At 43.2% G+C, this 132,286-nt stretch overlaps 2 protein-coding genes across 5 annotated transcripts in view; one reads left to right on the top strand and one right to left on the bottom strand.

Annotated features, from left to right (window-relative positions):
* The first annotated feature begins 66,200 nt into the window (after window positions 1-66,200).
* Window positions 66,201-120,965, top strand: LOC310863677 (suppressor of tumorigenicity 7 protein-like). 2 transcript variants are annotated; one of them, XM_083772176.1, is made up of 16 exons: window positions 66,201-66,383; window positions 68,077-68,159; window positions 69,451-69,610; window positions 70,164-70,218; window positions 72,827-72,942; window positions 74,138-74,216; window positions 74,838-74,926; window positions 75,581-75,681; window positions 77,718-77,832; window positions 78,894-78,966; window positions 80,068-80,170; window positions 92,325-92,475; window positions 93,447-93,539; window positions 94,586-94,725; window positions 104,082-104,121; window positions 120,872-120,965. In XM_083772176.1, the coding sequence occupies exons 1-16, from the start codon at window positions 66,203-66,205 to the stop codon at window positions 120,895-120,897; spliced, it is 1,605 nt and encodes a 534-aa protein (XP_083628302.1). In that variant the 5' UTR covers window positions 66,201-66,202; the 3' UTR covers window positions 120,898-120,965. The 2 variants fall into 2 exon arrangements, with proteins under 2 accessions (XP_083628302.1, XP_083628301.1); XM_083772175.1 differs by lacking the exons at window positions 104,082-104,121; window positions 120,872-120,965 and adding an exon at window positions 98,718-98,938.
* Window positions 120,966-124,908: 3,943 nt separating this feature from the next.
* The window catches only part of wnt2ba (wingless-type MMTV integration site family, member 2Ba), an 11,179-nt gene continuing 3,801 nt past the window's right edge, over window positions 124,909-132,286 (bottom strand). For 2 of the 3 annotated variants that reach the window (XM_083771269.1, XM_083771271.1), the window contains exons 2-5: window positions 130,580-130,800; window positions 127,850-128,127; window positions 126,684-126,961; window positions 124,909-125,392 (exon numbers count right to left, since the gene is read on the bottom strand). In XM_083771269.1, coding sequence (XP_083627395.1) covers window positions 125,089-125,392; window positions 126,684-126,961; window positions 127,850-128,127; window positions 130,580-130,800 — 1,081 coding nt within the window. In that variant the 3' untranslated portion in view covers window positions 124,909-125,088. The remainder of the gene's footprint in view (window positions 125,393-126,683; window positions 126,962-127,849; window positions 128,128-130,579; window positions 130,801-132,286) is intronic. The other variant, XM_083771270.1, reaches the window with a different exon arrangement.

The following is a 132,286-nucleotide window of genomic DNA, read 5'->3' as shown; positions in this document are numbered from 1 at the left end:
AATGCCCATATAGCTTCCATCCATCCATGCATAGATTATGGTCCTAATAGTCTATAGCTACACCGTGACATACTGTATGCCGAGGCTTCTATATCGGAATAGTAGCCATCACGTGTCGACGTTATTTGGATCCGATCACAGCTCATTAATTGACAATTAACCCACCAGAGAGTGCGCGCTATCGTCGACACATGTGGGAGCATTGTATAATTAAATTCATGTTACTTTTATTTTTTTGTTTAAGTAAAAAAGAAAAAGGCAGAATAAAAACACTGGGGTCTAATAAAAAGCATTGAGATTTGAGAAGAAGCATGTTTCCAGGCATGCAGCGCGCTGGAGTGGAGATGGGTGCTGGTGGTGCGCACCTCTCCTCTCCTCTCCTCTCCCGCGGTCTAGTGCCAAAACTGCCAATATAGCCTATAGATAAACGCGCTTATACAACAATGTGGGCTATTCATGGGGAGGTTAGAGCTATATATCAGATATATATATGGAAAAGAACATAATATATACACGTGCAATGCAAAGGAGAGGAGAAAGAAGGGGAAATCAATGTAGCCTATCATGCCTATGTGTAGAATGTATCGCGTATTTTGGTGTGTGGTTTCAGACTGAACAGAAAGGCACCATAGTAGCCTATATAGTGCAGCAAAGTTGCGAGTATAGCCTATAAGATTTACACTCTCGTAGATGCATTTATATCGAGAACGGATTCAGATATCAAATACATCTACTAGAGTCTAAATATTATAGGCTATAAGTTGAGAGAATGAGTGAATACTGTATCTAGGCTGCGTTTGGTTATCTATAAGTCTAAGTAGCCATATACAGTCAAATGTTTCAGTGCTTATAGTTAATCATATTACACACAGACAGACCACTATCGTACACGATCATCCGTGCACTATGCAACCACAGAGAGGGACACAGAAATAAGAGAACCACGTCGTACCATCCTGCTGCAAACTGGTCGAATAATTATTGCGCAGACCACGAAAAAGTAATATTATTATAGCAAATGAATGAATGTGCAGATCGTTACCTTGTTGGAAATGTGGTAATAGTCCAAAGTAGAGTCGCTCGGTAATGTACAACCCACGGTGGAAGGTGGAGCAGGATAAAATCTCACGTCCATCTCACAGTCACTGAGACTGACGGCATTAAAACAACCTCAGTCAGCTCCACGAGCCCTGCTGTGCTGCGAGAGTTCAGGCTCTCTCTCTCTCTCTCTCTCTCTCTCTCTCTCTCTCTCTCTCTCTCTCTCTCTCGCTCTCTCTCTCTCTCTCTCTCGCTCTCTCTCTCTGTCTGTGTGTGTGTCTCTCTCTCTCTGCCCTGCTGTTCGATTTGTTAACAAAAAGTGTTGAGACTTTGAGGGAGAGACTTTTCTAAAACGTAGTATCACTTCTGTTGCTCTGTCTAGAGTGATACTATAGTATCGGGGGGTTCAGCAGCAATGCTGCTGTGATGCCATAATGCCTTAATAATAGTTCACTTTAGAGAGAGAGAGAGAGAGAGAGAGAGAGAGAGAGAGAGAGAACCAGAACCTGTGTAGTGGATCGGGGTGAAAGAAGAAACGCGTGCACTTATAAAAGTTCTAAAACTGTGACACAACAGCTACATGTACAAACAATACAGGTGTCGTTGGTCTGACTCTTTCCCTCCCTCCAATGTCCCTGTAGCATTTCTATTCTGTTCCCTACGCGCTTTTTGGTCATATAAACATAAGGGAGTTTATGCACTGTCTGCTGCTGCGCATCTCATCCTCCACGCCGTTCTCTCCATATCCCATAGCCCGAGCGACACTCGCGATCGGTGATTGGCTAAATTAAGCTGGTCGAGGAGGCTCGCGCGCGTGCGTGTGCGTGTGAAAAACTTACTTTCAGAATTTACCTGGGAGTTATGATAGTGACCTGCCGACAGACAGACAGACAGACAAACAGACAGAGTAACCTGTAGGATACATGTAGATATCAATGTAGGCTACAAATGGAACATTGTGGTTCCACACTCTCAGAGTTAAACGAACACTGATCATTACAGTGTTTTTATTTATTATAATCTTTTTTTTTTGGTACATTTGTACAATATGGGAAACGGTATTATATAAATAAACAATTAAGCATCTCAGCTGGACTATGTGACCCAGACGCTACCTTCCACACCGAGGTATACACAGAATGTTATACACACTCAGTGGGCCATACTGTACTGTACTGTACTGTACTGTACTGTAGTTGGACCGTTCCCCTCCATATTGACTGCTATGCTGCGACCTCTACTGACTGGAAATGGAACAGCAACATATATGAGAGAGAGAGAGAGAGAGAGAGGGAGAGGGAGAGGGAGAGGGAGAGGGAGAGGGAGAGGGAGAGAGAGAGAGAGAGAGAGAGAGAGAGAGAGGGGGAGAGGGAGAGGGAGAGGGAGAGGGAGAGGGAGAGGGAGAGGGAGAGGGAGAGGGAGAGGGGGGGTGGGGTGGGGTAGAGAGGGAAAGACTTCTGATTTGGCAATGTAACATACTTTTCTCATGCCAATAAAGCTGCTTTGAATTGAATTGAATAAGATAGGGAAGAGAGAGGGGGGGGGAGACAGAGAGAGAGAGAGAGAGAGAGAGAGAGAGAGAACAAAGAAAGAAAAGAGACAGAATATGTTAAAAAAATATATATATATAATTATATATATATATATATATATATATATATATATATATATATATATTAGAGAATATAGCTATCTCGGCTGAGTAGACTTAGTATATAGTATATATATGCCATTATTGCCATTGCCATCTCCCCAATACGCCTAATAGTGACAGACAGAGAGGGGGAGAGCAACACATAAGACATAACTAGATTGGTATACTCTATAATGGAGCACAAGCTGACTTGTTAAGGCCACGCATAGCACTGAACTCTGCAATGGAATGGTTGGAAAACTTAATAGACATTGAGTAATGATCCAACAATTCCCATTTGGGTCACCTTTCTCTCACTCACTCAATCCCATCAATTTACACTTTATATATCATAAGACAACACAATACATTATTTTTGTCATAGCAGCAACATTAGTATATTTATTTTAAAGCTAGGGGTTATGTATCTTGCTCAGGGACACTTCAGACACCGCAACTAAATATAGACTATAAATGTACCTGCATCACCAATGAATAATACATCTATTGCCAATGATGAGTGAATGAGTGAATGATTGAATGAATCAACGAATGAATGAGTGAATTAATTAATTAATCAATCAATCAATCAATGAATTAATGTGTACCGGCTGACTATCGTGAATATGGGACTGATTATGTAGTGTCAGACAGCCTTCAGGGCAGTGTTGATTTTGTCGACTAAAACTAAAGACAAAAAATGTTCGTTGACTACCTTTTTTTAAAACTAAGACTAAATATACTGTACTGACAATTTTGTCAACAAACTAGACTAAAATGTTAGGAAGGGACTAGTGGACAAGAGATCCATGTCATTTTATACTTGGTAGCATGCTGATAATTGCCGATCTACAAGCTCACAAGCTTGGGCTTGTACAGTAGATCGGCTATGTTCAGCAAGTAAAAAAAACTTACGACACCATCAAGGCCCGCCAAAATACAGTTTGTTTGACTAAATAGACTGTAGATTTAGTCGACTAAAATCTTATATTTAGTCGACTAAAACTAGACTAAGACTAAAACATTCCATGGGTGACTAAAATGTGACTAAAACTAAATTAAAACTATTCAAGAGCTCGACTATGACTAAAACTAAAATCAAAATGTGCTGCCAAAAACAACACTGCTTCAGGGTTCAATGGTGGGTGTCTGGATAATACTATTATTATTGTATGTAGCCTACAGTCTTTCAACAGTGAATAATGAGTATATTCAATCTATCAACAGTGAATATAAGTGAGGATCACAATACAGTACTTACCCTTGGCAGGCATCTGCCATGCGTTTACAGTTTGCAATCAGCTTAAATCAAGAGAGTAATTATTGTTAACCAGAAGCCAGCAGTGAGTGGCATTAATTTGTTAAGAATGCATAATAATAGGCTACCAAAAAAAACAACTAATACGTGCTTAATACATGTTGTATTCCTATACCTATAAATTCATAAAACCTCTGTCTGTGTGTGTGTGTGTCCCATTATAAGACACGTGCATGCACACATGCACATGCATTTGCACACTATATTAAAACATGCATATGTATTGTGTATAGAGCGTCGCAGTCCCGCCCCCTACCAGGGCCCAGGAAATGATTCTCCATTCATTTTCCTCAGACATTTCAAAACGTATTTATTTAAAGACCTTTTAAGCCTCGTACAAAGCCAACTCTTGTCGTGACAAATCATGACAACAAACACATTTTTTGGGGCCGAACAAATAATTAGAAAGAAGAAAGGCAGGTTACAACACCTTTTTTGTTATTTTTCTTCTTTGTAATTATTTGTTTTGTCCAAAATATTGTGTGTTGTCATGAGTTGTCACAACTCGAGTTGGCTTAGTCCGCGGCGTATAACCGTCTTTAAATCAATACTTTTAAAAATGTCTATGGGAAAAATGCATTGGGAATCATTTCCTGGGCCCGGCGTCGTCATGAAATGACTGCGACGCTCAATAGCCATCGCCTATTTAGAGACAGGGTTTACAATGCTATACTATATCCATAAAAGTAAACGTCAAAAAGTCAAAAAACATATTTTTGCCAAAGATATATTTTAGACAAGGCGGGGGGGATTAAATCCATTCACACTACACACACACATGCTGCACAGATAACCAGCATGCACACATTATGTACAGTAGTATATATATGCACATACCAAATAAATAACACACTTGCATAAGCATTCATTCACCCACATATACAGGTATACCCTCTCTGGACAAACGGCTCAGCAGCCCATTCGAACTGCTACCAGCAAAACAGGACGTAAAAAAACACACACACACACACACACACACACACACACACACACACACACACACACACACACACACACACACACACACACACACACACACACACACACACACACACACACACACACACACACACACACGTATAGCAATGTGCAAAACAGTTCCTTCAACCACGTACAGTACGGTACGGTGCGGACAGGGAGAAAAACATCGCTCACAGCATGAGCCAACTGTTTATCACATTGTTTCTGAGAATCATGTGGATGTGTGTGTGTGTGTGTGTGTTAGTGCACGCACTGTAGATGTTTGTGCACGTCTCGTTTTGGTACAGTGCAAGTGTATACGTGTTAGGAAAAAAAAGCACATGTGCACTTATGCCATATGAGGCAACAACAGCACAAACATGTTTGTGTGTGTGCAGCACGTAGAGCTCGTGCAGTAGTGAGTGTGTGTGCGTGTGTTGCGTACAGGTACTGTACGTATGTGTATGTGTGTATGCATGAGAGTGCATGTGTGTACGTGTGTGTGTGTGTGGTTGCGCACTGCATGCGTGCGTGTGTGTGTGTGAAATCTGTGCATGCACGCATAGTATACATGCATGTGTGCATATGTGTGTGAGAGAGTAAGCATGTACGTGCATGAAGGGGTGGGGGGAGGGGGCGTGAAAGTGAGTATTAACTGAACTGCCATAGTCATCCCAGTGGGTCACTGTCGGCCCCCCTCAGGACAGCGTGGAGACCTCCCCAGGGCGGTGTGGTGGCGAGGGGACCCCCCCAGGGCGGTGTGGTAGCGAGGGGACCCCCCTATTGGGACTTTGCCAATAAAACCTTTGAGAACCACTATAGTACTAGTTGGACTCCTTATAGAGTCATACTAAATAATTGCCATACATTTTCTGGTCTTGACATTCAGTAAGTCGGCGTTATGATCAAAATAAGAACATTATATTGGTGTGAAAACTAAAACTAAAGTCCGCCACGGACAAGACCAAGTCTTTGCCACGGACACATTTTGTCTGTGTATATACGGAGATGTTGGTGACCCCTGACCCCTGTCTGTCGCTGAGGCAGCCTGCCAATAGCAGCCTTCCATGCTCAGCTCGTCCAGACTAGAGGCACTCGTGAGGTTTACTGTCACAAGGAAAAACACACCGGCCGCTAGCCGAGGTTTCTCTTTCTCCCTTATCTGTCAAACCTGTCTATGTTTCTGCCTCCATGCAACTTTTTGGTCTCTGCAGTGTCTCTCTCTCTCTCTCTCTCTCTCTCTCTCTCTCTCTCTCTCTCTCTCTCTCTCTCTCTCTCTCTCTCGTCACTCTGCATACTCGCTCGCTCTGTAACAGGGGGGGGGGGGGGGGGGGAGAGATACGGATGGGGTTAACTGGTACAAGTCTACAGATGGCTTCATGGGAATGGAATGTGTAGTGCTTATGTAGTGGCCTTGTTGCACTACATAGTGGCCCCGGCGCAGAGAGGGAGGGAAGTGTGACATGGAGCCTGAAGGAGAGAGAGGGGTGACAAAAAGTGGAGAATGGTGCAGGCAAGAGGGGGGAAATTGCGTGCGTGCGTGCACATGCGAACTTGAGAGAGAGAGAGAGAGAGAGAGAGACAGACAGACAGACAGACAGACAGACAGACAGACAGACAGACAGACAGACAGACAGACAGACAGACAGACAGACAGACAGACAGACAGACAGACAGACAGACAGACAGACAGACAGACAGACAGACAGACAGACAGACAGACAGACAGACAGACAGACAGACAGACACTTCATATGTTCTGCCCCGGTGCTGCCCCTATGCTGGCCCTGTGGCATGTGCTGCCCCTTTACTGCCCCTTTACTGCCCCCTGTAAGCCTACTACAGTGCAATGTTCGTCGCCTACCTTTTTCCACTGACGAAAACTAAATGGAAAACGAAATAAAAACTAAGCTATGATGACTAAAGCTAAGACTATACTGACAATTTAGTCAACAAATAAAAACTAGACAAAAATGTTAGGAAGGGACTAGTGGACATTTGGACAAGAGATCCAGTATAGTCATTTTACACTTTGTTGAATGCTGAAAATAGCCAATCTACAAGCGTTGTGAGCTTGTAGATCGGCAAGTGAAAATTACGACGACATCGACTAAATCAACTGTAGATTTAGTCGACTAAAATCTTGTGATATTTACACATTCCAGGTGACTAAAATGTGACTATAAAACGAAATGAAAACTACTCAAGAGACTACGACTAAAACTAAAATCAAAATGTGCTGCCAAGAACAACACCGCTTCAGTGGCCCTAAAGCTGCCCCTGTTTTCCACATGCATTGTAGGCTATACTCAACAATTCCTGCACATAACCTAACACTGTGCATTGTTGCTGCATGGACATCTGTTAAGATTGATATAAGCAAGCTAAAATGATTCTTTCCGCTGTCAATATAATGTCCATCAAAAGCTTTTTTTGTTGGATAAATCTTCTCCGTCCATAATACTGTGCTGGATGTCGGCAGCACGTGTGGAGAGAGACCCCATTACTCTCTCATCTGTAACAAATGAAATGAGCACAGTTATGCAAGTGTTATTCAATGTCAGTTTGATAACCACGTCACTCTCCCTCCACTGGTTACAAGAAGTGAAGTTGTCAAGGTGCAGATGCATCACAGATAGCCAGCTTCACAAGGAGGGGTACGGTACTTTCATCATTGTTCATCTTGCATTAAATATGAATGCAGATAGTTCACTTATAAAACAGGACAAAACTGTACCGATATTCTCGCTTTCTGCACTTATGAAAAGCCATGAAGTGCTTTTCTTTCCAAATGTCCATTTGGAGGTTATTACTTGGTTCATTTCCACATGAAGGGTGCACCAATTTCCTTCCATTTCAACCAGACTTTTAACCCATTTAGACCTGAGGACCATTCTACAAAATGCCTTCTAAATCATGATGGTTTTCTGTCAGTGGTTCTCAAACTATTTCATGTCAAGGACCCCAGAAATTGTATGAAAATCGGCTGCCGACCCCCATCTGAAAATATGTTGTTCCAGGGACTCCCCAGAAGCAAGGTTTCGAGTTAAAAACGTTCGCTCTGAAAGAATATATATTCAAAGATTTCCACCACATTTTCAGGATATAAAAAAATAGCAGAGCTACAAGCTGATGGCTATGAGTTCCAGGGATCCCTGGAACAATATATTTTCAGACGGGGGTCGGAGGGCAATTACATATAATATTTGGGGGTCCTTGACATGAAATAGTTTGAGAAAACTGTCAGGATTTAGAAGACATTTTGTAGAATCTGGCCTTGCAGTCCTAAATAAGTTAAGGCTACATCCACGTTAATACGTTTTCTTTTTGCAAGTCCTAATCATCATTACCTTCGGCCCCTCGATTTAATCTAGCACTAATGTAAACTTCAGAACCACATCATGGAGTCGGTGCTGCTATAGTTGGTTCCATATATGGTCGTCCTGAACACAGCGAAAGCGTGTAGCAACAGTAAACAGGAAATAGTTCAATAGATCCATTAGTCCAAGCAATGACCATAATCTACACAGAAACAAGCTGGTTTCACAATATTACGCCGAAGCAGCAACAACATCAATGTCCAAGTTTTGAGTGCTCTTCCTCTCCGAAAGAATACTGGTTTCGAAATGAAACAAAGTCACTGCAACAAAAAAAAGGCTAAACAAAACCTTGTTAAAACAACATGCATGCTTCTGATCACGCTAAAAAGCCTCATAATACGCCTCGATGCCCGTGTCCCGTATTCAGCATCCTTTTATAGCTTCAAATGGACCACATTGCATTCTTAATTTTCTACATTCACTTTCCTACAGGCATGCAGTTTCCTATCTTTGCTAGATGAGTGGCCATATAACTCTTGAAAAGGGCTCTACTCAGCAAAGTAAAATAACTTCCATTATTCTTTTCAATAATTCTAGCTGTCACTGTAGTTCTGGAAGGGGAGAGAAGTAAATGGGGGTGTGTGTAGTGTGTGTGTGTGTGTGTGTGGTTGTGTGTGCGTGCGTGCGTGCGTGCGTGCGTCTCAGTATTGTTTTATGAAACAATGGGAATGTGAGAGAGGGAGAGATACATTGAAAGAGAAGACATTGGTGCGAAGGCTCGAATAGGATTTGATTCTGGGTTAAACACTGGGGAGTGGGGACATAATGAGCCCCAGAGGCAAGGGTCCTAACTACCACAATTCTTTCCCCCACCGACACAAAGCATCCTTGCATTGACCAAGACTTTGACATTGTGGTCCAAGTCTCACAAAGGGCACTATTCTTGTCCAAGGATATTCTAATTCTAACTGCCACGGGCTATAGTGACCCCCTGATAAATGCATGTGGCTTTTATTTGTTCAAACGTGCAGTCGTATTATGATGAGTGTTCGTTCGTAGATTTATTGTTTTATCGGAGAGTGCAGGACTGCCTAGTATGCCAAGTAAACAAGTACATTATCATGGCTGTAATTGACACGATGGCAACTGTAGACATTTTCACACGAGCAGTGAGAACATTACATCTAATGAACACATTTTGATGCAAGACTCATAACGTCTCCTGACATGGCAGGTATTGAAATTCAAATCCTCTACTCTACCAGTGCAAATAAAACAAAATGAGCATGAGTCACGGTTCCGGAATACCAATGACCACATTGAATGTTTCGCAGAAGTTGCACATTTTCTTTCCACCAAAACACCACAATCGAGGTTTATTTTTATTCCCCCTTATATTATTATATTTTTTAATCAAAGCTCCCATGTGAATACATTGAGGCTTTGGGAGCTAGCATCACAAAAGGGCTGTTCAAATGGTGAACCTTTGCTAACCTTTTCTGGCCAGTGACCTTCAATAATGAGACTATGTTGTCTCTTGTTCCTTTGGACAATCGGCCATTGAAACAACTGCCATTCATGGAGTCCCCTACACCCTCTGACTGACCCCTCTCCATGTGCAGCGTAATTAGCTTGCTGTTGCATTTCCACAGTGTGCAAACCGACCCACCGACCGACCCACCCGCCACAATATTGACTGTTGTTCATATATGTGACGTTGCACGTTGTTTATGCACAATATTATCATCATTTTGCGACCTCTTCCCTATATGTCGATTTACTGGAAAGACGACGACATAGCCTAAACAGTGAAATACTGTAATGGATACTTGTTTTATATACGACCATATAAGGAAGTAGTTTAGGAAACTATATATCAAAATCTCACATTTGACTAACGGTGAGAGAAGCAGATCTATACTAGATCGCTGCAAGTCACAATGTGGCACATTGTGAACTTCTTGGGGACTATTAAAAAAAAGAAATCACACTTGTGTGAAGTGAGGGGTGCTCTTATCACATTCCGTGCTCAGCCAATCAAATCATCGTAATTTGGTACACACACAAACACACAAAGCTGGGCAAATAGGAGGGCCTATAGCGCCCCTCAAAAATACATTACATTTGGTCATTTTACATGTTTTCGCCTATCATCATCATTGCATGCCCCCAAAAATAGGCACACCAGATTGAAAGTGGTATTAAAGGGGACTGGCCGATACATGCTGCATGTCCTATAAGAATTACGTGTCCTTTCAACTCATCATTCTGCATCCCATCCCTTCATCGTCCCCATCCCGGCTTGCTTTCTGAATAAAACCTCCTCTTCATCATCCTCTCATTCTCCAGCCATCTCCATCTCCTCGCATTGCACATGAGAAAATGAGAGGGGGATGGGTGGAGAAGAAGAAGACAAATGAAGCGGGGAGAGGGGAATGAAAGGATGGCGAAAATGGAAGAGAGTATAAGATGAGGGGTGGGGGGGTGGGGAGGAGGGGAATGCCCTTTGACTGGATTTAAAAGTCTGTGGCATTTCATTTTCAGAGAGAGGGTGCAGCTTGGTCTCTCCTTCAGATCCTTTAAGGGCCAGCCTAATTGATTAATGTTTCCATCTCATTGGGACAGCGGGGCCATTCCGAGCTTAACTCCCCAGCCTTTATATATACTTCTGCGGCACGAAGCCATGCACCAAGGGAAAGAGGTGATGACAAAATGAATGACGGTCTCATATCGTTCAATAAATTGAGTGAATTAAACAATTTGAATTGATTCAAATTGTTTTTTTTGGTGGCTTTTCTGCCTTATATACAAGATACAAGTGGAGAAGGACAGGAAAGAAGGAGAGAGAGAAGGGGGTAGAGACACGCAGCAAAGGTCGTCATGAACGGGACTCAAACACGCAACTCGCTGTCAGGCCCAGAGCCTATATGTGGCATGAGCCTGGACCGCTAGGCCAGCGGGCACCCCTTGATTCAAATTGTTTAATGTTTGTGAAAAAAACCCAGAAACAATCCGACTGACGGATATTTTCAATTGTCGTATGACGTTGTCGCAATCTGCAAAATATACGATCCATAACGTCACAACGCATCACGCTGAGATGCATAAGTAACAGTGAGCTTATTCGATCTGCTATTTTTGGCACGCGACAACGCAGATGCAACGCATCGGCAGCTTATATATCTCATATACGTTTTGGCTCACAACAATGTGAATTTGATGCATCGTAAGCGTGTAGATCTGCTATTTTCAGCGCAAGACACCAGACTGAATGAATTAGGCATATTGCAGCGGTTCAGTATAGTTCTTTGGGGGAGGGGGTGGAAATGTTTTGTTCAAGTCAAGACCTTGAAATCGATACCCAATAGGTGATAATCACACTTCTTTTATCCTCTTTCACAGTTCTTGGCCTGCAACTCAGTCAAAGCAGGCTCTACCCACCTCAACGTCAGAAATATGTGCTTAAATGAATATTTGGAAAATGTTTCATAAAATAATCTGAGATAATGATGGAATGGTGATGGATGATGAAGGGGAACCTTCTGAAAGCTTCATGGGCAAAGATAATCAACTTCAAAATCTCAAAAAATAGGTCAAAATGACCTCTCAGTCATGCTATAGTAACACAGTGGTTCTCAAACCTTTTCACGTCATAGACCACCCACAATTGATTTGGATGAGGAACCCTATATCTGAAAAGATTTCAGATTTGTAAAAAAAATAAAAAAATAGCTATAGCAAGCTCATACAGCACGGTAGCCTGGCTAATAAGCCAGACTCAAATCACACTGTCGTGTGGTGGCAATTTATTTTTGCCAACGGCTGATTCGGTCTGGCTTGTTAGCCAGGCTAACAGCACGGCACCAAGTGCCCGCCACACCCCAAGGACCGTATACTTGGACCCCACTTTGGGAACCACTGCTTTAAAACCCATTCTGGGCTGGAACCCCTTTTGGTGTTTTAACCATTAGGTTATACTTTTAGCTATTGAAAAATAGCAGCTCTACAAGCTAGGAACTTGTAGGTCTGCTATTTTTTTTTCTATCGAGAAAATGTGCCTCAAATCTTTTAATATTACAGAGTGAACATTTTAACTCAAATATTTGCTTCTGGGGAGGTCCCTGAAACAACATATTTTCAGCTGGGGGGGGGGGGGGGGCGGAGGCATATTACATATAATTCTTGGGGTCCTTGACATGAAATATCGAGCACTACTGATACAGAAACATATGGTTTTTCAGAAAAATGTCAGGATTTTGAAGACATTTTTTTAAATTTCGACATCAGGCCGAAATGAGTTAACATGAAGCCGGTGTGGATGGAACGGAACGGAACCGCTTGACTTCCACAGTATACTATCAAATCTCTGTATCATGAAAAACACATGCATGGTTTTAAAGGCAATGAGTTATTCAGCTTTCAAAGCCCGGCCTGGACTCTTTTGGTTTCTGCACCTGTCACGGCGGGGCCAAGACGTGTTGTGGTCAAAGCAAGGCACTCTCTATGATTGGTAAATCTAATCTAAGAAAATCCATTGCCTCTGGTCTTTCTACAGGCAGCAAGGTCCAAGAAACATACATTAGTGATATCAAATCTCTGGCTGAAGGAACTGAAATATTATATATAGTGTACGGTGTTGATAATGTAGTGCTCTGAACAGGTGGCTTACTCACTGATCAAGAATTTTATTTAGTTGAATTTATGAAATATGACACTTTAAGATATTATGCCAATTTCAAGCTTTGCCTGCCCACCACTTTGTGTCACCAGTGGAGCACTAGTAGAGAGACCTATAGCAGAATGTGAGAGAAAGAGAAACTCATAACATTTATCATGTTACTCAACATGTTATCTGTTGAGTAATCAAATCAAAAGATTAGAAAACAAAGAAAAACAGAACTTAATGCAAAATAGGTACTGCATTTCATCAGGATTAGTTCTTATAGCCAGCTATATAGTTCTATCCATGTCTCCAACTTTGTTATCACCCCAGATAATGTTATAGGAACTACAACATGCATTTTACAGTTTGTAATATTTAGTAGCATAATGTTTATGTCTCGCAAACGTATTGCTACTGGTCTGAGCCTAAATCACCACTCTGATACAATCAGTTCATGTCACTTCTGTCTGGCTTCTAAAGCAGTTTTAGCTGCAGTACCACAATGTCCTGATGTGGTGGGGGCGCTGTATGCAATTATTTTCTCCACCACACCCTCACCCCAGCTACTCCCCTCCCACATCTTCGACTTGTTAGAATGAGGCCCACCACCCCCTCCCCTCCCACAGTCTCCAAAGACAAAATGCTAATTTGCAACTTAAGAAGGGGAGGGATTATACAAAGTGATACCGATGACAAGTAGCACCAAATCAGTTACGGTAACTATCTTGGGCAAATTTTAACCATTTGTCAAAAGTTAAACAATAAAAAGGGGGGGCGCTCTTATCATCTTACAACATCGAGGATGATGTAATAATGATGTAAAATAAACGGTGTCAAAACAAACATTAAATTATCTTTATTGTTAATGGCCTTTAATGTTTGTGTTATGGACAAGATGACGTACATTTTCCCTTCATTGTCAATGGTGTTTTTAAAACAAATATTTAACTAAAAACAAACATTAAACCCGTATATAGCTATAGCGCCCCTCAAATATATCTGCAAGTAGCTATAAAACGGGGTCGAACCCAAAACTAAAAAAAAAAAACGAATCATTCATTATACTTCACATTCTGTGCTCAGCCAATGAAATCATCACCTTGCTCCGTGCTACAAACACATTCTGTGCTCATACACAAACACACAAAGCTGTGCACAGAATACACACATATTCTATTATATATATATATATATATATATATATATATATATATAAAACAAACGGATCCCTATAGATAGTATATATTAAGGACTCGGGGCATTTCCAATTGCACATCAAACACTGCAGAGAGAAACCAAAAACAATAGTGACCTTTAACCAACATGCTATATTAAATATGAAAGGTCAGCTGTGTGTGTGTGTGTGTGTGTGTGTGTGTGTGTGTGTGTGTGTGTGTGTGTGTGTGTGTGTGTGCGTGCATGCGTGCGTGCGTGCGCATGTGTGTGTGTGTGTGTGTGTGTGTGTGTGTGTGTGTGTGTGTGTGTGTGTCGGGCGGGCGGGGGGAGGGGCTGCCTCACACGTATACAGCAGGCATGGACAAAACAGTGTAATATCTATCAGGCTGCTCATAGAGCCATGCTGCATGCAGAGGTTATTTGAATGTGAAACTCATGGCATATGGAGGAAGAGAGGGAATAATAAGGGTCGAGTACAGTACAGTATACAATAGACGTACATGGTAGAATAAATGTGCTATTGGTATTCTCCTGCTGCTGTTGGATTCGCGATCCTCTGCTGTACGGAAATATTGTTCGTTTCATGTGGCTCGACGGATTCTTTTTTCCTGATTTACTTAAATTGGAGAGAGGAAAATCAGACCCGTCTGAAGTGAGTGGTGCTGTCCTGTCCTGTCCTGTCCTGTCCTGTCCAAGTCCTCCTCCCTGGCCTGTGTGTGTCTGTGTCTGTGTGTTAGGCTGTTTTTTTTTTTGCACAGACAAAGGGACACAGGGACAGACCCAGCCACACATAGCTGTCTAGAGGAGTCGGGAGTCTGGAGTCGAGCCCATAGGCTGCGTGGGCGTTAGCAGTTGCCTTGACAGACAGACCCATCTAGCCAATCAGTGCAACAAAAAGCTGACGTCACCATGCGCTAGTCTGCTCCTCATGCATGAAAGATACCAAGCTAAAAACAACAAGGTCCGTTTAGTTTCTACTTCATACGTGAGCGAAATATATGTCAGAATCTATATCCGAAATAACTGCTGTTCTTATCGTTTCTGTGTGAACATTTAAACTTGTTGCGTTGAGGGCAGCCATTGTTGTTTTGTACTCCAGCATGAATGTTACGTCACCATATGTATACACATGGACCAATCGGAGGCTGCTTTTCACTGTATGTTGTATAGGGACAGCCATGGAAACGCAGTCACCGATTGGCCCCGGTAATTTTCTGATTTCTCCAGCTTCCGCGGCCCGACCCCAGAGTCCTCCTACGCTGCCGGGAGGAATCTTCAGTGAATCCACGCTATGCGTGTGTGTGTGTGTGTGTGTGTGTGTGTGTGTGTGTGTGTGTGTGTGTGTGTGTGTGTGTGTGTGCGTGCATGCGTGCATGCCCCACACTGCCCACATTGTTATTGGGCCCCGGACGTTTTTTTCCCAGCGGTTCCCAAACATTTTCATGTCAAGGAACGCCAAATTAGTATATGTAGGCTATTTGTCCACGGACACCCATTTGAAACGACTTAGTGACGCGAACGCCCAAAATAGCAGATCTAAAAGCTCACGATGCACGACGTGTTGTGGAAATATGTTTTTGACATCCCCTCTCTGCTTCTGGTCGTTAATTTTCATGGCCGGAGGAGATATGTTTTATGTTTCTGTTCAGACTGAATTATATACATGAATTTAAATGCAGATTGTCTGACATTTATGTTCTATAATATTACAATTTAACAATGTGATAAAATTGTTCTAAAATTCAAAAATAGCAACAACAAAAAAGCAATGCATCTAGCTCACAACGACTTGGCAAAAACGTATTGTGAGCTTTGTAGATCAGCTATTTGTCATGCGAAGAAGTATACAGTATATCACCTTAAGAGGCAGATCTACAAGCTCAAAGCTCAGCTTGTAGATCGGCTATTTTCAGCAAGTGTAAAAACAGTCATTACGACGGCATCAAGGCACACCAAAATACATTTCAATCGACTAAATCAACTGTAGATTTAGTCGACCAACACTAAAACATTCCAGGTGATTAAAATGTGACTGAAACTAAATGAAAACTATTGAAGAGACTATGACTAAAACTAAAATCCAAATGTGCTGCCAAAAACAACACTGCTCCAGTGCAACCTATAATAAGTGTGACAAGCCTGGCGGCTTAAATTCAATTTCTGCTTGATTAGCATTTGATTTAAACGTATATATTGTTGTCTTTGTTGAAGGACGAATCAAGCCTTAATTCCCTGAGTGGTCTGTGGAGTTGCAGGGATTGAAACATCTCTCTCTTCAGCAGGTCTAGGAGAGAGAGAGAGAGAGAGAGAGAGAGAGAGAGAGAGTGAGAGAGAGAGATCTGAACAGAGAACGAGTCGACATACTGTTGTGATTCATGTTCTTTGGAAAACAGATTGCTGGCCGCGCCGAATCAAGTTAAGGCATTGATATCTTGAATTGGATTGCTTTGAAATTTAATTTGAACGTACAAAAGACAAGATATTTAATTTTATTTTGGCTTGAAAATGTCTGAGAAAAAAACCCCAACTACATTATGTTTCAAACCTGTGTGACACGTACAGCACGAGTCGTATCCAAATCCATTACGTTTATTAAAATGTTTCAGTATAGCCTAATGCCTATACATGTCTAAAGAAGAGAGGGACGACACGCATTGAGAAATGGTCTTGTGCCTTCGGGGAAGATAGTCGGACTCCTTGTCATTCTCTCTTGAGAATTACAAAGTTAGATGTGACACAAGATAATACTTTTTTCCCCTTTTGGTGCCAAATCAATCACCCGGTCGGAGATTGCAAACAGCCCCGAACCGCATTTCATTCACCTGCACTCTGACCCTTATTTTACACAGCTGATATCCATACTGTAATTGAACATACTGTAATGTCGGCACATGGTTTGAACATTTAACCCTGCTGTCCCTATATCTGAGACATACAATTACCAACAATTTAATAAATGAATTAATAGACTGCGCAAGTGACATGATCATCCCTCCCATCACCCACGGTTTCACAACCCGTTTGTTCACACATACTGTAACATAAAGCTACTGTGGCGACATAACGCCACACAACATCATTAATCACAATATACCCATTACCCATAGCTTAGCAATAAACCTGCCTGCCTGCATGCCGGGAAAGTCCTGCTTTGTCTAATGGCACACCCAGGACACTATACTTAACTATACTACTGTTATGACAATGATGACACCTATTCTTAAAATTCCCATCCACACATTATAATATGTTAAAATAGGTAAGAAATACTCTGCTAATGGGGGCAAAGCATATAGCTGAATGGTTAGGTGCATGCCTCATGGGCTAGTGCTAAACAGCGAGCTCTCTCCCTGTCTCTCTCCATTGTAGGCTACCTGTCAAATAAAGGCTCTGAAAATGGCCCTCAAATAACTTAAATATATTAATACTGCTATGATTCATATTTAGTTTAACATTGCTTGTAGACAGTATTGTTTTGAAAGCAAATTTAGATTTTAGTTTTAGTCGTAGTCTTTTGAATACGTTTCATTTAGTTTTAGTCACATTTTAGTCACCTGAATGTTCTAGTGTTAGTCCAGTTTTAGTCGACTAAGTGTCATAAGATTTAAGTCAACTAAATCTACAGTTGATTTAGTCGACTAAAAGGTGTTTTGACAGGCCTTGATGTCGTTGTAAGGCAGATTTTACACTCGTATGTTGCATGCTGAAAATAGCAGATCTACAAGCTTATAGTCGCAGCAACTTATTATTTTTCAACTGATTATGAACCAGGGACCACCACCCTGACTGAGAATCAACCTGGGGACCACTGTTGTGTTGCCCTTAACAGCCATTATGTATTATTATATGGACACATTTCCTAATAATGGTGACTCTCAACCAGTCAATCCCGTACAGTGTGTGGGGCGTACACTTTCCCGTACAACTGTAGAAGTTCTTGACATCCAACTTTCCAGTAAATGACAACATTGACGTGTCAGTTACAGTCACCTATTTGTGCAAATAAGGCACTTGTCACAGCATCGGAGCCCACAGTGTGCGAGCGCCTCCGAGCGTATACTCCTCGCCGCTCGGCACCTGCCCAAGTTTGGGTTGGATGTTTTTGTACTTTTTTTGGGTAACATTGACGTGTCATCATACATCACCAGGTCATTTAGTGCACTCTGTTTCGCAACTTTGCATGGTCAGGGACCAGATAAATACCTTCACGGACCACCAGTGGTCCATGGACCACCTGTTGAAAACCTCTGCACTAGTCCCTTCCTAACATTTTTTGATGAAATAGTTTTATTCATCATAGTTTAGTTTTAGTCAGTGAAAAAAGGTAGTCGACGGACATTTTTCGTCTTAGTTTTAGTCGACGAAACACTGACGAAATCACAGCTGCTATTTTCCGGCTAACGTTCCCCCCAGAATTTGTCCGACAACACCGTCGCTCCCGACATGTGTGGCCGGTTACAACTAACTAACCTGTTGGCCGGGTTACAACTCACCCATGGCTCCTGACCTGCGTGGCAGGTTAAAATTTACCTGTGGCAGGTTAAAACCAGTGTTGTTTTTGGCAGCTAATTTTTATTTTAGTTTTAGTCATAGTCTCTTGAATAGTTTTAGTCACATTTTAGTCACCTGAAATATTTTAGTGTTAGTCTAGTTTTAGTCGACTAAATGTCATAAGATTTTGGCGGGCCTTGATGCCGTCGTAATGACTGTTTTTACACTTTTCCTCAGTGAAAAAAGGTAGTCGACGAACATTTTTCGTCTTAGTTTTAGTCAACGAAATCAACACTGGTTAAAAGGTTCGTCGTTGGAGGGATGCAGGGGCAATGTTTTTCCATGTGTGCATACATAAGTTGTATACAGATCGATGCAGTTACAGCTAAAAACAGGAATTGGCCTGTTATAGCGCCACCATGAGGCTGATTTTGGGGAAAAAATTGTGGCATGTCGTCCTAGGCCTAGTGGAAATGTGCGTGTATAATTTCACGGTAATTGCACACTGTGTTTGTGATTTGTGGCATTTATTCGAAATGGACCAATCGTGTGAGCTTTGGAAGCCAATCTTAGCCAATCAGGATGGAAGATGGGAAATGGTGCTGCTCTGTGTTGATCACACGACTATGGAGATAGTGTATACCGAATTGTGTGATGTATGGATAAAATGTGTACGAGTAATCTACAGAAATGTGTTTTGCCTAAATCGGCCTCATGGTGGCGCTATGACAGGCCGTTGAGGAATATTTGGGGCAGAGGTTCGTCGTTGGCATCCAGGGAGTGTGTGTGCACAGTTTGGCATGGATCGGGCCAACGGTGCCGGAGATTAGCTGATAACGGACGTGTGTTTTGCCTAAATTGGCCTCATGGTGTGTGTCCGTGCGTCCGTCCGTTACCAGCTAATCTCCGGCACCGTTAACCCCATCCATGCTAAACTTTGCACACCCATTCCTAGATGCCAACATGAACCTCTGCCCCAAATTTTCCAGAACGGCTTGTTATAGCGCCACCAGGAGGTCGACATTTGTAAAACACATTATTTCCAATTGGGCTACTCCTCCAGATATTGTCCAAAAAGCGTTACACAGTATCTCTATAGTCATGTGCTCAAGACGGATCTGTCCGATATTTCATAGTCCATCCTGATTGGCTAACATTGGCTTTTAAAGGTTGCTTTTCACATTGTCCTGTTATAGCACCACCAACAGGTGGATTTTTGCAAAACACATTTTTGGAACAAAATGCCTCAAATCCAATTGCCATCAAAGGCATATAACAAATGGCACCCTTTTCACATTGGCCTATTATAGCGCCACAAGGAGCAGAAGGAGTGAGTGCATTCTCCGGCAGCGGCAGCACTGCCCTCATGGTGGAGACCTGTGCCCCGAGGGGCACTTTATCTAGTTTGACATGTTGTGAGCTTGTAGGTTAGTTGGTCAAACTCTTTTGAATTTCTATTGTAATTTACATTTGGCATTCTAGTCCTGCAATTGTGGACTATGATTTATTATGGATATCATGTTTTTCCTCAATTGGATAAAAGCCCTTTGGGTCAACTGCAGTTTTTATTGTATTTTATTTAGCTAAATAAACATGACTTGACCTGACTTGTGAGTTCACGCCATGGACGGTACAATTTCTTGCAATGCTGCAGCTCTATTTGTTCACGTTGGCTCACATACCATCATTGAAAAATAACTTGCATATAGCCGAACTCTGCATGTAACTCAGGGACATTTTAAAATAGCTTATTGCTATCTTTAAATGCAGGAAAAGAACACGTCGTATACGCTATACCCGCACTAGTCTGACAGGCTTCCATATAAGACTTTAAATCCTGCCCATCAACGTGTAATGAATACAACGATAAGTCAGTCCAGATGCGTAATTACTGTGTCGTCGTCAGTCACATGCACGCACGCACGCATGCACGCACGAATGCACAAATGCACAAATGCAGGTATATATCAGCTTTAAAGGGATTGCGTTCAAATTGAATTTCAATGGCACAGTAGTATAGATCCTGCAGCGAATCATACAGGATATATTGTGTTACAGTTTCCTCGTTCCATGCGTTCCATTTCATTATATGTACATATATGTGATAGATTAAGATGTCAGACAAAGAAGAGTTAAGCTTGTCTTTCTCAGTGGTGGTGCTGGGGAAAAGTACTCAAGTAAGTACTTAAGTAAAAAGTATGAATACTGCAACGTAGAACTACTCAATTACGATTAAAAGTTTACTTGTAGTAAAAGTACAAAAGTATTGGCATCAAAATGTACTTAAAGTTCCAAAAGTAGAAAGTACTCACTATGCAGAATGGGCCATTTCAAGTTATCAAATGTATACAAATATTTTGAAAATAGACGATCTACAAGCTCACAATGCATCGCATCGTGACACATTGTGAGCTTGTAGATCGTCTATTTTCGAATGGCCGTAATGTATATAGGGTAGCCTAAATGCATGTTTTTTTTTTATAGTAATCAAAATAACTATAGTAACTAAAGTTTCCAAGTTAACAGTGGAGTAAAAGTCAAAACTTTCGACCTGAAATGTAGTGGAGTAGAAAAGGTATTGGAGAAAATACTCAAGTGAAGTCCAAATAGCCCCAAATTGTACTTCGTACAGTACTTAAGTATACTTTCCACCACTGGTAGACGCTAGTGTGTTTTCACTAACGTAGACTGAACTATCACAGGGCGCTAGTGTGTTTTCACTAACGTAGACTGAACTATCACAGGGCGCTAGTGTGTTTTCACTAACGTAGACTGAACTATCACAGGGCGCTAGTGTGTTTTCACTAACGTAGACTGAACTATCACAGGGCGCTAGTGTGTTTTCACTAACGTAGACTGAACTATCACAGGGCGCTAGTGTGTTTTCACTAACGTAGACTGAACTATCACAGGGCGCTAGTGTGTTTTCACTAACGTAGACTGAACTATCACAGGGCGCTAGTGTGTTTTCACTAACGTAGACTGAACTATCACAGGGCGCTAGTGTGTTTTCACTAACGTAGACTGAACTATCACAGGGCGCTAGTGTGTTTTCACTAACGTAGACTGAACTATCACAGGGCGCAGGGACGTGCCATGCTGAAAGGCGGTGTACTTTTAAGGTCAGGCATTTCCGGATTCATGAAAACATTCCAGGAGGAAACATTCCAGGAGGAAATATTCTGAAATACTTTATATTTATTTCATCATAATAATAATTATTAATTGTAAACAAAGTATAAATAAATAAATTCATCATAGATACAGTTTATATGGATTTGCACAATATCATGTCATCTATATGACGTCTATGACATTCAATGGGCATGTGTGCCATTTGTTGGCAGCCTGCGTTGCACCACATGTTGTCTGTACTGTACGTACATGTATGCACTATGCACTGTGTTATCATTGTTTTCATAACAGCAGATATACTGTATATGTCCATGACAAATTTCCTCGTCAAATCTATCCTCTCCCATTTCTTTTCGGAATCACTGAGCTCCTAAAACAGCACGACAACATGACCCGAGGATTGTCGTGTCAAGCGACACAAGCTCACAGTGAAAGAAAGATCTGCCGTTTATGGCCTATATTTAACTTTGTCATAACAAGCAAACACTTGACTTGTAGTATTTTCGCCGACCTCAGGGAATGAAATCGATTCGAGCAGCACAATGGACAGGAAAAAGCAGTCCCTCTCTCCTCACCTCCCCCAAACCCCCCCTTGGGTCTCTGATTTTGAGCGAATGCCATGTGGGTTATGTAACGTACATGGCAGCATTCCAACCACTCATCCAGAAGTATCCACAATGACAGCTTAATCTTGACTGTATTGTCGTTTACTCACCAGGAAAAGGTGGCCCATGTTTGAAAACGGACTTTGACCAATTTCTTTAGGGGGGCAAAAACATGCATGCATTGCAGACTTTTAATCACATGAACCCTCTAGCGTCCCTATTCTGGGAAGAAACATTTGGTGAAAGTAGCAGTTCATTGAGACACTGGAGATATTGCATTTAGTTTGGCTGTGTGGCTCTGCTCATGTGATACTGTATATTCCAGATTACACTGTGCAACATACTGTACACAGAATCAACATACTGTACACAGAATCTGAGATCACAAACCCGCCTGAGCAGAGCATAAGATAAAGACATTACATGAACAACATAACTTTTAATTGCATGCCATAGGCCTACATCACATTATCATAGTACAATCCATAAATCACATTATATTCACCCATTTTACAGAAGCCGAGTGGAATAGTAAGAGAGTGGCAACACTGTAGCGCTGACTCCCATTGTAACAATGGAATGCGTTAGTGCTCATTCTATCTCAATAGGATAGTTCCAATGTTTGGAACTATAGCTCGCTTTGCGGTGAAATCAAAGCGTGTTGCTACTGTTTTACGAGATTACTCTGTAGAGAACTAGATACCACATAAGCAATCCATAAGTCACAGAATCAACCATTAAATAACTAAATGCCACAGGGAGGAGGCCGGGGAGGTGGGGGGGGATTTGAATGCCGACATCTCTACTGTCTCGGCTAGCATGTAGAGTGAACACAGAATATAAATGGACTGCCTGATGTACTGTGGGCGTGGGTGAGTTAGCTTGAAGCAAATGAGAAACAGACAGACAGTATATATGGGAGTATATATTAGTGAACAATTAGCGAATGAATGGGGGGGCAGTCTGGAGAGAGATAATTAGAAGTTGGTTAAGCTCACGGCGCGTTTCAAATCAGCGCATTGGCGAGCAGCTTGTACTGTAGATCGGATATGTTCAGCAACAAGACTTTGGTGTAGAGGGAAAAAGGAGGGGGCCAAGTATAGATCCCTGGGGGACTCCGGTCAAATAAAGTTTGATTTGACTCCGGTCAAATCGCTGTTCCTTTATGCATCTCACTGTTGACAGGCAACAGTCACTCAATGTTATTTGTATAGTAGATTGACAGAAAAATATTGAAGTCTGTGTTTGATTGGACTGCTGGATTACTACAATGCCCATAATGCTTTGGTGCACTGCCCCACCTTTTGGAGAGGGAGAGGCCTGTCTTGCTGAGACAACATGTAGTCCAGGAAGGAAGTGAGACCAGTGTCCATGACATCACAGGCACTTTGAAATACTAAAATAACTAAAAACACACAATTACACACAAAAACCTTCTAAATCTGTTCAAAATCTTCTAAACGTCAGCAACATAATGTATATTTGCAAAGGGGTGAAGTGGGTCTTTAATGGCGCGGGTAATATATCACCCACTTTCAGAGGAAATAATTCCTCACAGATAATGATTCACTCAGAACAGTTCTCCATCCGCACAAAAGATGCATCTTGAATTTTAGATGAACGAGACGAGGAGACAATCCACGCAGATTCACACCATCTTGTAAAGTTACATAAGCCACTCTAGGCCCGTGACATGCTTAAATAAGCACGGGTTACGTAAGCGCTGTATAACTGCACTCTTTGCTATTGAATAGCAAAGCAAATTAAGTCGCCGTGCAGGAATTTATGAGTAAAGCAAAAACATTGTAGCAGATTCCTGCTTTTGTTCTCAGTGTGCATTAAGCCGTGTTTTCGCATAAAAATAAAGACACACAGCTGTAAAGTGTTTCCTTCTCTTGCTAGGTGACTCACAGGAAGTCGAAGGGGGAAAAGTGAAAAATAAGCTAGGGGCGGCCGTGCAAACACAAGCATACTCATGCACGTACTCTCTCTCTCTCTCATATACACATTACACACACATGCAAAAACAGACACAGACATGTTCACAAGCAGATACTGTACCACCCGTACAAACACCTGCACGCATGCACACTATACTGTAGCCTATGTCTTTTTCTAGGGTGCGCACACACACACACACACACACACACACACACACACACACACACACACACACACACACACACACACACACACACACACACACTTTGATGTTCCATTTCGACTGCCATTCTGTCGTCCTCCCATTCAATCACTTTATTTTTCATTATCGTCACTTTTCCATCAACTTCATACTCATCATCTCATCGGTTTTATCTTCAGAACTGTGATGTCAAGTCACCACGTCGTAATAACACTTCAATAGAAATGGATGCGATACTGAGACCATGTTCATTTCCACTCAAACGACATCCAGGGAATAACGGATCCATTCATTTTATTTGTAGGCCTATACTGATAGTAAGATTCGATGAACAGGCTGTGCTTACAGTCACATTGACTTAGCATGTAGTCATATACACAAATGAATATTATGAAAACAGGTCTATCAAAACATTACACATTACACAAGTACTGTACAAAGTGTACGGCAGTACACTTTTTTATTTTTTTCTCCTGAAAGCTGAAAGCCTTTAATTTGAGCCAAAAGGCCCAATCGAAATACACCACTTTAGAGACACAGTAAAATCATCCCCTCCCCTAACCCCTCCCCCAATATCATGCAACAACATCTGTGGGCGCGGCTTAAAGGAGCATTCAGTGATTTGGGTGATTTGGAAAAACCCCAGTCCGCCCCGGTAACAAGATGTGCACATGCACGCACTACAGTGGGAGGTCACGCGACAGGCCAACAGCACACACACCAAGGCCTGCCCCCGCTCAATTGGAAGGAGAAAAGTAAAACCAGGTATACTTAACAGGTAAGTGTGGTCACATTAAAACATAATTTTTACACTTTCAGCACACTACACTTTTTTTTCCTTAAGAATACCAGTTAATAATGGGTTTGTCTCATGTCTCTGTCTCAAACTTTAAATCTCTTGAACCTCTCATTCAAAATCCAATTCAAGTCAGGTTATCTGTGAACACATAGTAATGCTGCTATAATCGATTCCTGCTATTTGTGTATTTTTTTCATACTGCCTGACTCACATGCTGGCTCCCTTGGACCTTTCTATATATGCAGTGTTATCAACAACAGGGGCAGGTTTTTAATAGAATACACTGCTCAATGTATTTTCAGAGCCTTTTCATGTATGTTTTATAGTGTCCGAATGCATGGACTCAACCTCTGCCTGCAGGAGTTCCACCTTTGAGCCTCGATCCGCCCCAAATCAGAACAAAAAAGGCATAATGGTCAGAACCTATAAAGTTAAGGTATAGTGCATGCTCGGGCTTATCTTTTTTGTGACTGACTTTCCCAAGTAAATATGGATTTCATATCAGAAAATGAGTAAGGTGAAGGAAAGACGAGCAAATACTGTAAGGTGCATATAAGATGAACCGAAAATCCATTGTTAAGCTACATTAACAAATAGGCTAACCTCATTCCGCCGTATCAATATTGCTACACAGCAAAATCCGGAGTATTTGTTTAATTTTGAGTAAGGGTCAGTATAAGGGTCATATTTTTACACTTCGAGGTTACATGAACAGCCAGGATTTTCTGTGCTTGGTATCACCTTATACTATATTGTCATAGCTGGCACAGGCTATGGCAAAGATTGGAGGCATGCAGGAGACGAAGTAAAAGTGTATTTATTATAAAATAGGCCTAATGACAGGAAACTAAAGACTGAACTGAAGAACTGAGAAGAACTTCACATAATGCTAAAGGATCCTATGAGGTGTGGAGTCAGTAACATGTGTGTGTGTGTGTGTGTGTGTGTGTGTGTGTGTGTGTGTGTGTGTGTGTGTGTGTGTGTGTGTGTGTGTGTGTGTGTGTGTGTGTGTGTGTAAAGAATAGCTCAATCAAAACATAATAAACACAAAAGGCCTGGAGGACAAGCAGGGGACTGGAGGCACATGCAGGCATCAGGTCATGCCTCCTCTTATCCGAGGAGCCACAGGCCCAAAAGCGCAAGGAATTAACCAGTGACTTTTTACTATTCACTTGGACATTAAGGTCCACAAAATGAGGTCTGCTCTGCCGGATACATGTCAAACTAGGGGGTTTTCTTGATTCTAAATCCATCCCAAGCATTAGTTTTGCACGAAAAACACTCCTTGGCCTAATTCGGCCATAGCCACTTGCCCAAATGTGCCAAAATATTTTTATTGACAATTTAGGCATCAGGGCATTTAGTATTCCATGTATAACCAGCGCTGTTTAATCAGTCGTGGAAAGTACATTTACAGTGCCTACTAGTGCAGGCCTACTACGCTTATGGCCTACAATTTAAACAAAAGTAAGTATTTGTAGTATTTCTACTGCACGGATCCAAATCGTTTAGGTCTACCTAAACTTTTTTACTTATACTAATTTCAGTTACTAGTTTTTGATTATTACAAATTAGCAATTAGCCCTATCTACAAGCTCACAATGTGTCGCGATGCAACACATTGTGAGCTTGTAGATCTGCTGATGGCGAGAAGTGACCTCGCCATAATGGGCGAGGTTGCGTGGACGCATCCGCCTGGGTGACAGCAGACAGCAACATATGTAATGAATTCTGTGCTGGCCATATATGGAGCGTGTCTTGAGTGTACAGGGTTTGATGAGGTCAGATCAACATATGGAATGTCAGAACAGGAAGGACGGACGGGGAAGGATCAACATATGGAATGTCAGAACAGGCTATATGGATATCTAAGGGTTTGAGGTCAGATGTAGAGTTGCTGGCCGACTCCATATATGGAGATCTAAGGGTCTTCATGATGTCACCAGATGTCACGAGGCATGACCATAATATGGTCATGCCTCGTGACATCTGGTGACACTATATTATATGGAGGTGTGATGTCACACGGCGTGACCATATATGGAGGCGTGGGTGAAAAGGGACGGACGGACGGGAGATGCAGGTTTTCATAGTACCGGTAAATGCGACCTATATACGGTCGCAATTATTGCAGTATTGATAGACTACTAAAAATAAAAAGAGTACTTTTCCCACAATAAGGTTACATCAAATATTTATCACAAATAGCTGAATTAGAGATAAATATTCATAGGAGCAATACTTGTAAAATGTATCTTTCAGCAATTATTCAGCAGGGCACTCTGTCCGGATCAAACCTGTATGGCCTGATGGTTTTACAGCGGTCTAGTTGTTATACTGCTGGTTATGTGATCAGCTATTCTGTGTATCAACCTCAACTCTCTTTTCACTTCTGTTATTATGAGTGTTCTTCAGTACTGTAGTACCACCTGGTATGGATGTTTGTCTGCAGCCCTAAAGTCAACTGAACATCTGTTCAAAGATTGTTGGACAACCACTTCAGAAACTTTATACATCCACATATGATAACAGCATCCTAAGGTTAGCAAGGAATATCACCTCTAATACTAAGCATGTGTTGTATGGAGAATATAGGTTGCTACAATAAGGTCAGACTAAAGAGGTCCTTTGTCCACCAGCCGACCTTGAGGCTTAATCAGGAGTTGTAGTAGCCACAGGGTAATCTAAGCGGTGGATATTGCTCTTGTCTTCATGCCTTTATGTATGTAAATTGTCTTGTTCTTTGTGTTATGTCAAAGTTGGGTTGGGATGTTTGCCCATCACTCACTCATCTGGAGTGGAATAGTTGGAGGATTCCAAACATGAATAATGGATTACACAAAAAACTCTTCCACTAGCGGTCAGGGGCTTATTTTCACTTGAAAAATAAGAAGTTTTGTCTACCACCCCAACGCACGCACGCACGCCATACACTTGTTAAATCCTCCTTGCCTTTCTTATATGCGTTAGTCTAGTAAATTGTATTCACTCCTCAGGCACTCTGAGAAGGGAACTGAGCACGTATACAAAGAATGTGAAATGCTAATTGGAAATGTGAAAGTATAGGTATAGAATAGATATTCACAAATAGCGTGCTTCTCTCAAATCTATATCAACCGCGTGCATGCAGCATTGTTTAGGTTTCCTTTCATTTTCAAAGGTGCTTATTGGTTCAGTGAGTGATGTGCAAATCAGCATATCTCACGGTGTCAGTCAGGCTGGTATCTTGTAAGCATCAGGCAGTGCTAGTAACAGCCTAGTCTCAATCTTTTTTATCTCTCTCCACATAATGTGCACAGGTGCAGCTTAACCCATTTAGACCTGAGGACGCATCTGTGACACCTTTATAACCATGCACGTTTAACCATTATTTTAAACTTTAGCTGTTGAAAAATAGCAGATGTACGAGCTCGTAGCGCGGCATATCTTTTTTTTAATCATGAAAACGTGTGCAAATATATCTTTGAATATATATTCGTTCACGGCGAACGTTATTCGGGGGGGCACAGAGTGAAAATGTTGTGAAAATGTGGCGCAAATCTTTGCATATATATTCTTTCAGAAACGTTTTTAACTCGAATCTTTGCTTCTGCAGAGGTCTCTGGAACTACATATTTTCAGATGTGGGTCGGCGGCCAATTACATATATTTTGGGGGTCCTCGACATGAAAAAGTTTCAGAACTACTGACACATAGAAACATAGGTTTTTCAGAAAACAGTCATGATTTTTCATTTGTAGAACCAGGTACAACTGCAGGTCTCCATGGCTTAATTCAGCTGGAAAACGTTGCTATGGTTATGCATGAATATGTCTCCGCGTTACCACCAGTAAAGCCGTTGTCATGGAGATGATTGGGACTTATATAAGCTGAAGACGGCGCGTCTCGTTCAAAAAGGTCTGCACTGTTTTCACTGTACTCGTTTTAATTTTCATTTGGTTTGATGGCCACGCTGCGGAGGTGAAATTAAATTGATTCAACAGTCTGTACTTTTCTGTTGCAGGGATCGGTGCTAAACATGTACTGTACACGTCTACTGTTTTATAGGCTTTGTATGGAAATAATAAAGCTCACTGTGCCAAACTGTGACTCAGACAAAGGCACTGCATTCCCTCTGCAAAAGATGATAACGTGCATTTTCTACAACATCTTCCCATTCACTTGCATTGTCACAACGTCACCGTCTGTCGGGTGGAAACCGTGGAGGCCTACTGTATGTCCAATACTGTTCCAATAGATTCCAATTTAGTTATTTAGTCACAAGCTCTTGTATAAATACTTTTCATTTGTGCAATGAGCTACCAACCTGCACACATTTTGTGTACCAACCACGCAATTCTAGGTGTCTATACGCCTAGAATTGCGTGGTTGGTACACAAAATGTGTGCAGGTTGGTAGCTCTAAAATGTATTCAAGGCCCTGCACGGACATCACTTTTACTTTCACTAGAGCGGTGCCCAAATATGGAGTCTGTGTAGACGTCAGAATGATGTCAGAACAGGCCAGCTCCATATATGTACCCTGGGCAGGGGCCCCAGTCCAGACCCCGGGCAGAGGCCTTTTTGTGGCCGTTCTGGACAACCGTGGGTCCGACCGACTCGACACCGGGCACTGCACTCCCTGTGGTGGTGTGGGACGCGTGTGTCGAATTTGAAGTTGGTGGGGCGAACGGTTCTCAATGCGTCACACTGTGAGCCTGCAGTTCTGCAAATTGACATTCATTTGTAGAACTTTTTTTTGTGGCTTTCGCCTTTATTTTATATTTAGACAGTAGGCTGACAGGAAATGGGGAGAGATAGATGGGGGAAGACATGCAGTAAAGGCCGTCGAGATCGGGAGTCGAACCCGCAGCACACTGCCAGACTGGATTACCAGCCAAGATGCCTGGGACCGCTGAGCCACGGCCCAGGTCATATTTGTTGAACTTTTGTGAGAAAAAAAAAACTGTTGTGTGACACTGCTGTGTGATGAAGCAAGCAGGGCATTCATTTATGAAAAACAAATTAAAAGAAACCTATAAAAAGTAGAACTAGGGATATAAAAGGTTTCTGCCAGACACATCGTCAAGAGAAAAACAGAAACATAATATCTGTCCTACTTCCTTACCTTTCAGCCAACTATGCAGTGATGATGGACTATCCTCAATCTCACATAGGGAGGGGGCTGACGTTTATTTCACCTTTTACCCTCCTGTGTCTGTCTGCCTGCCTCCGATTCCACCTCCACTAGCTTTCAGCTGAGGATTAGCCAGTCATTGACAGAGGAACGGTGTATGACTGACAGCCAGGTTAAGGTTTCTCTGCCCGTCAGAAGGGTCCCTATATGTCCGTCTCAACCCTAGTCTTCACCTTCTATCTCTATATAGCATGACTGAATGCTCTGTGATATACTCAAAGCAACTGCTTGTATAATATGCCAGTGACTGCTTTGGCAATGTAAACGTCTGTTTCCTCATGTCAATAAAGCCCAAGCGACGTCAAAGATTTTCGTAGTCTGGTTAACCACTCCCCCCCCCCCCCCAATCGCATTTCCATTCATTTGTGTGGAGTCTCGGCCAGTGTTGTTTTTGGCAGCAAATTTTGATTTTAGTTTTGGTCATAGTCTCTTGAATAGTTTTAATTTACTTTTAGTCACTTGGAACAGAGTCAACGATTTCGTCTTAATAGTGTGATTGAGGCCTTCGACTGAGGCTTCGATGGCTTGACTCCGTCTTGTCGCTGCTTGCAGCAATACTTTTTGTTCGTTTTTTTTATTTGATTTGATTTTTCATTGCAAAACAACACCTACGTACAGTTTGCAGCGGACTCTAAATGACAAAGGAAATCGCAGCCTCAGTTGGAACGTGTGGGAGGGCTTTGTTTAATTCATTTTAGGGCCGTTTATTGAATAGCTCAAAGAGGGACAGTTGGCGGTGGATAAAGCTAGCTGCTGCATGTGTGTTTTTAGAAACCTTACTTTTGGTTATATGAGTTATTGCCTTGCAGAGACACAAACAATCTGTTTTGGTGTCTGATGGGTATTACTTGACAAATGAATGACTCAAGTTCCACCACTGCCTTTAGCAAATGAGTCAATATAGCACAGCGCACAATACCAGGCAGTGTGGAAGGCTTTCACTTTGTGATGGAATCCTGTGATACCTTTCACATCAAATGACGGTATATAAGACATTCTGGTATATACTCCTGATGAGACAAGATGTCTGGCGCGCATGCAGGCACAGGGAGAAATATAATTTAAAGGTTCAAAGGCTGAAAGGTCCTTCTCCCCATATGTCTTTCTTTCAATTGCTTTCTTTCTGCCTGTCTGTGTCTATCTATCTCTGGCTGTCTCTCTTTTATTTATCTTTCACTCTAACTCTTCCTTTAGCTGTTGCTGATACACCGCACACACGCACGCAAGCATGCACGCACGCACGGGACCCGTGCACCTGTCCAGAGAGTCAGTGTGTCTCTTTGAAGATTTGCTGCTGGTGAGGGAATTCATGGCAAAAGGGATGCATCACAGGGGCTGTCATATAAAATGTGAGTGCTCTCCCCTGGGTAATTTAATCACTCGGCCTTTATGGCAGCGTCAGCCAGGCACCGTGAGTTGTTAGAGACGGAGTAAAAGGATTGTAATTGGCATTCTTTCACTCACCGTAATATATGGAACATGCGGCATAATTACAGCTGTGGGTATAATGGTCTGCTGAAGACTGACTGTGCTGAAGCCAGTGTATGTGCCACGTTTTAAGCCACTCGGAACGGGAACCCCCTTTTGGTGATTTGAGCTAAAGTATGTTATACTTTTAGCTATTGAAAAATAAAAATTGAAAATGTGGTGCAAGTCTTTGTGAATAGATATTCTTTTAACGTTTTTTAACTCAAATGTTTGCTTCTGGGGGGGGTCCCTGCTGGAACAATTTATTTTCAGGTGGGGACCACAGCCAAATACAGATAAGTATGGGATGGGGGGGCTTGGCATGACAAAGGTTGAGCACCACTGACATCTACAGGTTTTTCAGAAAATTGTTAGGATTTAATAGCTTTTAAAAAATTAATAAAAATTCTGCCTCATTTTCGAATCGCGATTTAAAGAAAATAGCAGACCTACAAGCTCGTAGTGTGGCACTCGGTGCCGCGCTATGAGCTTGTAGATCTGCTATTTTTCAATAGCTAAGGTGTAACATAATCCTCAGGTCAAAATGGGTTAAACTTGAGTTGAGACTTTTGTTGATATTGAGCGGTGCTCAATATTTCATGTCAAGGACCCCAACAATTATATGTAATTTGGCCACCGACTCGCATCTGAAAATATGTTGTTCCAGGGACACCCAGGAGCAAAGATATTCAAAGATTTGCGCCACATTTTGGCAATTAAAATAAAAATAGCAGACCTACAAGCTCGTAGAGCTATGAGTTTGCAAATCTGCTATTTTTCAATAGCTAAAGTGTAACATAATTCTCAGGTCAAAATGGGTTAAACTTGAGACTTTTGTTGTGTGGTAGTTCAGTTTGGAGTAGTCAAAAGGCATCATCGTGGCGTATGACTTTCATGACCTCCCAAGCAGTCCTCGACAGAGGGTTGAAACTTGAAAGGACTTGTTGAGGGATCGAAAAACTTATGACTTCTTACAGTAATAAATGAAACGGAATGCCCCATCGCTGTGCACTAACAGACTAACTGACTCATTTTGTGTGGGCTGGTGTTAAAGTCAACCCACTATAGTACCATCATTAAAAACCAGCTCTCACATTGTCAGACAATCATCTTGCAACAATATGCCCTTTGAATAAAGGTTGTTGTCTGCAGTACTACTTTGTGCCATGTTTTAGTCAGCTATAGTGTGTGCCGGCAACAGCGTGAAATAAAATGTAATCACTCGCCAACACTTAAGTTTCCTCTGCACTCTCAGAAGATGCACACACACACTAAATATGAACTTTATTCGCTTAATGTATTTATCAATGGTTAGAGATGGAGTGCTGGGATCTTTGTACTCGTTATGTTTTGTACGCGTGTCTATGGCGTTAACATTACTCTAATAGACCCCCAGGTGTGGTTAGAATATTGAAACGTGTCTTCCCTGTGTGTTTTTGAGTCAAAAGGCCCAATCGAAATACACCACGTTAGTGACATCACGATATCATCCACTCCCCTAACCCCTTCCCTTTTATCATACAACAACAGCTGTGGGTGTGGCTTGAGTTCAGGTGGATCACCACCCATCACCACCCACCAGACAAAGCAGGCATACGAACTGGTGGGTGTGTGGACACATAAAAACATAATTTTAACACTTTCTGCACACTCATTAAAGTGTACAGAGGGGGGGGGGGGGGGGGGGATCACAGCATTCCATCTTTTAACAAAACAAAAGCTCAGTGTTGCGATATCCATCGCCTGGTCTTAATCAATATGCTTATCGTGGACATTATTATACAGTCCATATAAAGCCACTCGGTGTAGCACATTTTATTTCACCTGTACAAAGTCTAACCTATAACTGCTTCTGTGGCGGCAGATTGTATTTATTTATTTTTTCTTACTGGAAAAAACATGCTGTTCCTGGAAGATTTGGGAGTTGCACTGCTGCATGCATGCATGCATGCATGCATGTTTATACGGTAGCACGGGCCTTTCCATTCATATCAGTCAACTCATTTCTCTGTTTCTCATCCAAACCAATCAGGTGAAACTGCTGTTTCACGCAGAGATGGTCATGCCTGTAGTTGTGCGTGCGTGCGTGCATTTGAACATGTTGGTATGTTTCTTTCCAGTAAATACAGCTCACAGTATAACCCGTTTTGGACAGGAACCCCTTTGTGTTTTAAGCATTATGCTTTAGCTATTTTTGAAAAATCGTGAAATTGTGCCTCAAATCATTGAATATTATATTATTTCAGAGTGAATGTTTTTAACTCAAATCTTTTCTTCTGGGGAGGTCCCTGGAAAAACATATTTTCAGATGGAGGTCGGCGGTCCTTGACATGAAATATTGAGCACCTCTGACATAGAAACATAGGTATTTCCGAAAACTGTCCGAATTTAGAAGATTTTATTTTTATTTTGACGTCAGGCCTAAATGGCCTAACATGACATTGATAGTAAGCTTTGCTCTACAATACGATGCGTTTGCTATACGTGTTCTCCTCTCTCCATCCTGCCAAGTACAGTATGCTGCTACAGAACCAGTGTTGATTTCGTCGAAAACTAAGCTATGATCGATGACTAAAACTAAGACTAAATATGTTGACAATTTCGTCAACAAAGCTAGACTAAAATGTTAGGAGGGGACTAGAGTGGACAAGAGATTTTTAGTCGACTAAAATCTTATGACATTTAGTCGACTAAAACTAGACTAACACTAAAACATTCCAGGTGAAACAAATTTGACTAAATCTAAATGAAAACTATTCAAGAGACTATAGGACTAAAACTAAAATTTAAAAAATTGCTGTCAACATCAACACTGCTGCTACGCTCTCTGCTACGAGAACGCTCTCTCTTGTGCACTTGATCAATTATTCCAGGTGACTAAAAATGTGACTAAAACTAAAGGCTCATACATAGTCTGGATTTTCGGTGGTGGGGTGACCACCGAACTACAACATGACGTCACGAGCCGCGGTGAAGAGCAAACCACCGCCACTGCTCCAGCCCTTCTCTCTGTTTTTACTCACCACCACTCAATGTTATTTCAGCTCCGGTGGTCAGCTCACCACCGGAGCGGTGGTCACCTCACCACCGAAAATCCAGACTATGAATAGGCCTTTACACTCCCCCGTTTCTGTTCCACATCTACCAGTAAGAAGCATTGGTGGCTAACTCAGAACATTTACTCAACTGTACTGCACCGCTGCAGTGTTGTTTTTGTCGACTAAAACTAAGATGAAAAATGTTCGTCGACTACCTTTTTTCACTGACGAAAACTAAATGGAAACTAAATGAAAACTAAGCAATGACGACAAAAACTAAGACTAAATATATCGACAATTTCGTCATGAATTAAAAACGAGAAATGCTATAGGAAGGGACTAGTGGACAAGAGATCCAGTATAAGTCAATTTACACTTGGTTGCATGCTGAAAATAGCCGATGTACAAGCTCACGAGTCGCAGTGCAGTAGCTTATAGGCTATTTTCAGCAAGTATAAAATCTGCCATTACGATGGCATCAAGGCCCGCCAAAACACATTTTAGTCTATAAATCACCTGTAGATTTAGTCGACTAAAATTGCATGACATTTAGTCGACTAAAACTAGACACCAATACATTCCAGGTGACTAAAACTAAGTGAAAACTATTCAAGAGACTAAAACTAAAATAGAAATTTGCTGCCAAAAACAACACTGTAGGCCTACCGCAGGGGTCGGCAACTTGTTTGACATGAAGTGCCAGGTTTACATTTTTTGAGAGTTACATAACATTTAATTATGACACCACATGAAAATGTAACATGTCCATAGGCTATAAAAACCTCCATTTTACCGTATTATTGTCTTTCACATCAGGAATCAGGATTGTGGCTCAGAGACGAGTGATGTGTCCTGATGATGACATTGAAGTCTAGCCTTCAAAACAGCTTGTCTGGTTGGAGTGTCACAATTTCCATCATCTCTCTCATTAAGAAACAATACCGAGATGAGATTCACAATGTGAGCGTGCGTGCGTGCACATGCATATGTATTCATAGATTTGCATATCATCGTTGTCAGGTATAAACCTTGTATGTACTGTATATCCAAAACAGTTACTTTCAAGGAAGAAAAAGTCCAATATAGTTTATTATAAATAGTCTCAAGCTCTTTCACTCTTATTTTCACTGTTAGATGATTATGAAACCCACATATGCTTACTTAAAATTTCATTTTGGGCACGTTATTAGAAGGTGAAAATATTATTACTATTCAAAAATAGTGAAAATAGCAGCTCTACAAGCTCGCAACATGCCACTATGAGACACGTTGTGAGCTTATAAATTGTTTGATTTGTGCTATACTTTTATGAAATATTACAAGTCATAGAAACTGGGCATAAAACTAAATATATACATATCTTTTTAATCTAAAGACGAAGCATGCAGATACGAGGTCTCTGCCCACAGCAACGACGATACAGTGTATATTTGTGGATTTGAATATGTGGGTGGGTGAGAGAGAGAGAGAGAGAGAGAGAGAGAGAGAGAGAGAGAGAGGAGAAAGTACACGTCGTAATAATGGGGAGGCGAGAGAGAGAGCTGAGGCTGCATGCGTTGCCCCCCAATCCTAAGATAAACTCAATTTGACAAGATGGTTACTCTCTCTCTCTGCTGTGACAGTTAATTCTGGACTGCAGAAAATGTCAAAAATGTTTAGCCGTGCTTGAGTGGAGTTAATTACAGAGCCCGAGGCAAACACTGACTGGGTGCTGCTAATGGCCTTGACTTTACAGATAAAGGGGTTTAAACGCTTTTCAAGCATCTGATCTCAATGACTTAGAATCAAATGTTTAGACGGCGGCGATTCGATTGACGATGGCTTTAAAGGTGAAGAATACACTTCTCATTCCTTATCGGATTTGTCATGAACCTGCCAATTATGATCACTTATTTCATTATTTTATTTGATGCCCGCGGCACCTCCCCCTTGGCTGCTTGCCTGGAATAATGTTCAGAAATGCAGTGTTGATTTTGTCGACTAAAACGAGAAATCTTTTTTTAGTCGACTACCTTTTTTCACTGCTGAAAGCTAAATCATTCCAGGTGACTAAAAATGTGACTAAAACTAAATTAAAACTCTTAATTCAACTATAGCTTACAGTAAAAGCTGCAGAACAGATGCTTGATTTGAATGCAATGTTTTGAGGGTCCAGATCTGGTCTTGTATCACATTGTATACAGAATAATATATTGTTTCTTATTCAATTATTACTGCTGCCACTAACTTGATGATTCATGTTTTTGGTAGACATTTTATTATTATTATAATGACATGAATACCATCTGAATGTCTATTTTGAATTGATCTGTCCATTAGTCAAATGATACGTAGCTTGCGGAGTTAGTTCAGTCACATATACTCGAGCGGTTTCATGCTCATGCGCTCAAGGGCGCATACATAATTCTCAAGGGGTTAATATGCTGCATTACTATGTGGGTGTATACTGTACAGGGTTTGCAAGACCCACATGTCACATGCACACCTATAGACTGCATGCTTCTTCCTGCCTTCCTTCTGCATATATATATATGGTTCCTGGTTGTTGTTGTTGTTATATGATGTTGCTCCCACCGCCACCCCAGCACCACCGGTGGGCTCTGTTATTTCTGTTCCCCATGGGGGGTTGTTATTGTATCTCTCTAGCTGCTGTTAATGTTTAATGATGGTGGCGATCAGGGAGAAATGTAGCAGAGCCGAACGCCAAGATAATATATTATATGTACACTTGTATTCTATTCTCATAATATACAGTTTTACTAAAAACGGGGTGACTAGTGCCCGTGTTCGGGCCATAATGGGGCGCATTCCGTCTCTCTTGGGGCGTGCGCCACGGCCTCAAAGGGACCGGCAGGCCCCTGGCCGCGGCCTCCCTCGCTGAAAAAAAACCCACAATAACTTTGACTGGTTTCTCTCTTTTACTGTAACACACACACCAATGAAATAAATGCAGTCTACTAAAACTGACGGAAAATGTTCATTCGTCGACTACCCTTTTTCACTGACGAAAACGAAATGGAAAATAAAGTGTAAAATCAGCCATTACGACGGCAAAGGCCCGCCAAAATACACAAATCGTATTATATTTAGTCGACTAAAACTAGACTAAACACTAACACATTCCAGGTGTCTAAAATGTGACTAAAACTAAATGAAAACGTTTCAAGAGACTATGACTAAAACTAAAATAGAAATTTGCTGCCCAAAACAACACTGGTCTGCAAGATGCTCTGGCAGGTGAAAGGTGACGTTGCTTACAGATAATGAGAGATCAGACTAAACCAGTGGTTCTCAAACGTTTTCCTGTCAAGAACTAGCATGATTAAAAAAAATATATACATTTCAATTAAATTCTGATTATTTCAAGTATATAAATCAGATACCGATTTAGTTTCTCAGTTACTCCAGTTCTTGAATAGTCTATCTAGACTTCTTGCTCATGATCAAGTAATGACTAGCTTTTACTTCTACTTGACGCATCATCATTTACATTTTCAATTTGAGTACAGTTTTTGGCTACTGGTATTCTACCCACCTCCGAGTATCGAATGATAGTTGTTTTGAGCGTGTGGGAAAAAATGCAATCGTATGCAGTAGATATAATACACCCACATTACCAGACCTTGTGCAATATGTGGCCAGTTTTTACATTCATTTTCCCAACCGACATTAAATGTCAACTGACATGACATTTTAAATTCCCTGACCACCTGAAACCGCTTACTGTCAGACAGAAACCTTAAATATTTGATGTTTTTTTTGTACATGAATTCCCTAGTGTCGCAAAAAAGTACTGAAAGATAGCCGATCTACAAGCTCACAACACGTAGCAATGCGACTTTGTCTATCTACAGTATTTTTGAGTGGAAGCTATGTGTGTTGCTGGCTGGCTGCCTGGGTCTGTGTGTGGCTGGCTGGCTGGCTGGCTGGGTCTGAGTACGAAAATAGCATGGTTGTTTTAAGTATTGGAGTTTGGAAGTGCTCATTGAATAATCACTCAACGGCCCCGCATACCACCTGTTTTGACATAAAGCAGGAGGCAGCAGGATGTTGCGTTACTGAAAGGGAGCGCTTCCAATTACTCCAGGTCCTGGAGTAATTCTGGGCTATTGAAAAATAGCAGATCTACAAGCTCATAGCGCGGCACCGAGTGCCACGCTATGAGCTTGTGGGTCTGCTATTTTTGAAAAATCGTGAAAATGTGGCGGAAACCTTTGTATTCGTTCAGAGCGAACGTTTTTAACTCAAATCTTTACTTCTGTAATGGTCCCTGGAACAACATATTTTCAGTTGTGGGTCATCGGCCAAATACAGATAATTTTTGGGGTCCTTGACATGAAAATGCAGAGGAACCACTGTCATAGAAACATGGGGTTGTTCAGAAAACTGTCATGATTTAGAAGACATTTGTAGAAATCGTCCTCAGGTCTAGAGAGTATTTCTACATTGTGTTAGTATACTTTTACTTAAGTAAAACATATGTGGGGTGGAAGAGGCAAAAGGAGATTGCATCACTTCCTCAAACACACAGCCCTTTAACGGTGCTGCAGTGACACATGGAAGTCTATGAAATGTTAATCAAGGCATCTCAACAGCACAGCGTGGGGCCATGGGGTGACGTGAACCCACACCCAAGGACCGTGACCCAGAGATGGCCCCGTGAAATGAGTAGAAGTTGGAGCCTGACCAAGGGGATATTCTACGCTCCGCTGCCAATTTCACTATCACATTCAGCCTCAGCTTGGACGAATAATGTATTTTTCCTTTCTGCTGACAAGTTGTCCTGACTGTGCATATAGGGACTTGCGCACGCGCAACGACGCACGCACACATGCACACGCGCGCACACACACACACACACACACACACACACACACACACACACACACACACACACACACACACACACACACACACACACACACACACACACACACACACACACACACACTTGTAGATTAAGTGAAATGTGTCCCTGTGAATTCATGATGTAAATTACAAAGATTATTGTATAGTATATGAGCAACCTGCAGGCATGTGCATTAATGAGAGGACAGACAGACAGACAGACAGAAATTGTATATTTCATTATAAAGAAAGTTAAAACAGGTCCAATGGCATGAACATATAGTTCATATAGTGTATAGTGTGTGATTATTGGATGGTGCGGCAATGTGGAAAGTATAAGGGCTGGAACAATAATGGTGGTGGGGGGATCTAATTATACCTTATACTTAACCTTACTATTTGCTCGAACCCCTAGCTGTCCCCCAAAATGTTTGGGCATGTCTGAAGACTATATACACAAGTTGTAAAACACTATTAGTAATACATTGGACTGTTGGACATAATAACGGTATATGCAGAGTGCAAGAAACGGCCAGTGTCACGGTGTTTCAGGTGACGATCACCCAGAAGCAGAACCAAGCAGGCAAACTGATGCAGTCCAATTATTATCTATAAACACTCAAAAAAAGCTCACAGTGCAGTGTAGCCGGTCAAAAGCAGACATCAGGAAACACAGTACTTACTTACTGCTCTTTATGCCGGCTGGCATGTAAACAAAGGATCTCCACTTCAGTCTGTTCTGGGCCAGCGTCTTTATAGATGCAGGGTCTTCAACTCTCCCTCCACTGCCCTACGCCATGTGTTCTTGGGTCGGCCTCTTTTGTGTTTGCCCTCTGGTGTCCAGTGAAGTGCAGTTTTAGCGATGGTGTCCTGTTTTCGGAGATCATTTTCTGTCTTTCTCCTGCCTTGGAAACACAGTAACATAGATTTATAGTCTGGCAAGTGAACACTGAACACAGGGAGATTTAAATAGACTAGACACAGTAGCCTGGTTAATAAACCAGACTAATATCGCACGGACCGCGGGATATTAGTCTGGGGAGGCTCAGCTTGGATTTCATTTCCAGGGGAGCGGGTTGAAACATTTTCTCTTTGACGCAATTGGTCAGAGCTACTGTCAGTCAAAGGTCTCAAGCATTGAAAGTCACTGTACCAAAGCCCGCCCATATTGCATACCGTGTCCCGATTGGCCGCCCCATTTCTCTGGTGTAGGAAATGGGCGTACAATTGAGCCTCTCCAGACCGTAATCCGCCGGCAGGCAATTTATTTTTGCCAACGGCTGATTCGGTCTGGTTTATTAACCAGGCTATAGACACAGTGCAACAGAACTACAATCAACACTGGGAGACTAACAGGACACATGTGGAGAAAACTAGTAATCACAGGGAGGTGAGACAAGACAGGCAAACACCATAGGCAGAACAGGAAACACTAGGGCATCACTACATAATACAAGTATGCACTATGCGCTGTACGCCTGTAAAGAGACGAGAGAAGTGTGAGTGTGTTTGATTGATTGATTGAAATATGTATTAACAGTTTGCAGAATTACAGTACAATTCAAGCACAACTCAATACAAAGACTTAACTGTGAGTGGACGACCCAATAAAGCATTCTACGTGTTTACAAGAGGGTCCATGCCATGGTCCACCTTGTTCAATTCATCAAAACATTTACAGACGTACAAATAGACACTTATATAAAGCCAAAGAATAGAACGGGAATTCATCATAAAGGAGGTGAAAAGGGAAAAGAAACATATACAGTGAGAGAACAGTTTAAGAACTGGACATAACATTTTGTTACAAATATGATATATCCATAGGTTGACATGCTGCTATCTATAGAACATGTCATGACTTGTGCTATCTACATTAAAAATGTAATGTACCTTTTTGTGTCGAGCGAGCAGTTTGTTTACTATAGCCATGGTTCACATGACGCTCAAGTCAACTTGAATTCCCACTGTTTTTAACACATAAACGTTCAGATTTAAAATAGGCCTATAAAGTTCTCACCCGAGGGACACGGATCGGATATTTTGTACGGGTGGGTATTAGTACACGTGGTTTGCGCATTCTTTAATCTTCAATAAAAAGCATTTTTTCCCGATCCGTGGCCATTTTCTGAAAAGGTTGTAATGTAATCGGAGTGCAATACACTTCCCAATCGACAAGGGCGCGTAGTTAAAAACATATGGCGGCAAAACAGAAACTGGCCACGGATTGAATAAAAATGCTTTTTATTGTAGAATATTGAATGCACGGGTGCTAACCCCCACACGTGCTCAATCCTAACATCCGTGGCCCTGGGGTGAGAACTTTATATTTGAAATGTGAACGTTTATGTACACGTTCACTTTGTAAATGTAACAATACGCTCAAAACAGGGGGAAGTCCCGCCATGACTCGTGAAGAACGAGCGGCGTTATGAGAAACCAAACATTAAAAAGTTTGGTCCAATAGTGTGGGTATAGTGTGGGTAGTATGTGGCTTTGTCATGTCTTACCTTATCAAACTGTATTTATCCGTAAAATCGATTAAAAAAAGATGTTGTTGTCACTGCATGGTCGGTCTCATCAGCTGTGGGTTGACAACAAGCGTGGAAGAGCGAGGGGGCGGTGTTCCACCTTGGCGCCGTGACGCTGTGACTGGGGGGCGTCGCCATTTACTCAGGGGGGCGTCGCCATTTACTCAAACAAAACGGATACCTTATTAGCAATGCAGACAGATATCCTGACAGACCAGCATGTTCATGCTGCAAGTGATTGTACAGTAGGCCTATAAGTGATTTTTAAAGGACCAAGCAGTCCTGAAAGGACTTGGTCCTTTATTGTTATTGTTAATTTTTTTCTTCTCCTTCTCCTTCCGCCAAAAATAGCAGTGTAGGCTCGAGGATCGTTTGCTTTTGCCTGAAGGCTGGCGTGCTTTGATGACGCAGTGTTGTGATGCGCCAGAGTTGGCTGTGATGAGCTGTGTTGTGGAATAACAATAAACGGAGCGACCGGTGGCGTTCCAATGATAAACTCCTTGTCATCTATCCTTATAAAGAGAGTCTAAAGCCTGCATATTCTTCTAGCTGCGGCCGGCGCTACATTGGTGGCAGCGGTGGGATACTACAATTAGCTGGCGTCGGGACCCAGATGCCAGCTTCACCACCCAAGGGTCAAAGTGAAATCTCAGCGACAGCAACTCCAGGTCAGACGGACTCATGTGCGGTGGGTGAGTCCAAGTGTACGGCCTATGTTAAAGGGGTCGTAGAGGGTCTAGACGTGACTGTACTTATTGACTCTGGTTCAAGTGTTTCATTGATTTCTGAAGAATGTAGAATGTCCATTCCGACTCTAAGTAGACGTGCATTGAGTAAGCAGTACAGCTTTGCCCGTGCAGTTAATGGTCAATTATTGGACACCTTGGGTACGATGACTCTGCCCATACGGATGGGTGGCGGTCACTGGGAGCACGTTGTTCATGTGGTACGGGGGGCAACACAAGCGGTTCTGTTGGGGTTTGATTTCATGCTGATGAACCATGCTGTTTTGGACACTGGTCAGGGACTGCTCAGCCTCGGAGATTTTGAAGTGCCTCTCATGCATGTCGATGATTTCATACCCGAGTGTTGTAACATATCTGTGTCTGTTGCTACGACTGTACCGCCTTTTTGCGAAATTATCGTACCGGTTCGGGTTGAGCCACCTCGCCTTGCTGGACCACACACCAGTTCTTATTTAGGTTATTTGGAGCCTGAGGTGCGTGACACGCTAGGCCTAGTGGTCGCACGCACGGTGGCACCGGTAAAAGATGGGTGCACGGTGGCGCGGTTGCTCAACCCAACAAACACTGAACTGAAACTTTATCCTGGTTCCCGCCTGGGTGTTATTCACCATGTTAATGAGTGTGATGTACTTAACGATGCAAAGGTTGTCACTCCTGCACAGGATGCGGTTTCACTGCCAGATTTAAGTAACTGTCCATTGCTTGTAGAACAGAAGCGACAACTGCAGGCTCTGGTGGAGGAGAACCGGGTGGTGTTCCGCACCGGACGGGGCGGAGCAGCGAACCCGTCTCTTGTCAAACACAGCATACAGACGGGTGACAACCCCCCAGTGAGGCGGCGGGCTTACCGCACCTCCCCCGAGAAGAGGAGGGAGATAGACAGTCAAGTCAAGCGCCTTTTGAAAGAGGGTGTCATCGAGGAGAGCTGTAGCCCCTGGTCCTCTCCAGTGGTGCTCGTAAGAAAGAAGGATAAGTCATGGAGGTTCTGTGTGGACTACAGGGGCCTCAACTCCGTGACAGTCAAGGACTCTCACCCGCTACCGCGGGTGGATGATACGCTGGATGCACTGGCGGGGGCTACATGGTTCAGCACCTTGGACTTCTCAGATGGGTACTGGCAAGTGGAAGTGGCACAGGAGGACCGAGAAAAGACCGCCTTCAACACTGGTCAGGGCCTGTATCAGTTCAGGTCCATGCCCATGGGTCTGACCAATGCACCGGCGACCTTCCAGAGGATTATGGAGCTGGTGTTGAGGGGGCTGCCGTGGCACATCTGCATGGTGTACCTGGATGACATTCTGGTATATAATAGTTCATTTGAGGACCACATCTCAGCTCTGAGGGAGGTCTTTACTAGGATTGGGGCTGCTGGCCTGCGGCTGAATGCCAAGAAGTGTCATCTGGCCCGCAATCATGTGGTTTTCCTTGGCCATGTGATCTCTGCGGAAGGGTTGCGCCCCGACCCCCGGAACACTGAGAAAGTCAGATCATGGCCCGTGCCGCGGTCTGCCACAGAGACTCGTGCATTCCTGGGTCTCTGTTCATACTACAGGAGATTTGTGAAGTGCTTTGCCGATCGTGCGGCACCCCTGAATCATCTTACGGAGAAGGATGTTTCGTTTCAATGGACGGTGCAATGTCAGGAGGCGTTTGAGTTCTTGAGAGACTCCCTTTGCGCTGAACCCATTATGTGTCACCCAGAGTTTGATCGGCCGTTTGTACTGTACACCGACGCATCCCAGTTTGCCGTGGGGGCTGTGTTGGCGCAAGAAGTGAATGGCTTGGAGAGGGTGGTGGCCTATGCTAGTCACTCCCTCACAGGTGCCGAACGTCGGTGGTCCACGTTCGACAGAGAATTATGGGCAATCGTGTGGGCTGTTCGTAACTTCAGGCACTACTTGGGTGGCCTTCCATTCACGATTGTCACAGACCACCGGCCTTTGGTGGGTCTACGACGGCTCACTATTGACGATGACAGGACAGGGCGTCGTAGCAGATGGGCCCTGGAGCTTGATCCGTACGAGTGGGTTATTGTCCACAAGAGTGGGGCTCAGCACACTAATGCTGATGCTCTGTCACGCAGACCCGAAGCGGGTGCCGAGACCTTGGACTGTAAAACCCCTAACAGTGTCTCGACTCTCATCGACGTGGGTACTCAGGTGACTATGGCGGAAGTCCCCGGTGCAGTGTGCGTCGTCGAGAGTCCGGTAGTGGTCTCTCTTACAACCCCTTCTATGGTTGGCAGCTCCGGTGGTCCTCCTTCGGATCTCCAGGAGCCTACAGATCTGGCCTCGATTTACACCCTTTCACACGATGGCTCCAATGTCAAGGAGCTTCAGCGAGAGGACCCGGACATAAGGGAGGTCCTGGAGTGGTTGGAGGATGGACGAAAACCTCCTTCGTGGAGGGTCAAAGGTGATACTCTAAGAGCTCTATGGAGGGTGTTTGAGGAGCTAACGTTGGTTGACGGACTGCTGTTCAAGGTGAACCGTTTGCAGGATGGAAGGGAGTTCACGCTGGTTGTCGTCCCTGCTGCGCTGAGATCCGAGGTCCTGGGGCACCTGCATGGAGGCCCACTAACGGCACATCTGGCGTATGATAGGGTGATGGCACGCGCGAAGGTGGTGTGTTATTGGCCGGGGATGGGAAAAGACATCCGGAAGTATTGCGACCAGTGCTATGCATGCCAAAGACGGAAGTCCCCGGTGCCCCGCCATCATGCTCCTATGAGAAGCACACCGGTGGAGAGACCATTCCAACGTGTCGCTGCAGACATACTTGAGTTGCCAATCACGACTAGGGGCAACAGGTACGTGTTGGTTGTGCAGGACTATTTCTCCAAGTTTGTGAATTTGTATGCCATGCCGGACCAGAGAGCCCAAACAGTCGCAAAGCACATGCTCGTGGAGTACGTCTTGGAACATGGAGTAATGGAGACTCTGCACACAGATCAAGGGGCCCAGTTTGAATCGGAGGTAGTGCGGCATCTCTGCGAGATGTTGGGGGTGAAGAAAACACGCACCACGCCATACCATCCACAGTCTGATGGGATGGTGGAACGATTTAATCGGACACTGATAGATCAGTTGGCAAAGACTCTCCTGTCTTATGAAGGAGAGTGGGACTCTTTCCTGTCACAAGTTGGTTTTGCCTACAATACAAGTGTACATGACAGTACTGGGTTCACCCCTTTCTTCCTCACGCACGGCAGGGAAGCTCGGACGCCTGTGGATGTTCTGCTGGGGTCACGAGTGCAGGGCCACGCTGCTGGTGGTCCCCCAGGGGACTTCGCCGGTTCCCTCCTGGGGTCCTTGGAGACGGCATTCGGCCGGGCTAGGGAAAACAGCCAGGCAGCGAGCGGTAGTCAGAAGGGTTATTATGACAGGAGGATGAGGCACAAGCCTTATGTGCCTGGGGACCTTGTGTGGTTGAATGATCCCACAGAGAGTCGACGTAAGCTGGCTCCACATTGGAAGGGCCCTTATCTGGTGCGTTGCAGAATGGACCGGAATGAGGAGATCGGGGTCACCTATCAGATTAGTAGCCCGTTTGGCGGGGAGGCCCCTCTGCAGGTCGTCCATTATGACAGGCTGCGTCCCTACACTCTGCCTGTAACGTATCCGTTGGGGGGCCCGGAAAAGGGTCTCTTTCCCTCTTCCTCACCTGCTGTGGGGCAAGGGGAGGCAGTCCCTCACAACGACCATGCAAACTCGTTCCTTCCTCCTGCGGACGTGGACTGTGATCCTGGGGGGGGGGATGTTGCTCTCAATTCCCCGGTGCACACGCCTGCTCCGCCTGTGGTCTCTCGGGCTGGGAGATCGGTGCGAGCCCCTGTACGTTTTGGGGATTATGTGATGGACTGACGGGATTAAGTACTGTGTATGTGCCTTCTGTGTTACTTTTTCTTTCTATATTTTGTATTTGTATTGCATGAGTGTGTTCTCAGGGATGCAGAATTGTTGGGTGGTGTGTGATTATGCGCCTGTTTTCTCGCTGTTTGAGTGGTTTTATTTTGTTTTAGTTTGTTTTTTTGATAATTTGGAATTCATGGTTCTGGAATGTTTTTTTTTCTTCTCAATATGCCTTGTTGTTTACGTCGAAATGGGGACATTTCTTTTGTAAGGGGGGACGTATGTAGGCTCGAGGATCGTTTGCTTTTGCCTGAAGGCTGGCGTGCTTTGATGACGCAGTGTTGTGATGCGCCAGAGTTGGCTGTGATGAGCTGTGTTGTGGAATAACAATAAACGGAGCGACCGGTGGCGTTCCAATGATAAACTCCTTGTCATCTATCCTTATAAAGAGAGTCTAAAGCCTGCATATTCTTCTAGCTGCGGCCGGCGCTACAGCAGTTCTGGCTGAACCGTGCAGTCGGTTGTCACGAAATTATGGTAGGTTGGAAATATGGTAGAGGGCCATGCCAAACGGTGAGGATGCGAAGCCCACAACCATTGGCCAAAGGGTGGCGCTATTGCTATCAATTGAAAATGCAAACTTTGACCACGCATAGCCGTTTGACCGTCGGCAATGAATCTTCGATACACATATGCATATCCTCATGCCGAACAAGTTTTGTGCTCTTACTTTAGACCTCGATCTGACCTCTAAATCACCCACCATTTTTAATAATATGAAAATCAATTAAAATGCATCTCCTCCAGGATCTTTGATCAAAATGCACGAAAAGTTATACACTTTGGACCTATACGGACATGGGAAAGTATAGTAGGTTTTTTATGAGCCAATGAAAATTGCCGTTTTGTGAAAATTCTTCTTTTGCCCCAGTAACATAAATGATCTTGTTCTCTCTCTTGTCTGGATTGGATCAAATTGGCATCAACATTTATTTTCTGTTCCCTGATATACTGAACAAATGCTCAATATTGCAATGATTATGAGAATATAGAGCATTTTAGGAGGAGTGTGTCTTTTGGTACTAAGAATATGTATAAGGTAGGCTATTAGCCACGATGAACAAATTATACTTTCCCTGAAGATGACCTGAAAAATATCCCCACAAGGTCATTTCATGACCAGAATGACTATATCCCTTGTGGGATTTTGGGTCTCCATGACAGTAATACATAAACCGCGCGCGGGCACGCACACGCACACACACACGCACACAGTACTATCATTTATGTCCTTTTTTCATATAGCCTTCTTCCCTTCCCAGGCAGCTGAAGCCATTCACAGCCAGGCAAGCATCCATCCATCTGTACATCAGTGTGAACGTATATAGTATAGGGCTGTCAGCTCCACAAAGGCCATCGTTACAGAACACACTCATTAGTATTATGCTGCGCTGGGCGCGGCGGCATCAAGCGACTACCACCCCTTGACTAATTTTGTGTTTTTGTGTCGGAGGAAACAAAAGCTCCTCTAAATCCCCCCGTGGGGCCTCCGCGCCACGGAGTGGCTTTACCGCCGCACATCAAACTATGCTAATTATCCCTTTTTTTGCATGATTAATTGGACCAATTAGAATTAGCAGAGGAAGAAAATGATTCTTGGCAAGGTGCGCGAGGCATTAATTAGTCATAAAAAAGCCGTTTATTAGTGTTCAAATTTAATCTCGCAGCGCACACAATGGGATTAAGAGGAGAAGACAAGCTAATATGCGCGAGCGTTCCATCACTCTGGCCTGCAGAGAGAATAATGAGTGTCACTGCTTACATTGTGCTCCATCACCCCGCGCCGCCACCCTGCACACACGCACACGCATGCACACACGCACGCACACACACACACAAACACACACACGGAAGGACACGTGCATTACACACACGCGCGCGCGCACACACACACACACACAGCCTCCATCCCGTGGCCTGCCCCCAACTACAGTTTGCCGTTAGAAAGCACCCCTTCGTCATCTATCATAAAAAGTGGCAGTTGCAACACAAACATTCCAGCTCTGATTGATGAGTCAAAACCATAAAAACGACTTCTACACAGTAATCCCGCGCAAGATTTATGGCTTGGAGGCAATGCATTACACATTTGCAATAACAAAATCAACAACAATAGCAGCACCGGCAGCTAATGGTAATTTAGCTATATGGCAGCATCGGTAATGGTATGTGTTAGCGCGGAGATGGCGGTGTGGCAAAGCAATATTCAGGCTATGTCTGCAAGGTGCGAGAAAAACTGAAATGGGGAGGTTTTTTATGACTGTAATAACGGCATTTGAAACAAATACACTATGGGCAGTAAAGTAAAAAAAACATGTGGGTGTTTTCTCACACTTGGCGCACATGTGACGCACACGCCACGGTGACAAAAAACAAACCAATGATTTGTATCTCTAAAGTGCAAACACACAACACATCACCAATGATAACCCTCAGCATATTGTGATGATTGCAAGTGTGAACATGAAGTGCATGTGGTGTAGATATGAGGGCTAGTGGGCTAGTATTAAGCCTGATTGTATTCTTCGTACAACAGTGTCGTGGGCAAAACATAGGCTAGGCCTATAGCTATGTACTGCATGGGAATGATTGGTATAATGCATTTAGTTGCATAGTGCTTTTCCAATTCACAAAGTGCAACAACACAATACAACAGAATAACAGAGACATTAAATGAACAAAGATCACATAAAAAACTGAGATATTAAATGAACAAAAAAAACCACACTAAAGTCAAGTCAAAGTCACGTTGCCACAGTGAAATGTGTTCTACACATTTGACCCATCTCTTGGAGCGGTGAGCCGCAGCCAAGGACCGGTGAGCTGCAGCCGTGCCACACTCGGGAATCATTTGATTAGTTGATTTGACCCCCCAATCCAACCCTTTGATGTGCCAAGCAGGGAGGTATTGGGTCCCATTTATACAGTCTTTGGTATGACCCATGGATCGAACCCCGACCTCCCAGTTTCAGGGCGGACACTCTAACCACAAGGCCACTGACTGGTAAACAAATGTTGATGCTTTGATATTTTAATTAGTAAAAAGGTTGGATGTCTGCACACCGATGTTTAGCTCCCAGTAGTTTTATTGGTACAACGTTTCAACCGCTCCAGGTCTTAAGACCCAGAGGGGTCGAAATGTGCTGTTTTAAACATTACGTTATACTTTAGCTATTGAAAAATAGCAGATCTACAAGCTCATAGCACGCTATGAGCTTGTAGATCATGCTATTTTTGCAAAACCACGAAAATGTGGCACAAATCTTTACTGCTTGCAACATATTTTGAGATGGGTTGCCACGGCCAATTATATAATTATATTCTTTAGGGTCCTTGACATGAAATAGCTTGAGAACAACTGACATAGAAACATAGGGTTTTTCAGAAAACTGTGAGTATTTAGATTCTAAATAGGCCTAGGTCAAAATGGGTTTAAAAGGTGACAAAAGCTGATCCGCATCTACAAGCTTTGTGAGCTTGTACTGTAGACCGGCAATTTTCTGCGTGCGACACTGTCGTACGACATACTATGAATAAGCATTATTCTCGCCCTTTCCTATATCTTCCTCTCTTTCATTCCCTCTTCCTCTGGGTGAAATGGACTCAGTGGAGAGCTACTCGTTGACTCTGTCCCAGGGGGCCCATCTCAACATAACGAGAGAGTGAGAGAGGAAATGTGAACTAATCATTAAAAAAAGAGAAAATCTTTCCACATCATAAACACAATCTGCCCAGGAAGCTGAATGAATAATGTGCATGTTTTGCTTGCCTACGACCACAATAGGTTGATTAGAAGGATTTCCGGGTGTTGTCATTGTGGCATTGTCTCTGAAATATTGAAGAAAACGTTCTGCCCACACTGATATGCTCCCAGTCTTTTGATGGAACTCGCAGTGAAACACATCTGGGGAAAGAAATGTCCTTGGTATATTTGATACACGTTATGTTATGCCAATGCATTACATATGGTATCTTCATCATAATGTTGGCCTCTTGGTCAGAAAGGATTTGCTTGGGGGTAATTTGAAAAATGCATGTTCTTCAAAATGTGTTTCTTTCCCCGGCTCCAACCAGCAACCTCATTACGTTTTGGTACAATTAAAGTCAGCGAATATGTTAGATATTGTACAGCAATTTCAATATAGGCTACAGAGCATTGAAGTGAATTCATTTTCTCAGCAGAGTGTAATATAAAGCGACTCATTACATTTGAATGCACAACCACTCCGTTCATTTGGAGCAAATTGAGTGGCTGTTTGCACTGCACAAATAGCCTTGTTTTGAAACAATCTGACACTGACAAAGAATTATGGAAATCCTTATTCTCTCATAAATCCACTGACGGTGATCTCAATGGTCAATTTTTATTTTTTTTTCCCCGAGGAGCTGCCATTGCTTGGCAGCACTTCTGGGTCATTGCCAGGTGCCATTTTCTGCTTTTATGTGACTTTTATGAAAATCTCTTTGAGTAGAAATGATAATATAGAAGAGCAATAATGTCCAGCACTAATTTAATATACCTTATTACCATAATCCTGGTGCAATGCATGCATAATAAATTGTTGTATCTTTTACAAGGCTGAGGCATATGGTTTACGAGACTGGATTCTCTTCAAACTGCACCGAATTTGCATGATAGGATGTGAGAGTTGGATGGATTTGGGGATTATATGAAACACAGCCCTCCATTTCCAGTTCATTGTACTAAGGAGAGGTATCACGTTCACACAGATGGCACAATGTTGGAAATGCACAGCTACTGTGAATCAAAAGAATCTGCAAAGAAAAGTACTTCAAAGAAATCTCTACTACTGCACAAACTCCCCCTAAAAGTAAACGTCTTTCATGTTTTTGTGTGGGTTTATGTTTCCAGTTTTCTTTTAAAGGGCTAATGTGTCTGAGTATTTTGGACAGAGCTGATCCATGTTACGGTAGTTGTTTTTGGGCCAGACGGTCACAGTCTCACGATTAGCCATGGGTGTATCAGTTAATCAAAGTAATTGATTTAATTGTTTATAAAGTGAGTAAGTAAGTAACTAAGTCAGAGAGTGCGGGAGTCTATCCCCCGTTTTTAGACCTCTGGGACATGGAATGCTGAGGTGGAGCGCAAGACCAGATCAGCTCCCAAACAGTGGCGTATCTACAATAAGGCGATGACTGCAGGCCTGTCCAAATCCATTTCTGCCTGGCCAAAATCCATACACTGAGAAAAAAAGAGAGGACAAACACCAGACCTGAGAACTATATAGTGGACATATACTATTATATAGCTATATAGTGGCCGTTGCGCGTAGAGCGCGACCCTCAATCACCACCCATTGGAATGTAAATGCATGCCTCTCGGCCTTTGTAGCCTATACTCGTCTGGCAGATATTTCTCTTCGAAAGATCAGTGTTCTTTTTGCCAGCAAATTTCTATTTTAGTTTAGTCAGTCTTTGGAATAAAACTTCATTTAGTTTTTGTCATATTTTAGTCACCTGGAATGTTTTAGTGTTAGTCTAGATTTAATCGACTAAATCTACAGTTGATTTAAAAAAATAAAATGTATTTTGTCGGGCCTTGATATAATGACTGATTTTACACTAGCTTGTAGATCGGCTATTTTCAGCATGAAACCTTGACTTGTGTTTTATTTATGCTGGATCTCTTATCTCGACGAAAACAACACTGCTTCTGATGTGCGCGGGGGGAGGGGGGGACGACGACAACACATCTTGCCTGCCCAACATGTAATTCCTGAAAATGCCTCTGGCTCCCAATACTTACCACATGACATCAAGCCGTGATACTCATATACGCTGAGTTGGCGGGGCCCGGGATCGAACCAATGGTGCCCGGGATCGAACCCGCATGTGTCACAGTCTGTTTCTCCCTCAGTCTGTGACTCCACCCTGGCCACTCCCATATCCCATCCCAGCACACTCAGTTCCATTTACACACCTGTCTTCAAACTGGACTCTGAAAACATGTCAGTTCATGTCCGTTTGTCATGCTTTTGCATATTCCTGTTTTGACTGTTATGTCATTCTTGGTTCAACTCACTCTGTCTGCATCCGTGACACCACAGCCTTGCGGTCGAAAGGCGAGTGCTCTGCCGATAAGAGCGATACAAATTCAACCATAATTTAATAGATTTGTTGATATAATGTGAAACAAATCTAGATTATTTGATTCATGAAAAGGAAATAATGGATAGTTGCAGCCCTACTCACAATACTACAATAATTAATTTATAATATATATTGAATGAACGAATGAGGTTCTACAGAAGCGGTCCGTGCAGTCATGATGTCTGTTATGTTTAGAATCATTCTAGGGGTCCATCCAGGGAACACAACACATTTCTGTTGAGTGGGTTCACAGTCAATCATCAGATAAACAAATTCCACGGTTATCTATTCTAATACACTGTGTTGATATGATATATGAGATATATATATATATTATATATATATATATATATATATATATATCCTTTTGATAACTCACTTATTTTGTCTATACTATAGCACCGAGGATGGTAAATCCATTAAGGTCAAGAGACAGCTTTAATGGAAAAATATTGGCACACACGAACACTCCCATCATCACTTTCACCGTGTAAGAAAATAGACTCTTGTGTCATTATTAAGAGACTCTTTAGGACATTGCCTTTGAATTGCCCCAGATTCTGTTTTAATTCTCGGGAGACACAGTAGCCTACTACTACTCCGCCCCCACCCGTTCCTCACTGTCACTTTGAGTCTGGGTTCCCATGATGTCTGGCAGTGTTTTTGGCAGCTAATTTCTATATAGGCCTTCATCTCTTGAAACGTTTTAATTTAGTTTTAGTCACATTTTATAGTCACCTGGCATGTTTTAGTGTTTCGTCTAGCTTTTGTCGACTAAATCTACAGGTGATTTAGTCAACTAAAATGTATTTTGGCAAGCCTTGATGCTGTCATAATGACTGTTTTTACACTTGCTGAAAATAGCAGATCTACAAGTTCACAACGCGTTGTCCCACCCAGAACTCACCTTGTCACCCGTGGTGGCCGGGCTTTTGCGGCACGCGCACCATCGCTCTGGAATGCCCTCCCCTTGGCTCTCAGGCAAGCAGAGACTGTGCCCGCTTTTAAACATCTTTTAAAAACACACCTGTATGTCAAATGCTTTTCTTAATTTCAGTTTTACTTATGTGTGTATATGTATGTAGGCATGTGTGTATGTGTATACATGTATATGTGTACGTATATATTTATTTAGTGTTATATATATTTAGTGTGTTTGTTGTTATGATTCTATGCTTTGTTATTTCTGATGTTCTTGATGTTGTTTTTGATTGTTGTTTTTAACCTGTAAAGCACTTTGTAACTTTATGTTTGGAAAGGTGGTATATAAATAAAATTCATTCGTATGTCTCTATATAGAAAAACGGCAGGTTACAACACTTTTTCTTTTCTTTGTAATTATTGTTCGGCCCAAAAAATGTGTTTTGTGATTTGTCACAACTCCAGTTGGCTTTGTACGACGCTTAAAAGGTTTTTTTTTTTTTAAATGTCTATGGGATTATGCATTGGGGATTATTTCCTGCAGGGCCTGGCGTCATGAAAGGGGGCGGGACTGCAACGCTCTATATAGCAATATGCAATATACGTATGCAGGCGGCCAATTTTGAATATGCCACATGTGATAAACAGTACTTCTTCCACCGCTGATTGCTAGTGAAATGGGGCAGCTGGGTACAGCAGAGTGTCTAAGGCTTCCCGTTCCACTGAGAAGGCCGGGTTAAGCTTATCCCAGAGAAACTAGCTGGGTTTCTATTAGCCAACCGGTGTTCATTGTGTCGACTTAAACTATGTCGAAAGATGTTCGTCGACTATACCTTTTTTCACTGATAAACTAAATAAAAACAAAATAAAAATCACACCAGTGTGAACTTAAGTGAGGGGCGCTCTTATCATCATATACATCATCTCATTCTGGCCAATCAAAATTTCCGTCTTCACTTTTCTGCCCTCTATCTTCAATATGCACTTTGCTCAGCCAATCAAATCATCGCTATGGGGGTGATCAGCCAATAACAAGTTTGTGTGACCGGAAAGCTGGGCATACAACGGGCTAACGCCTCTCAAAAACAAAGCTATGATAAACTATGACTAAATATCAGCCGTGATGAAGACCATTTAGGTCGAAACACGTTGGTTTAATACAGGCCGCTCTTTTTGACTCTGAGTGCCTGGATTTCCATGATATTTTATCGCGTCTAAGAGATATAGTAGAACTACGACAAGTCATTTTATACGTCGTCCTCAGACGAGCCCTCCATCGTCGTCTCCAGTCATCTCGGTTCTCCATACATCTGGCCAGCTCCTTTGTGCTTTCTGCCCCAGCATCTTCCATTAGTACGTCCACGTAGGTCGGTGTGGGACGTCCTCTCTATCGATGCCCGTGTGTTGGTTCCCACAGTACAAGCTTTTTGTCCGGGAGTTCTTGGTGTCGGTGGCAGTGGCCAGCTAGTCTCATCCTCCTTACTGCTATCTTCTCTGTTACACTTGGTAATGCGGGCCCGTACAGACGCTTGTTGGTGATGTGCTCATCCTGGTTGATGTTAAGTACCACACGTAACATTCTGGTGTAGCACCCGTCCAGGGATTTCCGTAGGGCTCGTGTTAGTGTCCAGCATTCACAACCATAGTAGTGGACAGACTGAACGGTAGCAGAGAAGAAACTGATCTTGATGTGTCGGGGGAGGTTGGCTTTCCACACAGGTCATACCATTAAGAGCTCTCCAGGCAAGTGCCTTCCTCACTTTATATTAAGGTCCTTCTCTGTGGAGTCGACTCATGTGCCCAGGTATTTAAAGTCACTGACCTCCTTTAGGACAGTACCCTCTATTGTTGTTAGGTGCAGATGTTCTTGGGGGATGTTATAGGTTATATGACCTCAGTCTTCTTCGCATTTAGCCTTACTTGGTTATGCTGATATAGATAATATATACTACACCTGTATGAGTATTGATTAGTCTTGAAGACAGGAGTAGGCAGTTTTTATTACCTTTTTGTGTTATTTAAAGCAATTTGTGTAGCATTTATTAATCATATTTTATTTGTAAAAGAGACTGATCACAAAACATAATTGTAATTTAATTATGTACACAAATACATACATACTGTAGTGTTTTGAAAACAATAAAGCTCTCCATATCAACAAGCTATTCAAAATGTATTATGCACCTTCCTCAACCTTGTATATTGTTGACCCATTTTTTTTGGTCCATGACATTTTGTTGCACGTGTTATTTAAGACAATCTAAAGCTGAGTGCATTCGAAACTTAGCTCACCACACCACTGACTCATCTGTGAAATCATAAAGGTTACCTGCATGGTTCTCAACAGCAGGAACTGCAAAGGCCTGTTACATGTGAAACCACCAAGTCATTGACTCATAGATCATAGATTATCAGGGACGTGCACACATAGACATCAAGGGGGGGGGGCAATTTCTGTCCAAAAGTGCCCTCTTATGGGATTTCATCCCCTGCCTCTCTAACACTCTCTGCACGTCCCTGGATGTTATGTGTCAAGTTGAAACCTCATGTCCAGAAACTGTATCAGGGTTCAAATATGGCAAAAGTAGCAGATCTGTTGAGCTTGCGGATCAGGTACATTTGATGCTTTTGTGTGACAAATACTAAGTATAAAATACAGCATTCATTCATGAAAAAGAAAACCTAAAAGAAGATTAAATGTTGATCATTTCTGCCCAACAGTGGCGATATTGTACTTGCAGACGGAAATGTATAAGCTACTTCACACAAAAACAAAAATGCAGGGAAGAAATCATTTCACAAAAGCCTCCATTTTCAGCTACAGCATAGAAGCTGTTTCCATTGGGATTATGAATCATGGCCTTTCATTTCATGACAGTGCTCTCCTATTTGCCAAACACAATATTGAATTTGAGTATATGCCGATATGCAGTGAATAAATGTTTTTTGAATGTGAACAAAGTAACTCAATGATGACCTTAAACCAGTGCCGTCGCCACGTATACGCACTGCGAGTAGGCCAAAAAGTGCCAAGCCGACCCTCATAATAACAATTTTCTCTGTGGCTCCGCCGTGTAATAAGGAGCAGCCATATGTGTGTCCTTGCAAACGGCAGAAATAGACGGTCTGAATGAGGAAATGCAGCGCTCTCATCGGGACGTGGGGCAGCACAAATATCCTACGAGTAGGGCAACAAAAATGGTCAGCTACGTCCCTGACCTTAAACATGCGGCATCTGATAGTACAAGTCCTTTGGCAGCCTTATTGTTCAAATATCAGGATCTATATTGCCTGAAATCAGACTGAACTGTCATTGCAATGATTTTTTTAGTGTGCCTTAAATCTTTAGTATACATCAGAAACTTTAATTATCACAATGTTGTTGTATGTGCAGTATTTAAACCACACTTAAGCACGTCTTTAGAAAGTGCCATCGTTCATCCTGCTGCTGCTCTACATGCGCTATATAGCTGCCTGGCACACACACACACACACGCACGCACACACACACACACACACACACACACACACACACACACACACACACACACACACACACACACACACACACACACACACACACACACACAATATCTTGTTTTCATCACCCCTCCTTTGCCTTGAATTTTATTGTCACTAAAAATGATGTTCTTGCAGCGCGGGGGAGGAGGACGAGGAGGAGGCCCAGACTGCATGAAGGTAATTCACATGTATTATTCATCTTTGCCACTTCCATTTATACCTACAGTCGGCTGGAGTTATATACAATGAAAAAAGGCCACTGTATGCAGTCCTGAAGGAAGAACGATAGAGAGGATATATGTGTCGTATGGCTTGCTAGCTGTATACTCACTTTTTTCTGTTCCATATTTGGGTGTTTCTTTTTTCCTGTACCTGTTCTTTTATTGTAGGCCTATTGAATAGTTTTTTGCTGCTGCTGCTGTTGTTGTTGTTGTTCCCGTTGTTGCTATACTTCTGTTTCTGTTGCTTTTGTTGTCGGTGAAGGTCTTTGAGAATGTGATGTGAAGCTTTCATCCCTGTGACATTTACACAATGAAGGAATGAGAAATTAAAAGAGCACAATACAATACTATGACACGTACAGAGGACATTTTATTGTTCATATACTCTGACTGACTGAAACTATTACAGTGGTCACAATGGAGTGAATAATTCCACTAGGCATGTATACATTATGATATAAACAAGTGCTATATAAATATTTATATAGCACTTGTCTTAACAAGGCTCCAATGTACTTCAAAAAAGAAAAAAAACTAATAGCACAAATAAACACAAAGATGAAACAAATGAAAACAATGAAAACATATACACAAGGGGTAAAATGATGTACAAAGTAGCAGGAGTGAATTCATTAAAAAAATGCATGAAAAGGATGTCGTTATCCACTTTGCTGTCATTTGAAAGGCATGTACAGGCTACTATCTGGAGGTTGGAAAACATGGCCTGATGAGTGTGAAACAGTGAAACATCATTCATCATGAAAGTTTCATTTGCCAGAGAAGGCAAAGAAAGACTCAAGACTGCAGAGCATGTCCTTGTCATGGATTTAAACTTAAAGAGAACCCAAATGGACATGGAGGAAGTCATTTTTCTACAGCACCACAGCGACGTTCTGATGTGGTCAAACAGCACTGACAAAAAAGAAGAAAAAAAACAGAAAAAGAAAAAAGAAAAACAAATGAAAAGAACATGAATTTTCCGAAAATGAAGTGTTTCGAGAGAAATGACTTGCAATGGGGAGAGTCCCCTGCACGGAGACAAGTAATATAAACTCACGCAGAGAGAGCGGTGTGGGAGACGAGAACCAGTTTAATAAAAGTTTGAGGTTTTCCATCAGCAGGGACCACCAAATGCAGAGCTGGCAGGCTGCCAACCAGATAGTGTAGATATACATATTACAAGGGAAACTATTTTCTTTTCTTTTTTAAAACAATGTGCATACAGTGTACAGGTGCATTGCAGCATAATCTCTAACCACATCATATTGTGACATTGTGGCACTGCCATTTCCACAAAGTCATGACTCATGGCAGACATTTTGATATAAAGCTAAATGTTCTAATTTGATATTCTAGTAACTCTGCAATGATGTGAAATAAAAAATGAAATACTGATGTGATATATATATTTTTTTTTTATACATTACATTACTTTTGTATACATTATTTTTGCAGTACAATTTGCATGCAGGCTTGGCTGCTTACAAAATGTACAATTCATGATAAATATAATTTGCAGTCAACACAGGTGCGTATGTATGCGTTTGTGTAAACCATGGGAAACCATGTGACTCCCATTGGAAATGCATTGAGGCGGCCATGACACACAGAACTGACCGAACACACAGGACACAAGCTGTGTCTTAGGTGTGAGTGAGGCCTAAGTGAAGATGTGTGTGCGTGGGTACATGTGCGTGTGTGCCATCTCTCTTTGGTGAACAATTATGCATCAAGCATACTGGACACAGTCCGACCTCATGAAAGCAGTCTCTTAACTAATAATGAGACTGAGCAAATGCAGTGCGTTTAAGTGAAAACACTGATCAATTATGTATGATTGGAAGCCTCTTAAAAGCTTCAGGGGGAGAATTAGAAAAAGGCTACATAAACACTACATAGCTCAGAAGCTGCAGAATGGAGGAATGGCTGGATATAGCTACCAGACATGAAATTGTAAATGAACCTTAAAGCATACAGGTGACTGCAGAGCACACAGACGGATATCTTTTCTGCATGGCTGCTCGCTGGCTCACCTTTTGTGTGCAGCTAGCTGCTAGGCCATGTTGTCACACCGTTCAGTTAAGACCCTGTGTTGTGTGATTCCAGACCCATATAGTATGTCATGGAAAACACTTAATGTTTTTGGGTCATTGTTGCTTTTCTGCCTCTCTTGGGAAGATTGTGTGTGTGTGTGTGTGTGTGTGTGTGTGTGTGTGTGTGTGTGTGTGTGTGTGTGTGTGTGTGTGTGTGTGTGTGTGTGTGTGTGTGTGTGTGTGTGTCATCTGTATGAATGCGGTGGAAGGAAATATTCTGGTTATTTTACTTGAGTAAAAGTAGCAAATGTACTTTGTAGTAAAATAACAAAAGTATTGGCATCCAAATATACTAGTACCACTACCGTCACATGTTGTGTGCCAAGTAGATCAGCTATCGATCAGTAGCTGAAGTATTACAGCTTAGTTGAAGCAAAAAATAATAATTAAGTAGCCTTGCCAAGCCATGAGCCTATCTCCTGTTTCTGTAGCTTGAGGCTGCTTGATGTACAAGTACACACCCTGGACATGACACTAGTACTAGGGACTTACCCCCAATACAACCCTTGATGCTAAGTGTCATGCAGGAAGGCACTGGGTCCCATTTTTAGAGTCTTTGGTATGACCCGGACAGGGATTGAACCTCAACCTCACAGTCTCAGGGCAGACACTCTAACCACAAGGCCACTGAGCTGGTAAGTAGACTAAAGTAGTGGATTTTATATACAAATTTGCAAAGTTAATTGGTAACTAGTTTTCAAATACAGTAACTGTAGTAGTAAAAAGTAAAAATGTTGCCTCTGAGGTGGAGTGGTTTGTACTAAAAGTACAGCAATGATTTTTTTTTACTTTCCAATGAATCATTATTTCTTCTGGTATTTTGTAGCTATTAAACTGCAAGAGCAAGTAGAACAAAAGTTGCTATTATATCAACATTGCTGAATGTTCAGAGAATGAGTCACCATCTATGATTCACTTGTTAATATCATCTGAAGTGGAAATGCATTCAGGCATTTTCAGTGCACTCCACATAAAACGTCTCCAAGCAGCGATTCCCAACCCAACCATTTCTCCCATAGTTTTTTTCAAAGAGATCTTCTTTTATGATGAATTGAACATGGTGGGCCCTATTGTAAACAAGTGCAATGTAATTTATGGTGTCGTCCACAGTTAACAGTTTTGTTTTGAGTTGTGCTTGAAATGTACTGTAATTCTCCAATCTGTTAATAAAATTCATCAATCAATCAATTCCCTTATTTTCTGTTTGAATGTTAAGTTTCCCATGTCCTGAATATTGACCAAGATTGATCGCCATTGTTTCTCGGCTTTTGAGATTTCCAGGTGGGCCTTAACCCAGAAAAGGTTGGGATAGTGTTCTACAGTAGGCCTACCGGTATATAGTTTATCTCTGCGTCACTGCATGCCAGGCAGAAACCTTGGTATCTCCATATGTCATGCAGTTTTCTTTAATGTATTTTCATATTTGTACCGTATATTTTGTAGCCTATTTTATGAGTGTCGTGCAGATATGTGGCCGATCTACAACCTCACAAGATCTTCTTTTTTTCGTTATACCTATGACACATTTTGAAAATCCTGTCTGTGGGTTTTATAAATATAGGCCTAAATATTACATTGGATCCATTTGGAACACGTGTTCTTTTTCGCCCCAATTCCCTGAAAATTAACCGTTTTAGATGTGGTGACTTGCTATTTAGCCCATTTCCCTCCTAGGCTACATTCTTATTCCTTACTTGTACGACGGTGTCCCGTGCTGAAAATATCCAATCTATACATGCTCACAATGCATCACAGTGCATTTGTGAGCTTGCAGATTGGCAATTTTCATCATGACAAAGTAGGCTATAGTTAAATCAAGCTTTACCCCCAACCCCCCCCCCCCCTCTCTATCTCTTTTGCCCCTCCCTCCTCCTCCTCCCCTCTCCCTCTCGTCTTCCATGTCACTGGCATCACGCGTGTTTTCACCTCTGAAGTGATTGTGCTTGATTTATATGACAGCCCTTTAACCCTGTGTGTGCTCGTCCATCGGCATCAGCCGGAATACACCCAAGGGCATTGGCAAAGCATGCAGGACCAAATCTGATTCCATGTCATTCATGGGGCTCCTCCCGACCTCCTTCCAGAATGCAATCTAACAAATCGTGTTTACCTTGCTCTGTTTGGAGACGTGGTCCAATCACACAAGGTGAAAAGTGCTACAGGTTGTAATCTTTATACTGCTATATTTATCTTGTTAAAGGAGCTGGTTGAATTATTTGCTTTTTACATGATTGGTTAGCTATCAATGTGTGTGCCATATGGAAATAGAGTGGTACCAGAAAGTGCAAATGATGGCAGAATTCACAGATTTTTGTAAAGGCCAGGAAGACAGAGTGCAATAGGTGCACCTGTAAATGTGAAATGGTTATTCCTAAAACAGTGAATACAGGAACTGCAGAAAGGAGACAAATATTAGAATGCAGAACGTTGTCTCCACCTACAGTCCATTATACTGTACAACCACACTGCATAAAAGATTTATGTGTGAAGGGCCCCACTTGCAGGTCATAAATAGTAGGGCAGGGTGGAGGGAGTATTGTAAGGGAGTTGACATGGGGTGGTATTCAATCTGAGTGTTTCTGCTCATGGTTAAAAATTCATGTAGTCTAAAATTCTTAAATGCAATATTAATAATAATAATAATAATAATTCTAAATTTGATATTTATAAATTACATTATAAATTATAAAATATGTTTAGAGAGATTTATATAATTCACAATATTACTTTATTATTATTATTATTATTATTATTATTTTTATTTATTGTACAGATCAGATCCATTGTAAATGCACACACCTTCAGTTTGTCAGCTTGTATTTAGCTATTTTCTGATGCTCAGCAGCAGGCAGCACAGCACTGACATTACAGGTATATTTTGAACTTTTAGTCCATGAGCCAGAGCCCCAAAATTGGAACATGATTACCATTTCACCCTTTGTCAGCCTTCTGATTGGTCCGTGACTGACTAAAGGCCTATTCATAGTCTGGATTTTCGGTGGTGAGGTGACCACCGCTCCGGTGGTGAGCTGACCACCGGAGCTGAAATAACGTTGAGCAGTGGTGAGTAAAAACAGAGAGAAGGGCTGGAGTGGTGGCGGTGGTTTGCTCTTCACCGCGGCTCGTGACGTCATGTTGTAGTTCGGTGGTCACCTAACCACCGAAAATCACTTAACCAGCAGGTTCTTCTGCCTTGTCCCGCCCTGGTTCCGCCTAGTTTATGTTGAATTTGCTAAAACATAATTTAAAAAAACATGATATGCCCAGTCACCATGCTGCACCTGTGATGTTCCTTTTTACTGACACGAAGTTTAAAATAAGAATTGAATACACATAATATCAATACGAAGCAACACAAAAACCTGTTATTTCAATGGTAGTGGATGGAGAGAGAGGACTTTTGTCCAACCACGAAACGGCAACCAATGGGTGTGAAGAGGGGCAGAACCATGGGCGGGACTTGACAAATGGTGAATTGACTATTTGCACTTTGCAGACCGCGGCCATCTTGCCATCAGAGTATGGAAGCACTCGTTTTCACTTTTCAGTAAAGCAATGTAAAGAAATATAATCCCCTGCATGGACAGGAAGTAGCTCATAACATGTCTGCAGTGGACTTTTATGAAACAAACTCTTTGTTTCAATGTTGGTGAAACAAAGAGTCCAGAAAAATCTGTAAATTTGCCATGAAAATGCTTCAATCTGGTGCACTTTGAGATCAAAATTAAGAGGCTAGATCTATAAAGAACTGCACACATCATATTAGATTATTATCATCTTTACTGCAGTGCTATTGCCAACATCAATTACAGGGGAGAACACAGGTGAAGTTGTGTTAAATTTAGGAACTTAAATACAAATACATTAGACTGCAGTATTCCGATATTAACCTGCGTGCCGCATTTGGTGAAGGTGGGGGCCTCATGTGGCCCTCAGGCCACCAGTTGATATTAAACTGCGGGCCGCATTAGGTGAAGGTGGGGGATACATGTGGCCCCCAGGCCGCCAGTTGATATTAACCTGCGGGCCACATTAAGTAAAGGTGGGGGCCACATGTGGCCCTCAGGCCGCCAGTTGATATTAACCTGCGGGCCGCATTAGGTGAAGGTGGGGGCCACATGTGGCCCTCAGGCCACCAGTTGATATTAACCTGCGTGCCGCATTTGGTGAAGGTGGGGGCCACATGTGGCCCTCAGGCCGCCAGTTGATATTAACCTGCGGGCCGCATTAGGTGAAGGTGGGGGCCACATTATAAATTATAAAATATGTTTAGAGAGATTTATATAATTCACAATATTACTTTATTATTATTATTATTATTATTATTATTTTTATTTATTGTACAGATCAGATCCATTGTAAATGCACACACCTTCAGTTTGTCAGCTTGTATTTAGCTATTTTCTGATGCTCAGCAGCAGGCAGCACAGCACTGACATTACAGGTATATTTTGAACTTTTAGTCCATGAGCCAGAGCCCCAAAATTGGAACATGATTACCATTTCACCCTTTGTCAGCCTTCTGATTGGTCCGTGACTGACTAAAGGCCTATTCATAGTCTGGATTTTCGGTGGTGAGGTGACCACCGCTCCGGTGGTGAGCTGACCACCGGAGCTGAAATAACGTTGAGCAGTGGTGAGTAAAAACAGAGAGAAGGGCTGGAGTGGTGGCGGTGGTTTGCTCTTCACCGCGGCTCGTGACGTCATGTTGTAGTTCGGTGGTCACCTAACCACCGAAAATCACTTAACCAGCAGGTTCTTCTGCCTTGTCCCGCCCTGGTTCCGCCTAGTTTATGTTGAATTTGCTAAAACATAATTTAAAAAAACATGATATGCCCAGTCACCATGCTGCACCTGTGATGTTCCTTTTTACTGACACGAAGTTTAAAATAAGAATTGAATACACATAATATCAATACGAAGCAACACAAAAACCTGTTATTTCAATGGTAGTGGATGGAGAGAGAGGACTTTTGTCCAACCACGAAACGGCAACCAATGGGTGTGAAGAGGGGCAGAACCATGGGCGGGACTTGACAAATGGTGAATTGACTATTTGCACTTTGCAGACCGCGGCCATCTTGCCATCAGAGTATGGAAGCACTCGTTTTCACTTTTCAGTAAAGCAATGTAAAGAAATATAATCCCCTGCATGGACAGGAAGTAGCTCATAACATGTCTGCAGTGGACTTTTATGAAACAAACTCTTTGTTTCAATGTTGGTGAAACAAAGAGTCCAGAAAAATCTGTAAATTTGCCATGAAAATGCTTCAATCTGGTGCACTTTGAGATCAAAATTAAGAGGCTAGATCTATAAAGAACTGCACACATCATATTAGATTATTATCATCTTTACTGCAGTGCTATTGCCAACATCAATTACAGGGGAGAACACAGGTGAAGTTGTGTTAAATTTAGGAACTTAAATACAAATACATTAGACTGCAGTATTCCGATATTAACCTGCGTGCCGCATTTGGTGAAGGTGGGGGCCTCATGTGGCCCTCAGGCCACCAGTTGATATTAAACTGCGGGCCGCATTAGGTGAAGGTGGGGGATACATGTGGCCCCCAGGCCGCCAGTTGATATTAACCTGCGGGCCACATTAAGTAAAGGTGGGGGCCACATGTGGCCCTCAGGCCGCCAGTTGATATTAACCTGCGGGCCGCATTAGGTGAAGGTGGGGGCCACATGTGGCCCTCAGGCCACCAGTTGATATTAACCTGCGTGCCGCATTTGGTGAAGGTGGGGGCCACATGTGGCCCTCAGGCCGCCAGTTGATATTAACCTGCGGGCCGCATTAGGTGAAGGTGGGGGCCACATGTGGCCTTCAGGCCGCCAGTAGCCCATGTGGGGATACATTTAAACAAAAAAAATCTTCTCCCTGTGATGTGGCCCCCTCAGTGGTTGTGGCCCTAAGCGACCGCTTATATCGCTTATGCCTAGAACCGGCCCTGTTGTAATACAATAAATCATTGTCTTCGTGTAGCCTAAATAATCAACTGGGGACGTTTCACGGTGAAAATAACAAAATGTGTGAAATATGAAAAAGCTACTCCTGTGGAAGGGTTATCATATATAAATTGACTTATATTGATCTTATAAACAATGTAATGTATGGTATGGTTTTGCCCACGCATTTCGTAAATCGTAATAAATTAAATCTTGTTGTTTGGCTCATGGACTATTATATTATGTGGGGCTAGCAGCAGCACGCTGCTAGAGCTCTTTCAAAATAAAACAAGTCCAACACACAACAACGGCTGGATGGATGGATGCCTGGATCACGTGACCCCTCTGTTTACAGACATCCGGAAGAAAGAAAGAAAAAAAAAACATGGAGGACGCCACTAGCACCAGTAGTAATCCTCAATCTGTTGCTGGCAATTTCACGGAGAAATTAAAGTCGTGGCTGTCGTGGTCATGGACGTACATCTTCTTCATCTGGTTCGGCGCGGCGGTCATCATGGTGTGGGTGCTGCGGAGCCCCCTGAAGCTGCAGGAGACCCTCACCGCAGGTGAATGGAAACAGAATGGATGCATGCAGAGGGGCAGTGTAGTGCACTGTGCTAGCATAGATACATAGCCCCCCTGTGTGTGTGTGTGTGTGTGTGTGTGTGTGTGTGTGTGTGTGTGTGTGTGTGTGTGTGTGTGTGTGTGTGTGTGTGTGTGTGTGTGTGTGTGTATGCATGTATGTGGTCAGCTATATGATCCATCATTAGCTGACAGACATTTAGCGATCAGAGCCCCTTTCGGAACCCCCTCGGTTACCCTTTACTGTATTTTGGAATACCGCCGTCCAAAATACAGTAAAGGGTAACCGAGGTTCCCCGAAAGGGGCTATAATAAGAGCTGCTGCTGCTGGCTGGCTATAAAACAAACACCGGTCTATGATTAGATTCTTATTTAACTTTGCAACGAAGACACATCATGCATGCGGTCACTTACTTGGCTAACTAAGTAACAGTAACTATACGTGAAGTGCACACATACAAAATAATAATACATCGTCTCACTAACGTTACTTTGCGTGCATGCATTGCGTGCATGTGCATTCATTGTTAGTTACCATTGCAGTTAACTTTACTTCTCCCAGTCAGATGTTTTTTTTTAGCAGACTAATAATTATTAGAGAGAATCTGTCACCTGTGTTCGAAATGTCCTGCATGTGAGCCTAGCTCTAGCCCAGGAATGTCTCTGTGATATTGCATACGTTACTTGTATTCCATGATCATTCCATAGAATACCTGTGTTGGGATGGGCATGCATTATGCTTATCCTCTAGGTAGCATGACATGTAGTTCTATATGTAATATATATCAGCCATTCTAGGGCTACTATACTCCAGCTCTCTAACCACTTTCACTCTGGCATCCCTACTTTAATAATAGCCTACTAATAACACCCTACATTAACAGCCCTTGACACTAAGGTCAAGGCAAGAGCCTCTGTGCCCGTTGGGCAAGTTAAGTCATGTTCTACTTGCCCAAAGTTCATGCCTACTTGCCCCAAAAGTATGTGTCCATTATAAAAATGATAGGTACATTTTTAATGACTGTATTTTTTTACTTTCATGGAGCACGGTGCAATAAAAACCTCAAATATTAAGCTAAATTCCCATATAGCTATGAATATGACTGTGGGTTTGCCTTGTTATTTTATATACAGTGAAAACAGCACATTATAGGTAAATGCCAACGGTGCTGTTATTTTTGCATTCCACAGACCAGAGAACTCTGGCCACGCTCAGGTGTTTAGACAGATATCTCGTGCTGTGTTAATTGAGCACTTGACCGCCCCAGTCGGGCAACCTCAAAGCAGACTCCACCGGCCCTAGTTGAATTTACCTTTAGTGTCAATTAATGCCTGAATAATTATAAGACCTATTTGATTCTGTGTGGGAAATTCATTTGCCAGCTTCACCCAGCGAATTGCTGCTCAAGTAGTCAGACTTTATAGTGACTTGCTCAGGCACACCGCAGCACATTGCTGGGGCCAGGAATCAAACATGGGGCCTTTTATTTCCCTCTCTACGCATTGATCTATATGGCTGACCCATACTGTACCTTGGGCATAGGTGAACAACACAAAAACCTGGCTATCTTCAAAAGCTTTTGAATAGGGTGTGTTAAGTGATAGTGGTATGAAGTTCAAGTGACGAGCAATATACATATTCACTTCAGTAATCCTATTTCTTGTCTATCGTTTCAGCATCTGTATTTCTCAATACGCTGACCCCCAAATTCTATGTAGCACTCACTGGAACGTCTTCCCTCATCTCCGGGCTCATTCTGGTAGGTTGTCAATCTCACTTATTATGAATGAGTTTAAGCACCGATGACTTGGACTGAGGTTTGTCCTTCCAGTTGTCTAAAGAGTAGGTGCATAGAGTCTATATATACGGGGACTGCCCATAAGTCCGACCTCCTGTTTCCTACGTGGCCGGTTAAGACTGAGGTTAGGGTTATAGCGACCTACATGGCCGGTTAAAACTGGGGTTAGGGTTATAGCGACCTACATGGCCGGTTAAAACTGGGGTTAGGGTTATAGCGACCTACATGGCCGGTTAAAACTGGGGTTAGGGTTATAGCGACCTACATGGCCGGTTAAAACTGGGGTTAGGGTTAGCGACCTACGTGGCCGGTTAAGACTGGGGTTACATCCACCAAGGACAGCTCTCCAAAATTCGACTTATGGAGGTTTGAAAATCCTGCTTTGAATTGAGATAAACTGAGATAAGTTTTAACGTCCCATAGCTGGTGGTGACGGGGCGATGCCATAGCAACCGGACCAATATTAAAAGCTGCTGTGGGCCATTATATACACAGAGTATATGTTGGGGTCCTTATTTATACGGACCTAGCAAACAACGTCCCCTAGTGGCGGGGTCCGGATATATACGGACCTGGCGCAAAAATAATTAAGACTGAGGTTAGGGTTATAGCGACCTACGTGGCCGGTTAAGACTGAGGTTAGGGTTATAGCGACCTACGTGGCCGGTTAAGACTGAGGTTAGGGTTATAGCGACCTACGTGGCCGGTTAAGACTGAGGTTAGGGTTTGGGATAGTGTTAGTAATCAGTCAGTCTAACAGGAGGTCAGAACAATGGCATGTTACCATATATACAGTATATTTACTGCAGATATTTTTGTTCAGTCATGCATGTTTACTTCTGTGTGGACAATGGACTGTCTCTACACCAAACACAATAACTTTTAACTTAGGTGTAAAATAAATACATTATTTTTAAATCGTTCTAACTCAAGTGGATGGCAAAGTCCACACCAGCCCAGTGCAGCCCAGTGTACCTGCACACCAACGATATGCAATGTAACGAGTTGCAACTTGCGACCATTTGTAACCGCTTGTCGCCACTTGCAACAGCATCCCCAAACTTCCTGACCTGCACCGGGGTAATTCAGGTCGCTGCCATTTTCTCTCTGCATGCATTTGCAACAGTTCTGTTGCATCGCACATCGCTGGTCTGTGTGTGGACTGGGCAACAGTTATACTCTTCAAAATGTTACGAAACCATCGTGCTGACTCTGTCTAATCCTGCCATTCCACTCCTCCTCCTCAATGCAGATATTTGAATGGTGGTATTTCCGTAAGTATGGCACCTCGTTCATAGAGCAGGTGTCGGTGAGCCACCTGCGCCCCCTACTGGGTGGTGTAGAGAGCAGCTCCACGACGGGCCTGTTCTCATCAGTGAATGGAGAGGCAGAGCCAAGGCCCAGTGTTTCAGGTATCATGTGTGCTGTTTTCTCTTGACCCTGTTTTTCACAATCGGAAGCATCTTGATTGTCACATCACAGTTACCGTATACACGAGTACAAAAAAGTGTGTGAGATTAGTTTTTGTGCATAGTTCCCATCGTGTTATTTTTCCAAGAAAGGGAAGAAGAGAGGGAGGGGGGGGGGGGGGGTGTTGGGTTCAAGGAGATCAAGGCAGGAAAGCTTAGCTTATTTACAAACGGCACAACCGTACTAGGGTCTCTCTTCGCTTATTTACAGGTTGTATACAACTAAGGAGTCTCTTTTTGGGGTGCGCACGCTTATCCGACACACCAAAGGTCCGATATGCGGAAATCACCCGTCACTTCCGACCATGCTTTGGTCCGACATGCTTGCGGTCAGGTTTAGGTTAAGGTTTGGGGTTTATAATGACGGACCTTTGGTGTGTCGGGACTAAAGTGTGTGTGTGTGTGTGTGTGGGGGGCACTATCGTATACAATAGCACGGCCCGACAATTGGGGGGGGACCTGTTTAAACATTTTATTGTTGTTGTTTTTTATTTAGAGTGTAAAGTCTGGAGGAACCCTTTGAATCTGTTCCGAGGAGCTGAATACAGCAGGTATGGTTGTCACTGTCAGTATCAAGCTGTTGCTTTCAGACTAGAAGGCTTTCTTACCTTTATTTGTAGTTGTTACGTCCCCACCAAAGAGCTCCAGGTGTTATTTTGTGCAAAAGCACATTATTGGCTATTTCCCCTACCATAAGCCCTCAATAATTTAATTTAATGGGGCATTGGGTTTTAGTGCTAATTCGCTTATTTCCATCGCTCAAAAATCCATTTTCTTTGTATATATCCTCTCTTCATAATGTAAATAGTATCCCAAGCGGCACACTTTACTACTTATTTCGATGGAAATAAGCAAATTAGCAATAAAACCCAAGAAAAGAAAGCCATCTATTGTGAAATTCTCCTTTAAAATGCAACACACACAATGTAGTAGATGCGTGGTCTCTCATTGCATTTGTGGAACCTGGGTTTAAGGGGCTATATGCACACAGAATAACTTTTCCTACTTCCGGGCCTACTTCCTTCACAGGTGTTACCCATGAGCGTGAATCTCGTTTGCGTCCGAGCATAGGCATGGCTGAGGCATGCCTACCGAAACTACTGTCCTCCGAGACAAGAGAATGACAGCTGAGCATGCACGACAGAATGCAGCCTTGTAACTAACTAATATTGTTTATGCCGTTTGCTTTGATTAATTGATTGAACACGTACGTTGTACTATGATTTGATTTGGGTGTGTTCTAAATAAAGTGTTAGTGTTGATTATCATGTATTAATCTAATTATAGTTAACTAATAATTATAGTTAGACCTACAATAATGTTTCAAGTCATACAAACGAATTACACAATAATCAACACAAACACTTTATTTTAGAACACACCCAAATCATATTACATATTAGTGCATGTTCAATCAATTATTTCATCAAAGCAAACGACTTAAACAATATTAGTTTGCCTCTTCTACAAAAAGAGTAACCTCGCATCAGACTATCCAGCATAGCTATATACCCCTCGGAGGACAGTCAAGACGGGCAGTGTCGGTAGGCCAATCAGAGGCAGGCGGGGCGTTAACATGCCTATGCTCAGACGCAAACGAGATTCACGCTACCGATGATACCAATTCACCTTTAGCTAAGCCCTGCCCTCTCCCACTTAGACACTCCCACTTTCCAGCCGGGCTCATTCATTCCAATGTCAATATCATGGATTTTACACATTAAATACTGGTTCATTTTTGGAACCAGACCTTCAAAATCTCTTCCAAATCCGTCAACAAGGCCTGCCATATGTAATGGAAAAATATGTACTTGACATTTCTATTTAAAAACGATGTTTTATCATATAGGAAAACTATTGGTGGAGAGGTTTGTCTAACTCATGTTATGCTTAGCTGTGATTGGAGTTTGGGGAGGGGCTTAGCTATAGGTCAATTAAGGCTCGGTTCCATTTAGGTGGTCTTTACACGAGAACAGTGTTCATAGGAAACGGCAAAATAAAGTATCGTTTGCTGGTGTCCCTTATTAGACGAGAACGGTGTTTTCAGGAGGTGAAAACGCAACAAACTGAAACCACCTCCGAGAGTGGAAATCTTTAAAAACGCTGTTTCCTCCGGTCTCCGTGTAAACAGGCAAAACAGTATATCCGCAAAACTTATGACATCATGGCTCACGTTGGCTCACAGCGCATATGTTTATTACATTGATGCAGAGCCATATGACAATGAACAAGCCTCCCTACAAAGTGATAGCGAATGTAAAACGTATGTAATGAATGTAATGTAAATAAGAAGCCGTGTGATACGTGGCAGCAGAATTTATGTAGCCTAATGTATTATAAAATATATAACCATCCCGTGGCGCGCTCTGCCTCAGCCTGCGTCACCTCGATGCGTTATAGAAAGCAGGCAGCGAGCGACAGCCACAACCACCTTGTGTTCTGAATGTCATTCAAGTAGGGTTGCGTGAAGGGGGGGCTACCTGGTTCTTCTTCTCGTACGTGGGTGACTGGTCTATTTGTCAGCCCGTTACCGCCACCTAGCGACATTATAGCGTTTTCATAAAGTGTGCGTTCTCGTTCATAAAGTGTGCGTTCTTGTGTAAAGGGTCAATAAAAATGAGAACGCAACGGGACTTTGCCGTTTTATCTGGAGACCGTCCCCGTCTAAAAGAGTGTGCAGTAGTTCGCAAACTTTAATTTCAAGGACCCCCATAACTCTCAGAGTTACACACCTGTAAGGGGGCATTTGGAACCCACTCAAGGACACTTTGAGACCCACTGGTGTAGCAGAGTGTTTCCAGTGAGCCAACATGCACAATAGCAAAGTCACCCTGACTCTGTTTGACCAGAATGGAACAGAGCCTTCATTAGTATCGTCGGTAACACCTGTGAAGGAAGTAGTGAAGCGGCCCAAGTTCTTTCCAAAATGGCGTGTGTGCATATAGGCCATATTGCCTCAAGAAGTCATGCAAACATGGCACCATGCGCCACGAATAAGTGTGCCAGTGTTGCAGATGCAGTTTTAGTGAACCATTTGTAAAAAATAAAGAAATAAAAAATGTCTGCAAATATTGCAACATCCACAAGATTTTACGTCGAGGGTTAAAGGCTCGCCATGAAAGCATACAGTACCAAGCAAACTCCTGTTGTGTATTGCAGGTACACGTGGGTGACTGGGAAAGAGCCCTTGACGTACTATGACATGAACCTGTCTGCTCAAGACCACCAGACCTTCTTTACAGGAGACACCCAGCAGCTGAGGCCAGAGGACGCCGGTGAGTTCCCATCAGTGGTGGAGAAAGTATTCAAATTGTAGTGTACTAATAATGTACTCTTTTACTTAAGTAAAAGTATCAATACTGCAGTATAGAAATACTCTGTTATGAATAAAAGTCCAGAAAACTACACGCTTTGTGTGCAAAAAGCGTGCATGCTTTACCGTCAATTTGGGGCGTCCTTTCCATGAAAAGGTTTGAGACCAGGGATTCTCAACCTGGGGCTCGCGACCCCTTTGGGGGGGTTGCCAAATTATTTTGAGGGGTTCCCAGATTATTATATACCGGTATGTATATATAAAAGTTTTAGTCGACTAAATATCATAAGATTTTAGTCGAGTAAATCTACAGTTGATTTAGTCGACTAAAATGTATTTTGGCGGGCCTTGATGTCATTGTAATGACTGATTTTACACTTGCTGAAAATAGCAGATCTACAAGCTTGTAGATCTGCTATTTTCAGCGTGCAACCAAGTGTAAAATGACTTATACTGGATCTCTTGCCCACTAGTCCCTTCCTAACATTTTAGTCTAGTTTTTATTTGTTGACGAAATTGTCAGTATATTTAGTCATAGTTTTGTAGTTTTGGTCAGTGAAAAAAGGTAGTTGACGAACATTTTTGGTCATAGTATTAATCGACGAAAACAATACTGCAATACATGGCCAGAGCATTTTTCCGGTTGTCCCCAGCCCAAAAATGTTGAGAACCTATGCGAGCCAAACCGTTCAATGTTGAGAACCTATGCGAGCCACACCGTTCAATGTTGAGAACCTATGCGAGCCACACCGTTCAATGTTGAGAACCTATGCGAGCCACACCGTTCAACGTTGAGAACCTATACGAGCCACACCGTTCAACGTTGAGAACCTATACGAGCCACACCGTTCAATGTTGAGAACCTCTACGAGCCATACCGTTCAATGTTGAGAACCTCTACGAGCCATACCGTTCAATGTTGAGAACCTATACGAGCCACACCGTTCAATGTTGAGAACCTATACGAGCCACACCATTCAACGTTGAGAACCTATACGAGCCACACCATTCAATGTTGAGAACCTATACGAGCCACACCGTTCCCGTGTGGCGCCTGAGATCCACACAAGTATGAACTCATATCTTCTTGTTTTGTGCCGCTGAAAGTTTGACTTGGTTCTATATAATAATGTTGCTTAATCTTGTCGTTCTCTCAGTGATGCAAAAGGCCTGGAGAGAGAGGAACCCTCAAGCTAGAATCAGAGCAGCTTACCAGGCCATAGAAATGAACCACGAGTGAGTACAGTGTGTCTGTTGTTCTGCTCTGTCTCCTATGTCGTAACCCATTAAGACCTGGAACGTGTCTGTGTCACTTTAGCGTTTAAGCATTATCATATACTTTAGCTATTGAAAAATTGCAGATATACAAGCTCATTGCGCGGCACAGAGTGCCGTGCTATACGAGCTTGTAGATTTCTCTTCTCCCCCCCCCCCCCCCTTTGCTTCCAGGGGGGTCTCTGGAACAAAATATATTGAGATGGGGTCGGCGGCCAAATCTGTCTCTTTGGCGTTGAGAGCTTTTCAAAAATGTTTTGCAAAATAGTAAAAAAAAAAAAAAAGGTTTAGGGATAAGGGTTTTAGCGGTGACGTAAATAGAGCCCTTAGTTAGTGTTGAGTACAGACGATTAGAGGGAGTTATGTATGTAATAGAGATTGTCAACACAGATAAGTGGAGGTGCTTTAACAGTTTACTCCACTAGAGGGGGGGAGTGGCCTCCATCCAGTAATCGTCCGGGAATCCTCCTGTATAGTTGGCTGTAGAAAGGCTTCTATAGCTGGTTTGGAATATGCCAATATTGTGTCTTGTGTATTTGTCTGAATAGTGTGTGTGTGTGTGTGCGTGTGTGTGCCACATAGATGTGCTGCAGCCTATGTCCTCCTAGCCGAGGAGGAAGCCACCACGATAACGGAGGCAGAGCGTCTCTTCAAACAAGCCCTGAAAAGTGGTAAGAATCCATTGTAATAATGTATATTTACTGTAGTGACCTATTAGAATCCATTGTAATAATGTATGTACTGTACTGACCTTTTTGATGGATGCAGAAATACTTTTAAAACGAATATAGAAACCAGTGTTTATTTAGTCGACTAAGATGCTTTTTTGGCGGGCCTTGATGCCGTCGTAATGGCTGTTTTTACACTTGCTAATAATATCCGATCACTGTCTAGTCACTGTCTAGTCACTGTCTAGTCACTGTCTAGTCACTGTCTAGTCACTAGTGTCTAGTCACTGTCTAGTCACTGTCTAGTCACCGTAGCTTAGCTTTCATTTAGTTTCCATTTAGTTTTTCGTCAGTGAAAAAAGGTAGTCTCATCATCGTATTAGTCGACGGAATCAACATTGCTAGAGACATCAGGATTTTCAACATTTTACATATGTGTTATAAGGTTTCCCCCGAAATGTTGCCAACGTGCTGGAAAAAACGTGCAAATAGTAGCGCTCGGCGCTCAGGACAGAGATTAATATGTAATGTCATCTAAAGTTAAATCTTTCTCTGAATTGATTGTCTATTACAAATGTGTATCTAAATATTTATATCTAAAATACCATTTTGATGAATTATGAATTAATGAGCAATATTTCTGTTTTGCATCCACAGCTGGAAAAGATATGAACCTCCTGGTGTACATCAAACGGAGACTGGCCATGTGTGCACGCAAACTGGGCCGTATTAAGGAAGCGGTCAAAATGATGAGAGATGTGAGTGTTTACTGTAGTGTTGTTTTTGGCAGCAAATTTTAGTTTAGTCATAGTCTTCGGAATTAAACTTAATTTAGTTTTAGTCCTATTTTAGTCACCTGGAATGTTTTTGTTAGTCTAGTTTTAGTCGACTAAATCTGCAGTTAATTTAGTCGACTAATATTTTGGCGGGCCTTGATGCCGTCGTAATGGCTCATTTTACACTTTTTGAAAATAGTTTTTGAAAATCTACAAGCTCACGTTGTGACCTTGTAGATCTGCTTTTTTCAGCTTGCAACCAAGTGTAAAATGACTTATACTGGATCTCTTGTCCACTAGTCCCTTCCTAACATTTTAGTGTAGTTTTCATCTGTTGACGAAATTGTCAATACATTTAGCTTAGTTTTCATTTAGTTTTCCATTTAGTTTTCGTCAGTGAAAAAAGGTAGCCGGCGAACATTTTTCGTCTTAGTTTTAGTCGACAAACACTGGCCCAGGGATCAATAATCGATCTTAATTGTCACATTCCAAAGTAACATGGGTGGAAATTCTTGGTTGTGCAGCAGGCTCATAAAAACCCCGGAAAAAGAAGCTGCGCACAGCTTCTTCTGTCCGCGGCGCAAAACCGTTTTCCGCTTAGGTCTGGAAACGGGGTATGTCAGTTTGTCACTAGGGGGCTCCCATACTGTGTGTCGTAGGCTGGATGTGAAGGTAGAGGTACTAGGGGGCTCCCATACTGTGTGTCCTAGGCTGGATGTGAAGGTAGAGGTACTAGGGGGCTCTCATACTGTGTGTCGTAGGCTGGATGTGAAGGTAGAGGTACTAGGGGGCTCCCATACTGTGTGTCGTAGGCTGGATGTGAAGGTAGAGGTACTAGGGGGCTCCCATACTGTGTGTCGTAGGCTGGATGTGAAGGTAGAGGTACTAGGGGGCTCCCATACTGTGTGTCGTAGGCTGAATGTGAAGGTAGAGGTACTAGGGGGCTCCCATACTGTGTGTCGTAGGCTGGATGTGAAGGTAGAGGTACTAGGGGGCTCCCATACTGTGTGTCGTAGGCTGGATGTGAAGGTAGAGGTACTAGGGGGCTCCCATACTGTGTGTCGTAGGCTGGATGTGAAGGTAGAGGTACTAGGGGGCTCCCATACTGTGTCGTAGGCTGGATGTGAAGGTAGAGGTACTAGGGGGCTCCCATACTGTGTGTCGTAGGCTGAATGTGAAGGTAGAGGTACTAGGGGACTCCCATACTGTGTGTCGTAGGCTGAATGTGAAGGTAGAGGTACTAGGGGACTCCCATACTGTGTGTCGTAGGCTGGATGGGAAGGTAGAGGTACTAGGGGGCTCCCATACTGTGTGTCGTAGGCTGAATGTGAAGGTAGAGGTACTAGGGCGCTCCCATACTGTGTGTCGTAGGCTGGATGTGAAGGTAGAGGTACTAGGGGGCTCCCATACTGTGTGTCGTAGGCTGGATGTGAAGGTAGAGGTACTAGGGGGCTCCCATACTGTGTGTCGTAGGCTCAATATGTCAGTTTGTCACCACCTCCTCCTTCACCTTCAATAGATCCCGTGATCTTTTGTGGCCAGGTGTAAATTCCAGGGGTCCAGTAGAACTATAGTAAATAATCACTAGAAAAGTCACAATTTTGAGTGTGGTTGCCGCAGTCGCTTACATAGGCACAGTCGCCCCTCCCTAATTTTAAAATGTCTATAACGCTTGAATAGTTTGGTCTTCTGCCCTTGCAAGGGAATTCATGTCTTTAGAAACGTGAAAGTGAAAAGGGAGCACATTTTGCGTGGTATTCTCAAGGTTTTGCCTATTTCACGTTTCCAACGAAGTGGTCAGCAGCAGAACTGTTGGCGTGTACATTCTGCTGCTGCCCGTGAAATGAATAGGCTGGGAAAGACACAGTGTTATTATGAGGCAATATATGTAGTCATGCCAATGACAACACAATGACCATATGGACAAATAGCAACGTCCATGAATCATGTTATACATTTTGTAATGCGTCCGTCCACCACCATCATCTGGCATTCTGTTTTGTCTTCCCTTTTTACAGTTAATGAAAGAATTCCCACTGCTGGGAATGCTAAATATACACGAAAACCTCCTGGAGGCGTTGCTAGAGCTGCAAGCCTACGCTGACGTGCAAGCAGTCCTTGCCAAATATGACGGTAAGAAAGGCCGCGTTGTTGATCGACGATCCATCTTTCCCCAATGTCAAAAACGTCCCATGTCCACAACTCCACACCAGTGGTGGAAAAAGTACCGGTACTCAATTGTTTTACTTCGTTACAAGTAAAAGTACGGAATTGAAAATGTACTTGAAGTTCAAAATATGTAGAAAATCTATTGAAAACAGCCGATCTACAAGCTCTCAATGCGTCGCGTTGCGACGCATTGTGAGCTTGTAGAGTGGTTAATGTGTGTTTTCTAATCAAAATTCGCCAAAGTAACTATAGTAACTAAAGTTTTCAAATAATTGTAGTGGAGAAAAAGTAGTACAAATACCTCAAAATTGTACTTAAGTGCAGTACTTAAGTAAAAGTACTAATTACTTTCCACCACTGGTCCACACTAGCATTCATGAACCCATTTAGACCTGCGGCATATGTTTTTTTTTTAGGGGAACATTTTTCATATTTATGTCAAAAGCCACTTAAAAACTGTCCGTGTGTGTGCGTGCGTGCGTGCGCGGACGCGGAGGAAGGGGAGAATGTGTAGGCCTGTCACAAAGACGCAAAACTATATTATACTGATTGACTTTTATACCACTTAAATGGTATAAAAGATTGGTTTCTCCAGATAGGGTGAATCACCGATCGAGTCAGCATCTCTACTGAGGCATATTACCAAAAGAAAGTCTTCTAAAACAGTTGTCTGATGTTTCTGTCAGTGGTGCTCAAACCTTTTCATGTCAAGGACCCCCAGAATGATCAGTATTTGGCTGCTGACCCCCATCTGAAAATATGTTGTTCCAGGGACCCCCAGAAGCAAATATACGAGTTAAAACCGTTCACTGTGAAAGAATATATATAATAGATTTTTGAACACTTTTTGCCAGGACCTACAGTATACGCACCTGCTGTAAAATTAAACCGGGTGTGCGGAAGTCATCTGGTGTTCCAGGTCTTAATGGGTTAACACTAGTATCTTTGAACTGGGCTCTGAAAACTGTGAGATGTTCTTTTCTTTTTTTCTTTCTCTTCTTTTCACACGTGTTCTTTTTCTACAGACATCAGCTTGCCAAAATCAGCCACGATATGCTACACATCTGCGCTCCTGAAAGCGCGCGCCGTATCAGACAAGTACGTATGTTTCATCACGATAGGGAGATATTGTTGCAAGTATGTCTGTCATGGATTGTAAATGATGTAAACCTTATATGTTTTGGCCTGTGTGATATGTGTTGATGTACTGTATGTTCCCCTCCATGAGGCATATTTTACTATTCATTTATAATGCCCCCCGTGCATGTAATCTCTTAAAGGGACACTTCACCCTTTTTGCAAAAAATATATATGTTAATGACTTTTAGAAGATTTAGAACACTTTCCTGGGGTCTTTATGTGTGGTATGTGGTTTTAGATATTTTAGATTGTAGCAGTGTCTCTGATGTCATGGACGCGTGTTTATGGATCCTGCCCCAAAAGAACAAGGAGGCGCGCTAGTTTTACCCCGCTACTAGTACTAACCCTATCTCTAACTCTAACCTAAACATAACCGCAAGCAGGGGAGCAACGCACCCCTCACCAACCTTAATCCAAAAACTATGAACGTGCCCCTCACCAACCTTAATCCAAAAACTATTAACGTACCCCTCACCAACCTTAATCCAAAAACTATTAAAAGGTCTGCGGTTGTAAAAACAGTGGAAACAGCGGGGCGTGAACACGCTAAGCATGCGGATTGCAAGGCGGCATAGTAGCCCACTAGACTAGCGAGACAGCTGGCAGAATGGGGTTTGTGTTTGTATTAGAAGGTGAAGTTCCGTCCGCGGTTGTACAAACAGTGGAAGCAGCGGGGCGCGAACACGCAAAGAATGGATTGCAAGGCGGCGTAGTAGTCCACTAGGCTGGCGAGGCAAGGTGAAGGCGAGGTGAAGTTCCGCCCGCGCGGGTGGAACTTTCCTCGGCTACTAATGGTAGCCGGCGGGGTAAAACGAGCGCGCCTCCTTGTTCTTTTGCGGCAGGATCCATTATGACGTGTCATGGTCATGGACACTGGGCTCACTTACTTCCTGGACTACATGTTGTCTCAGTAAGACAGCCCTCCCCCTAGCCACAAGGAGGAGCAGTGCACCAAAGCTTCATGGGAATTGTAGTCCAGTAAATAAGTTAACCCAGTGTTTGTGAACCACTGATTTAAAGGTGTGTGTGTGTGTGTGCACGTGCGTTGAATGGTCCCAGGTTCTCTCCAGAGGCAGCGTCTCGACGGGGACTCAGTACAGCAGAGATGAATGCCGTGGAGGCCATACACAGAGCGGTGGAGTTCAACCCACACGTGCCAAAGGTCAGTCAGACGGGGTGCACACGCTTTTCCGACACACCAAAGGTCCGAAGCGCAGGGACATGCGATGCGAAAATGCGACGGTCCGACATGCGCTGCTCCCGTGCTTGCGGTTATGGTTAGGTTAGGGATTGAGGTTTCGGATCAATAGTATGTCGGAACTAAAGCCTGTACCAGTCAGACAGACACTAGCCTCGGAAACCCAGATGTTTTTATTTCCAGGGAGAGAAAAAAACAAGTCTGGGGCCGACTCCACTTCAATGCGGCATACAGTAGCGCAAACGTCACGCTCACTCTCTGCTGATTTCTGATCATCTGCAGTCTGCACCTTTGTTAAATTGACGCACACACGTGCACACGTGTACACACACACACACACACACACACTCCTCTCTCTCTCTGTCACTCTAATGAATTAGTCTCATGTCCAGCAGCTGTGCCTAGTTTCTCCCGGCGGAGTTCCAGTCTAGACAGACACGGCCCAGGTAGGGCCGGGCCTTAATTTTCAGGCCTGAATACTCTAGTATTCGCCGGCTCCCCGGGCGCAGCTGCACTAATAACTTTGGGGCGGGCCCGTCTAGAGTTTAAATGGACAGGTATCGTCAAAAGGGAGACATCGAATAGGAAGGATGGATGGGGAAGGATCAACATATGGATATGTCAGAACAGGTTCTGAACTTCTGACATACTGTATATCTGACATACTAATATTGAGGACATCAGGGATCTCCATCCTTGATGATGTCACGATGACCATGTATGGGGATTTTGAGTGATACACTGACGGGAAATGCACGATTCCATAGTTAACTTGCGACCTTTGTCGCGATTAGTCTAGCGAAACATTGAGGCTGCCACCTCACCTGCTGTTACTTCATAGTGTCCTCGGTGCCCATGTGATGTGTCCTTTCACTACCAGCAGGTGTCACTGTGGCTCTGCATAACTATTAACTGTGTTGAGACTAAAACCAAGGGTTTGCATTACCACCTGTTATGTTGTGTTCTTCCTTTTTGTTGCTGTGGGTGGCAATTATCAGTGTACTCGTATTAAGCAAAAGTACCAATACTGCAATATAGAAATACTCCGTTACAAGTAAGAGACTGGAATTCAAAATTGACTTGGAAACCAAGTATTGGCATAAAAATGTACTTAAAAGTACCAAAAAGTATAAACGTATTACCGCTATGCAGAATGTCCCATTTCAAGTTTTCAAATATATATAAATATAAAAAGATTTAGAAAATGGCGCATCTACAATTAAACACATGAAACAAATAGCGGGTGTAGCGTGTTACGCAGGGCAGAAACATTGCATTAAATAGTGTGGAAAGCGGGTTATGCAACAGAACTTTTGGATGAAACTGTGTAGAGCCGTTCCTAGTCTCACCAGGGATACGTTCACCAGGAGGTCATAGATGTTTCTTAACAGCTGCACGGCCTGCTGGCGTGATCTTGTGACCTGTGTGTGTGTGATGAGGTAGTTTACTACTGTCTCACCCAAAACTAATATCTATTCTGTAAATGGTTAGTTCGGTTTGATGGCTTGTTGGTCTGTTGATGTTGTATTAACAAGTCTGTCTGCACCTCGTACCATCCCTGCATGCATATATACTGTAGAGACACACACACACACACACACACACACACACACACACACAGACTGTACGCCGCACAACACATACCAAGGTAACCAAACTGCAGTTTACTTCACAGCCTATGGACAAGTGGAGTAATGAATTAAGGGATGATTTATTGGACACAGTGGGAGGTCAGTTGTGTGTGTGTGCGCCTGTTACAGAGTAGGCTCTGGGACTTTGTGGATACCACACCAGACTACATTACAAGAGCTAATTATGTGTGCACACACGCACACACACGCACACACACACGCACACGCACGCACACACACACACACACACACACACACACACACACACACACACACACACACACACACACACACACACACACACACGCCTAACTCACCACCCCAGCTGTTTCATTGCTTATCTACTATCTAGACATGCTTTTCTTCTTTTCTCCTCTCCCAAGGCCCTTGTCTCGCTTCTCCTCCTCCTCATCTACACCTCCCACTGTTTCTCCTCTCCTCTCCTCTCCTCTCTCCTACACGTGCCTGTCTGTTCCAATCAGACCCTCTATTACAGTGGTTTTCAACCCTTTTCATATCAAGGTCCATTAGTTATTCGGCTATTTTTCACTACTTTTTCTTGTCGAACCAAATAGGTAATTAAATTAAATGAGTGTGTTTATCTGACTTCATTCCTTCATGCATCACAGGTAGCCTGTCGACGCTTGGAACACCCAGAGAAATAGCCATTTTTTTGCTTTGTAAATTGAATCTTAGTTTCTGCCTCGGGCCTCTGCTGAATGGAGATGGATGAGGCCTGATTTCAGGCACCCGCTTCCAACAGGTGATGATTGCCAGTAGGTTGCTTATCAAGCTGATTTTATCGACCTACTGGATGTAAGTCTGGGAGCCTACTGGCTGCGATTGGCATTGAATAAAATGAAAATGACTCGCTGCTACGTGCTTGCGGTTATGTTTAGGTGACGGTATGAGTGAGGCTTGTCATTGCTCAGTAGGCAGTAGACCAAAACGACCGGATTAAGGTTGGCGAACGTGCGTTAAGGTTGAGACCGCGCTGCTACTACGTGCTTGCGGTTATGTTTAGGTTAGGGCATACATGGGCAACTGGCGGCCCCCGCCTTCACTTAATGTGTCCCTCAGATTAATTTCGGAATACTGATATGTTATTGATTTCAGCTGTTACAATTCCAAACATGCAAACATGACCCGCTTTAATTTCTAACGCCAGGGCTCCACCGGGCACGTTGCGTCTCCGTCGCGTGCGTCAAAAAACGAACCGGGGCAATTTTAATGGTAACGGAGACGCGACGCAACGCAGGCAGTTCTCCCCTCCCCCTCTCACATGTTCTCCCCGTGTCCCCTAGGGTAGGCACCCTCACATGTTCTCCCCGTGTCCCCTAGCGTAGGTACCCTCACATGTTCTCCCCGTGTCCCCTAGCGTAGGTACCCTCACATGTTCTCCCCGTGTCCCCTAGGGTAGGCACCCTCACATGTTCTCCCCCTGTCCCCTAGCGTAGGTACCCTCACATGTTCTCCCCCTGTCCCCTAGCGTAGGTACCCTCACATGTTCTCCCCGTGTCCCCTAGGGTAGGCACCCTCACATGTTCTCCCCGTGTCCCCTAGGGTAGGTAGTGGTACCCTCACATGTTCTCCCCGTGTCCCCTAGGGTAGGTACCCTCACATGTTCTCCCCGTGTCCCCTAGGATAGGCACCCTCACATGTTCTCCCTGTGTCCCCTAGGGTAGGTACCCTCACATGTTCTCCCCGTGTCCCCTAGGGTAGGTACCCTCACATGTTCTCCCCGTGTCCCCTAGGGTAGGCACCCTCACATGTTCTCCCCGTGTCCCCTAGGGCAGGGGTTCCCAAACTTTTTTGGACCAGGTACCCCTTTTGGGGTAGATATTTTTCCAGGTACCCCCTCATCCTCGCAACACAGATAACAATATATTTACAACCACAAGCAGTGTTTCCTGCAGGAAAAAGCTTTGGCATGGTGCTGGGCGCAGGCCGCAGGGGGGCCTTCTTGCGTCGAACATTTTGATTAATTAATTAATTTGATTCAATAATTAATTAATAAGATTAATAAATTAAGATTAATTTGTATTATTGCTCTTGTATTGCTGACACTGGGGGGACACTGGGCAGGCACTGGGGAGGCACTGGGGGGACACTGAGGAGGCACTAGGAAGGCACTGAGGGGACACTGGGGAGGCACTGGGAAGGCACTGAGGGGACACTGGGGAGACACTGGGGAGGCACTGGGGAGGCACTCAGGGGGACACTGGGGAGGCACTCAGGGGGACACTGGGGAGGCACTGGGAAGGCACTGAGGGGACACTGGGGAGGCACTGGGAAGGCACTGAGGGGACACTGGGGAGGCACTGGGAAGGCACTGAGGGGACACTGGGGAGACACTGAGGGGACACTGGGGAGACACTGGGGGGACACTGGGGAGACACTGGGGAGGCACTCAGGGGGAAACTGGGGAGGCACTCGGGAGGCACTCAGGGGGGCACTGGGGAGGCACTGGGGAGAAACTGCAGCCACTGGGGAGACATTGGGGAGGGACTCAGGGTGACACTGGGGAGGCACTCAGGGGACACTGGGGAGGTAGTGGGGAGCCACTGGGGAGGCACCATGGCGGACACTGGGGAGGCACTGGGCAGACACTGCAGGGCAGACACTGGGGTGGCACTTGGGGAGGCACTGGGGAGGTACTGGAAATTTCATATCACACACACACACACACCATGATTCACTCACCCTCAATTTTTTTTTTTAAATAAATAAATAAATATATATATATATTTTTTTTTGAGGGGGCTTGGGTACCCCCTGGCTATGCGTCGCGTACCCCTAGGGGTCCGCGGACCACACTTTGGGAACCGCTGCCCTAGGGTACCCTCACAAAAAACATGCAGTAATCCTGGTCTCTAAACTACCTACCCCCTCCATCAGCCGGGGCGCCTGATGGAGGGGAAAGGAACTGGTCGGAATAACGTGTTCCTTCCACGCGCTACGTCCGGCTGGGGAAACTGTTCCCTGTCAGGTGAAAAGAAGCAGCTTGGACTTGGAAGTGTAGCGCCCAGGATTACATTAGATAATTGACACTGGGTGGAAAAAATGAGTTGCAAAATCGTGGGATAAATAAATAACAGAGCGTGAGCTCTTGTAGCATGCACACACTATTTGTGTTAGTCCATCAATTAATTTTCCAAAGATGGGGAAGCAAAACCTTCTGTTAGCTTGTTGTTACACACCAAATCAGTCTAAACGTGACAATGGAAGGGAACAGAGAGGCAAACCGTTGCTTTCAAGCTGCTTACGGGAAACAACTCCCAGACAAGCTGGGGAGAGAGCAGCAAGCTGCAGCAATAGGCTGGGAAAAACCTCTCATTGATAAAGTAGTTTGTGCATCTCTCCCCGTTGTCATTGGTTCCCCCTTACACTGTTCTTGGACATTGTGAAGCGATAATGGATTCAGTCGCTTGTCTGCACCTCATTTACTAAAGCATATCCCCATTGCGCAATTCCCTTCCTCCTCGCCCAATTCCCAGTAGACCAAAAAAAACACATTTTCCTAATGTGAGGTATTTTGCGGAGCGGCTTGTTTTGCAATTGTTCTAGGGGGGAGGGGGGGACGGACGTCAGAAGCTGTGTGTTATTGTTACAGTATATTCATTCCATGAATGTCTAACCCCCCCCCCCTCCCACTGCTGTGTGTGTGTGTGTGTGTGTGTGTGTGTGTGTGTGTGTGTGTGTGTGTGTGTGTGTGTGTGTGTGTGTGTGTGTGTGTGTGTGTGTGTGTGTGTGTGTGTGTGTGTGTGTGTGTGTGTGTGTGTGTGTGTGTGTGTGTGTGTGTGTGTGTGTGTGTGTGTGTGTGGATGGGTCCGTCCACCCACTGCGCTGACACAGGCGTGCATCTCAGAGCCACGGCCCATAGAGCAAATACCAGTGGTGTTTTCGTCGACTAAGACGAAAATTGGCCGTCGACTACCTTTTTTCACTGACGTAAAACTAAATGGAAGCTAATAAAAAATATGCTACGATGACTAAAAGTAAGATCCAGTATAAGTCATTTTTCACTTGGTTGCATGCTGAAAATAGCCGATCTACAAGCTCACAACGTGTCGCGCTGCGACGCTTTGTGAGCGATATTTAGTCGGCTAAAACTAGACTAACACTAAAACACTCCAGGTTAAAATGTGCCTAAAACTAAATGAAATTTCATTCCAAAGACTATGACTAAACTAAAATTTGCTGGCAAAAACAACACTGCATAGAACAGATAGGCCTTGGGAAATCACTTGGGACCTGCCGTGGTGCACCAATAGTTCCGCAAATTGGTCTGACCGTATTCCCGTCATATTACGGGATTTAGTTTCTTTCATCTGAAACGTTTTGCTCCAAACACATCCATAATTTAAAAAAAATATGAGGACATTCGCTCAGAAAATTACTGGATGACATTTAACAAATGTACTGCTTCTGACGGAAGGTTCCGCCAGTAGGAATCCAACCGGATTGTAGAACTACAGCTAACGAGCATCATAGTCTTTTAAAATGAAAAAAATGAAAAAATAAATATTATTACCACTATTGTCCACTCTATATCTTTTACGTCTGTGGCTCCCCAGTGTGGTGGGGGCCTGTGTTAACTCACTATAGGCGGGAACCCCTTTTGCTGTTCTAAGCATTATGTTATACTTTATCTGTTGAAAAATAGCAGAACTACAAGCTCATAGCACGGCACCATGTGCCGCGCTATGAGCTTATAGATCTGCTTCTTTTCTTTTTATCGAGAAAGCGCAAATCTTTGAATATATGCTTTCACAGCGAATATTTTTAACTCAAATCTTTGCTTCTGGGGGGGTGCCTGGAACAACACAACATATGTTGTACATATGTAATAGTTTGAGAACCACTGATGTAGAAACATGAATCATGACAGAAATGATTTAAAGACATTTCTTTGAATCGTCCATGGGTCTAAAATAAATCAGGGGTTTTCAACTGGTTTTGATCCAGGGACCACCATTCTGACTAGCAGCAGCCTGGGGACCACCATGTTGTGTCGGGTGACACAACATGGTGGTGGGGCATTCATGCACCATGGGTTAGGGTTAAGATTGTTTTTGTTTTCTTCTTACTTGTTACTCACTAATCACACTATCACAGGCTACATTCATGAGCTGGACAGTAGGTTTGTTTCTGACAACACCCCCCCCCCCCCCCCCCCCCCCCCCACACACACACACACCATTCCATTTTAATAATCTTCTCTTTATTTTAACCAACCTACAACCTGCACTACATTTTACTAGGGCCTTATACAGTACCTTTCTAACATACAGAGGGAACTGTTCATTGTGTACCGTCACTTTAAAAGCGTAATGTATACATCATCGTACGACGGTGTCACGCACCAAAAATAGCCAATCTACAAGCTCACACCGGGGCTCCACCGGTTGCGCCTCCGTCGTGTGCGTCAAAAAACGAACCGGCCAACCGGGGCAATTTAATGCAGTCACGCAACGCAACACAACGTGGGCAGTGGAGCCACCCTTCATTGATTAAAACGGGAACATTCCCTGACGGAGACGCGACGCTGACGGGCCCGGTGGAGCCCGCACCTGGTTGCATCGCGTTGTGAGCTTGTAGCTCTGCCTTTTCGGCATAGATAGACTGAGAAGTTGCACATTGAATAGTGAATACGTCACGGATCCTGATGAGGGTGCGTAAGAGAGAGCACATCACACCCATCCTCAAATCACTTCACTGGCTCCCCATCGCATCCCGGACCGAGTACAAGATTTCCCTGCTGACACATCAGTGCATCCATGGTACCGCCCCCCCCCTACCTCAAAGAACTCATATCCCTTCAGTCATCATCACGCAACCTCCGCTCTTCGAACACCAACCTCCTCAAACCCGTCATGACCAAGTTGCGAACCATGGGCGACCGGGCCTTTTGTTCGGTGGCCCCTGACCTGTGGAATGCTCTTCCGGAACAACTCAGAGCACCACAGTCTACGGACACTTTTAAGAGAGGACTTAAAACTCACCTTTTTAGTAAAGCTTTTTCATAAATTTGTTTTTAACTGCCCTCTGCCTTAGCCTATATGTTATGTTTTTCTTTTATTGATTTTTGTTTTGTTTTCATTTCATTGTAGCACTTTGAGGTTCAATAGAATGTAAAGTGCATTATAAATAAAATCCATTATTATTATTATTATTATTATTATGTGAGACTATTCAATCGATCCGCGGCAGATATTATAACTCTATGGCAGGGAGATTTGACTTTCCCAAACGTATTATTATGAATTGAATGAATAATTTATGGCAACGTCTTACCGTGCTTGCCTTGGGCAGCAAGCACGGTAAGCATGCATGCGTTGGGTGGAAGAGCAGGATGGTTGTTCCGCTGGCCGCTGATGACTCTGTCAGCTTTTTTTTTGTTTATTTGACACCTTGAGCACTTGACTTTTTGAAATGTTAGATTCGACTTAAGTTATTATTATTTACAAACAAGTAAAAAGAGTGCAAATAAGTTTTATATTATATATTAGAAAGGTTAAAAAAAAGTAAAGAAAAAAAAGGCAAAAATATAACTTTTCTGAATGCCTGGCTGCGGACCACCAGCAGTACCTCCGCGGACCACCAGGGGGCCGCGGACCACTGGTTGAAAACCCCTGGTCTAAATGGGTTAATCTAATCCACCGTGTGGGGGCTATATAGGGGCCCCACTGGGCCTGATTCCCAGGCAAGGCTGCTTCGCAGTGCCCCTGGGTCTCAGACTGACACTTTGGGAAGGTTATCCCCACAGCTAATCCTGTCTAATCCCCCGCCATGGTCACTGGCTCAGCTGGCTGGACCAAGCCGACCAGTAAAGCCAATGAGTCGGCCAAACAGTTGCCTGCTCCGCCAGCCACGTGCACACACACACACAGACGACCAGCCTAGTTGTTGGTCAAAGCCCTGCTCGGGGTTGAAGCTATCTCACTTAGAAGTCGTATGCTGGTCGCTGGACTCTAAAGCCCCATGAAAACAGGCTCAGCCTTGCTGGCTGCCTTCCTGTGTTTACCGAGGTCTGCTGTCACCTTCACCCGTTTTCATCCTCTCTTCTTGCCTCACTCCCTTTTCCACAGCCCAGCCCGCAGTCTTCAACCCTAGTCTCTATCCTCCTCTTCCATCCATTATTATCACAAGCCCAGCCTATCGCACTGGTTCATCCCCCAACGTGCCTCTGCCTCACCTCTGACCACCTCCTGACCAGACGTCGGCCATTTCTACAGGTGCGGCGAAGCTGGACAGACAGCCAGCTGGCTGCCGGCCCGCCTGACTCACTGACACACTCCCCCCCCCCCCCCCCCCCCCCCCCCCCCACCCCATCTTTCCCACATCGATTCCAGCGGGGGGAGGGGGAGGGGGGGGGGCAGAGTGCCAGATAGTGTGTGTCATGATGCAACCTCACCCCGTCTCCCTCGCCCTTATACCCCCACCCCTTCTTCCCAGACAGGGTACCTGGCGTATCCTGCCTCCTCCTGGCCCCCCTTTCTCTAACCCTCCCTAACAGGGACGTGCAGAGACTGTTAAGAGAGGCAGGGGCTGAAATTCCCTATAAAAAGGGCACTTTTGGCCAAAGTTATCGAACATATAGCTGAGGGGCATGTTTTTCTGTGTTTTTTTAATCGTCTTTTTGACCTAGATTTAACAAAATCAATGGCCTGCAATGAAGAGAGAGCCAAGGGCCACGGCCCACGACCCCACTGGCTAATTTGTCCCTGTCTAAGCTGATCTACAAGCTCTCGACGCGTTCGGAAAGAGGCAATTCTCCTGACTGCTGGCATGGGCATTTGCATTTCTTTCACTATAGTATGCATATAGCCTGCATTCATGGTCTGGGAGAGGACAGTTTTAAGAGCTAAAAGGGACCAAGGGGCTCAAGCCCCCTTTTGATGTCTAATGTGTGCACGTGCCTGCTCTGCTCTGACTGCATACCACCTCCTCCCGGTGTCTCTTCTCTTCTCCGATTGTTAGAAGGCTTGAGGCAGCAGAAGATAGGCCCTCACACTCCTCCTCCAGTTCCAGAGACAATGGGCTCTGGGCCCGACAACCATCCATCCTCCCGGACCTTTTTCCTGTCTGTCCTCCTCCCTCCCTCGTCTTGACACTTCTTAACTACCTCTGGCCTCTGCCTCCCCCATGAGGGGCTGCCCGTGGAAGGCAGACCGTCAGCCGGTCAAAGAGAAAACAGGGCCCGGACGGTGGGCTCCGTCACACGCGGTGCCATTCTGGCCACCGTGAAAGCAGCTTCACGATTTTTTTTTAAACGATGGCTTCCATTTTCGCATTGCAACTTTTCAGGAATAGACTGACCTGCAGTTTCTATTAGCTTGCCCCACAGTCCTATGAGACAGAGTGTTTTTTTTGTTGCTGTTTTATCATGATCATTGGACCAATTATTATGAAGATGGGTTGAAAAGTTGTGAAGTGCTGACCTTAACTCATTCTCTGCCAAGTGTCCAGAGTTTTGGCCAAATGGCCCAGGCTGCTAGCCTGCGTTTCCGCGGATCTGAAAATGTCACTCCCTACTCAGTGTGGACAGAGGCTGCTTGACACGCATCTCATAACGTCAACTGTTACGTAGCCACGTTGTTGCTGATACGTCATCAGCCAGCGCCACTCTGTCCATGCTTCTCACTGTTGACAAAAATAGTGTCGTTCAAGAATTGAGAGTAAAACCCTACTGTAAAAAGTAAACGATTCAGGCCTGGGCCATGGCTCAGTGGTCCAGGCACCTTGGCTGGTAATCCAGTCAGGCAGTGTCCCGCGGGTTCGACTCCCGATCCCGACGGCCTTTACGGCATGTCTTCCCCCCATCTCTCTCCCCATTTCCTGTCAGCCTACTGTCTGTCCCTCCATAAAACAAATATATAAAATAAAGGCGAAAGCCACAAAAAAACATTTAAAAAAAAAGAACAGTTAACGATTCAGTAGTCCACTGTCGGATGCAGTTGTACAAAAAGATGACGGCTGTGTGGGGTGAGTTTAGTGAATGATAAGGGGACGTCGCAGGGCAACAGCAGTAGCTCTGTGGGGTGAGTTTAGTGAATGATAAGGGGACGTCGCAGGACAACAGCAGTAGCTCTGTGGGGTGAGTTTAGTGAATGATAAGGGGACGTCGCAGGACAACAGCAGTAGCTCTGTGGGGTGAGTTTAGTGAATGATAAGGGGACGTCGCAGGACAACAGCAGTAGCTCTGTGGGGTGAGTTTAGTGAATGATAAGGGGACGTCGCAGGACAACAGCAGTAGCTGTGTGTGTGGGGTGAGTTTAGTGAATGATAAGGGGACGTCGCAGGACAACAGCAGTAGCTGTGTGTGTGGGGTGAGTTTAGTGAATGATAAGGGGACGTCGCAGGACAACAGCAGTAGCTGTGAGGTGAGTTTAGTGAATGATAAGGGGACGTCGCAGGACAACAGCAGTAGCTGCGCAGTAGCTTTGCAGTGCAGATTGGTACAACGTCAAACTGGTGTTTATCCAGTCAACCATTTCAGCCTTCATTATGTCCCGCCTACCTGTGGAGAATGTGGAGAACTCTCCGCAGCGAATCAGGCTGCAACCCAGGCCTACCAGGCTGGGTCTGATGTCAGCTGTCCGTCCTAACCCAGGCCTACCAGGCTGGGTCTGATGCAACCCAGGCCTACCAGGCTGGGTCTGATGTCAGCTGTCCGTCCTGACCCAGGCCTACCAGGCTGGGTCTGATGTCAGCTGTCCGTCCTGACCCAGGCCTACCAGGCTGGGTCTGATGTCAGCTGTCCGTCCTGACCCAGGCCTACCAGGCTGGGTCTGATGCCAGCTGTCCGTCCTGGCATGTCGTATAGCATCAGACCTGGTGACACCTCCCCGCCCCCTGCTCTACCGCGTCTCTTTGATGAAGGGATTGAGTTTCATACGCTCTGCTTTTATCCTGAGGCGGTCGTCTTCATAAGCTCCTTCTGATTATAATCTGCCCTGTTTATATCCCTGCACAATGGCAACAATGGCATCAACCTTGTAGTTGTTCTTTCTGGGCACGCACGCACACACAAATATTAGGAGGAAGATACAGGCGTACAGATGTTAAGATTAGAAACACGAAACCTCAGGAGAACTGTTGGCAATCCTGGGAAACTGCAACAACATGTGTTTGAGGATACAGATCACGGGTACAGGAAGTATCGTGTCCTCCATATATGGCGACTGCTGATTTTCCAATGCCTTAGTTCTTGGTTTTGGCAATCCTGCAATCTGCAGGCCTCTCCCAACTGATTCATGGACATTACCGAGACATTACCGAGGCTTCCGAATATATTTTTTCTTATAATTTTTATCTCACGATTTTGCAACCCATTTTTTCACCCAGTTGAATGTAATCCTGGGCGCTACCACTTCCTCTGCCAACCTGGGGGGGGGGGGGGAGCCTGATCCTGATCCTGTCTCTGGTGTCTTACAGTATTTATTAGAGATGAAGAGCCTGATCCTGTCTCTGGTGTCTTACAGTATTTATTAGAGATGAAGAGCCTGATCCTGCCTCCGGAGCACATCCTGAAGCGGGGCGACAGCGAGGCGGTGGCGTACGCCTTCTTCCACCTGCAGCACTGGAAGAGAGCAGAGGGAGCCTTAAATCTACTGCACTGTACCTGGGAGGGCAGTACGTAACGCCACTCACTCACTGTTTAAATCTACTGCACTGTACCTGGGAGGGCAGTACGTAACGCCACTCACTCACTGTTTAAATCTACTGCACTGCACCTGGGAGGGCAGTACGTAACGCCACTCACTCACTGTTTAAATCTACTGCACTGTACCTGGGAGGGCAGTACGTAACGCCACTCACTCACTGTTTAAATCTACTGCACTACCTGGGAGGGCAGTATGTAACGCCACTCACTCACTTGTTTAAATCTACTGCACTGCACCTGTATCGCCTTTCACTCACTGTGTGTGTGTCTGTGTGTGTGCGTTTTAAACAAAAAAACACTTATTTTAATCAATCATTAAAAAGCACATTATAATAATATCAAGAACATTTAAAAAGTAGAGAAACGAAAAACTAAAGAAAACGCATAAAGTCAATATCTTCATTGGGGCCAGGCTCTTCTCATGAGTCAATGTAACACTACACCAGATTTGGCTACCAAATTCACTTCTAGTCATTTTTACTAGTTGCCTAGTACTAGTCAACTAGTTACAACTAGTTTAACTAGTTTATTGGGGGAAATAAATATTTGTACATTTAAAAACTGTGTACATTGGTGACTATAACTATAATCTACCTGATCTTGAGGCCTACAAAATCGGGGAAAAATAAATAAATAAATGTTCTTCTTATTATCAACTAGTACCAACAAGGTTGACTAATGGATTTACTAGTCGACTAGTTGCTTAATGCCCTAATGTGAATCCAAAAGTCAACCATTGTTTTGGTTGGCCTTGGTGTGGTGCTCGCCGTCAATCAAACGTTAGAATGATGTCAAACTAAAATCCCATGCTCGATGTCATTGTAATGCACGTTGCATGTTTTTGGTACAGAATATCACTTTAGATGTCTGTACTACTAGTATAACTGATGCTTGGTCAGTCATGTCATTCTTGTGTGTTTTTGTCGGTCTCTCCCTCCAGCCTTCCGGATAATTCCCTACCCTCTAGAGAAGGGACACCTCTTCTACCCCTATCCAGGATGCACAGAAACAGCAGATCGAGAACTGCTGCCCTGTGAGTATAAGAAAAGTTGCACACCGTCTATTAAAGAAGTAGTGAAATCTAGTGTTTCTGAACCAATCAGAGCATCACGTCCCTTCAGACTATGATGCTACTTTGTGTGTTACAAAAGAGAGCCTGTGGGCTGTTCTCTCTCTGTTTTTATACTGGTTGGTGATGAGGCCCAGGTGTGTCACAATCTCCACGACACGCCTCCAATCTCTACTGCCACTCCCACCATCCATCATCAGCACTGGAAAACACTAACAGTGGATTATACACAGACCAAAACACCACTAGGGCCACCTAGGACCGTAACACCCCTTCCCATAAAAATAAACATACTGTACACTTTACAATGTTCAACTTAAATGGGTAAAGTAATATAAAGAAACGTGTTTTACAAAAGTCGGCCTCTTGGTGGCGCTATAACAGGTCGTTCTGGAAAATGTGGGGCAGAGGTTCATCGTTGGCATCCAGGGAGTGTGTGTGCACAGTTTGGCATCTACCGGATTAACAGTGCCGGATATTAGCTGGTAACAGACGGACGGACGGACACAATCACACACACACACACACACACACACACACACACACACACACACACGGACAGACAGGCGGAGTGGAAACATACTCTCTCCCCATGCCTTCGGCCTGGTGGATACAATACGTTGAGGGTGGCATATAATGATGCTCTCAGAATCCTGCTGAGACTCCTGATGTGGACAAGTGCCATCCATCTGTTTGTAAACAGTGGTGTTCCTACTCTGGATGCTGTTCTTGGGAATCTAATGTAGTTTTATGATGAGGTTGAATGAGTCAAACAATGAAATCATAATGACTTTGACCATGCCTAAGAAGAGCAGCATCAGGTACTCCTCCTGTTTCTGGAAACACTGGAGAGAGTAGGGTTTTTTTTTCTTTTCTGTATTATGTTGTTGTTGCTGTTTTTTTTATATGTATATGTTTCCCTGTATTGTTGATTGTTATGGACCATGTAGTGTGACTGAAATAAAGATTGATTGATTGATCTTCCCCCTCCCTCCATCTGTCCTGTCCAGCGTTCCACGAGGTGTCTGTGTACCCAAAGAAAGAGCTTCCATTCTTCATCCTCTTCACAGCAGGCCTCTGCTCCTTCACTGCCATGCTGGCCTTGCTCACACACCAGTTCCCAGAGCTCATGGGCGTCTTCGCCAAAGCAGTGAGTATTAGTGTCTCCATTAGTGTTGGGGAAAAATAGTTCGTTCCATTAGTCCCTTTCATTTAGTTGCCATTTAGTTTTCCTCAGTGAAAAAAGGAAGTCGATGAACATTTTAGTCTTAATTTTAGTCGACAAAAACAACACTGCATACGTGCCTCCGAGCATATTTCCATTGTGGTTTCTATTTCATTGCATAACATACACGTGTGTAGATCGGCTATTATTATGCCTAGTGTAGCGCCCTTGGGAATACGGTCAAACAAGTATAGGGCTAAAAAAATGAGTGGATAAAAAAATAAGTATAGGGTATTTAGTTAACACTCTAATTGCCCGGGGTTATTTAATCCATTCAATTATAGCGCCCAATCGATTTATAGCAACGGAGCACTTTTACCGACGGACCAGATGTGGCTGTAGCAGCTAAATGTAGCTAAAACACTCTTGATGCGATCTACAACAACGGGAGGTAAGATTAAATCTAACACGACTAGCGACTGGACAGCGGGGGCCCGTCTAACACATGATCTTTTCTTAGAATTGGACGGGATGATTTAGATCGCGAGTTATTAACGCTTTAAGATTTCCGTTGTCGTCGGCTAAACAAGGGAACATTTTCGATGACGTCTCACTGTTGCGCAACACTGATGATTGCGCAACAGGCGCTCCTAGGCTGTAGACTCAGCGATGCGGTCGGTTTTCATATCAATAGACTTTGTCTTGGGTGCTGGGTGTTACTAATAGAAAGGACGGTGAACTTCGTCCTGGGCGATTGGGGTGTTAAGAGGAACTTGAATGAAGTTCTGGTCTCCAATAAATTATATTTTTTCTAAACATTTAATCTGTTGATGAGCATTTGATCGATCCCTGCGATTCATTTAGATCAGACAGTGACGGTAAAATAAGGTACCAAAATAAGTAAAACGGTAAAATAAGTAGCTAAATGATTAGACCCACTCACTAATCCCATTATTAGACTTCTATATTTGAATATGATACCTTTCTCTGTCGATTGTTCACTGACTGTTTTGCTTGGCTGATCATTTGAAGCTTTGCCATTTCAGCTTGGCTCGGCTCCGTGTGTAAATATATGGTTATCTGTGTTTTAAATCTATGCTTTTTTACTTTCCTTTGCTCCTTTTGCAACCTGAACCTTTTTTTTTAGCTCAGGCGGTTAACCGCTGCCTTCCGTCACTGTCAATAGCACTAAATGGCTCATGGGAGTCGTAGGCCCACTGTATCCCCCTTTTTAAAACAAGTTTGTAGTCCTATCAAAACTATCGCTAACACTATCAACACTGCAACCTTCACAGCCCCCTCAATATTGTAACTATTCTATTAGGATGGCTCTGATATGGTCACCCTGTTAATTATGGTTTCTCTTTAGACAGCCGTGTAGCGAAAGTAAGGCATGTAGATTAGAACACTGGTTCCCCTAACGGTGTGTCGGGACCCGTTTGTGTCTCGCGGTATCTCGCGGTTTCAACCTGTGCAATACATGTGTGCATTTTCACTACCAGCTAGCCTAAGCCTACCAATTGTATTAATTTTACAGCAGTTTTTACTTGAATGTATTGTTCTGTTAACTGAGTGAGAAAAAGTAACTGAGTGTTAGACTCAGTCAGAAGTTAAAACGTTTTCTACATCAGTTGATAAAACCTTTACAATAAGCTTTTTTAAGAAAGGTACTCTCATGCCACAAGACTGGAGTAGATCGTGATGAAATCCTATGTATTGAATCGGGAATCATTTTGAATAGAGAATCGTTTCCAGAGAATCTGGGAAAAAAATGCTTTTAATGTAAAAAATAAAATCGATTTTGAATCGAATCGTGACCCCAAGAATCGGAATCGAAGTCTATAAACACACACCAATGTGATCTGTTGTATTACTGTACCAGACAAATTGTTTCCAAATGTTTGATGTTGTTGTGAATTTGAATTTACATGAAACAGTTTCTGATTACATTTAGACGAGAACTAGTCCATGCAGCTGCGAATATATTAGAGGTCTAGTTTAAACGTTACAAGTTTAAACTAGGGTTCTGGGTAACATTTGTACATTTGTAAATTTTGACCCGTCAAAACCTCTACTTTGGACTTAACCCATTCTGGGCGGGAACCCATTTTGGTGTTAGCATCATGTCGTGCTTTAGCTATTGAAAAATAGCAGATCTACAAGCTCATAGCGAGCTTGTAGGTCTGCTATTTTTGAAAAATCGAAGACATTTTTAGAATCTGATCTCAGGTCAGAATGGGTTAATAATGAAACTGTCAGGATGTAATAGACAATTTTAGAATCTGATCTCAGGTCAGAATGGGTTAAAGGAGAATACTAGAAGGCTTTCTTGCCTTTATTTGTAGTTGTTGCGTCCCCACCAAAGAGGTCCAGGTGTTATTTTGTGCAAAAGTGCATTATTTGCTATTTCCCCTACCATAAGCCCTCAATGAATTGCATTGAATTGAATGGGGCTATGGGGTGTTGTGCTAATTTGCTTATTTGTTGTATATATCCTCTCTTCATAATGTAAATAGTATCCCAAGTGGCGCACTTTTCTACTTATTTCGATGGAAATAAGCGGAAAAACCCAACCCCCATTGAGGGCTTATGGTAGGGGAAATAGCCAATAATTCACTTTTGGACAAAATAACACCCGGACCTCTTTGGTGGGGACGTAACAACTACAAATAAAGGTAAGAAAGCCTTCTATTATGGAATTCTCCTTTAAAGATCGCATTCATACTGCATGTCATTTAATAACTCAGGAAATGTTTGGCAGGCTGCTGTTTAGAAATGAAGCTAGACGACGCTGCTCTCCTGTCAGTGTCTGCTTTCCATCCTCCCTTAATAGTTTCATGTCATGCTCATAGAGTCCAATGAATGACAACACAAATGTTAGTTGTGTCAAGAGTTTTCCTGGAACTCCCTGGAGATAGTTTTTTTTTTTTTTTTACATAACAAACTAAAGTTAAAGTACTGGTCAAAAGTTAAACAGTCATTTCTAACTAAAACCTTGGGCTATATTTTCGTCCACGATAAACCCCTTATCCCTAAACTACTTTGCCTTTGTTTGCTATTTAAAAAAACATTTTTGAATAGTTAAAATAGCCTAGTCGATGTAGATCGGTTAGTTGAACTATTGAAAAATGGTTTTCAAATTTGTAAAAAGAAAAAAAAGGCAAAGACGTTTAACACAATCGGCGCCAGGATTTCTTTCAAAATAGAAGCCCGGGGTGCCGGGAAGTTATGGCCGCTTTTACTCTGTAAGCCCCAGAGTAGTCACATTTGTGTCACCTGGAACGTTTTAGTGTTTGTTTAGTTTTAGTCGACTAAATCTACAGTTGATTTAGTCGACTAAAATGTATTTTGGGCGGGCCATGATGCGCAACGCGTTGTGAGCTTGTAGGTCGGCTATTTTCAGTATGCAAGTGTAAAATGTGTAAAATGACGTATACTGGAACTCTTGCCCTTCCTTTTTTTTTGTCTAGTTTTTATTTGTTGATGAAATCATCAATGTCTTAGTTTTAGTCATCATAGCTTAGTTTTCATTTAGTTTTCGTCAGTGGAAAAAGGTAGTCGACGAACATTTTTCGTCATAGTTTTAGTCGACATGAACAAGTCCCACGCTCTCCCAGACAGAGCCGTGTGTTCTGCAGTCAAACATATTGCTTCATAAACACGTTAAAAAGTGTAATATTTACGATCCAATGAGTTTGTCCAAACCGTTAAACAATGGGTATGGTTCTCTCAGAGCTCTGGTGGTTAGACCAAGTGGGTTTAATAATAATCACACTAGCATAAAAATAAAAAAACGAGCACTATGCATTTTGAAATGTAACTTTTACCGTGCATTTTGAGCCAGAGAATTTACTTTCTGAGCCAAATAGCAGAATGGGCATGTTAATAAGTAGAGGTTTAAGGATTATGTAGCGCTGGGAAGAGATCTCTCTGATTTAGTTTTTTTAGCTGAAGACTGTTCTTTTTTTTGCTTGCAGTTCTTCAGCACCCTCTTTGCTCCTCTGGGTTTCTTCGCGGACAAGATGGAAAGCTTCATCCCGGCCAGTTTTTGGCACCCGCTGACTCGAATCTGACCTCCGCCCCGCACCGTGTGCACACGCGCCCCACACACACACACACACACACACGCACACACACACGCACACACACACTCCAACGACACTCCAGTCGCAACAGCACAGAAAAGAGAAGAAAATGTTTGCTCTCCTGTCTTCAGCATTACTGCACAAAGTAAATCCTTTGTGTTCATTTAAACCCCCGAAGAGTGTACAAATGGAACCAAATGGACCCTTATGGGTCCATATGAGTCCATTTGGTTCCAATTGAACGCTCTTCTGAGGTTTTTTTTACTGCGTGTCCACTTCACGGCCGCATTGTTACTGATTATGTTGGCTGAGGTTGTATCAACACAGCAATAAGATGCTCTCCCACACTGCTCCGCTCCGCTCCGGCAGCCTGTTCCTTCTCCGGGAACACATTGAGCAAATACTGTACCATTCAACCAGGATTTCACATTCCCCTTCATTTGTCATTATTACGTTAACGCTAGATAACGGTGGGAAATTGGGGATTGTGTGAACTGGCTCTGAATCGAATCTGGACATTTTTTATCATATGAAATTATTGTTGTTGGTTGTTGTTATTATTTCAGAGCATACCTATTTACACGCACCTCGACAGTGGGTGCAGGGCCAATAAGGCAATTATGGAGGGCCCTAACACCATTCTTTTGGTAAATAATTACCTTTTTGAATAAATAAACGACAACGTTTCGATCTTGACAGATCTTCATCAGGTCAGTAATATGACCATACTGACCTGACGAAGATCTGTCAAGATCGAAACGTCGTTTATTTATTCAATAAAGTAATTCTTTACCAAAATAATCCCGTATTATTAATAATATATCATGAGCTGACCTCCTGCTGTCACTAGTAGGTGGGATTATTTTTGTCCAAACAATTTATTTTAGTTTAAAACCATTAAGACGTGGAATGCATCTATGTCACTTTAGCTTTAACCACTTTTATCCATTATGTTATACTTTATCTATTGAAAATAGCAGATCTTAGCACGGCACCGAGTGCCGCGCCACAAGCTTGTAGATCTGCTATTTTGGAAATATCGTGAAAACGTGTGCAAATCTTTGAATATATATTCTTTCGCTGCAACAAACGATTTTTACTACATACATACTATTTTGAGGGTCCTTGACATGAAACATTTTGAGAACCTCTGATAGAGAAACCAGGGTTTTTAGAAAACTTTTAGGATTTGAGACTTGAAGAGTTGTAGAATCGACCTCAGGTCTTAATGTAGGGTAGGTGGTATTATTTGGTCCAAATATTATTTTTTTCTATAACGGACCACTCCTCATCATCCAGCTCTTTAATTATTTATTTTCGTATACGTACCCCGACGCTAGGGGACGTCATATCCCAGGTCTGTATGGTTGAGTCCCACCGCAGAGCTGATATGCACAACATAGTTTTAGATCTCGTTCCATATAGCTCTCAGATTCCATGTGTGGTATACAGACAGAATCCCCTTGTGTCACATTTGGAGCCCCATAGTCATCCCGCTGGGACAGATTTAATGTTTGCGAGACCCTCCTAAAAACAGAGCTGTGATTTACAGCCTTGGAAGTGCCTGCGGTGTAGATGCAACAACAACAATGCCGCTCTCGGCTGCTTCCACAGTTGTTGTCACCATGATGGAGCATGCTCACACCTCAGCACCTCCGCTGCCACCACCCCCACAGCCCCCTCTCTCTCGTCCACTGCTCACACCTCAGCACCTCCGCTGCCACCACCCCCGCAGCCCCCTCTCTCTCGTCCACTGCTCACACCTCAGCACCTCCGCTGCCACCACCCCCGCAGCCCCCTCTCTCTCGTCCACTGCTCACACCTCAGCACCTCCGCTGCCACCACCCCCGCAGCCCCCTCTCTCTCGTCCACTGCTCACACCTCAGCACCTCCGCTGCCACCACCCCGCGGTCCCCTCTCTCTCGTCCACTGTTTATTTCGTCGACTAATACTATGACGAAAAATGTCTGCTTGCCTTTTTTGCACTGGCAAAAACTAAGTAAACTAAGCTACGATGACTAAAACTGAGACTACATAATGTTGACAATTTCGTCAACGAATAAAACTTAGACTACAATGTTAGGAAGGGACTAGTGGACAATGTAGCATACAAATCAGTTCAACCACATTAACTCAATATGCATCGTCTATTTTAAAAAAGAAATCTTGAAACAGAAAATTATTAAAGTATATATATATTTTTTAAATACTTTTTAACAACGCAAAGCGTAATGTGCGGGGTTCCCTGGCACAGGGATTTTGAGCTTGTAGATCAGCCATGTTTGCTATTTTTGAATTGGAATCCTGAAAAGTACAATTTTTATTTTTTATTTCAAATGCATTTAGAACTTTATGAACTTTAATGCAAATACATTGGACATAAAAAAACACAATACAATTCTAATACTAGTCATTCAGCTTCTAATATAGACTTAAGTAATTAAAGCGGGTCATGTTTGCATGTTTGGAATTGTAACATGTGGCCCCCAGGGGCCGCCAGTTGCCCATGTACTGTATGGCAGTGGCTCCCAAAGTTTTTCATGTCAAGGACCCCCAAATTGACACCTTTTATCCCGCGGACCCCCATTTGAAAAGACATGCCAGGGACCCCCCATTAGAGAAGATTTTTACGGCTCTAGCAGTGATTCTCAACCAGTTTAATTTCGAGGACCCCCAGTTTTACATGCATTTAGGGTACGGACCCCCCATTTAATGGCATTTATATCTCTGGGACCCCCAATTTACATTGTAAAATTGGGTCCATTTGGTTCCATTTGTACACTCTCAGAGTTACAGACCCATAAGGGTCCATTTGGTTACAAACTATCATTTAGCTGGGTACTCCCTCAAGTACCCCTGGAGGTCCCCGGACCCCACTTTGGGAACCACTGCTGTATGGTACATGTGGTCACTGGTCAGGGGATAACAACTGGAGGAGGCATTGGTCAATAAATTCACATGCTGCAGAGCGCCGCACACACCCCCGTGGCACAACAATAACGCCGCTGCGGTGCGGTGCTCAACCACATGAGCCCCAGCGTCCATTTTCTGGGCAATGTCGTAAGAGGTGAACATTTTGGCGAAAACAGTTCACAACATGATGCGTTGTGGTCTCGTAAAATCAGCTATAGGCTATTCGGCTAGAGATTTGGTGTAGACGGAGGAAGAAAGATGGGTTCAAGGATAGAGCCCTGGAGGACTATATAGGTATATATGGTGTAAATGTGCACATTACATAAATATAGCAACGTGGCCATATTTATAGGGGGACAGTTTACACAGTATTAGCCCATTAACCCATTTAGACCTGAGGGCGATTAAAAAAAAAGGCTTCTACAGTTTTCTGGAAAACCCATTTTTCTATGTGTCAGTGGTGCTCAACCCTTTTCATGTCAAGGACCCCCAGAATTATCTGTATTTGGCTGCAGACCCCCATCTGAAAATATTTTGTTCCCCCACCCCCCCCCCCCCCCTCCCAGTAGCAAAGATTTGAGTTAAAAACGTTCACTGTGAAGGAATATATATTCAAATATTTTTCTAAATAGCAGATCTACAAGCTCGTAGCTTGTAGATCTGCTATTTTTCAACAGCTAGAAGCAAACATTTGAGTTAAACATGATGTACAAGCAGAACTACAAGCTTTTAAAAAAATATAATAGCAGATAAACTCCAAGGTGACACAGATGCTGTCCCAGTCTTAATGGGTTCAAGGTTTCCCCATAAAACCTACTACAGTTCCAAAGTGATTGGCAGTACAAACGCATTCTAACTGGATCCTGTATATTTCAGCAATAGCAAACAACGTCCTTCACGCAGTGGTGGGAAAAAAAGTACTCAAATGTTTATCAATACTGCAATGTAGAACTACTCTGTTACAAGTAAAAGTCCAGAATTCAAATGTAAACTTGGTTTTACTGACGATGATGTACGGACAGTCGGACACTCCAATATGTGATGCTTCCGGGGTAGTCAAAGTGCCTTCTATGTCAGTGGTTCTCAAACCTTTTCATGTCAAGGACCACCAAATTGACACTCATTAGCCTGCGGACCCCCATTAAAAAAATATACGCCAAGGACCCCCCATAAGAGAAGATTTTTATGGCTCTAGCAGTGATTCCCAACCAGTTTAATTTCAAGGACCCCCAGGTTTGACCTGATTTTAGGCTATACGGGCCCCCATTTAATGGCATTTCTATCTCTGGGACCCCAATGTATATTGTAAAAATCAATTATTTAGCTGGGGACCCCCTGGAACTCCATCAAGGACCCCTGGGTCTTCCCCCGACCCCACAGCTTAGCACACTGATGTGGCACTGTAGCTAGAGATGATCTCAACTTTGTTGGCCATACATGTGCAACTACGATATTTTAGTCTAGAGCGATAAACACACGAATTTTCTACATCATCAATTGCAATTCTGCCGATTTTCTAAAAAAAAAAAAAAAAAAGTCTAAAAGTGTTCTGAAAAACCTATGTTTCTATGTCAGTGGTTCTCAAACTATTTCATGTCAAGGAGCCCCAGACTTAGATGTACGTATTTGGCCGCGAACCCTGCATCTGAAAATATGTTGTTCCAGAGACCCCCCCCCCCCCTCCCCAGAAGCAAAGATATGAGTTAAATAAGTTCGCTCTGAAAGAATATATGTTCAAAGATTTGTGCCACATTTCCACGATTTATAAAAAATAGCTAACGTATAAGAATGCTTAAAACACCACAAAAGGGGTTCCCGGCCGTGCTGAATGAGATAAATCACTCTGCTCTCTAATGTCCGCTTCATGACGGACTAAGAGACACATTTCCACTGTGTGAATAATATGGTCAATATTGTCCAGTGGCTTTTATCGTGTAGTTAAACCAGCCCAAGAAGTGACGAAGTGATGTTGATTTGTGCATTTTAGGAAGTAGCCAGTCACAGTATGGTTACCACTGGAATTACCAATCGTTTTATTCAGACTTAAAACATTTTTCTATCAATGCCACAAAGACTGTTTGACACATCCAACAAGAGTGATCATGAATGTTTACGTTTTTTTTTTTTTTACATCGGGAATGTCTCGAAATGCATCGTGTTCTGGTGAAACTGGAAGCAATGCTGAAGACGGGAGAGCATAATAGTTGATCTAATGTAACTACCATTGGATGAGTTCAAAACAAAACGCAACAATAAATTGGTGTTTGAATGTACATACATGTTGTGGCTTGTGTTTTGAATTTATTTTTGACCGCTTTGCTGCTTTTATTTGACGTTGAATAGGTACGAGGAAAGAGAGGACACGACATCAGTGGTGGAAAAGGTACTCAAATGTGTTACTTATGAGTAAAAGTATCAATACTGCAATGTAGAACTACTCTGTTACAAGTTTAATCAAAATTTAGTTGAGTTAAAGTACTAAAGTATCGGTATCAAAATGTACTTAAAGTACCAAAAGTAAAAGCAATCGTGTAGAATGTCCCGTTTCAAGTTTTATAAGGTATAAAATATTTTTGAGTGGTGCAACCACCACTCCCTTATGGAGCTATGTGGCTGGCTGGGTGGCTGGCTGGCTGGCTGGGTCTGAGCACGAAAACAGCATGGTTGTTTTTCACCACCTGTGCACAACCTAATAGACACACAAACGCACATGCACATATTAACTTTATGTACGATGATTTTTGGTGTGCCAGTACAGTACTAACAGTAGAGGGACCCCCACATGGTAACTCTGTCATTTCTCGTTTCGGACATGGGGCGGCTCGCCGAAATCGGCCAGGCCCACTGACCGCGGTCCTGTGGGTCTGGACTTCCGGGGACCCCCACACGGAGTTGCACCACTCACTTCACACGGGTGTGATGAATGGATCTACAAGCTCACAATGTGTCAAATTCATGAAAGATTTTGCTTTTTTGTTTTCATATACAGTAGGTGTCTTTCACGCCTCTGAGTGCGACAAGTGTAACAGTTTTTACTAAATCTCATTGCTTATACATCTTTCACATTTACATACAGATTTACATTAGATAATTCAAAATCTAATCTTTTCTCCGATCTTTTGAAAATCATGTGATCGGAACTGATTTCCGATCTCTCCATCGGATGCATGGATAATAGCAGTCCCGCCTACTTTCAGGCACCAGGAAATATTTCCCCATTCATTTATTTTCCCATAGAAAACTTATACTTTCAAAAAGTATTTATTTAAAGACATTTTCAACCTCGGACAAAGTCAACAGCTGAGTTGACAAATCATGACAATAAACAAATTTTTTGGGGCCGAACAAATGATTAGAAAGAAGAAAAACGCTTAAAAAAAAGCAAATTTTTTCCTTCTTTTTAAAAAGGGCCTTTCTCTGCCCCACCCTTCTCCAATTGTTTATATTGTGTTTAGGATCCAAGATGACCGCAGCACCAGGAGTGGGTGGGGTCAACATATCCCCTTACTGAGCTGCATTGACATTTGCCTTGTGTCTGACACCTGACTTGTGTCTGAACACAGCTGAACACATGTGTTCTGTCCCCCTCCCCCCATCAAACAAAATGTTTGGTCGAACCATATGGGCTTCCATTGGAAATGCATTGGAGCGGCCATTAAACACAGAGTCTGCTGCACTCTGGGAGAACAACACGACTGAATTCTTTCACATTCTTTCACACATGCGGCCCCCACCTTCACTTAATGCAGCCTGCAGGTTAATATCCAAAAAAAATTATATTATTGATTTCAGCTAATTACTAGTATTAAAATGTTATTGTCTTTTTTATGTCCAATGTATTTGTATTTAGTTCATGAAGTTAAAAAATAATAATAATCAGGATTCCAATTCAAAAATAGCAAAACATTATTCAGGATTTCAATTCAAATATAGCAAAAATAGCTGATCCACAAGCTTGTAGATCGCCTATTGTTTTGCTACGACAGCAATATGCAATGTGGCCCCTCTGGAGTGAGTGTGGAAATAGTGGCCCTCTGGAGTGAGTGTGGAAATATAGTGGCTCTCTGGAGTGAGTGGAACTATAGTGGCCCTCTGGAGTGAGTGTGGAAATATAGTGGCCCTGTGGAGTGAGTGTGGAACTATATTGGCCCTCTGGAGTGAGTGGAACTATAGTGGCCCTCTGGAGTGAGTGTGGAAATATAGTGGCCCTCTGGAGTGAGTGTGGAAATATAGTGGCCCTCTGGAGTGAGTGTGGAAATATAGTGGCCCTCTCCATTGTCAAAGTTGCTCCTGTTCTACACTGTGTAGTGTACTGTAGCTTAAATACAGTACACCTCCAGACCAACACGATGGGGTTAATTATAGCAGGCAACAGGGACAGTGTTGTAGGCCATTGTTCAGTGGAAATTGGCTTGTTTAAACACGAAGAAAAGTATAACAAAAACAATTGATTTAAAAATTAAATTGGGTTGAAACGTACGTAGCACGGGTGAAGCTGACAAGATAGCCGCGCACACACAGTGTGCAGCAAGTTCATTCTGCGAAAGAGATTCAGCAATGTGCTTTTTCCCCCAGCTACCAATGATGATGCCGTCACTTGGCAAGAACACGACACACACACACACACACACACTGCGGTCAAGCCCAATTTTATGTCCACATAAAGTGCTTGATTACCACTGATAGGGGCCAAAAGGGCTCTCTTCAACGCCAAGAAAAGCAATGAAACTACCAGTTCTTTTAGCCAAAGATTTTCAACACTTTGGCCTAAGTAGTCCAGATGGGGTAATTTAACAATTCCTAAAGAGTACACATATCAACATATTTCCCATATTACTGTGTACAGATGATATTAATCATTTGATTGGGAGGGGACAAGGGTTGTTTTATAATAAGTAGTTTATATGCAACTTGAACAATTTAAACTCATTAAAAAACGGAAAAGCGTCTCTGTCCACAGCGAGCTTGTAACATCTGCTGTTTTTTAACATTTTGGAAACAATCTTGAAAGTGTGATATGAGAAGAACTACCGATTTAGAAGGCATTTCATTTGTAGCATCAGGCCTCACGGTCTTAATGGGTTAATCCGTCATGTCACAGCAGTGTTGTTTTTGGCAGCAAATTTGTATTTTAGTTTTTTTTAGTCGCCTGGAATGTTTTAGTGTTAGTCTAGTTTTAGTCGACTAAATATCATAAGATTTTAGTCGACTAAATCTACAGTTGATTTAGTCGAACAAAATATATTTTATAATGACAGTTTTTTTCACTTGCTGATCTACAAGCCCACAACGTGCTGCGACGCGTTGTGGGCTTGTAGATCGTCTATTTTCAGCATGCAACTAATTGTAAAAGGACTTATACTGGATCTCTTGTCCACTAGTCCCTAACATTTTAGTCTAGTTTTTATTTGTGGAAAAAGGTACAGTCGGCATTTTCCATCTCAGTTTTAGTCGACGAAATCAACACTGTGTCACAGACAATCCCTTCTCTGGTGGTGTCCCTGAACGTGACCCGTCCCACGGGGCTACACCCCCCCCCCCCCCCCCCCCAGGGGCCCATTTTAGCTCTTGAGAAATGTTGTCACATTGAGATGCCCATTTTGATATCACTATGGGTGGCACACAGAATGCCAGCCATGCCACCCATGTTATTTTTACAGACTTCAAACTGGATCAAACGTTTGTCAGGATCAAAGCGACTCATGTGGCCCCGCGGCCAACACATTTGGAGGCCAGTGGAGCGTGGCGTGCCTAAGCCGTTCAATGGGCACGCTTTTTTTCTAATCATTCTGTACAACAAAGGTGTCATGTACGGTACAGTACAGCAGTGATTCTCAAATAAAATACATTAAAAAAGCGGTGCCTTTTATCACAGTGATGATGTCTGATGATGTCAACATGACGTCACAGACGGACAGACAGACCAGAGCCTTATATTATATTAGATATAGACAGAGTTACGCAAATTGCGTTCACTTCATGGGGCTTCAGTCCAATGGCTCTCCTACAAAGACTTCTATTGAGAATGGGGACAACCAACTGGGACAAGTCCTGGACCGGAAGTAGGCAGAAATGCATTGGACTCAGGCAACAGCCCAGCTTTAATGATCTTAAATCCCTTTATTTTAGATTGTTTTGTAGTAATAGTACAACATAAACATTACAGAGACTTTAGTTGTTACTGTACAATACTTTAAAACAGTTGTCATGTTGCACACATGTTTAAATTGCTCTTATTTGTGCCGCCCTCGTTGAAAACAATGTATTTCCAACTCCAGCGTGTCTCAGTTCAGTTCATGCATGAACAGTGCTCGAGTGCTCGGTTTCCGCCCATATGCACACGGCTACCATCTTGCCAGCAAGGTGCTACCTAGGTGCAACTTCCCATTGACAGCCCATTCATCCAAACAGAAAAGTCCTATCTGATTGTATTAAATAACGTCAAACTCACCAACATTGCAGCTGTACGGAAAGCTTGAATTATCCTCTTTCTATCCTCAAAGTGTTTGTTTAATAAAAATACACCGTAGACATGTTACTAGCTACTTCCTGTCAAGAAATTATTTTTCTGTGTCAGAGTTTAGAAGCGCTCGTTATCAGTAAAGCAACCTCCTGCTGCCTCCTGCATTATGTGCACATTCTAAACAGGTGGTACACATGTGATAGGGCCTGGTCAGTACTTGGATGGGACTATGTGATAGTCAACGAGCACTTCCAAACTGACAGGGAGTAGCTCATAACATGTCTACGGTGGAATGTTATTGAACAAACACATTGCAGATTGAAAGAGGATAATTCAAGCTTTCCGTACAGCTGCAATGTTGGTGAGTTTGATGTTATTTAATACAATCAGAGAGGACTTTTCTGTTTGGATGAATGGGCTGTCAATGGGAAGTTGCACCTTGCTGGCAAGATGGCAGCCGTGTGCATATCATCAATATTGTAACTCTTCTATTACAGTAGATGGCTCTGAGACAGACATACAATATACACAAAGCTGTGCATTGGATGATTTGGATCGGCTGCACCGCAAAAAAAAGAATCAACATTTTGAAATGAATTAGGCCAGGGACCCCCATAACGTTCAGAGTTACAAACGTTTGATAGTCCAATCATTTGGTTAACTATATCAAACATTATGATGGTGTCGTGGAAGTTTAGAGATAAACATTGTAAGAATACTCCAAGTGTTTTATGACGTCACTGCCCATGTGGTGAATGCCTTGTGGCTATTGTTGGGGGTTGTCGTGTGGGAGAAGAGAAGAGCTATAAAAGCTGTCGTTGGTTGTCATTCTGGGAGCTAGACTGGGTTTCCAATACATGAGGAGGTTCATGTAAGTCTCGTCTCCTTACTCGAGTAAATCTCTATACTCTATAACTCCGAATTCTTGTGTTGTCTCATTATTCATTATTATGATTTGTCTTTTGAGCATATGTCCGCAGATTCCAGTACAATTTGGAGGTGTCCCATCGAGATGTGCTGTGCTTGGCGGGTTGGCCCGGTGGGGTAAAGTTCTGTCTTTCGGCTGGGCCGACGTCGCGCAAGTGAGTATATGGGTCTGTTTGGATGTTCAGAAAATGAGGTATTGCTTTTATTCGGAGTTTTAAAGTATAGTGATGAAGTTGGTTGTGATCACAATTGTTTTTTTTGGATGGCCTATACTAAAGAGGGAAACTGTGAAGTTTTGCCTTTCATATGTGCATATGAGAGACGGAGGAATAGTGTTTGGTTGGTTGAATGGCTAGGAAAAAGTAGTCTATTCAATAAACCATTCATTAAGTTGCCTGCTGTCTAATAGGGGGACAAGAGATCCTGCCTAGGGGTATCCTGTTGTTTTAAGAAACAACGAAAGTTGGCTAGCCAGTGTGTGAATGTAGGCCTACGGTGTGTGAGTGTTTGAGTGTGTTTGCCTATCTGCCTGTGTGTGTGTGACTGTGAGTGAGGCAGGGTGTCAGGATGACAGGGAGAGAATATGTGGAAATGGGAGATTTTGATGATCTAAAATGGAGATATGGTAATACATTTTAGTCACATGATATGACATAATTCTCGAGTCGAGAAAATGGAAATGGTTCCATAATATGGATGAAAGTAAGGATGTGAAACGAAGGAGAGTGTGAGAGTGGTATGGTTTCATTTTTTCTTGGCATATTATATTTGGTGTGTTGAAATTATAAGATATTCTATTTTAGATATTGTTACTGTGTAATTTGTGGAGTTAAAAGTACATCTTGATGAAATAGTGAGCCTATGGTAGTTTAATCTATCAACTACATTTTATATGTGGGGTCAAAGTATTCTTGATGGAAATGGTAACTGCGGAAATACCTCAAATGTGCAGTGGAATGTCTGAATTAGGACTATTTATTTTTCTTCCTCCTTAACCTGGCATGATGGCAGTCTATATGGCTCCCTGCAAGGGGAGTTGTCATAAAATTTAGGATTGTTTTATGTAGAAAAACAAAATGTAATCTAAATTCCCCAGGCAGGCCCTGCCCTGATTAATATTGTAAGTTAGTTTAAGAGAAAATACGTGACGTGTTGTATGAGTATGTTATGGGTATTCTTGTAAATCGCTCCGGTTTGAGAGCGTATGTGCTAGAGCCTCAGGGAGGTTTAAAATTAGAAGGTCCAAGCTAGGTAGATGAGATATATTTCTCATTGTAAATGATCACATTTAGGGCATTTCATATCCTTTGTAAAATTAGGTATAGGTTAATGTGGGTTGTTAAGCCTACAAGTTTTATCTTAGTCAAAAACAATATAGCTGCATGGGTAATTTGATTCTGTGACAAAGCAGTTGCTTAAAATGTAAATTAGGGAGTGATTGAGTGCATTTGACAGCTGTGGAGTGCATGCAGGAAGTCAGTGACTGACTTGCTAGTGTGGAGCAGTTTGAGTAAAATAGAACACATAGCCTAAATTTAAGGAAATTGTTAGGACAGTGACTTTTAAGATGATACATTTGTGCATACCGATAGGAAAGAGTTAAAAAAATGGCAGTTCTACAAGCATGTTGTTAAAAAGTAAAGTAATGAAACGGTGAGAATTAGTGTTGATGCTAGCCTGGGGTCATGCTGTGAGATAATTACCCCTGTAATTGGTGTATTGTTTATTTGCTATTCCGAGGGCTCCTCTGCCCCTGTGTGACGGCTCATGTTACAGACAGGAGAGTAAGTACATTATGAAGCCATTGTAGAAATTAACCAAAGCTAGGTGGTCCCCTATTATGAATGTAAAGGATTACTTCCCAGGATAGTTACCTTGTAGCATTTCTATGGTTGTTTGTTTTTTTATTTTACACTTTCCTGTGTGGATGGTGTGAGAGAGACAGTATTGAATGTTGTCCTTGAAGTGAGTTGATCGAGAAAAGGAAAAGCAATAGTGACAGATAATAGTATGTTGTTAATGTCAAACTGGTTGAGGTTTAAGATAAAAGCATGTGGGCCGAATTATAAATACCTCTTGCCTTGGTAAAAATAGGAGGTTAACGAAGTGCGGATGGAAGGATAAGGTTAGGCTATAGTGCTGTATTGTTACAGCAACAGGGTGACAGATGACCAGTTGCATACTACTCAAAGCAGCTTTCAGCTGCTACAGCTGGTCAAAGTTTCTTCATCTTTGGTGGCATATAGACAAGAACTGTCTTGGTTCCACATGCAGTCTCGTCCAAAAGTAACTATGGTTCAAATCGACATGCACCGGTATGTGCCCCCAGGTGTCGGCCTCGGCCATATCTCCCAGCTGGTGATTGTCCCAGTGACCCCAGAGGGGGGGTAGTAGTGGTTAGTTGAAATAGTCAACAGGGAGAAACAGCTGGTGGTCTATATAGGAAGAAAATCAGTGCTCACAGCGTCTCTCTCACTGTCAACCCCACTGTCACAGAGACGGAGCAGTTGGGTGTTGCCATGTCCGCTTATTATAAGCGTTTTTGGGCTTGTATTATAATAGCCTAGTCAGGCTTCTTCTGGGCTTGTTTCCATAGACATGGCTGCTTGTTTCTCTTCCAAAATCTGGCAACACTGCCAGTCGGGAGGGTCTTGTTGTTGTAGAAAGCATGTGCCCTCTCAGAGTCACAATCACTAGTTAGTGAATGCAGAGATGAATAAACCAGATATGCCGACATGAAAAACTACATTTAATGAGCATGTAATAGTATTATGAGATTATTTGAAGGACAGGAACCCAAAAGTTAAAATACGGGAGGGAACATAACAGCTACAACTACAAATTGCAAAATTTAGTATGCAAAGGATTGCAATATTATGGAAAGATAAATGTACAACTGTCAACAAAGCTTCATCCTGTTCCGTTGAGAAGAGGATACCACGATCAAATCCAACCTACTGGTTTTGTTTTTTTTCCAGTATGAGGAGGGTTGATACAGCATAAACGTACTGAACATTGAACATTGGTCACTAAATGGACATTGATGAACTGACATTGTGAGATGGAAAACACTGGCGGACTGGGAATCGCTGAAAAACTGGGAGTACGATTCGAACCAACCTGCTTGTGACAGCTGAGTGCAAAGGAAGCTATTTTTGTGACTGATTGTGTTTCTCTGCAGTGATGGAGGGATGAGGTGAAGCCGACAGGTGTACATTGGGATCAAAATGATAGTGAGTGAGTAGAGTTGCGTTTGTGTAGTTGTAGCTGCTATGGAAAACAGTAGGTTGTGGTTGCTGTGAGTGACAGGACGTAAACTTGTCTTAACAGGGAACTAAGGTTCCAGCTGTCGGCACTTATCTGAGGTCATCTGACATGGTTAATAGTGGAGACAATAAAACCCCTCCTCCTGAATGTTAATGATTTTACAACATGGTCAAGCCACAATACTATAATCAGCTGCTTAGAGCTAGCCTTGCTGAGCCATGAGGCCAGAGGGGCGGGAGCCTAACTCCTTCTGTAGCGTGAGGCATCTGATGTACAAGTACACCCCCTGGACATGACGCTAGTGTGTCGCGGGAACTTGCCCAGTCCAATTATTGATGCTGAGTGTCAAGCAGGGAGTCCCAGTCTTTGGTATGTCCCGGCCGGGGATTGAACCCAACCTCCCAGTCTCAGGGCGGACACTCTAACCACAAGGCCACTGAACTGAATTGGTCAGAGTTTAGATATTACAATACTAATATAAATTAGTGCAGTTCAATAGTACAGTATTACATGAGAAATAGGTATGCGTGTGCACTCAAATAAGAAGTTGAACAGTTAGAATTCTACTGCAGTCATATAGGTCACGTCGAGGTAAAATAATCAGTCACTATCCATACAGTATCAGAGGGAAATTGGTTTGCAGACTCTATGGAAAAAAGGCAGCTGAGTCTAAGACAGGGGCGCTGCAGATGTTTCTTGATTCCGCTGGGAAAGCGGCGGTGTACCATTTTGCGGAAATGTTGGATCAAAATCCGTCACATAATCACAAAATGGGGTTGTATAGTGATCCGTCCCTGTTATGTCATCAACAATGGAACAGAATAAAATCAGTCAAACTCTACATAGTATTGGATCGGTTAGAGAAGTAATTAGGATAAGTACAGTATATTGAGGCATAGTTTTGTTAAATAACAAGTGATTTGAATAGTATTAGTGTAATGTGTGTCACAGAAGCGGAACTTCAATACAGTTCAGTCAGACAACTCAAGGAGGATGTAATATATATATTTATTGATGTAAGATAATCAATGCAATATATCTGTTATGGTTTGGCGATGTATTGGATCTGTTTTTTTTAGGTACTCAGGTCAAGCGCATCAGTCCCGACCATAGGGACTCTGAAACCCCCGTACCTAAACAGTAGATCCAAAACGAAAGCAGAATTGAGTGCAGGTTGTGTGACAGCAGCACGCTGATACAACAACAGTAAGCGAGCAAGAAGGAGGATGAATGCAAAACCTTTGGTTAAAATAGCCGGTATGAGAGATTGGGTGAGCTGTGATTGGCTGAGTGAATCATGTGGATGAGAGCCTGATGCTGCAGTGGTCCAATTAACGGCCAGCGCGCTGACTGAGGTTCCCTGACTGAACTTGCTCTGTGCATGTCTATGACAGGCAAATGCTCATTAGTAAGAGCGATGCAATTTAAATAAGTAAAATAAATAAGGGAAAGACACTGACATCAGGACAAGAAAATAATAGTGATTATGACTACTATTGTGTGAGTTAAATGTAAAACATACTGTACTAGGATAACCTGTTTACATGGTCAGAATATGATCAAGCCGGAATAAGCTAGGCTTATTAAAAATAGGCTAGGCTTATATTTATGAGTTATACATTGTTCGATTATTCAAAAAGTCCGATAAGGGGCTGTATACCACAGATTAGATAGAACTAAGTTAGGGAAGGGTTTTAGCAGTACATGGACCTCTGTTGATCTGACTACATATGGCCGGTGTGAACATTTTTAAAATAATGGTTGATGCTCTGTAAGCTGTTTTGTGTCATCATAGGGAAATATCCGGGAAAATAATAAAAACAGGGAATAATAGTGGATCACGGTCGTGATGCTCTAATAGGAAGGCAGTAAAATTGAGTCCGTGATGAGGCCTGTGAGTAAGATTCTGATGTGTGGGGGACGCCCCGGAAATAAAGACAAAGTATGGAAATACATGTGTGTTTCCTGTACAAATGTTATGTTTTGATTCAGTTTATGATTAGGTCCAAGAAGGAGGAGGCGAGCAGATGCGTGTTGTGTCATGAGATTGATTTATTGATCCCTCACATGTGTGTAGCATGGTTACTAATGGAATGACTAACCTAATTGTGCATGCGCGTCGAAAGTGTATATATCGCTGTAATTACAGGGAAAAGTATCATTGGATTGTGGAAATCGGATCTGTGAGTATTAAATGCAACATTTTGATGTTCTGAAGAGATTTCCTTGATACTGCTGTATGTTATATTGTAGTTATATTGTCATGGCTGGCTCTTGTTATGAAAAAATTAGGAGCGGAAAGGTGAACAATATGTGTGTATTAAATGATAGGCCTATACAAAGAAACTAAAGCAGTACATAGACATAACAAATGCTGTGTGTACTAAGGAGACGGGATAATGTATTTTAGGAGATGGTCAGAATGTCAGATGGTAGACAGCTGTATCAACAGTCTATAAAGTAACAGCTGACTGGTATATATATATGTGTCCATGTTAAAAGTATTATCATATTCCCGTCATATTACAAAGTGTTGAGTCCACCGTCAACACTCTAGGTAGACTAGATAGAGTAGGGCTTTTAAAAAAATTGGTTTGTAGTATGTTTTTTCCAGCTCCATATGATCCTATGAAGACGACAACATGAATGATGATGATGATGAAGGATGATGATGATGATGATGTGCGATCATGTCTGCTACTATGACACTGAGGGTCCTAAATGAGAGTGCTGTTAGCACTCTGAACTCTGAATCCGGCGATCATGTGCGGTCATGTGCCCCAGGAATGTCACCTGTGGGGTGACAATTTCTGGTCTTTCGGGAAGCCGGGACGTGTGCTGTTCTGTTGAAAATGGCCAATCTGCAAATTCGCAACATGTCTGGGCCCTGCACATTGTGAAAGAACTAAAAAGACTTGGCTTGCTCCTCAAAGTGGGCTGATGGACAATTCTGAATGGACACACTATGGTGCTGAGATGTTTCCTTGGGTCCAATGTCGGCAACGGTTATTGTATGTTTAATTTTGGCGTTGCCTTATTTGTTTGTTGTTATAAAACCATTGTGTCACTGTATATTGATTTATGTTTGTGCCTGAATACCTGTGTATTCTGATGTGTTTTGTTGTATATACTATGTTGTTGATTTTATGTTTTTATCATGTCGTAAGCCATGTGGTGGTCGTTTTCTCTTATGAGATAGGCCGGTGTAGGAATTTTCCCAGAACGTTACGAGATAATGTTGTATGAAAAGGGGTTTTTCGCCTGCCCGTACGATATGAGTGAGTGTTTATTTTGTGTTCCAGGTTTTTGCCTGCATCTGCAATGTACTGATAAAATGGTGTTTATGAGTTTTTAAATGTTTAAAAGTGGGGTAATGTCGTGGAAGTTTAGAGATAAACATTGTAAGAATACTCCAAGTGTTTTATGACGTCACTGCCCATGTGGTGAATGCCTTGTGGCTATTGTTGGGGGTTGTCGTGTGGGAGAAGAGAAGAGCTATAAAAGCTGTCGTTGGTTGTCATTCTGGGAGCTAGACTGGGTTTCCAATACATGAGGAGGTTCATGTAAGTCTCGTCTCCTTACTCGAGTAAATCTCTATACTCTATAACTCCGAATTCTTGTGTTGTCTCATTATTCATTATTATGATTTGTCTTTTGAGCATATGTCCGCAGATTCCAGTACAATGGGAACCCCCTCAAGGACCCCTGAGAGTCCCCAGACTCCACCTTGACACCACTGGTGTACAGATCATCACTGATACAAGGGTCCCAGGGACCATGGTCCCCGCAGTGTCCCTCTTCTGAGCGTAACATTCGGCGAAAATAGAAGATCTACAAGCTCACAAGCCTATTGTAGATGTAGATATTTAGCTGGGAATGTGGTCAACTAAGTGTACGGTTTGAGTGGTTAAAATGTTTATGTACGTATCGTTGCCTTCGAGTAGAAATCTCCATATTTAAATTATTATTATTTTATTGTTTTGTAATTTAATGCCCTACTTCATCAAACTACACAAAAGGGGAAAATAATTAAGCAATATTACACGTCGTGAGTATGTGGTTTAACGTGATTATTGCCACGACAGTGATGCGGTCAGGAACGAGATGTAGTCGAGTTCCGCAAGCATCACTGAAGTGAACACAAACATTAAATGCATGACAATGAATGGAGAATTGACGTCATATGTGGACGAGCAAATCGGCTGAGTATGTATGTCGGTGGCCAGTGGCCACCCTCGGTCAATAAGGGACCACCATTCTTGATGTACGATGATTAGAGCGCCCCTCACTTCACACGGGTGTGATTTTTCTTTAAAGTGAAAGTGGTTAAGTCTGTAGGGCTTTATACATGTTTTAGCAATGAAAAGTATTAAGACCATAATTTGACTAAATAATTACTAGGGACGTACACTTTTTTCGATTCCGATACCACAATTTCTGTGTTAGCCGATACCGAATACCGATACCAGATAATAATATTTATAATAATACAAAAAGAAAAAAGATCTTATTTTGAAGTCCACCGACCGGGAATAGTGTTTATAGCTATCTAGCTATATATCTCGTGTTGTGTTTATAGCAGACTCCTCACTCAAATGTGCACTTGCAGTTTGAGCAACTCCAAAGCAAACTCCACATCACATTTTTATTTACCTGATAGTGTCAACCCCTTACCCCTGTGTTGGATCTGTGGTTAGACTGGCATATTTGCCAATACCGATATGAACCGATATGACCAAATAAGGGCCGATCCGATACTTTTCCGATACCGATACAGTATCGGGACATCTCTATTACACTGAATCTTCTTTTTTCCTTTTCCTGAAAATTAACAGATTTGGTTGGTTTCCACCTGACAGTCACAATATTTAATACAGTATGTCCAGCGAAGTTAATTTTGGAAGTATTCTGGGAAGTATGTTTCTTTGCTGTCAGTCCACCTGACGTAGGTGCAAAAAAAGGAAAGAAAATTGAATCAGTATCAAAGTGTTGCATTACCATTACCACGCTTAAATAACACTCGTGTGAAGTGAGGGACTATTAACGGTTGGATGGCACTTACACCTGCCTTCTAATGAGAGCGCAAAATCTGTCTTGGAATCGATCTAATATACGGCAACCTTCCCTGTGTTTCTTCACTAGTGCGATCCAGAAGAACACAGTTTGCTGGCCACTGCTACAGAGCTGACAATGAGGTTATATATCTTCCCTTCTTCTCTGGAATGCCGCTGGTTGGCGTATGTGTGTGGGGAATAATTGTTTTATTATTATTATTGTATTAATTTTGATTATTATTATTGTCTCTAGTGATATCATCACTAGGGACACATGCACATGCGTAAGCTGGAACTGGGGATGGCAATGAATTCTGCTTTTGAAAGCTTCCCCAGAAAACATTGATAGAATCTGCAGCCTTCATCATCACAAAAGGCTATTTCAGATTTTTTCTTTGTTTTTCAACATAATTATTATAAAATGAAATATCTGCTGAAACCGATAAATTAGTTTGATATCGATCCGATACCGTTATGTTAAGGCCAATATCGGCCGATACCGATGTAATGACCGATTAATTGCCCATCCCTACTCTCAACGCGTTGAGAGCCTGTAGATCTGCTTTCTTTGAGTGGTGCAACCACTCCTATAGACAGCTATGTGTGTGTGTCCCTGTGTCCGAGCACGAAAATAGCGTTATAGCGTTTGTTCAGTGTCACTGTTGCACAGCCTAACGCACAGACACACACAGGCCAGGGAGGATGGCTTATACAGTACAGTACAGACTACAGTACAGCACAAGTACAGTACAGCAACATTCACTTCAGACGCACCACTCACTTCAGACGGGTCTGATCTTTTTGCTATAAAAGTCCCCTTTTAGGGAAGTTCAGCCCCTTTAGCCTTTGTAACATTCTCTGCACGTCTCTGAGTATACACGAGCGACGGGAATCTGGCCTGACGTAAAGGAGACAATGCTGAAGGAGAACGGAAGAGCTCTAATGTGAGTGACAGGCTGGATCAACGAGGTTTAATATAGAACTGCTGGGGTATTTCTGAGCCCTTTCCAAGGTGACAATAACACCCCCCACCTCACATTAATATGCACATCACGACTCTTTCACTCCGCGCTGCACCAAGCCCAAACACTATAGTGGTTGGAAAGTAACTTTTAACTTGAGCATTTAAAAAGAATGCTGATACTTAATTGCACTACTTCAATCAGGAAGGAGATATGGTGTACCAGCATACAATAAGGTCAGACTAAAGAGGTCCTTTGTCCACCAGTCGACCTTGATGCTTAATCAGGAGTTGCAGTAGCCACGGGGTAATCTAAGCGGTGGATATTGCTCTTGTCTTCATGTCTTTATGTATGTAAATTGTCTTGTTTTTTGTGTTATGTCAAATGTATATGTGTTCTGTTATGTGGGTCGCAAGACAAATTTCAGTGTGAACTGACAATAAAGTACTATATCATATATCATATCACTTGGATTCTCAGGGTGCAAATATTGTACTTTTAACTCCACTGCTATTTATTTGGCAGTTTAGTTATACTACTAGTTACTTTTTTATAAATACAACATATTAGTGTTGTTGTAGCCTACTTAAGTCTCGTCTCGAGACTTAAGTCCAGTCTCCAGTCCACATTTTCATTTACTTGGTCTAGTCTCGGTCTCGCATGTAATTTGACTCGGTCTCAGACCAAGAGACCGAGTCAAATTACCCCCCACCGAGTCCGCACTCGAGTCACTGCGATTCAATGAAATGAATGTATTACGAGGAGCCCATGCATTCGCAGCTGACGCTGAGGAAAAAAAAGATAAAGAATTCTGCTCTCGGACTCGACCCCATAGAATATTAAAAGGATAGAGAATGAACCGGCGCGATAGCCCCGCCCCCAAAATGTGGTGCCCAAAATGCGGAAGTGCAAACGGGCGCTCAATGTTAAAGCCCAGCTGCACAGGGTTTCCTTGTCATAACTCCACGGGTCCGCCTGCAGTCCCACCTCTTACCACTAGGGCCCAGTGCTTCAACGTTGGAGAACTGCACTGGGGGCTTGCTCAACCCCCTCCTACACATCAACCTTTTACCAGTTACAACATTAAACATTTAAAGTTAAACCCTAGATGACCAGAGTCCCCCAGGTCTCTATTCTGTATTTAAAGGACCACTTCACCACTTTTCTACTCGGTCTGTGTCTCATAGGAGGGCTGTGGGCAGTTCTTCCAGTGACATCGATGGGGAATACAACCTAATAGAAACTGCAGGCCTTCTAGTCCTGAAAAGGTGCAATGCAAAAATGGAAGCCATCGTTCTCACGATAATGAAAATCTAAATATTGTTGTAAAAATCTGCCTGATGATGATGTCACTGGAAGATGGTTTCTAAACTGCCCACAGCCGTCCTATGAGACACAGACTGAGTAGAAAAAAATCGTGCCATTTTTTCATGATTATTAGTGAGGACCTATTATATGAAGATATGTTGAAAAGTGGTGAAGTGGTCCTTTATGTCCGACGTCATTTTGTAGTCTTACGTTAAAATGCGTCTTAATGCTTCCAACGCGAGTATAATTATTAATGTTCTGTACAAGTGTCCATGACAAAGAAAATATATGATGTTGAGACAATAAAGACTATCATCATTATTATTAAAGGTGGGAAGTCTATTTGCTCAGTACAATATTTCGGGGGCATATTTAGAATGTGTGCAGGGTTGAGTATGTTGAATCTAGTTTGCATTAATGAGGATTTAGTTGACACAATGAAATAAAATGGCGATAGTATTCAGTGTGGGGCAGACCAGTATATTTGTTGTTGCAAGGAAAGCGCAAAGCGGTAAAATGAGACTTTCGTGGTTGTTTTCGTCTCAGATTTAATCCGACGGAGGGACACAGTATAACTCTATGGGGACACAAAAGTGGGACCCGGAAGTATCTCTGGAGGGGGCGCTCACGTCACGGCTAAAATACTGACTACCGCTCTTTTCCCCCCTCTACATCAAACCGTCAAATGCAACGTGCTGCTTTGTGAGCTTTTAGATATGCTATTTTCACGAATGTCCCCCATTCAAGTGGTTGAGACAACTCATATTATTGGAGCAGGCTACAAGAGTACTTTAATAATTATGTGGTACTGCAAACTTCATATATTAATGTGAATACTTCTGTACTTTTACTCCAGTAACACTTTGAATTAAATACATTTTCTCTTACAACATTGTATTTGTCATATTGCTAAAATTGGAGGACACGCTAGACTTGGACTTGAAAATCTGAACTGATGCTCCACAATTCTCTATTGAACTCAATTACAAAATACAAAAGACTAAACATAACGTTTTGGAGCTCAAAACCATGCAGACCTGCAGCCTAGATCCAAATGAGTCACTGAGAAATTCAACATGACCCGACCCAGGCCTGTCAGCGTTGTACAAGTCTATCGAAGTGTTTTTTTTTGTGTGTGTTTTTACTGCCCAGGTTTCCTCATACGATGTCACCACTAATTGCCTTTATGAGTTCCGTGAGCCCACTGACATTATAGTGGCAGCAGTCGTCGTCCACTGAGTCGTCCATTTGTTTCACCTAATTCGGTCGGACGGGACAGATGCTGGATTTTGCTGGACCACAAATGAAGGCGCGTTGCAAAAATACCTCCAACGTTGAGTTATCACACAGATCAGGGGCCGCAGCGTGCATGTCGCTGGCCCCGTAATAACACAGAGGCTGCACTGCAGCTTCATAATTTACACGAAGTTGCAATTAACTTTTGACATGTGAACTTTTGATACCGATATGGCTTGTTCTCTTTGTTTAAAAAGCATTTTGGTTTGGCCCTCCTAGTCCTCGCCCCTCATTACGCTCACTCCAGGAATTCGGGGGTTGACTTCACTGTTCTGAGCCGGTTGTCAGAGTCATTTAGATCTACAAACCCCTCGGAGGGCCGTGTCTCCAGTGGGTACGTCCAACAACACCGTGTCTCACAGCTGCATTTAGCCAATTTTGGACGGGGAACCGCTTTTTGGTGTTTTAAGCATTATGTCATGCTTTAGCTGTTGAAATATTAGCAGATCTACAAGCTCATCGCGGTGTTATTTTTTTAATAAATTGTGAGCGTAATTCTGGGGGTCCTTGGCATTGAAATAGTTTGAGAACGTCTGACATAGAAACATATAGGATTTTCAGAAAATTGTCAGGATTTAGAAGGCATTTTGTAGAATCGTCCTCAGGTCTAAATGGGTTAGTGAATGTTGACATGAACCGTTCAAACGCAGAGCTATATCAGCCACTCTACTGTTGCTGTGTGTGTGCAACGTCTTGGCCTGCTTTCATGCAACACTTCACCCTCTTGCAGACTGGCCATGCAGAGCCAGAAGGCTTTGTGCACATGCATGCAGCAACAGTGAAAGCAATCAGTTGCTATAAGATTGCGATATGAAAGTGTTCTATCGCGATGACACAGTATTGAGACTCCATCATGGCCCATAGCACTTGCCCTAGCCCCGACGACCTTACAAGCATATGCAAAGGCTCAACTTATGTAATTTAGATAGAACTTTATGTAGACTTAGATAGCATTTTAAGCAGACTTATAGCATTTTATGTGGCCAGCACTAGAATAGCATTTTAGGTAGACATAGCACTCTAATATATATATGCATAGTTTCATTATATAGATATTCCACTGTTACGTTCTTAGCTTATGCATGTTTCATGATAACTACTTTTTAATGTATGTGATGTATTGCCATGCTTTTTTGTTCTTACTCAATGTAAATCGCTCTGGATTAACTTAAGAGCGTCTGCTAAATGCCTAAATTGTAAATTGAGCAGCGGTTCTCAAACATTTCCCTATCAATGACGACACACACATGTGTCGTCATATGATTTGTCATTATGTCCTATGACAAATCTGCCACTGGGAAACAATATCCCTGGGGAGATTGGTCTGGCACGCGTGAATTCCGTTTGTGTCCGAGCATAGGCATGGTAACGCCCCGCCTGCCTATGATTGGTCTACTGACACTGCCCGTCTTGACTGTCCTCCAAGACGTGAGGTTACTCTGTGGTGAGATTGAGAAATAAATAATACAAGAGAATGACAGCTTGGCACGCACGACAGAATGCAGCCCTGTAACTAACTTGTACATTTTATTGTTTGTGCCTGCCGTTTGCTTTGACTGAATACGTATGTTGTACTATGATTTGATTTGGGTAAATAAAGTGTTAGTGTTGATTATCGTGTATTAATGTAATTATAGTAAACTAATACTATTACACTAAAAAGGATAAATAATAATGTTTCAACACACTTTATTTTAGAACACACCCAAATCATATTATGGCGTGCATGTTCAATCAATTATTCCTTCAAAGCAAACAATAAACAATATTAGTTTGCCTCTTCTACAAAAATAAAACGTTAGCGTTCTCTTGTATCATACCATACTACTTGTATTATTTCCCAGTAACCTCGCATCAGACTATCCAGGATTCCAGGCATCCAGCATATCCACCTCGGACGGAGCTCAGAGGACAGTAGGCCAATCACAGGCAGGCGGGGCGTTACCATGCCTATGCTCGGACACAAACGGAATTCACGCGTCTGGCACTCCTCAGTTTAAATTATATCGCTCACCCCAGAAACCGTCCCTTGGAAATACATCTTCCACGCCCAAGTTCCAGATTAATATCTACGCAGTGATATTTGTCTGGCCATGTCAGGCTAACAGATCCTATATGAAAAGATTTCCTGGCAGCTACAGCTATAGGGACCCCGGGTCTAATAGAAGATTTGCGTCGTTAAAATGTTTCGACATTTAAAAGAAATGCGCAAAGTTTAAAATAGGATTAAAGTGGTTGAACTTACAGTACAAGTTTATGTAGTCATTTATAGCTGCGGGTACCCCCTGGAATCCCCATAACCCATTCTGGACGGGAACCCCTTTTGGTGTTTTAAGCATTCTGTTATACTTTAGCTATTGAAAAATAGCAGATCTACAAGCTCATAGCTATGTTGAGCTTGTAGATCTGCTATTTTTTTTAAATCGTGCGGAAAAGACACCAGTAGTCAGTTGAGTGACAGCGAGAGACATGGAGTCGCATGAGTGACACGTCGCTCCAATGAAGTGCAGCGGCCAATGAGGCATCTATATATTTTTTAAATATCTATACCAGTTGATAGCATTCAAATCCGCAAGCTCTAGCAGCTTTTGAACTTACTGAATGATTACGGATGAATAAAACGAAAACATAATAGGCCTACCGCAGACATTATAACATGACCCTTGAGTGTGGAGGCTAACGTATACAATAAAGAATGGCTTGATATTGACCATTGCAGACAGAACCTCACAGAGCCAAAGACAGTCACATAATGTTTTCATTTATATAGAACAGAAATAAATGCATTCAGTGGGGATTTCTATCTGCGTTTGTATACAGCAACGGCCCACGCAGGGCAGGCGGACGACACTGCTAGGTAATGGTGGGCCTCCTGGCAAATGCTAGCATTTTCACTACAGCCCAATTTTAACAGTGTTTCCCCACCTTTTTCTGGGTCAGGACCCACTTGAAAAACTCGATGTTAAGTGGCCATGTGGCCGGGCTGTGTGCATTTTCAGAGCATGTTTATTTAATGATCAATCAATCGATTATGTTCAATGAAACATAGCGTATACTATGTTTCATTGATTAACAACGTTAGGGTCGTACTTACTGGAATCACAATAAAATATCAATTTTTTTAAGATTTAAAGAAATAATTATGACATTTACTTATATTTATTTTATATTAATGTCACCAATTTGTGTTTTGCCAATTATTTGGGGGCCGCCGAAGTAATCGCCGAAGCATTACCCCTGCTGCTGCACCCCATTTTATTAAACCTAATAATACAGTATGTCTGAAAGGCCTTCTCCAAAATCCTGTGTTTAATTGATGTTGGCCTCCTATAGCAGTTGTCTGTGTCTCTTTCCTGGAGTTTCTTTCTTTTTTTCTTTGTATTGTTTTACAAATTCCTTGAATTTATGTTCGAGTTCCACATAATTGTAGCATGATAATAACTGCAATTTATGCTAAATGTGATAGTAGTCGTAATATACAACAAGTTGATGTATTTTTACTGATTTCTCAAAGATCTCTCTCCCTCTCTCTCTCTACCAGCCCACTCCCCATCTCAATGTCCTCTTTTAAGCAAATGAAATGTGCTTTACAGATACCACAGCACTGTACAGCAAACAAACTGAGAAGCCTTGCCTCGACCAAAGGGTGCACAGTCCAAAAAGTCCAAAGTCCAAAAAGTCTGTTTGAAAATGAAAAGAACGAAGAACGCGTGGGAGAAGAGTTGTGGTCTCAGACATGTACAATATATTAAAGTTTAAAGCAGCACACTAAACTGGGACCTTTTTTTCTTTTCCAGTTCGCCGTCATCGTCCAATGAAAATCTAAAACGTTTCTGCTTCAGGAAGTGTTCTATGATTAGAAGTCCAATCGGATCAGAGGTAACAAAGGTAACACACCTGGGTCCGTCCCCCCCCCCCCCCCAAGTTTGGTAATATGTACCAGACCCCCATAACTCTCGAGAGTGTACAAATGGAACCGAATGATCACGTAAGGGTCCATTTGGTTCTATTTGTACACTCTCAGGCCCTTTTGTACACTCTCAGGCCCCACCTGGTTCCTAACCATCAATCATTTAGCTGGGGAACCGCCTCACGGACCCCTTTGGGGACCTCTGCCCCCCCCCCCCCCCCCCCCCCTTCCCCTTCAGGTTAGGTCCAGCCAGTCGGGCCGCCTGTTGTGAGGCTTGCACGTGTGCACGTCCACCGTGTTCTCGCAGTCCTGGCACTCCACGGCGCAGCACCAGCGGAACTTGCACTCGCACTTGGTTACGCGCTTGACGCGCATGGTGTCGTAGCCCCGCCCACAGCACATGACTTCGCAGCCGTCCGTGCCCCGGGAGGACTTGTTGCACACCCGGCCCGCCGTGCCCAAGGAGCCTGCATGGTGAGGAGGAGAGAAAGAGAATAATAATAATTAGACATGTCCCGATACTGTATCGGTATCGGAAAAGTATCGTTGTTTTTTGTCATATCGGTTCATATCAGTGTCGGCGAATATGCCAGTCTAACCAGGGGTAAGGGGTTGACACTATGGCAGGTAAATGTAATGCTTTGGAGTTGCAAGTGCACATTTGAATGAGGAGTCTGCTATAAACACGTGTAGTGTGGGTCTTGCCTAGCCTGGGTAAACCCACAAATAAATGTATTATACCCATATTATGATTCACTATAAGAGAGCTAGCTGTCTGGCACTTATAATAATGAATTGCATTTTATAGTGCTCAAAGCGCTTTACAATGGTTCATTCATTCATACATTGGGAGGTGAAGCGGCGAACAGTCGACACCAGCGTCCACATTCACACACCAATGGTGGCGAGCTCACACCGACCGACTCATTGGAGGCAATGTAGGGTTCAGTGTCTTGCCCAAGGACACATGTGGACAGGAGGAGCCGGGATTCGAACCACCGACCCAGGGACCATTGGACGACGGCTCATAGACAGTTATCTTATAGACAGTTATCTAACGGAGCGCAGCTGACGTGTCTGCCTGCTCTCGCATTGTTTTATGTGCCTATCAAAATGTGAAAACAATAATTAAAAATCTGGTCCCGTCGGTCTTGGTCTCGACTCGGGACTCGACCCCCTCCCACACTCGGTCTTGACTCAGAATCGGCCCCCATTCCGACTTGGTCTTGACTTGGAACCGCTTCACGTGGACTTGACTACAGCACTGCTCCTTCGTGTTAAGAGAACAGACCCGTAAATTAACACTGGGATTCTCACTGTCTACTTCTATATCATAGCTGTCCCAGTAGTAGTGATTTACTGCGTTTTCACGCTCTATATGGAAGGCATCACATGGGACGGGATGGGAGAGACAGAGCCTCGCAAGGCAAAGCAAACACTGCAGGGAATTAAGGGAGATGTTAAAGGTCAAATAATTGAACTTTAAGCTGTGAAGGAATGCAAGCCTTCAGTGGACGATGAGTCTGAGTCTCACAGGTTTGGTGAAGCCGACAGCAGGACTGTGGGCGATAAGTATATATCTCTCTTCTTGTCGCCTTTCCTGCTTGTGAGGAAAGGTCATTCTCCATAGAGAAAATCAGTGTAATCATTTTTACGCAGATTATCATTAAATAAAGCGCTAAAGGCGTCGTTGGCGGTGCGGGATTTAATAAAAAAGGCGTTAAAGAAGTCCTTATAGCCAAGAATGAGTTACCGAACCCACCTGCTGCGCGGTCCATGAGACAGTAGTCCGGAGAGTTCTCCACAAACACCAGCTCGTTCTTGGCGCCACTCCCCTTGCTGGCGGCGTCCCCGTCGGCCACCATGAAGCCCGTGCCGTCCTGGTTCATGGTCACCTCGATGGCCGCGTTGTACTTCTTGCGCAGGTAGTCTCCTGTGCGCCTGAAGTCGGACGTGGCCAGCCAGCAGGTCCGCAGGGAGCAGGAGCCGCTCACCCCGTGACACTTACACTCCAGCTTCATGAAGCGCTTCACCGCCTGCAGGACGGACGGAGGAGCACACAGGTTAAAGGAGGAGGAGCACACAGGTTAAAGGAGGAGGAGCACACAGGTTAAAGGAGGAGGAGCACACAGGTTAAAGGAGGAGGAGGAGGAGGAGGAGCACACAGGTTAAAGGAGGAGGAGGAGCACACAGGTTAAAACAATTCAAGAGACTATATGACTAAAACTAAAATCAAAATGTGCTGCCAAAAACAACACTGGGTCACTGACCATGCAGTGTTAATTAAGTCCATGACAAAAACTAGCCGATACGTTTTGCGTTTGAGTAGAGCTTATAGGTAACCATTCGAGGTCCTCATGCAAGACTGCAACCTTTTCTTCTTTGTTTGTGGCTTTCGCCTTTATTTTTCATATTTTTTAATAGAGGGACAAGAAATGGGGAGAGAGATGGGGGAGTGACATGCAGTAAAGGGCGTCGGGAGTCGAACCCACGGCACACTGCCAGACTGGACTATACCAGCCAATTGGTGCCTGGACCGCTGAGCCACGGCCCCAGGGCGACTGCAACCTTTTATAGTAACCAGGTCGGACTTTGTTAAAAAACGGGCAGTTTGCATGTTCTCCCCCTAGGGTACCCTCACAAAAAACATGCAGTAATCCTGGTCTCTAAACTGCCTCCCACTGGCCAGCCGGGGCGCCTGATGGAGGGGAAAGAAACTGATTGGGATAACGTGTTCCTCCCACGTGCTATACGTCCAACCAGGGAAACTCCCCCTGTCAGGTGTACAGGAGCGACTTGGACACTCCTGTGTAGAGCCCAGGATCACATAGATAATTGGATCAGATAATTGACACAGGGGTGAAAAATGGGTTACAAAGATGATATAAGATGATATAAATAAATAAAACGGGCTGTTGGCTCACCATTCTCCCGCAGCGGTTGTTGTGCAGGTTCATCAGTGCCCGGGCGTCCTTCACCATCCTCTCCCGCGCGTCCACGAAGGCCTTGGCGAACTTGATGCCGTAGTTGATGTTGTCGCTGCAGCCGCCCCAGTCGAAGTCGCCCCGCTCGTCGCTGGCGCGCCCACGCTTCAGGCCGTCACAGCTGCAGATCTTCAGCTCCCCCTGGCTGCAGGCCTTGGTAATGGCGTAGACCACTCCCGCTGAGGAGATGGCATACACGAACGCTGCCTCTCTGCTGCCTGGATGGATGGGGGGCAGAGCAAAGACGGCTTGTTTAACCACCACTCAGAACAGTGGCTCTCAACCGGTGGTCCATGAGGGGGTTCCAGGTGGTTCCCAGAGAGTCGGTAACCAAGTGTACCCTTATTAACCTCGCCTCACCAGGCTTTCCACCTCAGAGGAAAGCCTGGTCTCTGTTCCAAAAGTGATCAGGCAGGAACAATCAATCGGAACTTCCTTTTCCCTCAAACCGGAAGAACAACAATAAAAGCTCTCGTAGCCTGTAGCTTTTATTGAGAAAAATCGGTTTGAGGGAAAAGTTCCGGAAGATTGATGACTATACAAAACAATACTACATGATGTAGCGATATCATCCACTCCCGACCGGATCATAAACCCGAAATGGAATGGTGCCCAGGCTAGACCCTTAACTTAACGCTTAACTTATCATTTTTATCCCACAATTTTGCAACAAAGTTTTTTTTCACCCAGTGCCAATTATCTAATGTAATCCTGGGCGCTACACTTCCTCTGCCAACCTGGGGGGGCAGCAGACTGACCTCATGCCTCCTTCTATGCATGAGTAATCTAAGGTGCTTCTTTTCACCTGACAGTGCTTCAGTTTCCCTGGCCGGACGTATCGCGTGGAAGGAACACCTTATTCCGACCAGTTCCTTTCCCCTCCATCAGGAGCCCCGGCTGGCCAGGGGGAGGTAGTTTTAGAGACCAGGATTACTGCATGTTTTTTGTGACGGTATCTACCCTAGGGGACACGGGGAGAACATGCAAACTCCACACAGAAAGGCCCTTTCGCCAACCCCACCTCGGGTATGGGCGCTGATGATGCGGACAGCTGATGATGCCCACAGCAACCCCAGCGGGAGCGAAACCAGGACCTTCTAGCTGTGAGACGACAGCACTACCGACTGTGCCACCGTGCCACCATGTTTAACTCTTGAGGGCGTGAAATGCTCATATACAAGCTCATAACATGTCACTTTGAGACATGCATTTCTTAACAACTTAAGCCTCATAATAGAGGGCGTGACATCATCAAACGCGGGAGTTATGCGGGAACGCCTACCGAGTGGCAAAGCACTATACTTTCTGGCCTTGACAGCCCATACATCCAAACAGAGAAGTCCTATTTGATTGCATTAAACGACGTTAAACAATGTTCAACTCACTCTTCCACTCACTTTGCCACTCAATTTAATTTCCACTCGATTTTCCATTCACTTTATGTATGCGCATATAACCTCTATACTTCATCGTACAACAAGTCTGTGAATATATAGCTCACATTGCGGTGCATGGATTTAAATCAGTCTGACCACAAAACAGGGATGAAACAATCAAATCTGTCAAATCTGAATGACCAGAGATGACCAGAGGGGGATATCAAAAGCGGAGGCGTCGATCCCCCTTCCCCCATCAAACCCTATGATGGCAGAAGCTACAGTATAACATCCCAGTGAAGCAGACTCCTCTCCTTTCACCTTTTAATTTGCACAGATGGCAGCTTTCTCAGTCGCCGGCCTGTGTTTTCATTTCAGAGAGGAGAGGAGAGGAGAGAGGAGGTTGGGGGGTTATTTGGTCTGGCTTTCCAACGCACCTCCCATTCTCATTCCTGCTCCTTCAATGAGGCAGAACACATGCAGGCGATATGTCAGGGAGTGACGCTTTGTCTGGCTGCCAGAGACATCTACCCAAATATTTACATCTCCTATTACTGTTTATACATCACCCATGTGGATCTCTCCAATCTGCTACTTGTTTTCGGAGAACGTCCACTTTCACAATCTTTTTCTCATTCCCGAGAAGGTGAAACCACAATACTTTCTCCAACATCCCCCCCCCCCCCCCTTATCTGTTCTCTGGGGGAAAGTTCACACGAACAGGAGGCCAAAGTTGAATCAATAAAATTAAATGCATGTTTATTAGCTGACAAGCACGTACATGCAGACAGACAAGCCACATGTACACCATTTACATACACACGGGACACGGAAATCATTCATTCATTTGTTCGTTCGTTCATTCATTAACGTTAATGTTTTTGTGTTAGTCTAGTTTTAGTCGACTAAATGTCATGCGATTCTAGTCGACTAAATCTACGGTTGATTTAGTCGACTAAATTGTATTTTGGCGTGCCTTGATGCCGTCGTAATGGCTGATTTTACACAACGTGCTGCGACGCGTTGTGAGCTTGTAGATCGGCTATTTTCAGCATGCAACCAAGTGCAAAATGACTCATACTGGATCTCTTGTCCACTAGTCCCTTCCTAACATTTTAGTCTAGTTTGTATATATTTAGTCTTAGTTTTAGTCATCATAGCTTAGTTTTCATGTAGTTTCCATTTCGTTTTTTTAGTGGAAAAAGGTACATTTTTCGTCTTAATTTTAGTCGACATAACCAACACTGATTATACGGACATGCTGGTGACCCCTGATTGATTGTGAATAACTCACTCCTCAGCATGAGCCGTCCGAACACTGTGTGGTCCCGGTCCAGCGTGCTGCAGTTCCAGCGGTGGTGTCGGAACTGGTGCTGGCACTCTGTGATCCACTCCACGGCCCCCTCCCCGATGGACTGCATCAGGTCCGGGTGGCGCTGGCACAGCTGGCGCTGCTTGTTCACCAGGCCGGGAATGTTGTCACAGATCACCCGCGCGCCCAGCGCTCCAATGTACCTGCAGGTGCAAAAAAAGCAAAAGCAGATAATACAGGTGATTTCAGTATAGAGCGGATGTGTCCAAAGTGTGGCCCGCGGGCCAGATGCGGCCCGCCGGACGGATTTTATACGGCCCACAGCTTCATACCTGAATTGTATTATGAATGGCACCGCCCAACATTATGGGACAGTTTTTTAACCTGGGCATTTCCCAGAGTATATATACTTTGTCAGTGTTCCTTACTTCCTTGTTCCTTTTATCTTTTTTTGTTTTGTTACCTTGCTTGCTTGGTTACATTACATTTGGTAATGTGACATAAGGCTTAAAAAAGGCTGAGATACACTTTTTGTTCACAGCACACACCTGACAAAAGACCTTTGGTATTAAATATTGATGATGATAATCAAATATAATTGTTTAAATCCGAAGGTACATTGTGTAGTTGGCCCCTTAATATTTTCTAATATGGCCCCCTTTGAAAAAAGATTATTGGCCACCCCTGGTATAGAGTATCAAATATTTATTTTCAGCATTGTAGAGCTGATGTTTGAGGATTGCTGGGTAGATGTTTGATGTTTCAATGCTTGCTCGACCATGTAGTGATGCTGATGTCAGGATCAAATAGTGAAAATGTGGCGCAAATCTTTGAATCTATATTATTTTTAACTCAAATCTTTGCTTCTGGGGGGGTGCTTGGAACTACATATTTTCAGTTGGGGGTCCACAGCCAAATACAGATAATTCTGGGGGTCCTTGACATGAAAAGGTTTGAGCACCGCTGACATAGAAACACAGAAAACTCCACCATGCACTTTCAACCTAGTGTCCCTGTTTTGGGCATGTGCAAAAAGATATAATTAAAAAACAAGAAGGAAAATATAATAATAACATTGCAAAATAGCAATACCACATCTATAGTACGAGCTCACATTATGCATGGAATACTTATCAGCGATTTTAGCGTTTGAGTATATACGGCTTAAGTTGTGAAGACTGACAGGAATGTCAGCATGGGCAAGAGACATGACATCTGTTTGGGCGGGAACCCCTTTTGGTGTTTTAAGCATTATGTTATGTTTTAGCTATTGAAAAATAGCAGATCTACAAGCTCATAGCGCGGCACTACGAGCTTGTAGATCTGCTATTTTGAAAAATCGTGAAAATGTGCCTGAAATCTTTGAATATATATTCTTTCAGAGCGAGTTTATAACTAAAATCCTTGCTACTGGGAGGGTCCCTGGAACAATATATTTTCAGATGGGGGTCAGTGGCCAATATCAAATATATTTGGGGGTCCTTGACATGAATATGTTTGAGAACCACTGACATAGAAACATAGGTTTTTCAGAAAACTGTCAGGATTTAGAAGACATTTTTAAAATTCAGTCAGGCCTAAATGGGATAAGTCCAATGAAAAGCATTTCACTCCCTGGTAGGTTTGCTTCCTGTTCTATTCAGACATTAATCCTTAACATTACAGAAACTCTAAAAAGGTGTTATCACA

This window comes from Protomyctophum parallelum (assembly GCF_964188405.1).
Source record: "Protomyctophum parallelum genome assembly, chromosome: 8".
In the NCBI taxonomy this organism is placed as follows: Eukaryota; Metazoa; Chordata; class Actinopteri; order Myctophiformes; family Myctophidae; genus Protomyctophum; species Protomyctophum parallelum.
This window is presented reverse-complemented; position numbering and strand designations above follow the sequence as displayed.

Bases quoted from the DNA above. Each gene is read 5' to 3' on its own strand.
- LOC310863677 (XM_083772175.1), top strand. From the start codon at position 66,203: ATGGAGGACGCCACTAGCACCAGTAGTAATCCTCAATCTGTTGCTGGC. The intron at 69,611-70,163 runs GTATCATGTGTG...TTTTTTATTTAG, and splicing joins GCCAAGGCCCAGTGTTTCAG to AGTGTAAAGTCTGGAGGAAC. The intron at 77,833-78,893 runs GTAAGAAAGGCC...CTTTTTCTACAG, and splicing joins AGTCCTTGCCAAATATGACG to ACATCAGCTTGCCAAAATCA.